This window comes from Amborella trichopoda, chromosome 13 (assembly GCF_054954075.1).
Source record: "Amborella trichopoda isolate Santa Cruz 75 chromosome 13, AtrichopodaSantaCruz75HAP2 v2.0, whole genome shotgun sequence".
In the NCBI taxonomy this organism is placed as follows: domain Eukaryota; kingdom Viridiplantae; phylum Streptophyta; class Magnoliopsida; order Amborellales; family Amborellaceae; genus Amborella; species Amborella trichopoda.
In genome coordinates, this window is record NC_142348.1 from 41,233,768 (window position 1) to 41,355,663 (window position 121,896).

At 34.7% G+C, this 121,896-nt stretch overlaps 5 protein-coding genes and 1 non-coding gene across 17 annotated transcripts in view; 4 read left to right on the top strand and 2 right to left on the bottom strand.

The window, feature by feature from the left end:
• PPA6 (pyrophosphorylase 6) overlaps positions 1-8,850 on the bottom strand; it is a 14,735-nt gene extending 5,885 nt beyond the window's left edge. For 2 of the 5 annotated variants that reach the window (XR_016046945.1, XM_088855008.1), the window contains exons 1-9: positions 8,522-8,850; positions 7,428-7,505; positions 7,177-7,290; positions 6,681-6,859; positions 6,378-6,443; positions 6,095-6,255; positions 3,145-3,245; positions 2,863-3,044; positions 19-117 (exon numbers count right to left, since the gene is read on the bottom strand). Coding sequence is in view for 3 of the 5 variants with exons in the window: in XM_088855008.1 (XP_088711134.1) it covers positions 19-117; positions 2,863-3,044; positions 3,145-3,245; positions 6,095-6,168 (456 nt within the window). In the remaining 2 variants the exon portion in view is untranslated. The remainder of the gene's footprint in view (positions 1-18; positions 118-2,862; positions 3,045-3,144; positions 3,246-6,094; positions 6,256-6,377; positions 6,444-6,680; positions 6,860-7,176; positions 7,291-7,427; positions 7,506-8,521) is intronic. The other 3 variants (XR_966929.3, XM_011628066.3, XM_088855007.1) reach the window with 2 other exon arrangements.
• A 23,080-nt stretch (positions 8,851-31,930) lies between these two features.
• LOC18442435 (glutathione S-transferase U17) lies at positions 31,931-32,949 on the top strand. The gene is made up of 2 exons (XM_006852652.4): positions 31,931-32,276; positions 32,414-32,949. The coding sequence occupies exons 1-2, from the start codon at positions 31,953-31,955 to the stop codon at positions 32,792-32,794; spliced, it is 705 nt and encodes a 234-aa protein (XP_006852714.1). The 5' UTR covers positions 31,931-31,952; the 3' UTR covers positions 32,795-32,949.
• Positions 32,950-43,495: 10,546 nt separating this feature from the next.
• On the top strand, positions 43,496-43,568 carry TRNAR-CCU (transfer RNA arginine (anticodon CCU)). The gene has a single exon. It is a non-coding gene; the product is annotated as a tRNA-Arg (tRNA).
• Positions 43,569-65,341: 21,773 nt separating this feature from the next.
• LOC18442438 (P-loop containing nucleoside triphosphate hydrolases superfamily protein) lies at positions 65,342-87,875 on the top strand. 2 transcript variants are annotated; one of them, XM_006852654.4, is made up of 17 exons: positions 65,342-65,552; positions 65,713-65,816; positions 66,374-66,451; positions 66,846-66,962; positions 69,513-69,601; positions 71,596-71,740; positions 71,846-71,941; positions 80,787-80,878; positions 81,551-81,652; positions 81,886-82,032; positions 82,405-82,555; positions 84,058-84,120; positions 84,237-84,473; positions 84,843-84,947; positions 85,084-85,197; positions 85,633-86,220; positions 87,391-87,875. In XM_006852654.4, the coding sequence occupies exons 2-17, from the start codon at positions 65,766-65,768 to the stop codon at positions 87,625-87,627; spliced, it is 2,412 nt and encodes an 803-aa protein (XP_006852716.2). In that variant the 5' UTR covers positions 65,342-65,552; positions 65,713-65,765; the 3' UTR covers positions 87,628-87,875. The 2 variants fall into 2 exon arrangements, with proteins under 2 accessions (XP_006852716.2, XP_088711135.1); XM_088855009.1 differs by having other exon boundaries at positions 66,402-66,451.
• Positions 87,876-105,726: 17,851 nt separating this feature from the next.
• On the bottom strand, positions 105,727-108,988 carry LOC18442439 (7-deoxyloganetin glucosyltransferase). Its single transcript, XM_006852655.4, has 2 exons — positions 108,449-108,988; positions 105,727-107,777 (listed from the first exon to the last, which is right to left on the bottom strand). Exons 1-2 carry the CDS (start codon positions 108,954-108,956, stop codon positions 106,825-106,827), a joined length of 1,461 nt encoding a protein of 486 aa, XP_006852717.1. The 5' UTR covers positions 108,957-108,988; the 3' UTR covers positions 105,727-106,824.
• A 5,133-nt stretch (positions 108,989-114,121) lies between these two features.
• On the top strand, positions 114,122-121,611 carry LOC110007961 (uncharacterized). Of its 7 annotated transcripts, none has more exons than XR_016046949.1 (4): positions 114,122-115,011; positions 118,226-118,268; positions 118,358-118,433; positions 118,523-120,033. XR_016046949.1 is itself a non-coding variant. In XM_020672525.2 (4 exons), the coding sequence occupies exons 1-4, from the start codon at positions 117,888-117,890 to the stop codon at positions 118,531-118,533; spliced, it is 375 nt and encodes a 124-aa protein (XP_020528184.1). In that variant the 5' UTR covers positions 115,018-117,887; the 3' UTR covers positions 118,534-120,033. The 7 variants fall into 7 exon arrangements, 1 of the variants encoding a protein (XP_020528184.1); XM_020672525.2 differs by lacking the exon at positions 114,122-115,011 and adding an exon at positions 115,018-118,047 and having other exon boundaries at positions 118,141-118,268; XR_016046946.1 differs by having other exon boundaries at positions 118,141-118,268; positions 118,358-120,033.
• The last annotated feature ends 285 nt before the right edge of the window (positions 121,612-121,896 follow it).

Here is a 121,896-nt window from a genome sequence, read left to right on the forward strand (position 1 = left end):
TTCACAAATTAAGCATACCTTGTTTGCTGCCTTATTGCCCAAACCAAAATTGTTAGCAGGCTTTCCATCTGGTATCTTGTAATCTCTAAACCAGTCCCTAATTGCAGTCAGAGTGCCCTGAAACAATAAAGGAAATGACAGATTAAACGATAAGATCAATAAGAAGCTCTGGGGTTTCCCCTTGCAAAAAAAACCTTAAAAAATACTCTTTGACAACTTAACTGTTTAAAGGCATATGTGAATCCACCAAAATTGGAAAGAGATACAAAAATAATGGAATGCCCTACACATTGCATGATAAAATTTCAACTTAAGAAAAATATACAATTGATGAGGATCAAAGTGTCACATGGTGAGAGCACTTGAAGTGGCCAGTGGCTTTACAAAGCAACAGTGACAATCTCCTAGAGAGAGGATAAGAACAAAGCATCTCAAACTTATGAATTGATCGCTGACAGGAATTTCTTTGTGTCAATCTTGAAGACAATGGTGCCCAACAAACCACTGAACCAGAACTCCAAGGGAACTGAAAACTTGTAGGATATTGCACCCAAACTTCTTTGGCATGCATAAACACCAAATGTTGCAACACTTTACTTGTAAGTCGTAAACAATATAAGGAATTGTCATGAGCAACAACAATTGGGATAATTAAGCCTCAATAGTTATTGAAAATTTGATTCTCATATATGGTAAATGGTTTTAATGTACAGGTCAGGCTGTCTGGGAATAAAAGTGGTATTTGCAGCACTTCACAATGTATTCTTACCAATCTCAAAAGAATTGGACTTGCTTTGGGAACATGGCACGGCCTGAGGCTAGTTGACTCGCCGAGTCCCGAGACAGCTCGGCAAGTCCTGCCAGGTCCACCACAAAAAAAAAAAAAAAAAGAACAGAAAAACTTACAGTAAAACCAGAAAAACTAGACCGCATAGGACAATTTGAGAACAGAAATAGCATGATGCTTTTTCTTGTTCACTTCCTTTATATTTTACCGATTTCAAAGAAAGATTGATCATTTGAAGAATGCAACAAAATTATGAGATCAAAGAAAATATAACTAGATCTCAACAGATCCAGTGATGTTTGTCCAAAAGTTTCAATTCAAGGACTTCACAAAAAACAGAATTTCTCCTAACCAAAGATTCAAAGCCCATCCCCCAAGCCATAAATGATCCTCACTAGAATGTCACAAATCAAAACCCCTAAAGTATCTCTCTCCCCCTCTCTCTTATTTTGAATTTTCTTTATTCCGCTCTCTCTTACTCTTCTTCTCTCCCCCTTCTTCGATCTCCTCTCTATCCTCCTTTCTTTTCAGTCTTTCTTTCACCCACTTTCTTCCCTCTCTTTCCCTCAGGGAGTCTTCACTTCTTCTCTCGTGTCCACCTCTCTTGTTCCCCTCTCTTCTTCTTCATTTATCTTCATCTTCTCCTTCTTTTTGTTTTTCTTTTTTCAGTGCTCGTCCTCAACTTCTTCCTTCTTCTCTCCTTCTTCGGTTTTTTGGGATGAACACCTAGTATGTAGGTTGCCTCCCTGAGTGTTTTTAGCACCCGGCATGTGGGTGGCTAGACATCTCTTTTTTGATCTCTTGGGTTCCATGCTTTTGGCTTGTGGATGGCCGGAGCCCCCCCTCTTCTTTCTCTGTCTTTTTTCTTTTCTTCTCTTATTCTTTTCTGTAAATGGGCTTCCCTGCTTGGGCTTCCTCAAACTCACGCCTCATGAAATTTTTGCACTTTCCATATATAAAATATTTATATATGCACATGTATAAAGTGAATTCCTCCCGAAAAAAGGAAAAAGAAAAAGAATATTTATAGTCTTGGAGCTTGGATTAGTTTGATTTGGAGATGGCAAAAGTTTCACGCAAACCGTAAATCAAAAATCAAAATTTCAATTTTCCCAGACTTTGAACCTGTTCTTGTAACCTAAGCCCAGAGTCTGAATGAGGACCCTAGTGGCTCCAAACTTGAAGACGCACTCCACGGTTTTCCACCCCCCTTTATATCACAAGAAATGTAAGACTCAGCGAGTCTATGGCAACTTGGCTAAGAGTTGGCGAACTTGATGTAGGTGGTTATGAGCAGCGAGTCTTCAAAATACTAATATTGCGCTCCTAGCTCATACTTGGGCTTATTGGCACTCTACAGAAACCTCTTTAAGAGGCCTGTGATGTCCCAACATGCTCCGCCAGTTGTGCAACCCAATTTTCCCAAAAAAGGCCTCGAGAGGCCCACAAATAGCCCTCAAAGAGCAGGCCATGTAGCAAGAGGTATTTTCATGTTATGTTCAGTTTGGGACTAGTGTCTTTTCCAGCTTTTTTATTTTCTATGTATGGATGAGAGTAAGCTTTGAACTAGATGGCCCAAGGTACATTTTAGTTAGGGTTAAGACCATAAATAACTAAGGGGGGTAGCTTTTGATTTCCATCCTCGGGGTTGTTCCTGGTTTACCCAGAGACGGCTAAGGAGCTTGGCTTGTAAGCTCCCTCATCATTTTCTATCCTTTCGTAGATACACTATGTTTCTCTTTTCTTGTTCTTCTTTCTCCATTAGACCTGCCATTGTCCAACACTGAACTGCCCAGGTCTATAGAGTGACCCAAGGAGTTTAGTAGAAAAAAGGGCCCACAGCTAGTTGTAGCCCTCCAGACCTGACAGGGTGCCAGTTCCAAGTGAATCAAGCGAGTACAAGTTGGACTGCCAAGTTTATGAACATTAAAATACCCATATAAATCTCCTAGATTGATTACAAGAGGAGCAGTAGAGTAATACGTGAAGGTTAACACAAAAATTACTACATTCGGTATTCATTATCACCAATAAATTACAAATGAATCCGGGATATAAAAGAAAGAAAGACATACCGGGAAATGCTTCTCAACATCTTCAACATCATTTACAAGTGAAGCTTTAGGATCATCCAGAGAAATAGCAACAATTTTCCAGTCAAGCTCCCCTTCATCAATCATTGCCAAAGCTCCTAAAGGTTTAACTTTGAGTATCTCACCGATCTTGCCAGTTGTTTCTCCGATCTCAACCACATCAACTGCACTAAGTATTGCAAATAAGCAATGCATACTGAAAACCAATCAGGATCCTTATCAAAAGAATGGCATCATGGTAAAATAATTGTTACGCAAACGAACCAGGATCATTGTCACCAAATGCCCCCTCAACTTCCGGATTAGCAAAAGATGGGTCTTCCCATGTCTGTGGAAGCAATCCATAATTCCAATTTATGTTGTACCTGAAAAGCAATTATGAAGGGAAAATTACTTTACCAAAAACGATAGTATTCTCAAAACGAACAAGGACATACCATGTCGACTTAAACGTAGGCATGTGCACACACAAATGCAATAAAATAGCAAGTATTGATCCAAATCACCAAAAGAACAGGCATGAATCACAATAATCAAGAGTAACTCTTCCAACAAAGGTGTTCCATTTTAAGAATATAATTCTTATAGATTTAAAAGAGCATGACTTAGGCATAGGACAGGAAGTGCATGCTTCATGAAAGAAATGGCTATGTGGAATTCAAGTCTATAAAATCAAGAAAATTTGTTCTCTTCTTTATTATAAAATTCCACTTACAAATGCCACAATACACAGCTGTAAATAAAATTAAAACCCTAAATACAACCTAGGACCTTTCCTTTTGCTACAGAAATAAATAGACACAATCCAAGAATAAAACCCAAGCTTCTACTATCAATTTGCGTACAGATAATGTTCCTGGAAAATCACAAAGAATATGGAAATATGACTGAAAAACAAACATAAACAACTGGGAAGACTTACTTGACCCCACATCCGATTACAGACCAATGGTGCACTTCAATCCTATTAGTCTTATTAAATTTTCAGAGCCGAGAAGCTTCCTTAGGCAATACCTCTTAACTAAGGTTTCAGAGAGCATAGAAACACAATTAGGGCATGCCTCAAAAAAGGCACCCCCGTTTTTTCTAGGGTCATCTCTCTACAAAACCCTAATTAGGGATAGGCATGCCACCCTCTCTAATTTGTTTGTGGTTGCATGCCACTAATGGTGAGAGAGAGCAGAGAGATAGGCACTATAGAGATGAGAGAGACGAAAATTAGGGTGTGGAGGAGAGAGAGAGAGGGGCGTGTACACCTCCTTATATAAACCTGAAGAACCCCTAGGTATGCCTATCAAATGATTCCCTTAACCAAAAGTAAATTAGGAAATCTATGACATGAGAGAATAAATCCGAGCCATCCAACCCACAAATCAGCCATCATGATTTTAGGAGGCATACTAGGAATTTTATCCTTTTAATATGTAACCCATATCCACTTCTAATTTCATTAGGAGTAGACCAATTAAAAAGCTTATAGAACTTCCTTATTAATCTCTAATTGTAGGAAATCAAATTAATATTCTTGGTCAAAACTAACTCCCACAAAAATAGGCACACATAATCTTTTCTTTTCGTTTTAAAAAGACTTTCTAACCATGCTTATTAAAACAAGAACTAAAAAAAAAAAAAAAGGGGGGCATACCATCCCTATGGGTGACATGTGGCCCCTATAGGCCCCACCCCCCACCCATGGGGTGGCACACATGTGGGGATGGATCCAATGGCCCCCACATGTGCCTTGCCTTGCTGATATAATTTTGAAAATACCCTTTTTCAAGGAAATTGCAGAAGAAATAATTTAAAAAATTCTGAAAATTTTTCCAAAATTCCCATAAACATGTCTAATGCTGAAAATAAAACATCTAGAAGTGGATTGTACCAATGGGTCAAAACCAAGTGACTATGAGGGCACTCCACCCAACCCAATGGCCATGCTCCACAACTATTTTCTTAAACCAACCCAACAAAACCCATAACTCACAGTCTCAACAAGGGCTTCTGATTGGCCCGTGAAAGCTAGCCAATAAATAGTGGAACCACAGTCTCAAAACATCGATTACAGTTGCCCCTTTAAGAGCAAGTCAAGCACATATCACTATAGTACAAGGAGGACTCTCTCTATGCACATGTACACGTAGTTCAAGGTTGCTTTTCAGTAATGCGGCTATCAAATGTACTTGCCGTGCAGAAGTTTGTTGAGGATTTAACAATCATTCTCACAAGCCTACATCCACATACAAGGGATCTTACAACTCTCCAGTCCTATCCCTCGGCATCTCTCTGACCTCAACAAGGGATGACCCTCTGTAAACCCTTTTCGATAGTACCACATAGCCAGGGGTAAGGGTTTTAGGCATAATAAGGGCCATGGATAGTCAAATAATACGCACTCCCACTGAAGTGTATAATACATTATAAATGTCTTTTACATGCTCTCACGGCTTTTAAAGGCCACAAACCCCAACACTTCTGATGTGATTCAAACAAATATAATGTTGTTTGAAATTTAAAGGAAAGAAAAACCAGAACTAGATAGATAATATTTAATCATAGATTTTTGAGCCAATGGCCTGGCTTGCCTATGTAATAAGTAATTGCTATTCCGTTATGTGGTGCTTTGTTTGTTAACTAATGAATTGATAGGGGTCCCCAACCCCATTGCCATCCAAAACGTATCAAAATGAAAAAGTAAAATGGAATACTCATGGATAAGAAGCGGGCCACATTTTTACCATCAATCGACTAACCTGAATACACCAAACAGCAATAAGTTCGAAACATCATGCAAGGCAGTAACGCAGGCATGCAGCGTAGAAGAATGCAAACCCTTAACCAAACATCACAGCTAAACCACTCTTTAGTCCAGTACAATTGTGGGTGGAAATTAAAGAAAGAAACTTCAATGAATAAGAAGGTAGTTAATGATTAAAACCTCCCCCCCCCCCCACCCCCCCTATTCAAGTCAAAGGACTAAAACTTAATTAAACAACACAAAGAACATGACTTGTGGCCCATTTGAGGATTCAAAACATTTTTTAGATAATCAATGAACAATTAGATGCAATAATTATGCTTATTACTGTTTATAAAAGACATAACATGCACAATGCACAGTAGCTCAAATCTGAGGTTTCTCAAGAGTCACACGCCAAATATAAATCTTGAATTATGGAATAAAAAGCACACTCAGCTAAGTCAAAATTTTCCTTACGGATAATATCGAAGTTTTCCCTTCTTTGTATCCTGCTTTATTGGAGTAAATGGTTCATCTGTAGCAACTTCCATTTTTGCACTCGTTTCTTTAGGTATTTCCACAACAAAATTGAAAACCCCATCACCCAAGTGCAATGGAATGTCATGCCAAGGTGAAACCTACACATTTACAATCCAGAAATAAAACATTGTCACTTGCAGGTAGTCAGGAACTCAGAGAACATAACTTCAAACTGAAATCACAGCAATCAGAAAGCCAATAGAAAATCTCAGATCAGTACTTCCAGCTAAATACAGTTTGCCAAAATAGATTCCTAGCATGAATTTATGGTTGGCAGCAGATGAACCTGAGTATGCACATCACCAAAGAGAAGGTTTAATATTCAAGCTAAGACTTAGTAGGGCAGTAGGGCCCAAGAAAATAATAATCTAAATTGAACCATAATATACAGAACAACATACAACCCTTAATTATCCATAATCTGGCTTACAAAAGTAACAAAGAGGTCAAGAGGTGCCAGGAATCAACATAAATGATAAGTGCTATAATTCTTGATAACAGCAAAACAAATGATCAGCATTACATGACTGATGGCATAGAATCATGGCAGGAAGCAATTAGCTGATATGTGTATGCCTAAAGCACCGAGCAGCCACATGTTGCTTCCATTATCACTTTCGACCAAGTCATGAACAACCCGATACATGTATGAATGAGTGTGTGTACGTGCATGTGGATCGTTTTTCAAAATTCAACTGGAACCTGCAATAAAGGGGTTGAGATTAAGACCACCATATACACATAAATAAAACTAATCAAGCAATGTAAATTAATTTTAAAATTTGATTTATCAGCATTAAAATAAGTGATCCTGAGCTTATCCTCTGAGAGTGGGTTGAAAATTGAAATACTCCCATCTCCACTGTTCCTCCAGAGCCAGAGATGAATCTTAGAAACCCAAAGATTAAGAAATCCCCAAAGAGAAAAGTAGCATTACAATGAAACCCCCCATATAAGTGGCTTTCAGAAACAGGTAGATGTCAATCCCCTGCATAAAGCTCCCAGTAACAGGTGCGTACCTTGGTACGTCCTGCCGGCTTCCTCACATGGACCTATGTAGCATTTCACTGGACTTCCTTGACATTGGGCAGAAAAATCCAGCCTTTTAGAATCACACCTTAATTAATTTTGACCTAACATAAGATACAAAAGAGACTCATAAAGCCAACCATCAGCTATTGTCCTCAATAACTAGAGGATTACCTAGTGAAACTCCCACCAAGCTGTAACATGGAAGGGAGGATGGACTATTACCCATTGCAAAACATACCTGCTCTTACTTTCCTAATCATTGATGCCTCCATCTCCCACTTCAAACGACCTATAGTTTCCTCTCCTACCATATACTCTGATCCCAGCAGTAAAAGGAAATAGAAAGTTCAGAACAAAGGACCGACTCAATTAACCCCAACTATAAAACTAACAACAAAGGCATCCACAATCACATCCCAAACAACATAATAAGTACATATAAATATATAAAGGAATAATGTACACATCCCAAGAAACGGTTGACATGAGACACATCTCAAGGAATCATAATGATGAACAAAGTCATTCCAATAAGCCACCCTGTGAGAAAATTTAACTACCTGGAACCCCAAAACCTAGACAACGACTAGCCCAACAGGTGAGAAAACTATCCTTGATTATCTAATTGCCAACATAGTGAAAAACTGGACAACAGGTGGGACCACAAATAACTGAATTCTACTCAGTGAGATATCTGTCTCCCCAACCTAGACCGAGTGAAATCATAAAGGTCATTTCCACACCAAAAACAAATTGTCTCCACATGCTTCGCAGCAAACTTGTACAGAAACTCAATTCGAAAGGAAATTCAAGTGTTCTTACGATTCAAAATCAACAAAATCTAAGGAAATAGGCATATAAACTAATCCCAACCCATAGAAATACAAACAGAGTACAATTATACGGCCTAAATCAAAAGCATTGTCTACTGATTTCATGAACAACTTACCAATTCCTCTTTGAACTCAATATTTAGTATGAATAAACCCAAAAACAACAGAAAAAGGTGATCTCAATATTTAGCATGAATAAACCCAAAAATGACAGAAAAAGGTGATCTCAATATTTAGCATGAATAAACCCAAAAATAACAGAAAACAAAAAGGTGATCTCACTATTTAGCATGAATGAACCCAAAACTAACAAAAAACAAAAAGGAGGATCAAACCATCGTACACAAACAAAACAGAAAGGCTAATTTCCAAAAGAGCCCAAAAAAGAATCCAAGGTACATTTCAGAAAAAAACCTTCTAATATCTACAACAGAGACATAGAAAGAATGCTAGTGAGAGTGAAGCAGTTACTGATAGAGAGAGAGGGAGCGAGAGAGACCTTTTTGCCAGACTTTTCGAGAAGGAAGACTCTGTAATCAAAAGTCTCAGGCTGACCCTCCTCTTTGATCTCGACTTCTGGCCTATAAATAGCTCTGAAAGTTTTGTAACCATTCTTGGTGTCGAATCGAGAGGGCAAAAGCTTGAGCTTTGGTATTGACAGTGGCTTTCTTCGAACAGAGAGAAGGCACCAATTCCTGTTGATTCCATTGAAGAAAAGGGGAGAATGGAGGGCCCCATAAGCTGTAGCTGCAACTCTAATGGCCGCCATTGCCTAAAGCCCGAGCTCTCTTTCCTTCTCCAGTCAATGGACTTATAATGGATATCTCCGGATTTCTCTATTTTGCGGATATCATTTATAATTTTTCATCGGAATATTTAAAAAACAAAAAAATGCGGAGCTGCTATTTTGAGCTTTTTTTTTTGGCTTCCCTCGGTGGCTACGAGTCCGGTGACGGGGACCCGCCCTTAGTTAGGTCCAAGTTATTTGGACCCACATCAGGTTTATTAATTAAAAATAAAAAAATTATTTTATACAAGGATTATAGTTTTATATGGTATTGTATATAATGAGATCATTTACTTTTGATACAAGGCGGTCACGATTCTTTATAACCATTTGATGTGAAATTTGATAGCATGGATGTCTTCGAGAAAATTTCTTTTGAAGTTTAACTTAATCGACGAAATAATTGCACCCATTCAATTTTATATCCAATGGTTAATGTGGCCACCTTGTATAAAAAATAAATGTTCTCATTCTATACTTTCCATTTTGGGTGTGGTTTCTATAAGGTTGCAACCTTAAACAATCCAATTAAGACACACCTCCAAATTTTATCATGGCATTTAATTTTGCTGTAAAAAAATCTTAATAGTATCTTAAAATCTATTTTCATACCTAATTAGAAAATTTTAAATTCCAAAAATGGTTAAAATCAAGTAGATCTATAAATATATGAAAATCTTGAAAATAGACGGTCTAGATAATGTGTTGCAAGATGCACTATTTTCAAGACTCAAAAACTTTCTTTTTCCATATTCATTGATCTCGATGTTGAGATGATTAATTAGAGGGCTTTGTCAACATTTATGATAGAATTTTAAGGTACATTTGTGATTCTACATTTTAAGGTTGCAACCTTATATAAACTTTTTCCCTTCCTTTTTTATATAAGGATTGTCTATCGGAAAATTGTTTCATGCGGGCTGGACCGCATTTTTACCTATGCGGTCCAAAAAGCGTAAAACATCCATCTTAAAGTTAAATGGATGCACGTAGGTGTTCCATCTAAAAACAATGGAAACAAACGGTCCAAATGTTTTCTTACTATAACTGTATTACTAGTTTTTTAAATTTATTTATTTATTCATATTCATGTCTTTAAAAATTAAGTCCTAAAATCAATCTCAAAAATAGATTTATTAAGAGGCCAGCATTTCTACATATGCGGGCTTAGCCGCATAGAAACCGGGTCCTTGTGTACCAAGAGAATATTTATCTTAAGAAAGTTTATATAAAAATGCAACCTTAAAACATAGAGTTAAGATGCACCTCAAAATTCCATTATAAAAGGTTGTTTTGATATTGGAAAACCCTCTAATTGATCATCTTGATATTGAGATGTATGAATATGAAAAGAAAGAGGATTTCTTAGTGTATATTGCAACACATTATTTGGACCGTTCATCTTCAAAATTTCCATGTGTTTATAAATCTAATTAATTTTAACCATTTTGAAAGTTTAAAATTTTATAATTAGAAATGACAATAAATTCTCAAGTCATCCTAAGAATTTTTAATAACAAAATTATATTTATGATAAAATTTAAGGTTGCAACCTTATTGAAACCTCACCTTTTTTATCTTTGGTCACAATCATTATTGTCCCTTATATTTCAAAATGAGGGGTTGGAAGAGTGCCTTTTGATAGATACAAAGTTCCAAAAAAATATACTTGTTCGTGTAACTCACTCAAAGCCATCAAATTTAAAATTGAATGCATGAAAATGATTATGACATCCATATACAAAAGATAAAGGGTGTGGTTTTTATAAGGTTTAAACAATTCAACTAAGATGCACCTCCAAAATTTATCATAGCATGTAATTTTGATGGAAAAAATTCTTAGGATTATCTGAAAATATGTTTTTATCTCTAATTATAAAATTTTAAACTTCAAAAATGATTAAAATCAAGTAGATCTATAAACATATGAAAATCTTGAAAATGGACGGTCTAGATAAATAGTGCATCTTGTAACACATTATGGTCTCTTTGTATTAAAATGGACGGTCTAGATAATGGTCTCTTTGTATTAATATCTTTTGGGAAAAGGTCCTATAAGGTTGCAAACTTAAATGTAGAAGTACAGATGCACCTCAAAAATCCATCGGAAAAGGTTGTTTTAATGTTGAAAAACCCTTTAATTGATCATCTCGACATCGAAATACAAAAAAAAAGATTTTGAATCCCAAAAATAGTGCATCTTCCAACACATTATCTAGACCGTTCATTTCAAGATTTTCACATGTTTATAGATCTATATGATTTTAACTATTTTTTGAGTTTAAAATTTTATAATTAGATATAGAAATACATTTTTAGATAATCCTAAGAATTTTTTACACCAAAATTACATGTTATAATAAAATTGGTGGTGCGCCTTAATTGGATTGTATAAGGTTGCAACCGTAATGAAACCGCACCCATATCTTTTATATATTGTATAATATGTATAGGATACTACAAAACACCTATAGGCGAAAATAAATAGTTATTTCGTCGACCCTCTTCACCTTCCAAAGTTCATCGCACGGTCACGACTGTCCAGTAATGTTTCATTTTTTATTTTTTTTCTAAAAATCAGAATGAATTGAAATTTGAAGCGTATGTTCATAAAAAATAGGTGAATCTACGAAAAATATAAAAAATATATATATATTTTATGTAAAAACAATTGACCAAATTATTTCGGAGGCATTTTGGTCAAAAACAATTCTTGAACTATTTTTTTATATATTTTTATTAGGTGCGACTCACGAAGATGTACATACGCTCCAAATTTCAAATCATTCGGATTTGTAGAAAAAAAATGAAAAATAAAATACTATCAGACAATCGTGACCGTGCAATGGACTTTGGATGGTGATGAGAGTAGGCGAAATCACTGTTCATTTTTACCTATAGACTTTGGAAAGACTTATATATATATATATATATATATATTGATATTGTATATGCTATTATATATTTTATATCAAGTTGGGTCGGGCGTAACCTGGACCCCCGAACCTCCCACTAGGTCCAAAATATGGAGCCAAACCTAGTCCAGGTTGAACCGCTGGGTCAGAGGGTCGACCCAACCCCGACCCCATTGCTACCCCTACACCCTTATATTTTGGCTAGGAATACCATATAAAGAAGAAAACCCCAAAAAAAAGGCCAGGAATAACCAATAAAGAAGAAAAACCCAAAAAAACAAAATTTATTTGGAGATCAACATAAATATGTCTTGGGAAATCAAAACAAAAGCGCACCTTAGAAGAAGATGCAATTTTAGTGCCAAAAATCCTTGCTATATTCATTGCAAATTGTGAAATTTAGAGTCCTAAAATTGGAGAAGATCAATAGATTGATTTATTGTTATATTTATTGATAGATTGTTTTGGAACTTTAGGTCTCAAACCGACATTTCGATATAGTAACTGGTTTCGAACTTGAAGTTCGGAAAAAAGTTTAGTCAAAAACAATTAAGTGTCCATGGTTCCATACTAGAAGCTCCAAACCATCTTTTTATATTTATGGATAGATGTTGGTTTAAAACTTTATGCATTGGATGGTTTTTTAACCAGTCCAACCTTTTTTAGGACCCTGTTTATCATCATCCACATTCCAAGGCCGCAAAGAAATATAGGAGGAGAAGGTCGATTTTAAAGGAGTTTATTTTTACATCTCTTAGGTGTCATTTGGATACTTGGAAATATATTTTTAGAGATATTATTCTAGAGAAATGGCACACTTTTTGTGTTTGGATCGAAAATTTGGGACAAAAAAGTATTTCCACCTGAAATTATTTTCCTCTTTCCAAGTTAAAAATAAGGAAATTTCGTTTACAATCGTAAATTGATTTTGTATGAAGATTTCCCCATTATAGAGACGCCCACTTTATAAAATACAATTAATTCGACCAAAATATCTCCACAAATTAGGGAGAGATACTACCTCAAAATTTAAGTTTTAGAGAAGGTATCTTAAAATTTTAGAGATAGAAACTATATATAATTTTTGAGAGAAACTGCCTAAAAATTTGTATAGAGATAAACTATCTTAAATTTTAAGTTTTAGAGTGAGAAAGTATTTTAAAATTTTAAATAGAAAAACTATATTAAAATGTTGGAGAGAAAGTACCTAAAAAACTTTAGACAGAGAAATTATCTTAACTTTTACGTTTTAAAAACTATCTAAAAAAATTTAGAGAGATAAACTTTCTCAAATTATCTTAACTTTTATGTTTTAAAAACTATCTAAAAATATTTAAAGAGATAAACTTTCTCAAATTTTAAGTTTTAGAGAGAAAATACTTCAAAAAATATAGAGAGAAAAAATCTCAAAATTTTTGGACAAAGAAATTATCTGAAATTTAAAATTTTAGTGAGAAAAACCATCTCAAAAATTTTAGAGATAAACTATCTCAAATTTTAAGTTTTATAGACAAAAAGTAGTTGAAAGTTTTTAGAGGGAAAAACTATATCAAAATTTCTAGAGAGAACCTATCTCAAATTTTAAGTTTTAGAGAGAGAAAGTACATGAAAATTTTTAGAAAGAGAAAATATATCAAATTTTTAAAGAGAGAAACTATCTTAGATTTTAAGCTTTAGAGAGAGAAAGTACTTCAAATTTTAGAGAGAGAAACTATATCATATTTTAGAGAAAGATAAATTATCTTAAATTATAAGTTTTAGATAGAGAAAGTACTTGAAAATTTTAAGAGAGGTGCTATAACAAATTTTAAGTTTTAGAGAAAAAATATCTTAAATTTTAGAGAGAGAAAATATATCATATTTTAGAGAAAAAATATCAAATTTTAAGTTTTACAGAGAGAAAATGCCTAAAAAAAATTAGAGAAAGAATCTATCTCAACATTTTTAGATAGAAAAATCTCAAAATAAAAACAAAAAACTATTTTAAATTTTAAATTTTAGAGAGAGAAAATATTATAAATTTTTAGATAGAGAAATTATCTCAAAAACTTTAGAGAAAAATATTATAAAAATTTTAAGTTTTTGAGAGAGAGTAATTGAAATTTTTTAGAGAGAGAAATTACTTGAAATTTTTAGAAAAATAAAATGTCTCATATTTTTATCTAAAAAATTTTAGAGAGATAAACTATCTCAAAATTTATGAAAAAAGACAATATCTCGAATTTAATGAAAAAAATGATATTTTAATAAACATTACAATCAAAAGCATTTAAAAAATTAAAAATATTATGCATTCATATACCATCCGAAGAATAGAAATCTGTTTTATTGGAAATATATTTATGAAGAAATATATTTAAAAAAAATATATTTTTTCATATAGTAAAGGAAAACAAAATATACCCCTTAGTTGAAAAAGATCTTGTCTTTTACTTTTCTAGGGGGGAAGACCCGATACCCATTACCTTATTTGAGATATGTCAAGGGGCACTATCTATGCTTCTCCTATTGCGTAAAATTTTTATATTTCCCCATCCAATGGTTCATTCTGAATGGATGGTTGAGATGCCCTAATCATAATATCACATCTCTACACTACTTTATTTTTAATTTTTTCTAAATAATATTTTGACACCAAAATTTGAACATCAACTCCGCTCTTAAACTCGCACTTGTAAGAAATATAAAATAAAATATTCCCAATAAAATAAAATAACCTAAATACCCGTACAAGTTTCAAGGGGTATTTTGGTTATTATATTTTGTTAAATTTTTTTTTTTTTTTTTTAGGTGCACCCCATTGAGAAGATGACACATACCAAATTTCCTATTCATAAAATTTGTAGAAAAAAAATTAAAAATAAAATACTTTGAAGCACCGGATCTAGATCAAACGGTCAATGACTCACTTGATCTAAATTGAACGGCTGGATGGGGAGAAAATATCTTATATGTTGTAGGGGAAGTATTGAAATCTTTCCCTCAAAAAAAAGAGGAAGAGAGCCTCAAGATAAATATAATATTATTGAATATCTTTCCGTGTGGTCATGCCGAGGGATTTCACATAAATATGCAGTAGCACAACTTTTACGACTCTCACATTTTATATGACATTGTCCTCACACATGTATATTCACACCACACCACTAGATGTATAACCAATGGACAGAGAATTGCCCAGTTCTAGAGTGTTCTGGGGAAGAATCTAGAACCGGTACTCGGTGCATGACACAAGAATCGGCGGCGATTCTGTACAGTAACTCGATGCTTGACACAAGAATGATTCTGTACAATAATGCATAATACAAGAATCGCCGGCGATTCTGTACCGTAACTCGATGCATGACACAAGAATGATTCTGTACAGTAATGCATAACACAAGAATCGCCTGCGATTCTGTACAGTAACTCAATGCATGACACGTACAGTAACTCGGTGCATGACACAAGAATGAGTGCATGACACAAGAATGATTCGAATGAGCGCATGACACAAGAATGATTCTATACAGTAATGCATAACACAAGAATTGTCGGCGATTCTGTACAGTAACTAGGTGCGTGACACAAGAATCGCCGGAGATTCTGTACAGTGCATGAACAAGATTTGCCGGCACTCATGACATAAGAACGATTCTATACAGTAACTCGGTGCATGACACAAGAAACTCAGTGCATGACACAAGAACTAACTCGGTGCATGACACAAGAAACTCAGTGCATGACACAAGAAACTCAGTGCATGACACAAGAACGATTCTGTACAGTAACACTAACTCGGTGCATGACACAAGAAACTCAGTGCATGATACAAGAATGAGTGCATGACACAAGAATGAGTGCATGACACAAGAATGATTTGAATGAGTGCATGACACAAGATGATTCGAATGAGTGCATGACACAAGAATGATTTTATACAATAATGCATACCAGAAGAATCGTCAGCGATTCTGTACAGTAACTCGGTGCATAACACAAGAATCGCAGATTCTGTACAGTGCATGACACAAGAATCGCTGGAGATTCTGTACAGTGCATGACACAAGAATTGCCAGCACTCATGACACAAGAATGATTCTGTACAGTAACTCGGTGCATGACATAAGAAACTCAGTGCATGACACAAGAACTAACTCGGTGCATGACACAAGAAACTCAGTGCATGACACAAGAACGATTCTGTACAGTAACACTAACACCAACTCGGTGCATGACACAAGAACGCTTCTGTACAGTAACTCGGTGCATGTACAATAACTTGGTGCAAGACATTAATTTTTTGGGTTAAAATGGGTTATAGGTGTCCAACAACCTCCAAGCCACATGTCCTTAACCACAAGGCCGACACTACTTCATGTGTTTCACACGCACTAAGAGTTGGTAACAAAGTAGTATCTATTGCCATCAATTTTCTTCCGTCTTTCCGATGTGGGATTATTGTGATAAAAGGTAATAATTGAAATAGTAATATAATATAATCTTTAAGTCGAGCAAGTAATAATACAATTCAAACTATGGTGCGGTGATTAGCTCGCCTTTTTTTATCACCTAGACAGGTTCAACTCTCGACAGGTTTCACGTCCTTCCTTCAAAAACATTAAAGTTTTTTGTTTTAATTTTTTTCTTAAAAAAAAAAAAAATAATGATCCTATGAGACCCTCCCACACCCATGCGTGTAGGACCTTAAAGGATCACCATTAAATTTGGTACAGATCTCTAGAAAAGTTATCACATGAGTGTGAGACTTGATTTGTTTAGAGACATATGCCAAATTTAATGGTGATCTTTTGAGGTCCAACACACACGGGTGTGGGAAGGTCTCACAAGGTCATTTCCCAAAAAAAAATATGGTTCTTATAAAAAAAAAAAAAGTAATACAACAAAAAAAAATATTCTTGTCAAAAATAAAAGTATAAAAGTTTCTTGTCAAAAACAAAAAAAAGGTAATACAACAAAAAAAAAATTTCTTGACAAAAAAATAAAAGTTTCTTGTAAAAAAAATATAAGGTTCTTGTCAAAAATAATAATAATAATAATACAACAAGTATTTCTTGCCAAAAAAAAAAGTTCTTGTTAAAAAAAAAAAAAGGCATTATGACAAGCATTTCTTGTAACAAAATAAATAAAAGGTTATTGTTTAAAAAATAAAAGGTTTTTGTCAAAAAAAAATCAAAGGTAATAAAACAAGTATTTCTTGTAAAAAAAATAAATGGTTGGATTTGTTATTATTTGTATATTAAAAAAATTATAAAATGTAAACCAACAATTTCAGTTTCAGTATACAATATTATAGTTAGTTAGGTTGTAATAATTTTGGATATAGTTAGATAGGTTGTAATAATTTTTTTTTCTTTTTTTTTTTAAGGATTAGGGTTTTTTGCCAATTCGAAATTTTGGTGGTCATTTTTCATCGATTTAAATCATTCTTTATTGTAGTCCATGTATGATTATATGTTTCATCCATGATAATTCTATGATTTTTCTTTTGTATGATGTAAATTTAATGGTTAAAATAAGTTCATACAGGGAAAGAACATCTCCATATTCACATATTGATGAAAAAAATGAAAATTAATAATGTCCCTGATTTCTTATTGGATTCCTAAAAAACAACATTTATAATTAATTTTAATATTTTTTTGGATTTTTTTTAAAGCTTAATTCAACCGATTCGGCCGATTCCATATCCAGATCACCGATTCACCAATCCGAATGGGTTTTGGGGTGTTTTTAAACCACTATATATAACTATAAAGTCACGTTTGGTTCACGTGAAATTGTTTTCTTGTAGTAAATTAATTTCTTAGAAAATAGATTTTTTAGAATTAGATTTCATATGCTCTTTTTTCTCATATTTGGCAATAATGTTAGATTTCATATGAAATTGTTTTCTTTCGTTTAGTAAACTATTTGGAAATCTACCATCCTGGAATCTAGAATGCAAGACATTTTTAACTTTTAATTGTTATTAGCTTATTATAGATATTATTGAGAAAGCACTAATAATTATCTAATGAATATGATATCTTAAAAATTACCCATTATAAGATGACTACTAAGAAAACCAATCTCGCTAAAATCCAATCACTCTCTCTCTCTAAAATTTATTCTCTCTCTAGAAATCTAATCTATCTTTCTCTCTCTAAAAACTTATCCTTTTCATAAACCCAATCTCTATTTTTCTTTCTAAAAACTCTTTCTCTCTCTAAAAATTCATTTTCTCCATAGAAACTCAATCTTTCTTTCTCTTTCTAAAAATTTATTTTCTCATTCTCTCTCTAAAAACCAATCTCATTTTTTCTCTCTAAAAACTCATTCTCTCTCTAGAAATCCAATCTCTCTTTCTCTCTCTAAAACACATTCTCTCTAGAAACCCAATATTTCTTTCTATCTTTGAAAACTCATTCTCTCTCTAGAAATCCAATATCTCTTTCTCTCTTTGAAAACCTATTCTCTCTTTCTCTCTAAAAACAGAGTCTATTTCTAAAATCCTAATCTCTCTTTCTCTTTCTAAAAAAACCATTCTCTTTTTTCTCTAAAAACCCAATATCTCTCATTAAAATTCAAATCTCTCTCTCTAAAAACCCATTGTCTCTTATTCTAGAAACTCAATCGCTCTTGCTCTCTAAAAACTTATTCTTTTTCTCTAGAAATTCAATCTCTTTCTCTCTATAAAAACTCATTCTCTCTAAAAACTCATTCTCTTGCTATCTAAAAACACATTCTCTCTATGTAGAAACTCGATCTCTCTCTCTAAAAACCCATTCTCTCTGTAAAAACCCAATCTATCTTTTCTCTTTAAAAACTCATTCTCTATTTATAAATTCATTCTGTCTAGAAACCCAATATATCTTCCTCTCTCTAAAAACCATCTTCTATCTAAAAACCCATCTCTTTCTCCCTTTGAAAACCCATTCACTCACTCTCTCTAGAAACTCAATCTCGCTTTCTAGAAATCTATTCTCTTTCTCTCTCTAAAAAGCCAATCTCTCTTTCTCCCTAAAAACCCATTCTCTCTCTCTTTAGAAATTCAATCTCACTTTCTCTATCTAAAAACACATATTCTCTCTCTTTCTATCTAAAAACTTAATCTCTCTTTCTCTCTCTAAAAACCTACTCTCACTAGAAACCTAATCTCTCTCTCTCTTTCTAAAAAATCCATTCTCTCTCAAAACTCAATCTCCCTCTCTTTCTAAAAAACTCATTTTCTCTTGAAACCCCATCTCTCTTTCTAAAAACTCATTCTCTATCTAAAAATCTAATTTTTTTCTCTTTCTAAAAACATATTCTCTCTCTGAAAACCTAATATCTCTCTCTAAAAATCCATTCTTTCTTTAAAAATCCATTCTCTCTTGCTCTTTCTAAAAACCTATTTTCTTTCTCTGGAAACCTAATCTCTCTTTCTCTCTAAAAACCCAATCTCTCTCCCTTTGAAATACATTCTCTTTCTAGAAACCCAATATATCTTGCTCTCTAAAACCTATTCTCTTTCTAGAAATCCAATCTCTCTTTCTCTCTCTAAAACTCTATTTTCTTTCTCTAAAAATATAATCTATATTTCTCTCTCTACTCAATCCCTCTTGCTTTCTCTAGAAACCTAATCTATCTTTCTCTCTCTAAAAATCCAGTTTCTATTTCTCTTTAGAAACCTAAGCTCTCTTTCTCTCTCTAGAAATCAATCTCTTTTTTCTGTCTAAAAATACATTTTCTTTCAAAAAGCCCCATTCTCTCTCTCAATCTCTCTTTCTCTCTCTAAAAATCCAATCTCTCTCTCTAGAGACCCAATATTTTTAAAATTTTCTAAAATATTTTTTTTGGCTTCAATTTTCTTAATGGGCCACGGGAGCTTTAATATTACATATTCAGACGGGGCGGGCTTTTCGTATACCTTTTTTGGCTGGGCCTTACGGGGCTGAGCCAAAGTATTTTTGGGCTTTGTCGGGACTTGGGCCAGCCCAGTCCAACGACAGCCCCCCACCGCCGAATATTTTCTTAGAAATTGTATTCATACCTACATATGTATGATTCCAATTTCTTAGATTTTGGGCATTTTTTATGAAATTAATTTCCAAGGTAAAAATATTATTTTTGTTACGAACCAAACGTGAGAAATCAGTTATTTTCTAAGAAAACAATTTCTAAGAAATAATTTTCATGCAGACCAAACGTGCCCTAATTAAACCAAAAAAATAAAAAAAGCAAATCAACCAAGATATTTTCCCATTATTTTATACTAGTAATATACATGTGCTGCACAACTAAACTGTAAGAATTGAGGCATATTCATTTTTGAAAGGACATTTGGAACCAAAATTTAGATGAAATAAATAAGTCGTAATTAGACCAATTAAAACAACAACAACAACAACAATAATGACAATAATAATAATAATAATAATAATAATAACAACAACAACAATAATAATAATAATTATTATTATTATTATTATTATAACAATATTAATTGTTATGCAAGATTGTTTCATGCGGGCTGGACCGCATTACAACAACAACAACAATAATAATGATGATAGTAATAATAATAACAACAACAACAACAATAACAACAACAATAATAATAATAATAATAATAATAATAATAATAATAATAATAATAATAATAATAATAATAATAACAATATTAATTGTTATGCAAGATTGTTTCATGCGGGCTGGACCGCATTTCAACAATATACGGTCCAGAGGTGTAGAGCTTCCATCTTAAAGATGATGCAAATAAGTGGTCCATCTAAAAACAATTATAACTAACGGTCCAAATGTTTTCTTAATATAATTATTATTTCTATTTTTATATATATATTCATGATCACCATGTTGAAGATTATATATTCTTTAAAAAATAGGACTAAATTATATTTAAAAAATATATTTATTATCAAGCCAGCATTTCTACAATATGCGGGTTGGCCACATAAAAACCATGTCCAATTGCTATTATATTATTATTATTATTATATTATATTATATTATCATCATCATCATCTTCTTCTTCATTAATAACAAAAACACCAACAACAAAGGCTTTTCGCTTCTCTATTGTATTAGATAGTGAATAAAATTAACACAATGTCCCCTGGTACCTTGGAACTGCTTGACCTAGGAATAAAAAAGATTGTCCACAAGCATCTTGGAATTGCTTGACCCATAAATAAAAAAGCTTTGTACACTGATATACCATCTCACAATATTGTTTGAAATTGTATTGAGTTGTTTTATGCAGCCATTCAACTTAAGATCATCCCAAAGACCTAGTGCAAGAAGCTAAACTAATACCAGTCATGCTGCTTTTTCTTCTAAAATCACTACCATAGGCTGGTGCCCTATTTCCCCCATCACTTGAACCCGCACCCCACTTGTTCGAGGGTTGTATCTTTAATTAATTGGTAGTCTATTCACTAACAGTCAAATGTTTTTTAATATAATTATTAGGGAAAATTACATATATATTTGTTATAGTTTTTATTATTATGGCTCTATCGAATGGTTTCTGTTGTTACCATCGTGTCAGTTTTTTTAATGTCAAACGGGAATTTCTTTAAAAAAATGACTTTACCATTTTTCAACAATCGAGTTCAAAGAATTTTGGTTCTTCAAGAACCAAAATATTTCTCTTTTGTGAGTATGCTTATCCTCTCTCTACCTCTCTCTCTATATTAATGGTTTTTTTTTTTAAACTCTCTCTCAATTTCACCGAGTGTCTTTTTTTTTTTTAAATAATAAGCCATGAGATTTCTCTTAAATTTAAGGCTCAAACTAGATTTCAAAGAGGTAGAGAGAGAATATGCCTCAAGATTTATGCCAATCTTCTAATTTCATAGTCCCTAAGATTTCTCCTAATTTTAGGGGTCCAATTAGTTATTCCCCTTTGATTGACTTGAGAGAGGTAAAGAAAATACGCCACACGAGAAGAGAAAACATTTTTCAGTTTGGAACAAATGAAAATTTAAATTTTTGGTTTTTCAACAACTGAAAGTAGTATTTTTTCAGTTGTTGACTTTGAATTTGGTTGTTCAACAGCCGAAAACGGGAATTTGGTTGTTCAACAGCCGAAAACGGAAACTATAATGGATATGCATATAATTTTCCTTGAGAAAATTATATAAATATTATCTTTATTTTATGTTATTATGAAAATACCAAATACTTTACGTTATTACACGTATGTCCATTTTTTGAACTTCATAAAATTATTTTTTAAAAAAAAACTAAACTACCCATTTTCGATTTTTCATAGACCGAAATTTTAATGTTTTCAAATTTAAAGCCTCGCCACAATATGGAGGTCCACCTTTGATTCTACTCTTTTGATTCTTACTGAATTCCTTACAGTTGATTTCCTTTTATATTTCTTTGGTTGAATTTTGTTTTTTTTTTATTCTCTATATCTGACATGAGATTGAGTAATTTTATGTCGATTATTTCAGCAACAAAGAATCTGTGCCAAGGGCTCCGTTTGCATACAAGCCGCACTCTGCAATTGACGCATGGAGGAAACTCCACTCAAATCCCTTGCTCATGATTCAGCAGACAAGCCCCACTCTGCAAACTTGTTACTCTCTTATCTTCCATTGCCCTTCCTGATACCAGATACATCTTTTTTAGCACAAAGAACAGTGACTAGAAAAAAAAAAAAGAAGCATAGCTACCCCATGATTCAGAATCAGATATGAGCGAAAGTGAGCAAATAAAGAAATCAGATTTGGGCGAAAGCGAGCAAACAAAGAGCAAGAACCGCTTTTCCAACTCCACCAAGAAAGATAAGGCATAGGAGAGAGAATCAAGAGTGAAAGCGAGAGATAGCTCTTCAAGGTCTGCTGATAAAGAGAAACCAAAGAAATACGTACCACAAATTAGGTTTTTCAAAAACTTAAATTTCTTCGATTTATATTTTAAAAAGGGTGCAGTTGGCATACGGATGCATTTCTCGCTGTAGAGGTAAGGTGCACCTTCAAATTTTATCATGGTATATAATTTTGATGTAAAATGTTTTGAAGATTATCTCAAAATCTATTTTTATACCTAATTATAAAATTTTAAATTTGAAAAAATGGTTAAAATTAATCTATAAACATATGAAAATCTTGAAAATGGATGGTGTAGATAATATGTTGTAAAATACACTATTTTTGAGACTTAAAATCTTTATATTTTTCATGGTCACACATCTCGAAGTCGAGATGATCAATCAAAGGGTTTTTCAACATTAAAACTACTTTTTCCAAAAAATGCGTCCTGAAGTTCAAAAAAACATGTTATGAAGTTCAAAAAAACAAATATATATAGATATATGTAATAACGAAAATTAAAAGGTATTTTTATAATTACGGCAAATATAATAGATATATACGTAAGTTTTCCTTATTATTATTATTATTATTATTATTAACAGCAACAGCAACAACAAAGGATTTTCAGGTTTTTCATTTCTCTATTGTATTAGACTGTGAATAAAATTAACAAGACGTCCACGGGTACCTTAGAAGTGCTTGAGCTAGGAATAAAAAAGATTATCCGCAAGCACCTTGGAACTACTTGACCCAAAAATAAAAAAGTTTTGTACACATATACCAAGTCACAATATTGTTTGAAATTGTATTGAGTTGTTTTCGCAAAATTGCCCGATCTAACTGCTAACCGCCTGGTTAAATTGGAGCCGGCAAGTGGCCGGTTCCGGTTTGGGGCGGTTAGGGTGATCAACCAATATTTTTAAAACAAATTCAAAAAAATGTATATAAATTCTCAAAATTAAGGAATTTGATTTGTAATGCATTTTTAAATATTCCTTAGCATTTTTAAATATTCCTTACATTATGGTAAAGATTAAAAATTGTTTTGGTCATTAATACTCACTTTTAATCATTATTTATATACTTTTTATATTCAGTAGATTTTTTTTTGGTTTTTTTTTTTTTTTCAACACTTTTTTTACCACTCGGGACTTGCCCAGTTAAAGCGGTTGAATCGGCCGGTGTACCAATTAGGCCGGTTAAACCACTTCCAAACCTATGTCCAGTTAACCGTTCCTATTCGATTTTACGAACACTGTTTTATGCACATATTCTTGCACTTAGCTTAAGATCATCCCAAACACCTCGTTGGTTGTTCCAGTAGTGCAAGATGCATAACCAATAGTCATCATGATGCTTTTCTTTCTAAAATCACTACCATAGGCTGCTGCCCTATTTCCCCATTAGTTGAATCTGCACCCCACCTATTCGAGGGTTGGGTAGTCCATTTACATACCTGGATTGCTCCTCCTTCATGATCACATCACTACAAGCAGTCAAAAAGGTAAACGAATATGTATGTTGATCCACTGACCTATCTCCTTTGTGATTTTTTTTATAAAAGGTTGTAAATAATTTTTAGAGAGAGATTTTTTATTTTTCTTCTCTTACAACACCATTTTAGATTTTTTCACTATTTCTCGCCTTGTTCTCAATTGTTCCCACCATATAGAAACACTTTTTTTCAATTAAATGGCAATAATTTTAACCTTTTTATTCTCTTACTCATTCTTCTTCTCTCACGTCATTAGGCTGCGATTTTCCTTCAAAAACAGGAATGTCTACTTTTAAATTTATGGATTTTGAGTGTCATCTATACCTTCAATGATATTCCTATTTACTTGATTCATCCTGCGGAGCACAATCATGAAAGGGGTTGTACTCAACATTGTATTAGACGGCCAAAACTCCATCTTGCCCATGATTGATGTTTACAAGCCGCTTTGTAAGTTCTTAAAATAGTCATATCTGATCTTGTGTCTCCTGATCCCTCTAATCACGAGGTGGATCTATATGAACACCCCTACTTCGAGTTCTTCTTGCTGCCATAGGTTTATTGAAATCACAAACTCTAAGTAAATAACCAATAAAACATAGTTGAAACTAACAAATTCTAGGCTGATTTGACAAGCCTTGGCTTAAAATCAACAAATACTAGACTTGTTGTAGATTCCTAGCCTTATTGATGAAGAAAACCAAGGCTCTGATACTAATTGCTGTAGAAAAAAAAGAGAAAATAGGCAGAAACATTTCATTAAACTACCAAAACATGTCATATTTGAGTGTACCAGACATTTTTTTGCATAAAAAAGAGACTCCAAAATCCTAGATAGGTTTGTTGTTACTATCTAAAATCTATTTTAACCAATTGTTTAAAAAGCGGATTGGTGACCCGGATCGGGAATCCCAAAAACCCATTTGGATCGGCGAATCGGCAATCCGGATCGTGAATCGACTGAATCGATCGGATTAAACCTTAAAAAAAATCCGAAAAAATTATAAAAATTAATTATAAATGTTGTTTTTTGGGAATTCAATAAGAAATGAGGGTACTCCATTAAGAATTTTCATTTCTTTGCATGAAGATGCTAATATTGATATGTTCATTCCCTGCATGAACTACTATTTATCATTTAATTTACATCACACAAAAGGATAAACATAGAATTATCATGGATTAAGTATATCATCATACATAGACTACAATAAAACATACAATTCGTAACGTACGATTTTAAAATAAAATGACAGACGACGTCGTTCTTCATCTTGGTCACGCTGGTGCCATTGCTTGAATTCGCGTGACAATTCATTGACTCGATCTAAAAACGAATCATCCAAATTAGTGGGCACCTTATTATACCCAAATCCCTGAGTGTTACTGTTTTGTTGTGGTCCTAATGCAAAATCCTCGAAGCTTGTCCATCCTTCATGCTCACCTACACTATCGTGCTCATCCCTACCCTCTTGTTGTTGGACTCGATATGCGAATAATTTGGTTGGGATTGAGTGGACTCAGAATCATCATCTCTCTCATTTTCTCTTTGACCCCCTTCCCACTCTCCCTCATTAGGTGCAATATCACTGACATTTACGACGAATTATGGATATGTTGGCGGGCTGCTTCCTCTTTCATACTGCTCATAACCTTCTTCAAGATCTTCCTCACCGATAGCCTCAAGGAACGCTCTCTTGTGCAACATTGGCTCTTCTTCTTCTACTACCTATTGTTCTGCTGTGTCTGTGACAAATATTGTGTCCAAGTCTATCGACCCATAGTCTTCAAGCTTCCTTCTTATTTGTCGCTCTCAGAGGTTTAAGTTGTAATAAACGTAGACTAGTTTATGAAGCTTTTCCGAAGCGAGTCGATTCCTCCTAGTAGTGTGCAACTATTGGAACGTACTCCAGTTTCGTTCACAACCAGTAGCAGAACATGTCTGGGAGAGCACCTTGATTGCTATCCTCTTTAGGTGAGGTGCATCACTACCATATTTCTCTCACCATTCAGCTGGATTAAAATGCAAAAAGCATTGTAAAGGCAAGAACAATTCATAAGATTAAATATATGAATGAATAAAATATTAGTTAGGGGATAACCTGGATCCATCTTAGTTCAAGAATTCCTGGTAAGTCTAGTTTCGAAAGATCCTATGGCATCCCTATACATAGCAAGTTAAACAAAATATTTCGTTTTAGTGCATTATTCCTCACAAATATAACAACTCAATCAAGTTCTTACCCAAATATTAAATAATACATCTTGTATTGCTATTACCTGATTTCGATGGCTTATCTCCAACCTAGCAATAACGTATCTGACCCCTTCCATAATCTTGTGGGGATGTTCAAGTGTCAAATAGAAAAAATTTTGGTTGAAGTAGTAACCTAGAAAATATATAGATATAGAAATGTCATTTAAAATTTGATAAAAAAATAATTTAGAATGAAACATTCTAATGATAAACATATATTTACCTGCATAATGAATTGGACATCCAAATTTGGTGTTCCACCTTCTTTCTATAATATTGATCACTTTACTAACAAAACTACACTTTTCCCCAGTAGCTGATTTGGCCATCTCGATACCTTCATAAAAGATGCCCATTGTAGCTTTCTTGTCAGCATCCATCATTTTTAACATCATGACCAAAGGGGCAGTGGCCTTTATGACACTAGAACATCGAGACGAGAACCTCGTATTTGAGACTATGCCGTCTATTTTTAGCCCGATACTGGACTTCAAGAGGCGGTCATTTAACCACTTTTGCTTATAATGTTCTTTGCTCGCAGAAACACATGCACGCGTATTGTCCGTAATAAACTGGACTACATGCTTATCTCCCACCTACATGCTTATCTCCCACCTCCTCCACTATCTGATCATATAGTCTTATGTAGAAGTTTACATCCTTCTTCGTCCCTGATATGTCTTTGTTAGACAAAAAAGCTATACCTTTTGGAGAATAGGCCAAGAGTTTAAAAACTCTTTTTTGCTAACTTTATTCAATCAACCATCACTCATGAGAGTAATGCCTGTTCTTGGCCAACTCTGTTTATATTCTTCAATCCACTTTCTAACTTCCTCTACCTCTTCATCCAATATTGGCCCATTGAGCTCATATGTCGTAGGGGGTTTTACCCCGGGCTCGGCTTTCTGGATTGCATTGAACATAGGTAAAAAATATGGGCTATTGGCTGCATCAAAGGGGATCCCCTTACCGTAGAACCATTTGCCAACATATCTGCCCAACATGTTTCTTGTACCTTTCACCATGCCTTTGAGGGTCATCTGTTCTGACTTAGGCTTTGATAGAAATTGGTCTATACGACCATGACCTGCAATACTAGCACTCCTAGATAAGTTAGAAACAATTTTTTCAACGTCTGATTCCTCTTGATACATATTGCCACCAACCCCTTCATACATATTTGAGCTGGGGCCCACCATACATGCTCTAGTTGGGCTCGCCATGCATGTATGAGCTAGGCCCACCATGCATGCCCATGTCATAACCACCAGGCATTCTAAACCCGCTTTCCCTTTTGTATGTTTCTTGTAAACTCATTCTTGTGGCAATCTTCAAGTATTATTATGTTGCTCTTCTAGATCATTCTCACTTGATGGCGTATATAAATTAGCTATCTCCTCATCCATCCTCTGCTTTGAAATTTTTTTATCTTTGGTAACCTTGAAAAATGCCGCCATCTGCTTTCTTACATTTTTAGGGACACTATTGCAAGCAGAAACATCTCCCTTAATCCCTGCCAAGTGTTGCTTGAACCTATGTACCCCACTACTTATTACTCTTTGGCAGTAATTACAAATAATTTTGTCTTTTTTGTTGGGATCAAGTCTGACCCCATGTTGCCATGCAAGGTCTTCTGCAGATCTTGTCGGTTCAACTGTTTTAATATGTAAAAGTTTAAAAATTAACCTAACAGTTCAACATGAAAAATAATCACCATGTGTAGTTATAATATGTCGGGGTAGTTCATGAAGTTATATTTGTTGTTAATGCAAAATACTTCTATTGACAAAAATATTTTAGTTCCTATTGGGAAAAATAATTTATTTATGCAACATTATAGATAAAAATAGCCTATATCAGCCACTACATATAGAACAAAAAATTTACATTGATATAGTATCAATAAAAAATATATTTACAATGATATAGTAATTTACAATGCCAATACATATGGACTTGTCATAAATCTTCATTTCGACAAACATGAATTAGTTCCTACTGAGAAAAAAAAAATATTTATACAACATTATAGATAAAAAAAAGTTTGTATAAGTCACATTTAGAATCAAGAAAAAAATTACAATAATATAGTCATCCATAATGCCACTACACGTATATTTGACACAAAAAACATTTACAATGATATTGTCAATCACAATGCCACAAGTAAAATTTACAACGATATAGTGGCACAATCCCAACTCAATTGAAATGATCACAAATAGTTGTACATCTCAATTACAAATATGTAAGATAATATAATAAAAAATGCAAGCTCCAAACATGGCTACAACTCAATTATCAAAAACATACATTTTTTTCATTAAAAATGTAATAATAAAATTGAAAAATGCAAGATAATATAATTATCATACATGCCACGCTTTTTTTACAATGATATTCACTTTAATTCCTCATGATAATACAGTTTAACAACATGTATTTTTTGCACTAAAAATTTTAAAAATTAAAAATACATTTTTGATACAAAACTGCATTAAAAATATAATACAGTTTAACATCATGTATTTGTTAATGTATTTTTTTGCATTAACAACAAATTAAAAAATACAGTTTCATATTAAAAATATAATAACATGTATTTTTTTGCATAAATAATCTATCAACATGCAAATTTTTGAACTAAAAATTAAAAATATTGTTTAATTCCTCATGAGAATAAAAAACTGGTCACAATTTTTCGAAAAATCACGATTTTTCAAAAAAAATTGATCATGAATTAAAAAAAAAAAAAACGCAGTTCTTCACAGACCCACCTAAGATCAATTATTCCAACTCAAAAATCGGCCTCAAATCGAATAAATTACATCAAATTGAATACATGTTTTGATAAACAACACTATAAGGAATCCAAGCCATATAATATTGACACATTATTATCAAAATATTAAATAAAATCGATTGAATTGAGGAAAAAAAAAAAAAAACGTAGTTCTTCACAGACATCAGTCATTCAATCTCAAAAATCGAACCCAAATTGAATAAATCAAATCAAATTGACTGCATGTGATGATAAACAACACTATAACGAATCAAAACCCTATAAATTTAACACATTATTTGTAAAATATTAAGTGAAATTGATAGAATGGCCGAAAAAAAAAAAACTCAGACTTTTTTTACAGATTTCAGTTTTTTTTTCTCAAAAATCAAACTCAAATTGAATATATGTTATGATAAACAACACTATAACGAATCAAAAGCCTATAAATTTAACATATTATTTGTAAAATATTGAGTGAAATTGATAGAATGGCCAAAAAAAAAAAAAAAAACGCAGTTCTTACCTATTTTTCGTGCACCCGTAGCTTCAAATTCAAATTTGATATGTATTCGTCCAAAATACTCACAAATTATGAACAAAAACTTATGAACAACAGTCTTACGATCATTAACCCTCAGATTTTAAAAAAAATGATGCCCTCTTTTGCTTGAAATCAAAGAAATTGCGGAACCCTAAAACTTTTTTAGGGTTTTTCACAGATCCAAGTTTTTTTTATCAAAATCAGTGATTTTTACTACCTTTTATTGACTGAAATGGCTGAAAAATTTAAAATAAAGCCTGCAAGATTCGATTATAAAGCTGAAAAAGATGATAAGTGATAAAAAAAATGACAAAAACCATGAAAATCATGAAGAACACTGTCAAGCCCGTGTTTTTTGACGAGTCTCAACAGTGACTCGGCGATTCACTATTGGTAATCGCCCGGTTCTCTCTGGACACGGGCGATTCCCGGTATTGTAGTGGAACTGGCGCGGGATCTGCCGATTCTCGATTCGAACCAGGCGAGTCCAGTTCGACTCGCCGTTTTTTCAAACCCTTATTTTAACTGTTTATGCCCCAAAATTGACCCAAACACCCCCAAGCCTTTTTCTTACATTACAATTAAAAAAGACCAAAACTACCCCCACTTAATTTAAAATATGATAAAAATCCTTAAGATCAATTTATTTATATTAAAATATAAAAAGTTAAAACACTTAAAATCCCGAGATGAAGATTGATTAACAAGCCCCATAAAAGATAAACCCCAAACACACGGTTTATTCAAATTTAAAACGTCCTTGCTTACATTCTCCGACGTAGACCTGAGAAAACAAAAAAAAAGAAACCCATGAGATTTGGTGTCCACATGGGCTGCACCTTGCACTAGAAGTCTCAATGACAGGAAAGTAAGTAAGGAAAACAATCCATAGTGGGATCAACATTTCAATAAGGTGGGTGATAAAGCATTCAGCCGACACAAAAAAAGGTAGCCAAGACCAAACTTCTACACTAGGATTGTGTCATCTTGCATGAGCATTTTTCTGATTTAGCTTCTTCTGTTATATTTTAATCTAATTGTATTTTTTAAAACCTCAAATTTTAGGGACATTGCACATGCTTGCAAAAGTTCACATCATAATGGAATTTCCAAATTTTTAGACAATCAGATTTATGTGTTAAAAAAAATAAAATTTAAGGAAATGAAAAATTGTTTCATGAAAGTTGTACCACATTTCTACAATACGAGGTTAAGAGGTTTAAAGCACCCATCTTAGAGATGGTTGCAAATACGTTGTTCATTTGAAAACAAGCGTAACTAACGGTCCAAATGTTTTTGTAATATAATTATTATTTTTAGTTTTCAATTTTTTTTTTATATTCATGATTTCCATGTTAAAAGATTATATATTTTCTAAAAATTAAGATCAAATTATATTTAAAAATATATTTATTGCCGAGCCCGTATTTCTACAATATGTAGGTTGGCCCCATAAAAACCGTATCCTAAGAAAATAGCCATCAGATGATTATTAGGTAGATCCCAATTTTTATTTTTATTTTTAAAAAAGAATACCCCAAGTACGTTATTGCACCAGGTGAGCAAAGGTGTTGTATGATCTCACTTGAACATAGCACATAAACATGCTAAATATAGATGGGTTGATAGTAGGCAGAAAATAAAAATAGATTCTCAAATCATCCTAAAAAAAAATTTATAAGTAAAATTATATTTATTATAAAATTTGGAGGTGCGCTTTAATTTGATTGTTTAAGGTTGCAACTTTTTACAAACTACACCCAAACTTAAATTGGGAGTATTTTTAAGATCCAAAGTTTGGGGTTGGATCTTCTTCAATATATCTAAGAGAAAATAATAGAAAAAAAAAAAAATAGAAGCACTATATTTGTGCCTAAAAAATAATGTCTTAAAATTTAAGAGAGGCAGTCAAATTGATCTAAGTGTTTAATAACTCAAAATCTACTTTTGGTCATTCTTAAGTAGATCTTAAAATCTTAGATCAAAAAGTTTATAGTTATTAGCTCTCAATAAATGTACAAAAGTAAATATACAGTATGCTCCCATTGGAGTCGGGCACAGCCACCAAGCATCAAATTGCCCCAAGAAGGATAAGATACACCTATGGATGGTGGGTTGGGTGGCCCAGCCCGGCCCTTTATTTCTATCTTTTCTTGTTTATTTTCCTTTAATTTTACGTGGCTTGGCCCTGATAGGGCCAAGGCCGGGCCTCGACCGGCAATCAAGGGGATAGAGTAGGGCTAGGGCCAAGGCTAGCCCGACCAGGCCCATCCCTAGATACACCACTATATATCTCCCTTACTCCCTTGCTGTTCTCAAATACTGCAATTACAATTTCTATGGCCTCAGCTGGCAAGGAAGTGAAGTTGATTGGGAGCTGGCCAAGCCCCTTTAGCCTAAGAATTGAGCTTGCCCTGAAGCTCAAAGGCATAAGCTATGACTACATAGATGAAGACTTAACCAACAAGAGCCCTCTTCTACTCAAATCCAACCCGATCAATAAAAGAATCCCTGTTCTCTTACACAACGGAAACCCGATTCCTGAATCTTTCATTGTCCTCGAGTATATTTCTGAAACTTGGCCTGAATCTCCAAATTTACTGCCCCAAAATCCTTACGACAAAGCTCGCGTTAGATTTTGGGTAGATTATTTTGAGAAAAAGGTAATCTCAAACTATTCAAAACAGTTTGTTACTTTGTTTATAGATATCATTTCAATGAAACATGAGTACCTGTGGGTCTAGGTTTGGATTTCTTTCTTTTTTGAGTTTTCTTTTGGTTTTCCATTGGTTTGGCATAGGTAACAGAGAATTGTAGAGCCATCCTTGCAACAGAGGACAAAGAGATGGAGAGGACAGTTGCAATGATTAGAGAGAATTTGAAGGTATTTGAAGATGGCCTTTTAAGGGATTATGGAGGAGAAAATCCATTTTTCAATGGTGAAAACAACCCTGGTCTTTTGGGCCTAGTTGTTGGTTCTTTCTCAACCTGGTACAAAGTCATGGGAGAGATTGCTGGAGCAAAGCTTATAGAGGAAGAGAAGACACCTGCTTTTAGCTCATGGCTCTCTGCTGTCTGCAATGTTGAGGTAGTGAGAGAGAAACAGTTGGAATATGGCAAGGTTCTAGCAGTTGCAAAAAGGATGAGAGACATAAACCTTGCAGCGAAACATGGGGCATAAGGGCATGAGCTGCTAATTTGCTTGGTGTGTAAAATAATGGTTAGCATCTATCTGCACAATAAAAATAAGCAAACTTCAGCTCCATGCTCATTTGCAGGTATGTGTGAAAGGAAAGTATGTATTATCTACACAATAAAAATAAGCAACTTCAGCTCCATGCTCGTTTGCTGGAATGTGTGAAAGGAAAGTATATATTATCTACGAGGTTAATATGAGTGTATAGTATAATAGTATGTATGGGTAAATCTCTGTATAGTATAGGTATGTGATTTATTTATTATTATTGTCTATATAAGACAAGTTTGTATATTTATACAATCAATAAACACTGAATCTTTTCTGAGAACCAAAGATTCCTCACCGTATGCATGTGTAGAACAGTGGGTGGGTAAGACACTATTTCAAAGTCCATATTGGAGATTGATTTTGGACTTGTAATTTTATAGGTATATTATCTAGACCATAGTTACCGGGAGCGGGAGTACGAGCGGGAGCGGTTCCGGTTCCGGCACTCGGGGAGCGAGTTCCGGTGAGGGTAGAAGTTACGGATCGATATCCTGTTTGAACAGGGAGCGAGATCTCGATATATTGGGATCGAGATCCCTATTTAACATGAATGCGTTCCATGTATTTATGGAACGAGATCCCGTTTGATTAGGGCGCGAGATCCCATTTGAATAGAGAGCGAGATCTTGATACATGGGGATCGAGATCCTTATTTGACAGAACCGTGTTACATGTAACATAGGATCGCGCTTCCATATATATTAGGATCGCTTTCCCAACGACAACAAGAACGAGATCCCGTTTAATGTTGAGTCTCACCCAATTCACATAATTTGATGAGTTGACCCCACTCAAAGCGTGGTAGCGACTGTTGGGCAAGAGTACCTCATACGAAATATAATTTCATGTTATAGCCACTTTTATATATAAAGACATTTATATACCACTCAATTCTTTTGGATTTTGAAGCAAGTCATGCATACTTTAAGCTACATGATTTGTGATCTAATGGCCGATAGTGAATATGATCACCTTATATAAAAAACAAATGGTCTTATGAGATTTTTTACCTTATTTCAATTCTTTTGAATCTTGATTACAGGGTTCAATTCTTCTGAATCTTGTGCTTTTGTGTTTAGTTTCTTTTTTTTTGCAAATCATTTTTAATGAGTAATGATCCTATGAGACCCTCTCCTACCTAAGTGTATGCGACCCCACCTCATGACCGTAGGATCCATATCCACATCTTGAGAAAATGGGTTGGTAGTAATCACCTGGTCAACCCATAGAGAGAAGCTTTCTCTTTTGAGACACAGCTTATGTTAATAGTATAAGGTTGACACCTTATACAAACCTCACCCCTTCTTTAATGAACTAGAAAACTTTATGAGATTATCCTTCCAAACGGTTCTTACCTTCTATCTTTTATCTTGGCATCCACGAATATTGCAGTTTTGGATACATCCAAACTAGTACTTAATCTTTCTAAGTCTTGTCTTCTTCACTCTCTATATCTGAGTCTTTCTAGGCTGTCTATTTCATTCACTATATTTGATTATTTCCATCTCCAAAGAAAACCTCTAATTTTTTTTTGCAGTGCACTAGCTTCTGTAACGTAAATTTTTTTGATAGAAAAATCTATTGCTAGACTATTAATCTTTAGGGAAATATTTGATGAATTTAGTAATACCCTCAATTGTACGAAGAATTTTGTATCTTGCAACACATTATCTAGACCATTCATTTTCAAGATTTACATAAGCTTAGGGATCTACTTGATTTTACACATTTTTGGAGTTTAAAATTTTATAACTAAAAATGAAAATACATTTTAGATAATCTTAAAAAAAAATTACACCAAAATTCCATATTATGATAAAATTTAGAGGTGCACCTTAATTGGATTGTTTAAGGTTGTAATTTGTAACTTTACAGAAACCACACCCTATACAAAATTAAGCCTTCTTTTTTTTTTGGAATTACTGTAGGTACGATTAAATGCCCATTGCAAGTATGAATCACCGACTACAATGAACAAATAAATAAACATGGAGTTAACGTCCGTGTTCCTAGGGTCGCAATCCGGGATTTCATAAATTGAGAACCTTATACTGTCGGGATTGGTATCCACTTTCCTCCTGAGCGAGCTCCATAGATTATAGGATCGGGGTCACAGCCTTGTTAGGCTAGGATCTAGTTCCCAGAACGTCAGGATCGCGATCTTAAAATTTTGGGAGCGGGGATCTAATTTGTTCAAGAACCACATCTATTATGGTACGGAACGCGTTTCGTGAGACAATGAGAGCGAGATCCATGAAGTATCGGGAGCGAGACCCCTGAAGTATCGGAAGCGAGCTCCGTTGTGAATAAGATTGAGAATCCTAAAAATTGGAGCGAGATCTCAAAAAGATGGGAATGGGTTCCGAGCGAGATTCTGGATCCCGATAACTATGATCTAAACTACTATGGTTATGAATCTTTAAAATAATACAATTTTGAGCTTTAACAGTTTTTAATTTCTTTTGAACTTTAGATTCTAGTTCTTCAAAAATCTTTGAATGTATTCGGTTATGGAAAAATTTTATATAAGGATGCAACCTTATAATGCAGAACTACAGATGCACCTCAAAAATCTATCAGAAAAGGTAGTTTTAATGTTGAAAAACCCTTTGATTGATCATCTCAACATCGAAATGTATGACCACGAAAAATAAATAGATTTTAAGTCTCAGAAATAATGCATTTTACAACATATTATCTACACCGTCCATTTTCAAGATTTTCATATGTTTATAGATCTACTTGATTTTAGCCATTTTTAAAATTTAAAATTTTATAATTAGATATGAAAATAGATTTTGAGATAATCCTAAGAATCTTCTACATCAAAATTATATACCATGATAAAATTTGAAGGTGCACCTTACCTCTACAGCTACGGATGCATTCGTACGCCAACTGCACCCTTCGGTTATTGGAGCTCCAACTTTCATGAATCTGAGTCGGAAATAGATTTCCGGTGATTTAGTTTCGAATTTTAAATCTGTTGAAAGCTAGACTAGCAAATTCACCAAAGACATCCATAAAATTGTAGTTTTTAATGTGTTAGTTCTCCTTTCTGAGAGAGAGAGAGGGAGGGAGAAAGAGTTTTTTTTGCATTGAATTTAGAGTTTGGATGCAAGGGACACATTACAGACTCGGGTTTTAGGCATGCATCAAAATTTCGTTTCACTTCGTCCTACCTACAAATGCCTCTCTCTCTCTCTCTCCCTCTCTCACTCACAGTTTCCACCAAGGATTTAAATAATGGATCGCTCAACCAGATCACCCCTCTAGATATCTGATTCTATTAGGAGGATTGGCTCTCTCTCAGTTTCTACCAAGGTTTTAAAAAAGGGTGTAGTTGGCATACGAATGCATCCGTAGCTGTAGAGGTAAGGTGCGCCTTCAAATTTTATCATGATATATAATTTTGATATAAAATATTCTTAGGATTATCTCAAAATCTATTTTTATATCTAATTATAAAATTTTAAATTTAAAAAATGGTTAAAATCAAGTAGATCTATAAACATATGAGAATCTTGAAAATGGACGGTGCAGATAATATATTGTAAAATGCACTATTTCTTAGATTTAAAATCTTTTTATTTTTTATAGTCATATATCTCGATATCGAGATGATCAATCAAAGGTTTTTTCAACATTAAAACTACCTTTTCCGATGGATTTTTGAGGTGCATCTGTAGCTCTACATTATACGGTTGCAACCTTATATAATCTTTTTCCTTTAAAAAATGGATCAGTGACACGTATCACCCCTCTAGATTTTATGATTATATTTGGAGGATTGGCGATCCAATCTACTGACATAGAAATTTCAAATAAATTAAAAATTTAAGTGGGGTCAATTCTGTCAGAGAACGAACCAAAACCAGAACGAACCTGCCAGTTCAGTGACTAAAACATTAAAATAATAATAATAGTAATTATTACAAAAGGTAGAGCCGATTTGTATCGGTTCTTTAACATTCAGACCGGCCAGTTCATGGGGGAACCAACCGATTCCTGATATTTTATAGGATCCAGATCAGCCTGACTGATTCCCGAACTAAATTGGCAATTCCGATTCGGATTACTGTGTTTTAAAACGATTTCTGGGGAACAAGTCTATCCTAACGGCTACATTGCTCCGCCCTCCCCAAGTTTTTGGGCCTAGGGCACTTGTTTCGACCCAAACTTGGGATAAATGTCCTCTTGTCAAATGAATAGGCAAAATAGAAAATATTTCCTTTGGACACGATAATCACATCTCATCCATTTCATGGCTAGTTAGAAACAGCCATTTAATGGTGATTCGACAGTCTATACAATTTGAGGTCAAAAGAATTCTTTTGGGTTCTTTTTTTTTTTTTTTTGGATAATTCAGTGAAAAAGACAAGCCCTACCTTTTTCCGAATAATTTGAGAGTTAGTTTTTTTTTAAGGTGTTTGTGGGTTGGTGCGAGTGCGAATGCAAAGCAAATGCACCTAAAGCCCCAATATGGAGTAAAGTGGATACTAATAAAGTCCCTATGGAGCAAAGTGGATACTAATAAAGCAAATACTATATCGTCACCCCACTAAATTTTTTATACTAATAAAGCAAATACTCGATACCCCGAGCAATTAAAGAGGGGCTATACCTTTCATCCAACACACTATTTTAGTATGGGTGAGGTTTGTATAAGGTTGCCTCCTTACACTGTAGATGTCAGATGCGCCTATAAAATTTACTTAGAGAAGTCGTTTAGGCATCGAAATCTTATGATGACTTCAAAATCTCCTTTTATCTTCAGTTAAAAAATTTAAAATTTTAAAAAAAGTACAGATCGATCCAATCAATAAACACTTAAAGTCTTGAAAATAGACGGTCCAGATGACTTTTTACTAGACGTATTACTTTTTGAACTTTGAATTCTTTTTTTTCTTCATGTCCATTCATCTTAAGGTCGAGATGATCAGTTGGAGGGTTCTCTTATGTGGGAACACCCTCCACTATAGGACTTTTGAGATGCACCTTTCCTCAACAGTATAAGGTTCCAACAGTATGCAAACTTTTTTCTTTTAGTATTTGTGGCAAAAATAAATATCTTATTACATATATACTTTAGTTTCTTTTGTTATTCTATTTTTTAAAAAGATGAGATGTGTTGGGTGAGTGTGGCCATTAAAGGCTTTATGAGTACGTGTAATAAAGCATTTTAATATAATAATACATGAACTCAGTGGGAGTGTGGTCCCTCATGGACTAAACTAAGCAAATAATGTTTGCTGATACCGGACTGAGCTTGACTAGCTAGGCGAAACGGTTGGGAAAAACTTATGTTACCTGGGCATAAAAAACTATCCGATAAGGGTTCTAATAGGTTATCCCTTGATGAGGTCGGAGTATGCCTGGATGAGTGAGCCGATGGACTGTGTGACCCTTGTGTGTGATGGTGGCTTTTAGAGACGGGGGACCAAAGCCTCATCTATATACTATCACATGGTATGCATAATGATAACTGTTTCGAGGAAGCTAACCACCTTCCAAGGTAAAGTTTATGTATGTGCGAGAGATACCCTTATGCATCATACGAGCTGTGGTCACATCAAGTCTAGGTGATCTTGGAATATCTCAAGGGGAGAACATGTTATCCACAAACTGAGATTACGACCCCTTAGGTCATCGTTCAGACTTTGGTGACCCACTAATGAGCCCCTACATGGACTGTGGGTCATAGAAAATATTGGGTCGGTTTGATTAAGCAAGTGTGATCTATAGTCCACAGTTGAAGGTAGAGTGCCCCAGTGTTTATTGATTTAATTCTTAGATCATATGAATCATTTTCCTATCTTATGAATTTAATTATAATTGTTTTATGATATACATTATTTTAGAATTTTTATTTGAATTTTTATAAATCTCTAGATGTTTTATTTATCAATTTCGGTTTTATAAAATCAGAGATATTGATTTTATATTGATTTAAATATTCAAATAAATTCTCAAAAAAAATTATTGGATTTTAAAATAGTTAAAATTACGTAGGGGCTCATTGTACACATTGGTCAAAGTGTTATGTGTTTTAGCAAGGAATTGGCTTGAGGAAGCTTTGAATGGAATTTTTAGAAAGCATGTGCATTATTATGGTATGCACTATATTATATTTGAAATTTTATTTTCTATTGATGGAAAAATAGTTTAGGAAAAAAAAAAAAGGATTCTAACACCTTCCATAATATTGATAACCCATCTATAGAATGGAGGGCTCAAATCTCTCACCCTACATGTCACCAAAGATCAATGGTTCATGTTCAATCTCACAAAAGAGGTAAGCCATGAAAAACCCTAAAAAACCCTAATTTTATTCTTACTCTATAAATAAAAGACCTCTCCTCATGAAATCTCTACACCAAAATTTCTCTACTCTCTCTAAATATTTCTCTCTTGATAGCAATAAGGGGCACGCCAAAAACCCTAGAGCTCTCTCTCTCTCTCTCTCTCTCTCTCTCGCTCTCTAGCCTATTCTAAGGGGCACGCCCCACCTCTTGGTTTCTCTCTCTCGCTCTCTCTCTCTCTCTCTAGGATGACCTAACAGCCATGCCCCACCTAGAAGGAGTTCTATCTCTCTCTCTCTCTCTCTCATCTTGCTTTGAGCCTAAGGGTTGGGTAGTGTTAAAAGGATGACATCTTAAACTAAGTCTTGAGAGTTTGAATCTAAGTTTAAGGATTTGTGATCTGGAGGAGTTTATAGTTCCATTGAAGGGCATGGCCTAAACTTGCTTTTCCGTTTAAAAATTTAAGGTTGATCGTTGATCCCGCGCTATCGGATGGTAACTCGAAGTGGCATGTAATAAACCCGGTTGAGGTAATTTCTGACATATCTTTTGTTTCTTGCATATTTAATTATATTGTCTTTATATTCTCATGCATATTGAGTAGTGGTTATTTTCTTTGTTTAAAGAAAACTGATTTAGTGGCATCAAAGTTTTAAAATCTTGGATTTCTTGGTTTTATTTTCTTTGAAGAAAAAGAGTTATTGTAATAAGACTACTTCTAAGTGATCTTTTGCCGAAAGAAAATGGGTGAAAATAAATAAAATATATTCCCCCGCAAGATCATATTAGTCTTTCTCTCAAGATGAACTCGGCCGAGTTAATCGGACTTGGCCGAATAACTTGCCTCGGTCAATGTCCAAGTACCTTTACCAAATCGATTTTTTGAACCTTACATTGAAATGTGGAGTAAAGGGGTGGCGACCAAAGCTAGATGCAATTTTTTTTCTCACGGATCTTCTTCTTTACCATCTCTTCTTTCACACTCTTATTCTTTTTAAATTAGGACTATACAAGGTTATTACCTTTGGTATAAGAAGGTCAATATCACCTATAATTGTCAAATGTGAATCTGAATGCAAGATATGTGCCATAAAGTACGAGTAAATTTTGTACATGTCAATAGCATAGCCCAAACTGCCAATTTTACATGTAAGAAGCTAAAGATAATCATGACCGTCTTGTACCAAAAACAAATAGTCTTACCATATACTTTCTCTTTTAAATTTATATATTTAAGTTTTTGCATCTTTTAAATTTCCTAGTTGCCCCCCATTAAAAAACAAACAATTATATGCTTTCTTTTTTGGGAAAATATCCTATTATCTTCTATTTTTAACTTTTATATCTCATCAGACCCAAGAATTGAAAATATTACTTGCAAGCAAAAGGACTCCATCTTTTCTACTTTCTAACCCCCTAAATCCTTTTGACAATGTATTATTGACCTCAACAACTTATGAAATGACTATATCTCTCTCTCTAAAACTCCATCTCTCTTACATCATCGTCTCTCTCTCTCAAAACTCCATCTCTCTCTAAAATCCAAACTCCATTGTCTCTCTCTCAAAACTCCATCTTTTTCCCTAAAACTCAAATTCCATCTCTCTCTCTCTAAAACCCAAACTCCAATATCTCTCTATCAAAACTCCATCTCTCTCCCTAAAACTCAAACTCCATCTCTCTCTCTCTAAAACCCAAACTCCATTGTCTCTCGCTCAAAACTCCATCTCTCTCCCTAAAACTCAAACTCCATCTCCCTCTCTCTAATCTCCATCTCTCTCTAAAACCCAAATTCCATCTTTCTCTCACACATAAGAATGGTGCTTGCGTTCGAGCTCAAGCTAAACTCCTTGGCTAGTAAACTCATCCAGAAGCGCAGAGAAAGAGAGATGGAGTTTTAGAGAGAGATAGATTGAGTTTGAATAAGGTGTCATTTTATTATTTGTTTGAATAAAAAATTTATGGTCAAAGGGATTCAAGGGGTTATAAGATAGAAAAGATGAAGACCTTTTGTTTACAAGTAATATTTTCAATTCTTAAGTCCTATAAGATATGAAAGTTAAAAATAGGAGATAAAGACATATTTTGCTTTCTTTCTTTGGATAGGTTAGGGTTGGATTCCAATCTCAAGAGTGACTATATTCCTCATATTAAACATTTGAGTATGTGGGAATTTGTTTAACTTTTTTTTTTTTTTTTTTAAGGTAGATTAGTGGCGAATAGAGGCCTATATCCATTTTTATAAATAGTTAGTGATTTTTGAATGTGTTAGTGGGAATGAAAATCTAGACCAACAACTGACGCTGAGGTGGTGCTACTACCACGACCTCAACCCCATTCCCAATTTGTCGAACTTTTTTATTCCTTAGGATATGACTAGGTGGTAGAAAAAATAAAGTTAGCTTATTTTATAAGTAAGTTTTTCCATCCTAAAAATTCAAAGTCAAAATATGAGAAATAAAAATTAGAGTTTTTCCTCCACTAAAAAGCAAAAGTGGGTGGTGGAGAAAAGATTTAAAAAAAACTAATTTTTAGTTTTCAAAAAAAGAAAATTTTAGATTGATGATTAACCTGATAGTTTAGATTAGCAGCTCTTAAAATTTTAAATATAAAATCCATGTTTAAGATAAATTTTAAAGGGCCCCTTATGTAAATAGGTGAATCCGCTAACTCATCAAATACTTTTCTTTCTTTTTGCCACGTGCTTTTCAAAACATACGTGTGGAGCACATGGATTTCGCTAGTTTTAGTATCAAACGGTGGTCACGTTACCACTTACCACCGCTGTCTAGCGTACCATGTAGATGATATATGTCCCCATGGCGTGTCATACAAAATGCAGTACTAGTCCTGGTCTATGGTATCATGGCAGGTTGTCTGGTTTAGATTCATCTTAATCTTGACCTTGTAAATCTTCATCATGTTGCACATATGGCGCTGTGAATATAGAATATAAGAAACATGGGAAATACCAAGACCTTATTGAGTACTTGGAAATCCCTTAGACCACCTCCATAGATCGTGAAGGTGGTCGACCAACTTTGGGTTACCAAGGTTTTAAAAAAACGGTTAGGTGACCCAGATTATTTATTTGGATTTTTTATATGGTTTGGCAGATAGGCGATCTAATTTACCAAATTTATCATTAAAAAAGTAAAAAATTTTTAAAAAGTACGGCTAGTTTTGGCTAGTTCTCTAATAGAACCGGCCATATCACGGGGGAACCAACCAGGCAACGATATTTAGCAATAAATGATTTGGCCATGATGATGCTCAATCTGGATTGACCAATTTCGATCCAAAACGGTTGTTTTTAAAAACTTGTGAGATACAAAAACTACATGGACTTTAAATTTTTGTAAAATGAGTTAGACCAAGGTTTTTAAAAATGGTTCAATGACATGGATCGCTTATCTGGATTTTACATCCAGATTTAACAAATCGGCAATCCAGTTGGTAAAAACCGGTCATTAAAAAATAGAAAAAATAAAAAATGAGGGTTCTCGATGTTTAGTGGGAACCGATTCGGCCCCAATACTTCTCAATCTGGATCAAACGGTTCTGATCTAATCAATGTTTTTCTAAATCTTGTATTGGATAAATTGGCACAAGGTAAGATGCAAAGTAATAGCCTTTTAGATAAGGGATTGTCTACAAAGAGATCATTTATCTTTGGAAAAAATTTATATAAGGTTGCAACATTAAATTGTAGAATTACATATGCACCACAAAAATTCATCGGAAAAAGTCATTTTAATGTTGTAAAACCCTCTAATTAATCATGTCGACAATGAGATATATGAATATTATTAGAAAAAAAAATAGATTTTGAGTCTTAGAAATAGTGTATCTTGCAACATATTATCTAGACCGTCCATTTTCAAGATTTTCATATGTTTATAGATCTACTTGACCTTAACCATTTTTGGAATTCAAAATTTTATAATTAGATACAAAAAACAGATTTTCATATAAACCTAAGAATTTTGTACACCAAAATTATATGTTATGATGAATTTTGGAGGTGCTCTTTTATTGGATTGTTTAACGTTGCAACCTGATAGAAACCGCACCTTTTATATTTTGCACATGGAGGTTACAATCATTCTCACTTATTCGATGTCAAATTAGATAGTTTGGGGTGAGTCACGAAGTCCGAGCTAATCTCTTTATAGGCAATTGATCAATTGGTACCCTTATATTTTATCTCAAATAATTATTCTCTCCTCAATCCCCGAAAGTACACACCTTCAATTTAGCCCTTAGGTTATGCCTTTGAAGTACGTTTGTGATATGAAAAGAACTAAAATATGAAAAAAATTAGACAACAGATGCGCCTGTAGCTCAGTGGATAGAGCGTCTGTTTCCTAAGCAGAAAGTCGTAGGTTCGACCCCTACCTGGCGCGCAAGTTTATCTTTTTGTTAAATTTGTTAGACTAACATGGACACGGTTTTTATGCGGGCTGGAATAAAACATGGACACCCATGGTAGCAAGTTTGGCAATAAATATATTTTTTAAATATAATTTGATCCTGATTTTTAGATGATATATCATTTTTATAACATTTGATCATGAATATGAAAAAAATAAATATAATTTGATCCTGATTTTTAGATGATATGTCATCTATATAATATTTGATCATGAATATGAAAAAAATAAATTAAAAACTAAAAATAATAATTATATTGAGAAAATATTTGAACCATTAGTTAAACTTGATGGACCACCTATTTGCATCTATAAACATGGACACGGTATCCATGCGGCCAACTCACATATTGTAAAATTACGGATATGGCAATAAATATATTTTTTAAATATAATTTGATCCTAATTTTAAAATATAATTTGATCTTAATATTTAACAGGGAGATCATGAATATGAAAACTAGAAATAATAATTATATTAAAAAAACGTTCAAACCGTTAGTTACACTTGTTTTTAGATGGACTACCTATTTGCATCCATCTTTAAAATGGATGCTTTATACCTCTGGACCGCATGTTGTAGAAATGCGGTCCAGCCTACGTGAAACAATTTTTCATAAAAACATTGGATAGATTTTATGAGCTGATTTAGCGTAATTATGGTCTCCATTTAAAATAAAAAAAAGTTGTAGAGAGACACGTAAGAAGAGTTCTTTAACAATGGTGAGTGCTGGAGAATACAAAGGGAGAGAGATGTCTTTGGCACGAGTGGGAGCATTTTTACAGCGTGAGAGAAAAGCGCTAACTAGCAGGTTAGCGTTTTTTGCATCTTCTAAAATTCAAGTTCAACCATTTTTTTTTTTTTTTTTTCTTTTGGAGATACTTATTTATACCTTATAGAATTTAATTTGGATCTATCAAACACCTTTTTGGCCCTATTGAATACTAAAAAAAAAAAAAAATGACGAGGATAAAACACTAACTTGCAAATTAGTATTTTTATGCATCTTTTAAAAATTCGTTCAACCTGTTATTTTTGGGATATTGACATTGGGTCTTATTCAAATGCTATAGAATTTGATTGGACCTATCAAACACCATTTTAGCTATATTGAATTTAAAGAAATTAAGATTTTATGACTTTCAAGAATATATGTATATTTGGGTTTATCAAACCCTAATGTAATAATTTTACTATGTAAAATATGACTTTTTCTGCTCATAGCATTGTCCACATTGGAATACCGATTACATTTTTATTTTTATTTTTTCTTTCATGCAGTAAAGTGTCAAGGATTGGTCACAATGGTTGGATTTGGAAAGAGTGCTATAGTACCGTTTACAAGGGGTGTCAGTTGGGTTTGCTATTGTTCCGTTTACATAGATAAGTAGTTTGTGGGGATTTGTATCGTTACATGAATAGGTCCTTTGGTGGGAAAGTGGCTGAGGTCTTCGTAGTAGCACACCCCATAGCTTAGTTGTACATTATGTTTTCCAATCCTATTACCAGTTTCAAAAACCACTAACTATTTGAAAAAATGGGTAGAGGGCTGTCACCCTCACTAAATTACTCAAAAAACAAAACAAAAATGAAGATGTCCTTTGGCAATTAATATTGGACCTTTTAGAAGCGGTGCCCTTTATCTCACACACTGACGAAATATCTAATTTCTCTCTCTCTCTCACTACTATGTAAGATTTCTGTCTCTCACATATGTGTAAGATCTCCCTCTCTCACTATTGTGTAAGATTTATTTGTCTGTCATAGGTGTAAGATCTTTCTCTCTCTTGACACAGTTTCCCTCTAAATTGATCAGTACCATGTAAGTTCTCGCTTTCTCAACCAGCGTGAGATGTCCTAAATGAATTGCAAAATGTAGAAACAAAATTAATATTCATTTAACTTAATTGATATGTAATGTGTTAGCGTCAGTTAGTTGTTGAGTCAGTTTTGGAGTCTATATTTAGTGGCATGTATGCAACATGTTTAGAAGTTGGTTGTGGAGTCAGTTATGGAGTCTGTATTTAGTGGTAAAGTCCATGGTAATGAATCAGGCATTAACTTTTCTGCAAACAAAAGTTTATGGAGGTCTTGGCTTCCCTCGAAGTAAGCCAAAATTCAAAAATTGCCCGCAGGAAGAGGAATAGCGCACCAAATTTGGTATCAAAGCCAGATCATTCTGGTATGGCTGAAGGCACTAGAATTTCCAAGCTTGATGAGACGGTTTCTCAATTGAAAGATACTTCTATTCAGCATGGACAACTAATGTCCAATTTACAAGAAACAACTGCTCGCCAAAATCAACACCTAAACGATCTCTACCATAAGATCATAGCCATGGACATGAAGTATGATCAAATCCCATAAACATTTGGTCGTGACAAAGGGGAACACTCAGATAATCATTCCAGCAACAAAAGGGAAGAGTCACACCACACTACCAGCAACAACTATATTCAAACTCAAACCATTCGCTTGGATTTTCCCCGTTTTGATGGGTCCAATCCGGCAGGTTGGATCTACATGGCTGAACAATTATTTTCTTACCATCAAACTCGTATTGAACAACGGCTCATGAATGCTTCCTTTCACTTGGAGGAGAATGCATTATAATAGTTTAGATGGATGGATAAGGCAGGAGTTGTAAAGGAGTGGCAGGAATTTACCTGAGCTTTAGAGGTTCGATTTGGGCCCACCGAATTTGAAGACCCCACAACGTCCTTGGCAAAGCTTCGGTAGAATTCCACAGTTCCATATTTCTAAACTCAATTTGAAGATTTGGCAAACGGTACAGAAGGCCTCAACCAAGCATTCACGACCAATTGTTTAGTTGGTGGGCTTAATGAAGAGATCCGGCTAAATGTGAAAATGTTCAAGCCCAACTCGTTATCAACAGCAATCGGGCTTGCCCGATTGCAAGAAGAAAAAATCAGGGCTAAAAAACGTGTGACGAGATTTGATGGCGGAAAAACTCAAAGGTGGGACCAGCACGACCCCTTCCAAAGTCTCCAATCCGCCCATCAAGCACCTCTCTCCTACTGAAATGAAAGAAATGCGAGATACGGGACTGTGATCATTGCGACGAAATTTTTTCACCTAGACATAAGGGCAAGGCACAAAAGTTGTATTTGATGGAGGGGTGGCTGGAGGATGATGAGGAAGACACTCAGGTGGAAGAAGGAACCACGATAGAAGAGTGGTTGTTGCGAGTACACCATCTCTACCGGAGATATCTCTTCATGCCATTGCAGAAGCTTCTGCTCCACAAACGATGTATATCACTAGTACTCTGAATTGCCACCAATTGGTAATCTTAATAGACTCGGGAAACACCCATAGCTTCTTAGATGCTGCAGTTGTGAAGAAGATTGGTGTTACCGCTCATGGTGGAGGAGCTCTCGAAGTTATGGTGGGTAATGGTCACAAATTAAAAAGTGAGAGACGGTGCCCGGCTGTTAAAGTTTTTATACAAGGCCTTGAGGTAATTATTGAATTTTACATCATTCAATTGGGTGGCTATGATGCCATGTTAGGAGCAAATTGGCTCAGAATGTTGAGCCTAATTTTATGAGATTTTTCTAATTTATGGATGAAATTATCATTTAATGGGAAGTTCTATTGTATTAAAGGGGAATCATCTAAAGAAATATCAATTATGGGAGAGACGGATGCAAAGAAGACTCTTAAAACAAAGGGGCGTGGTATGATTTTACACTTGTGCAATATGATTGGCTCAGCCCCTGAAAAGAATATTGATCCAATATTCCATGAGTTGTTGGGAGACTTCCATGATGTTTTCGATGAGCCCAAGGAATTACCACCGCACAGGTCAAATGACCACAAATTACATTAATTACTAGGGCATCACCAGTCAACGTACGTCCTTACCATTACCCACACTATCAGAAGAGTGAGATTGAACGGATCTTACAAGACATGTTGCAAGTTGGAGTCATTAGGCTCAGTCAAAGTCCTTTTTCTTCCCCAGTTCTCTTGGTTGGCAAAAAGGACGACAGTTGGTGGATGTGCATTGATTACCGTGCACTCAACCGAGTGATTGTAAAAGACAAGTTTCTGATTCTAGTGGTGGATGAATTATTGGACGGGTTACATGGGGCGACTGTATTTTCAAAACTAGACTTACGATCGGTTTACCACCAGATCCGTGTACATGATGAAGACATTTCCAAGACAACATTTCCGACACATGATGGTCACTATGAATTTTTGGTGGCTACCGTTTGGATTATCCAACACACCTTCTACATTTCAAAGCTTAATGAATGAAGTATTTAAATCTTATTTGCGCAAATTTATTCTGGTGTTTTTTTATGATATTTTGGTATATAGCAAATCTTTGGAAGAACACATAGTGCACTTACGTAACACATTAGAGACAATGAGATCCCATAAATTATTTGCTAGAAAAACAAAATGTCAAATTTGGTACCAAGGAAGTTGAATACCTTGGCCATTTAATTTCAAGGGATGGGGTATCCGCGGATCCTTCAAAGATTTCCTGTATGATGAGTTTGGTCATTTCCCAAAAATATTAAGTCTCTCAAAGGATTTTTGGGTTTGGCCAGCTACTATAGGAAGTTTATTAAAGATTATGGCAAAATTACAGCCCCACTAACTGCCATGTTAAAAAAGGATTCATTTCATTAGACTACAGAGTCAGAAGAAGCTTTTCAAAATCTCAAAAAGATGATGTCACAACCAGCCGTTTTAGCATTATCCAATTTCACTAGACCTTTTTCACTAGAATGTGATGCGTCGGGTAATGGTATTGGGGCTGTCATCATGCAAGAGGGTCGTCCAATTGCTTACCTCAGTCGAGCCCTAAAGGGATGGAATTTGTTGTTATCCACTTATGAAAAAGAACTTTTGGCATTGGTTTTAGCTATGCAAAAATGGAGGCCATATCTCTTGGGCCGTCGATTCAAGATTTTGACAGATTAGCAAAGTTTGAAATACATTTTACAACAGAAGATTGCTACACCAGTACAACAACGTTGGGTTACTAAGTTGATGGGATACGATTTTGTAGTGGAGTATCGGAGTAGGCAAGAAAATAAAGCCGTTGATGCACTATTAAGGAGGGATAATGACGATTCGTTGATGGCTGTTTCTTCGGTGGTCCCCACATGGGTTGAGGCAGTTCAATCAAAATATTCAACGAACCAAGAGTTGTAGGATAAGGCAGATAAATTTGTAAGGGGGTGAGCTGGACCTTACCAAATATACTTACCATGATGGGTTATTTTTTTACAAGGGCAGACTCTATCTTAGCCCCAATCCCCCATTGAATCCTAAAATACTTCAGTAAATTCATGATTCTCCTACGGCGGGGCATTCAGGGTTCCACAAAACATTGAAACGAGTTAAGGCTGATTTTTATTGGCAATGGATCAGATCATCGGTAAGAAGTTATATCCGGGAATGTGATGTTTGCCAACAAAACAAGGCTAAGAACATCTCTTCATCAGGTTTGCTATAGCCATTACCCATTCCCTCCAAGGTACAAATGGACATTTCCATGGATTTTGTCAATGGGCTTCCCCCATCTCACGGCCATGACGTGATTATGGTAGTCGTTGATCGACTATCAAAGTATGCACATTTTATTTCTTTATCCCATCCTTACACTGCTGCTACAATTGCTCACCTTTTCCTTGATCAGATTTTCAGACTACATCGTATGCCAATCTCGATTGTTAATGATCGATACCCTACTTTTACCAGTTTGTTTTGGCAGAAGTTATTTCGTTTGCAAAACACCAAATTGAAATTGTCCACAGTTTACCACCCCCAAACGGACGGCCAGACGGGTGGTAAAATCGGTGTTTGGATAACTATTTGCGGTGTTTTGCGGGTGCTCGTCCAAAGGAGTGGGCTAAGTGGCTTTTGATGGCAGGATGGTGGTATAACACATCAACCCATACTTCCACCCAGATGACACCGTATGAAGCACTTTAAGGCATAACACGTCCCCATCGTCTCCCTTATGTTCCCAACACCACTCATGTTCAAGCTACAGAAGGGTTATTAAAGACTCTTGATCAGATCTCAACCATCCTTAAGGAGAACTTGTTGCTGGCTCAAGAAGGAATGAAGCGTCATGCAGACTAACACTGTACAGATCGTGAGTTCAGCATAGAAGACATGGTCTATCTACATCTACAGCCCTATTGACAGACAGCAGTTGCAATGAGAAGAGTTCTCAAGTTGCTGCCAAGATATTGTGGTCCACACAAGATTTTCCAACTTGTGGGGAAGGTTGCCTACAAACTACAGCTACCCGACGAAGCATGAATTCATCCGATCTTCCACGTCTCTTGCCTTAAGCCAAAGGTTAGGAATTGAATCTTTCCACATGTAGATCTTCCCGGGGTCAATCACGATGGAGTTTTCCAACCGCTTCCAGAGAAAATACTTGATTGAAAGATGGTTCGACGAGGTAGTCGAGCAATTAGAGGACCAGGTTTTTCGAAGGGAGGGAGAATGATATGTAATGTGTTAGCTGTCAATTCGTTATTAAGTTAGTAATGGAGTCTATATTTAGTGGCATGTATGCACACGTTTTGAAGTTGGTTGTGGAGTCAGTTGTTGAGTCTGTATTTAGTGGTAAAGTTCAAGGTAATGAATCAGACATTAAATTGTCTACAAACAAAAGTTTCAGGAGGTCTTGGCTTAAGTAAACCAAAATTCAAAACTTGCTTGCAAGCAGAGGAATCACGCACCATTAACGTTATTTAAAATTTATCCACTACTTATCATTATTATATGTATACCCAGTTTTTTTTGAGGTCTTGAATTTGCCCATATTTCATATTTTTAAAGATGTGAAACCAATAAAAAAATTTGGACCTTCATAATACGAAATTGTTGATTTTCGAATCTTGAAGGGTAGTTAGGGATTTTGTTTTTTAATTTTTCCTCACAAAATTTTGTGTTTTTATATATCGGACTTAACAAAAATACATGATCTATCAATGCTTTGCTTACCATCTCTTTTTCTTATGTGTATAGGAAGTCCAGTGAGATGGCTAATAGGCTTGCTAAAATGGACCATTTGTTACCAGAGTTACTGGTTTTGATTCTCAAATTGTGTAATTGTGCTGATGTACTTCTCTTTGATTAATAAAGCTTCTTGAATATTGTCAAAAAAAAAAAAAAAGTACATCACAAAGCTTGAGAACACTTCTTGGTTAATGGGTCACTCAGCTTTCTGATTTCATATCTAACATCTAAAAATGATTGGGACATTTTTATACAAAAGATTAATAAACTTATTCACAACATGAGTAACAAGGCATTTGGAAATCACCCACCCACAGAGATATTATCTCCAAATTTATAGGTTTTCTTTTTATCTTGAGACATGCTAATTTTTTCTAAAAAAGCCAAATGAAAAACGGTGTGGTTTGTATAAGGTTGCAACCTTAAACAATCTAATTGAGGAGCACCTCAAAATTTTATCGTAAATAGAATTGTAATATAAAAAATTTCTTAGGATGGCTTGAGAAACTATTTTCATAGCTAATTATAAAATTTTAAACTCCAAAACAATTATAAGGACACGGTTTCCATTATAATCCAATAGACAACTACATTGTTTATTTATATTCACACGGTTTCTATGTGGCCAGCCCACATATTGTAGAAATACAGGCTTGGCAATGAATACATTTAAAAATAAACTTTGATCTTAATTTTTAGAGAATATATAACCTTTAACATGGAGGTCATGAATATGAACAAAATAAAAATTGAAAACTAGAATGAATGATTATATTAAGAAAACATTTGAACCGTTAGTTACAATTGTTATTAGATGAACAACCTATTTGCATCCATCTTTAAGATGGATGCTTTGTACCTCTAGACCACATATTGTAGAAATGCAGTCCAATCCGCATGAAACAATTTTCCTTCATATAATGGTCCCTTCCGCTTGGACATTCTTTACCAGAAAAACAAATAGGAATAGGAAAACATTAATAGTAATGAAATGTGACATTTGCCTATAAAAAGAGGGAACCCTCAAAGGGTCAGGTTAAAAATAATATGGGACCCGAACTTGGTCCCGAAAAATAGAGTGCCACCCAGACCCTGACCTGACCAAACCCGACCCAAAAATTAAAATATTTATGTATTTAAGTATATTTAAATATATTTTATATATTGGGACCCAAAAAATATTACTGGACCCGAACCCAACCCACTAAGTCCAATTGTTTAACCCGTACCCGGACCCAGTGAAGGTCTACCCTTCAGGTCCCTGGTTGACTCTGGGTCATTGCCATCTCTAAACCCTCCATTCCCAACACAAGATTTTTTTTTGGTGAATCAGTGGGGAGAGGGGCCCTACCCTGGTAGGAATTGAGTCTAGGACGTAGCGTTGCAAATCATCAAGCACTAACCAATTAACCCCGGGCTCTTAGTGGTATGTCAGTGGGGATTTAGGCCCCTATTATTTGGTGAGAGTAGAGTTAGATACCTCCCCTTAGGGCTTAGCAATACTACTGCCAAGGCCCCAAGCCATTCTTTTAAAGTGGTAATCAATAGGAATTTGGGTCCCTACCTTTTGGTGAGAATGGAGTCAGAAGCCTCATCATGGGGCTCAGCAATATTACTGCCAAGGTCCCATGCCATTCTCAAAGTGGTAAGTCTGTGGGGATTTGGGCACTTACCCTTTACAGAGACCTCATCATGGAGCTCGATAATATTACTGATAAGATCCCATGCCACTCTCAGAGGTAAGTCGGTGGGGATTTGGGCAGCTACCATTTGCATATGCTCGCAAAACATTTTAGGTAAGTGAAGGATAATGATTCATTCCAACAAGAAGAATCTATCAACGATCAAGTTGCCACGTCTGAGGTTCAACCAAACAAATATTTTGGAAAGATACAATCGATCATGAATTTTTATTATACTGCAAGTGTCAATTGATCATGAATTTATATTATACTGAAAGTGTCATGCCACATATACCTAAGAATTCTATTAAAGAGATTGGCTCAACCATTTTTTCCTCAATTGTAAAACCCCATACCCTACTGTCTTTAGAATTTGTATCATTACAAGTTTCAAATCTCACAGTCATAGGAATCGGGCTTGGGCTTGAGTGATTAGCAGTTGAGGTTGAGCAACATTGCATCTCAAGTTTGATTCCTACAACTGAACTACCCAAAAGTTTTTTTTCACAGAATCACATATTATAGAAACATTGAAGAAATGCTCAAATGAGAATTGAAGGCTCAAACATGGGAGCATAAATAAGGAGATTTTATTTATTCTAATTTTGTTAGTCTTAATATTTATTCAAGGTAATAGGTCAAGTTTATTTTTACTATTTGATTTATTCTACCATTACAAAAAAAAAAAAGTTTGTGGAATTTGTAACAATAAGTGGAGTGAATTACTAGGGCTTTATCCAGGGCTTTTATTTTAAGAAGAAATTTGAACATTTTTGTAGATTATAAAAGACCAAAGGATAAAATCTAGAAATATCCGAAAAAAATAAAAAGAAAACACCTATCCTCAAATTTAAAATATTGTTATTTTTACACTTTTACACCTTCACATTTTTTATTACATACTGATTTTCGCTTACATATGAACATCTATTTACGGAAACCTTTTCTTTTTAGAAATGATGTAGAAATGAGAAAAAAAAGTATCTACTTTTCATTGCACAAGAAAAAATATCTCTGGCCGTTATAATAGGCCGGCCATGGGCAAGCTATCCCTGGCCCTAGTAGGCTGGCCCAAACCAAGTTATGGGCCCTATTCATCTAGGGCTGGCCTGCTAGCAAAAAAACATCAAGGAAAAATTACTCATTGATCAGCTGTTTAATATTTGGAAAATGGTTTGATAGGGTTGAAGATCTATCAAAATTGCAATTAAATTGTTAAAAAACCTTTAAATCTATCATCTTAGCTTGAACATTATAGTTACGAAAACATTTAGGATTTCAAGTTCTAAAAATAGTTTATATTTCAACAAATCATCTAGACCATCTATTTAACCCTAAAAACAAGTGCCCAAAGATCTGTAATATCTGTACCATATTTATAGTTTCAAATTGTATTGTCGGTGTTGGAAATTAATTTTAGAGCCATCATGAAGATTTCCATTGCCGAAAATGCTTTCCAAATGAGGATGAAGTGAGGCTTTATTTTGATTTCATAAAACCTGTTGGATTTTGGTTGGTGAATTGGGGGCAGAAAATGGTACAGTTTCAAAATAGAATCTCGAACTCTTCTTGTTTTCGGACACGCAGGGTTGCTATCTTAAGACTGTATTTGGCCCCCTTCGATATAAAATTTGATGTGCATGAGAAGGGCAATTCGTCATCGGGATACATGAAAACAGGTCTTTTACAATGTTCCTAAACTCTATGCACCTGAGCTTGGAACCCACACATGAGACACAAAATGCTTGATAGTTTAGAGAGAAAAAGAGATAAAATCGAGTAGAGAGAGTTTAGCCTAATATTTTGCTTGCTAGAATTGCAGAGAATAGTCTATTAAGAGAGATGCAAGAGCTGTGAAAAGTGTGTTAAAAAAGCTCTAACTCGTATGGGTAGGAGATCCCTTCTTATATAGCACCAAGATGCTGCCCATTTAGTATTGTGGTGGTTACATGCACCACCCAACAACAACAAGTTACATGCACCCCAACAGCTACAAGTTATATGCACTTGAAGGGTTATACGCACCCCAACAACTACAAGTTATATGCACTTGAAGGGTTATATACACCCCAACAGTTACAAGTTATATACACTTGATGGTTGTTGTTACAAGCTTCGATCTTATCAACGACTAGGTGACTGTTGGATATCCCACACATATCAACGACTAGATGACCATCGGATCCCTTTTACGAGCCGGGCTCACAAAGGGATAACGAGCCATGAGCCCGACCTGTACAAAGTGCACCATCAAGCACCCTTGTGCCCACTTCCACTTCGCATGCTTCACATACACACTTTCTCTCTCTTTTGTACTTAAAGTATATTGGATGGGAATGCGTGATCGTAAATACAACTTAACAAACTCTCTCATCTTCAATGTGAAACTCAAACTCACTTTTTTTTCTAGCAATTTAGAAAAAAACAATAAAACCAAGGTGTTATTTTGAAATTCACTCATGCATTTTTCAAACCAAAAATACTACCGAAGCATGTCCTTAATAATTTGCACTTTTGTAACCCTTCCATGATCATGTTCATTTTGATAAATATTTGTAAATTCATATATTAAATAATGATTGAAAAAGGTTTTGACGTTGATGATGATTTTAAAGTTAAAAAAATATTACAAATTATATTTTATGTATATTTTAATGAATCTCCTTAAAATCAATAAGAAAAGAACCAAAACCCGGACGTTGTCTTTTTAAGGCCAGGCAGGCTTACCCATTACTAGCCCTATTGTTGTTGTGAGCAAACAAAAGTTTTGAATATACATGGCTCACCAAAGCGTGTGGGCCACGAAACGTGGGTCCCGCAATGAAAGGCCCATGAAAATGTTGGGGCCTTTTTGAGGCTGGGCAGGACCCCAACCAATCATTTAAATTTCTCTTTATAAATCCACAAATGAAAATTGGATTAAAAATTTTGAAAGAAAAATAAAAATATCCGTGAGAGGTGGGGCCGGACGGCCCTTCACCCACTCAGCTCCATGTCTTCCCTGCCAAACATATTTATGTCTACAACACGGACTTGTCGCCACGTGGCATACATTTAATGGCAACCTCGATTGGCGCCCATATTTTTTTATCATAATAATAATGCAGGAAATATGTTAGGATTTTACTTATTTATTAAATTAATGGAGAATTTATCATGGCTTGTGATTATGCATGCATATTGTTGGCGCCATGGCTTTGCTGACAATACCCCTGCGCCCTACAAATATGATCATTGGGCCAAAACTCCTTGTAAAATTATCAAGAGGGGTAAAATGATTCCATTTCTTACAAAATCATTGGACCAAAAGTCCTTGCAAATTTATCGAGAGGGGTAAAATGATTCCATTTGGTGTTATCCTTTTCATGTCCATTGGGTTGTAACCTAAAATATAATAATAATAAAAATGCATAAATTACCCCCAGTCAAGACTATAAATTCTCAAGAATTAGAGTCATTTTCGAAATTTAAATGTGTGAGTACCCTCTTGTTTACGCGAGATTATTGAAGGGAGCCTTATATTATATTATGAAAGAGTTCTAATCCGGTGATTAACGATCAAGGTCGCTGATTCAGATTTAGAATCAATTGGTAACGAACCAGTTTCGAAATGGTATAGATCCCGGCCTAATTCCCCCTTAAAACCCCTCTTGCTATTTTATGTTTTTTAATTTTTCATTTAGGTTTATCTAACTTTTTATACAGTCCCTTTAAATCCCCATTTCATAGACCTCTATTTTAATTTTAATTTTAATTTTATTTTAGTTTCTTGGGATTGCCAATTTTGATGATTGAAAAATGATCTGAATCACCAATCCAACCGATCCGTATTGGAATTGAGGTAAACGATCCACCCCATTGATCCATTTTTTTTAACAATTGCTATAAACATAATGTGCACCTCAAAAATCTAGTAAAAAATAGTGTTTCGAAATTGGAAAACCTTTCAATTGATCATCTCGAACTCTAGATTCATGGATATAAAAGGAAAAAAAAAAAAAAACTTTGTTTTGGTGAGTCAGCCGACTCACTTATTACCATGCGATCCCATGCCTACCAAACTTCCATCTCTAAGATGGATGTCAATAAATACTAATATCGACTAAAAGTTACAATGGACGTCAAAGAAAGGAATTCAAACAATAAAATTTATACTTTTGAAAAAGAAAAATTGCAAATTTAAATAAGTATCGTGGTTGAGATTATTGAACTCTAAATTTTTGGATCGAAAATATAACTTTGAGATACATTTTTTAGGGAGATGGCGTAAGAATAGTGTGAGTAGGCCGACTCACCAAACACTTTTCCAATCAATAATTTTAAATTCTAAAAAAAAATGCATTCTATAACAAGTTATCTGGACTGTCTATTTTCAAGATTTTATAAATATTTTCAATATCTGGAGCGTAATGCTTCTTGAATTTTAAATTATGTAATGAGAGTTGAATATGAATTTTCAAAACATTGAAATGTTTCTGACACTACAACTACATCTTCCGGCACAGCACAATTTAGAAAGAACGCCTTACTTGAATAGTTTATGGTAGAGTATAAGGTGGGTTTGGCCCCCTTAAACGGTTTTGCTGGGGGTTTTGACCAAACTCACATTTATTTTTTTATTTTTTTATTATGACTAAATGTTATGGAGTATCCGGAAGTGATGCATTGCAATGGCAATATCAATTGAACATAAAAATGAATTTGGAAATTTATTAAAATATACCTAACTTATCAACTATTTTACTTTTTTGTCTTTTTTCAACTATTCAAAATTTCAAACTCATGATCATGTATGTTTCGATATGCATATAGAAATTAAATCAAAACAAATAAGTAAAATATTAAATAGAGTATTTTTCAAATATAAAACCTCACGTGGTAAACAACGTGATTAATTTTTAACCCACTTTGAAGAGCTTTCAAAAGGAAAAATCGATTTCTTTGTGTATATATCACTAGTTAAAAAATTGCCGACCCAACTAAGAATCGTTCAAATTAGATTGGGGTAAATGATTTTAGTGTAAAAAAACTTAGATTTGGCCAATTCTATGGGATTTTTTATTATTTTTTATTTATTTTTGTTATCTATATATTGATCCGACTCGAAAATCACCTAAGTTGAACCAAACGAATCAAACTCTTAAATCACTATTATGCATAACATACGTATAGGTCTGACAATATGTTGTTAACTACAAAAATGAAAAAGTTGCAACATAAGCCCCTCAATTTTTTGTAAAATCTCTCTCTACCGTATTCTTGTTCATGCACACACTCTCAGTCACACATAGTTTCCACTTTTTTTTCCTTTTTTTTTTTTTTTTTGACAAGAGTATGAAATATTATTAGATGAATTGGTATAATATAAAAGACAGATAAATGTCTGCACAATCAACAGCACCAACCTTCTTGGCCGCCACCCTTCTTGGGCAGATCGTCAACAATGTATCTCTAATATATCTATTGAGAGATCTAATATATGCAACCATATGAATCTATGGCCCCATGGAGGGTTAGAAGATCTATTGCACCAATTAATCACATTGGCCGAATCCCTTTTTATAATCAATAAATTCCCCAATCTCTTATCTCACGAAATAATTAGCCCTTGAAAAAGTGCAACCATTTCAACATAATTGGCAGTAGCTATTCCACAAGGACCAGCATAACAAAACATAACAAACTTCACACACACACTCTCTCTTGCTTATCTCACAACTAGAAGCAAGTAAACTCTTTTGTTCTCTCATTTTCCATGAACTCCCACGACAGGACGATTTCACATCCATTCTACCCCTAGACCCCGAGGCTTATGTAACTGAATTAATATAAATATTTATATTTAACATATTAATGCATATTTACAAATTAATGATGTCATCAAACAAATATTGACAAATGTTGATAGTATGTTTAGACTGTCGACATATGTCTAAGTGTCGCTACATGTCGCGACACCAAAGAAAATTCAAAATGTCTATGTAACACTAGCTTTCTCTCTCTCTTATCTCACAAATTGAAGCAAGTAAACTCTTTCGTTCTCTTACTCTCCACGATGTTCTCCATCCCTGCATGCTTCCTATTCTCTTTTTCTTCGTGGTTTTGAAACATTTACTGAGCAAACTCATGAGGATACATGAGGGATTGTTTGAAAAGTGCGAGGTGAAATTGGGCGTCTTTTTAACATGCCAAGTTTCAAAAGAGAAAATAGAAGTTCCACAAAATGGCTAAACTACCCCCAATAAAAACCGGGAATAACTCAGTATCTAAAATTCGTTAGAAAATAAATGCCCCAACTTTTTTAATAGGAAAATTTTTATATAAGGTTGCAATCTTAAAATGTAGAATTATATATGCACCTCAAAAATCTATTGGAAAATGTTGTTTTAATGTTAAAAAACCCTTTAATCGATCATCTCGACATCAAGATGTATGAATATAAAAAAAGAAAAAGAAAAAGATTTTGAGTGTCAAAAATAATGCATCTTGCAACATATTATCTAGACTGTTCATTTTCAATATTTTCGTATGTTTATAAATATACTTGATTTTAACCATTTTTAGAGTTTAAAATTTTATAATTAGAGATAAAAATAGATTTTAAGATAATCTTAAGAATTTTTTATACCAAAATTACATGTTATGATAAAAATTGGTTGTGCCCATTAATTGGATTGTTTAAGGTTGCAACCGTATAGAAACCACACCTTTTTTAATAAGTAAAAATATCCCCAAATCACAGCCCAAAAAGCTTCCCATTGTTTCAAAAATAACAGCTATTGTCTCCGATGCAAATATTCAGATAATTATTTTTGAGAAATTTATCAATGTATATTTAATTTAGGAAAAATTACAAAAACCCTCATTGATTTAAGTTTCTTTACATCTCCCTCCAACCAACTTTTTCCCCAAGACAAAATTTTATAGTAAATATCCCCCAAATAAAAAAAAATCATAGTTTTTGGATTAAATGCCCTTCTCTTAGTCGTTAAATGTTGTCAGTCCGACACTTGAAGTGTTGTTCGACAAATTGTTGTTGTGGTTCAACAATTATGATGCCTCGGTCTAGCACTTGTAAATGTTGTCCGACAGAGTGTTGTTGCGGTCCAACAGTCTTGTCGGTCCAACACTATGATGCCTCGATCCGAGATAAGTTACATGTGGTCCGAAAAATTGTTGTTGCGGTCCGACAGTTAATATGGTATGGGTTCCGGTCCAGTAGTAATATGTGCCTGATCGTCTTTGTTGATTCGGTGTCTAAAGAAACGTGGCGCCCTCATGTAGAGGCAAGGGTATTTTCATCCTCCAAACTATGACTTTTTGACTTAGGGGTCTTTATTATAAAATTTTTGTTTTGAGGTAAAAAAATTGCGATAAAAAAGTTGGTTGGGGGAAGTTGTAAAAAAAGTTGACTCAATTGGGGTTTTTGTATTTTTTCTTTTAATTTATAAACTAATTAATTTTGAGTGCAATGCAATGGTTTAAAAACCGGATCGGTGACCCGGATCGGGCTTTTCAAAAACCGATCCGGATCGGCGAATCGGCGATCCGGATCGGTGAATCGGCGATCCGGATCGGAATCGGGTGAATCGGTCAGAATAAAGCTTCAAAAAAATCCGAAAAAATTATTAAAATTCATTATAAATATTGTTTTTTAGGAATTCAATAAAAAATGAGGGTACTCCATTAAGAATTTTCATGTTTTTGAATGAATATGCGAATATTGATATGTTCTTCCCCTGCATGAACCGCCATTCAACATTTAATTTACATCACACAAAAGGATAAACATAGAATTATCATGGAATAAGTATATCAGCATACATGGACTACAATAAAGCATAAAATTAGTAATATACGATCTAAATTAAGATGTAAAAAGTTTAAATTAACCTGACAGTTCAAAAAGAAAAATAATCACCATATGTAATGATAATATGTTGCGGTAGTTCATGTAGTCATATTCGTTGTTATTTGTTATTGCAAAAGGACAATAATATTTTCGTACATATCAATTACAAACATTTAGAATAATACAAAATGCAAGCTCCAAACATGGCTACAACTCAATTATCAAGAACATACATTTTTTGCATTAAAAAATTAATAATAAAAACAATTCTTCAAAGAGCCGGCTAACATCAGTCATTCCAACTAAAAAATCCATGAACAACAGATAAAAAAAATACAGTTTTGTATTGAAAATATAATAACATGCATTTTTTTGCATAAATAATCCATCAACATACAATTTTTTCAACAAAAACTTTAACAATAAAAATTTAAAATATGGTTTAATACCTCATGATACTTAAAACCTTGTCACGATTTTCACATCTTTTCGGAAAATCATCATTTTTCAAAAAATTCGATCATGGAAAAAAAAAAAAAAAATTTACAGCAAACTCAAACAATAAAAATTAAAAATTGGGTTTAAATGTTTAATACATCATGATAATCAAAACTTTATCACGATTTTCACATCTTTTCGAAAAATCATCATTTTTCAAAAAATTCGATCATGGATAAAAAGAAATAAAAAAAAAAAGTACAGCAAATTTTCAAAAAATTCGATCATAGATTAAAAAAAAAAATTAACAAATTTTCAAAAAGTTCGATCATGGATTAAAAAAAAAAAATCATAAACTTTCTAAAAATTCGATCATGGATTACAAAAAATTCGATCATGGATTACAAAAAATTCGCTCATGGATTACATAAAATTCGATCATGGATTACATAAAATTCGATCATGGATTACAAAAAAAAAAAAAACATAAAAAAACAAAAAATTCGATCGTGGATTACAAGAACAGAAAAAAACAATTCGATCATATTACAAAAAATTCCATCATGGGTTACAAAAAAAAAAAAAACACAAAAAATTCGATCATGGATTACAAGTAAAAAAAACAAACATTTCGATCATGGATTACAAAAAAGTCGATCATGGATTACAGAAAATTCTATCATGGATTACAAAAAATTCGATCATGGATTACATAAAATTTGATCATGGATTACAAAAAAGTCGATCATGGATTACAGAAAATTCTATCATGGATTACAAAAAATTCGTTCATGGATTACATAAAATTCGATCATGCATTACAAAAAAAAAAAACAAAAAATTCGATCGTGGATTACAAAAAAAGAAAAAAACAATTACATCATGGATAACAAAAAATTCAATCATTGATTACAAAAAACTCTATCATGGGTTACATAAAAAACAAAAAACAAAAAATTCGATCATGGATTACAAAAAAAAACAAACATTTCGATCATGGATTACAAAACATTCGATCATGGATTACAAAAAATTCTATCATGGGTTACAAAAATAAAAAATAAAAAATAAAATTCGATCATGGATTACAAGAAAAAAAAACAAACATTTTGATCATGGATTACAAAAAATTCGATCATAGATTACAAAAAATTCTATCATGGGCTACACAAAAAAAAAAAAAAAAAAAAAAAAAAAAAATTGTTCTTCACAGAGTCGTTTTACATAAGCGATTTTAACTCAAAAATTCACCTCCAAGTGAATAAATTACATCCAATTGACTATATTTTCTGATAAACAACAATATAAGGAATCAAAAACCTAAATTTTTAACACATTATTTCAAATATATCATGAAAACAAAATCAAAAGGCGGAAAAAAAAAAAAAAAACAGCGGAATTTGGTTCCGCAGGCATCTCACTGTTCATATCAAATTTCTTGCTGTAATTGATCAGATTACGTAAAATTGAAAATTTTAAATCATACTAGACACAATAAAGATTAAAAACCCTAATTATTGAACTCATTTTGTTCAAAATATGCCGTGAAATAAATCAAATGGCGGAAAAAAAAAAAAACCCAAAGTTCTTACCTGTTTTTGTGAACGGAAGTCTTCAATCTCCAAAAAACTCTGTTTTTCTCAACGATTATCACAAATTAGTAACAAAATCTTTTGATTCACAGCTGTAAGATCAATATGCCTATAAATTTTGAAAGATTCATGCCCTATTTGGCATGAAATTTCAGAAATGGCGGAAACCCTAAACCCCGAATTTTTCTTGATCAAAAAACAACCAAATTTTCCACCATTTAATCCTTGAAAAATCTGAATAAAGCTGTTTACAGCCTGAAAAACAGATCACATGCCGAAAAAAACAAAAAAAATGATCAAAAAATGACAAATTTGAAAAAATCCGTGAAGAACACTGTGCAACCCGTGTTCTTCACGGACTCGCCGATTCCGCACAGTGAATCGGCGAGTCACTGTGCGGAATCGTCCGGTTCTCTCTAGAACCGGACGATTCCCGGTTTTTGAACCGATCCGGTACCTTTTTCGTGAATTCCGAGTCGAACCGGGCGAGTCCGGTTTGACTCGACGATTTTTTAAACGCTGGTGCAATGTATTGGACTCTCTAGGGAAGACACTGTGTATCTCCTCCCTTGCTCAAAACTCTTGCCACAATTTTTGTAGTATAAAATTTCGAGAAATACGTAATAATTGTTAGATGATTATTTAAAAAATAAAAAAATATTTTTTAAGTTTTTTGACATTAGATCTAGCCCTTCAAAAATTGAATAGTCTCTATGCAATCTTAAGGCATCATGTTTTTTAGTATATAAAGAGTTTATTTTGGAAATTTATTTTTAGATTATTCTATGAATGGCAAAGATTATATCCTCAAAATGTAAGATCCAAAACTTATCCACAACATGTGATTTGCTCAACGGAGGACATGGATAGCATACACCCTAAGGAGGAGGAAATCTTTTAGCTTAATTTTTTTCTCATTTTCAGCTATTCCAACTTACGATCGCATTATTTTATTTTGATTTTTGAAGTTAAATAAAACTATGGGAAAAATGATATTTCATCTATTTTGATAAATTTCTCTTATTTATCCAGATAATTAAGTTATAAGAATCAAACATGGGATATTATGTTGCAAGTAGTGATTGAAAACCTCAATCCGACATGCGTTGGTTGCTCAGGAATCTAGTTTGGATCAACAAATTCGCAGTTACAAATAAGTGGATTGGCCGGTTTAGGTTTTTCTGGCCCTAAAAGTTTCAATTTTTTTAATAAATTTTTTTAAAATCTAGTTTTTTATGTTTCCAAAAATACCATAATAATATAATTATATGCATGATAATAATAATAATAATAATAATAATAATAATAATAATAATAATAATAATAGTTTTAATAATAATAATAACAATAACTATTATTGTGATATTTGAAGATAATTAATTAATAAAAACTATTATTGCGATATTTGAAGATAATTAGTTAATAACACTATTATTGGGATATTTGAAGTTTAAATTATCTATGATAATTTATTGATAAATTAATGTGATATAAGATAGTAAATTAATAATATGATTAATATAAGTGTAACAAATATTATTAATATCATATTAATATTAACAAAGTACTAATAATATTATTATAAAAATGATACTAGAATATATTAATAACAAACATCATAATTACATAATAATATGCATAATGGTAATTTATTATTATATATTATTCATAATAATAATAATAGTAGTAATAATTATTATTATAATAACAATAATAATAATAATAATAATAATAATAATAATAATAATAATAAAGAGAATTATACAATGAGGCCATTTACTTTTGGTACAAGGTGGTCACAATTAATCTTGACCATTGGATATGAAATTTGATGGTTGTATTTATTTTATTGACCAAGTACAAATTTTAAAATAATTTTTTTCAAAGTTTGTAATACATCTAAACTATCAAATTTCACATTGGATGGTTATAAATAATTGTCACATCCTTATGTGAAAGGTAAATAGTCTCGTTATATATAATCCTTAATAATATTATTATTATTGTTTTTATTATTATTATTACAATAGTTCGACTGCTTTGTGTGTAGAGCTATTTCTTGAGCTGTCTCTTGAGATTGAAATTTCATCTTCAGTTGTGGTATCCATAATTCCATATGATTGATCAACGTGAAAATGGATTTTCCAAAAATCTTTTCTAGGCATCCAAATGGGGCCTTAGACCTCCCCCGAGTTTCAGGTGAGTCAGTCAAGGAACCAAACGATCTGAATCACCTGACTTGCACCCATTTTTTTATTGAGTAATGATCCTATAGGACCTTCTCCCATTTATATGTGTAGGACCTCAAGGGATTACCATTAGAGTTGATACAAATTTCTAGAAAAGTTATCATATGGGTATGAGACTTGATTTTCCAATAGATCGACTTATGTGTATAGCACTCTAAAGGATTACCATTAAAGTTGGTGCGGATCTCTAAAAAAGTTATCACATGCATGTTAGACTTTTTTTTAAAAATCTATGCCAAATTCAATGGTGATCCTTTGGAGTCCTACATACATAGGTGGGAGAAGGTCCTATAGGATCACTTTTCTTTTTTATTTTCAATTAATTTTTTTTTCCTTAATCAAGAGCTACTAAAATTTTATTTCAATTAATTTATTTTTCTTAATTAAGAGCCACTAATGTTGCCCTTAGAAAGAAGTTGATCTAGTCATTCACTGAATTGTAAGGGCATCAGCTTCTCAGCCAAGATCCAACATTTTTGGAATCTTTCACAATATCAGGAAAATAAAAAAAATCGTTATTAAGGAAAGTCATGATCCACAAACAAAATAAACGGCCAGCAATTTTTCATAAATAGAAAGAAATCCACATCAATTTACTCAATTTGATTTAATTAATATGAAGTTTAAATGAGCACCAAATAGTCACGGAAAATAAGGGATATATTAATACATTCTCAGACGCCCTGGTTCAGATGCTGCCGCTTTTCTCTCTCTCTCGAACTGCTCCTGTTTCTCTCTCTAAAAAGAATCATAAGCGCTTATTATTACCCTTTTTCAGGTTTCTCTCTCTACAGCTCCTGCGTCCACTCTGTCTATTCAACGGGTTCTGTAGTAACTAGTCTCTCTCTGTGACTGTATCTCTCTTTCTCTCTCTAAGGGGCTCCTCGCAACTGTGCAAGGATCTCTGCTTTTGACTTTTGCGGTCCTTCTCTCCATCTCTAAATAGAACACCGGAAACTGCGGGGAGAAATGATGGCTTAGAACCAACAATTCATTATGAGAGAGAGAATAAATAAATGGGGGATTGGAGAATAGTGAATTTTAGCCTGTTTTGCTCTTCAGGCTCATGGTGAAGAGTGTTTCTCATACTACATTGGCTGAAAGTACTGATTTTTTTCAGGTTTGCTTGCTTTTGGTTTTTTTTTATTTTTGGGTAAACTTCGGTTTTGGATTTGGGTTATTGTAAATGAAGCTGGTAGTTTTGCTTGACTGAAAACATTGATTTTTACAGGTTTTTTCTGGGTTATTCTTGATAAAGTTTTGGTTTTGGGTTTTTGCAGATGAAGATTGGAGATTTGCATGCTAATTGAGCTGGTGATGTTGATTAATTCTCATGATGCGAAGTATTAGACCCCCAGTAACCAAGCAGGCAACCACACTTTTGGTAAGCTTTGCTGACATTTTGAAACAATTCAAGTACGTTTTTTTTTTTTATTTGTTTTTAAACTTTGTGATAAGATCATAAAAATAACTCCTGTTTTCTGAAATTTAATTATAACCTTCTAAAATCCATAACACCAGAGTAGTAACACAATTTTCCTTTTTTTCTTTTATTCTAAGTGTTGTGCTTGTCTTTTTGCTTGTTCAATTTCCTTGTCTGTTTTACATTTCGAATGCTATCCAAGTAGCTATGAATCCTTGATTTCCAGTTCTGGGTATTATATGTCAGCTTTTCTCAAGCTCTTTCTTTCCTTTTTTTTCTTTCTCAAAAGGCTTTTCCTTTTAAGGTACTACTGAGTATGTTAGAATTATTTATTATTTTTAATCTTTCTCGTGTATACCTTTTTTGGGGTGAATTTGTTAGGCTTAGATTTCTATCCTGTAATTTATAAGTGGTGCTCAATGTGAACAACTTTGTTCGCGGTCAAATATTGGAATGTATAAAACATTTGGAATTTGAATTATAATTTTATTTATTCATTTTTCTTCTTCTAATCACAGGTTGCCCTGAAATGTCGACCTTTGACAGGGGCAGCGCGGCGGAAGAGCCGTGATATCATTAGAGTGATCGATGACAAGGTGGGTGTCATGGTTTTCTTTTTTGCATGGGCTTGAGCATTGCTTGGTATCATGCTTTTTTTTTTTTTTTTTTAAAGATCTTGGGATTCATATTTATTTTTAGGGAATCATATTTACCTTTGATACAAGGTGGTTACAATAATCTTGACCATTGGATGTGAAGTTGGGTGGTTGCAATTATTCCATTGACCAAGCTCAAACTTCAAAAAAAAAATTCTCAAACTTTGTGACACATCCAAGCTATCCAATTTCACATCAAATGGTTGTAAGGAATTGTGACCACCTTGTACCAAAGGTAAATGGTCTCATTATATATAATCCCTTGTTTTTATTATGATAGAAGGAAATCAGATTTTCCATTTTTTTTTTTCCTTTTATCCCTTGTCTGGTGTAGAGTGTTCTTGTTTTGGACCCTGACCTGTCAAAGGACTACCTTGATCGCATCCAAAATCGAACAAAAGAGAGGAGGTATTGCTTTGATCATGCATTCGGGCCTCAATGCACAAACAAGGTATATTACATGCGGTGTTTGGAGTTCCCTTTTGTTATTTTTCATGTTATTTTTGTCTCCTTGTAATCCCTCATTTTCAGATATTTAATCTCCTTTGTCTGCTTCCATTTAATGTAGAAAATAAGAAGAAAACAAGATACAATTGGGGATAATAGCAATTCATTCTAGCGTCAGTTTATTGATAATTTCATTGGCTATCGTGGATAAAGCATATGTGACCATATTAGGCATTCAAATCTTAACCTATTAAGTGAACATCTGGGCCCGAATCAATCATATCCCTAACTAGAGTTTTTTTTTTTTTTTTGAAATGTTTACAATATATATTAATTATTAAGTTATTATTAATTACGGCTATGACATGAGATAATTGTCCAAATAACATATGCAGTGGTGGTCTTCTTTTGTGATCAGCTTGGGAGCCATTATTTACTTTTGACTGATTTATGACGGGACCCAATCTCTAATACTTTTGGAGGCTCATCTATTGCCTCTTGTTAGCAGTATAGAAAGATTCAAGTTGTTTAGCCCCATAGGAGAGTCTAAGCATTTGGAGATGAATGAATGGTGTGATGTGGGAGTTTAGATTGTTGTTTCCATTGTGCTCCTAGAAATCCTAGAAGTTGCAAAAAACAAGTGCAAAATGTCTGAAGGGTTGATATTTTGGAGAGCATCCATAGGTCACCAGGTTCATTTTGTCGCTATAACAATCACAAAATATGCATGAGATTAAGCTAACCTATTGATATATTAAGTTGTTGCTCTAGATGGAAAAATTATATCTCAGAAAGACAGAGAGCTTTCAATCAATAGGTGACCTTCTCATTATTCTTTCTGTCTTTGGGATTCAAGTGGTTCTTTAATCTAGAAAGTATTTCTTTGTAGTGATCACTGATCAATAAAGTATGGTGAGACCAGTAAAAATATCGCGAGAGACTTGGTTAAAATTGGCAATGATAGTGACAATGCTGTTGCTGATAATTGCTGTCACATTGAAGATTATTGGGTTCTATGAATTCTTACAACACGGTGGATCCATAATAGTTATGATGTTCAACAACTTGAACTTCAAGCAGCTGAAATATATACAGGGAAGTGCACACATCAGCATCTTCTAATAATTTTATTCTTTCAAGGGCCTTCATGAGGTACAGGGTATTGGAAGTGCTGCTCATCTGAATCTACGCATAGATAATGTACTGGAGCTTCATCTATGAAAAAAATCCGCGAGGGTCCAAAGATGTACAATATGTTCTTAAACCATCTAAATGGCAGATACATTGATGTACCTGTGGTTGTTGATTCTGAGGTACTTCCCTTGGTCTATAACTAAGCCAAGCATTTACTCTTCCATTTAACTGCCAAAAAAAAAAACATATATTGACACTTAGAACCAACGTCTAATGATTTATACTGCCTATGACATATATAATCGTCAAAATTCCAATTGATTAATTAAAACAAGTCATCATCATTATCATCATAATAGCCTTTTCCCAATTAATTGGGGTCGGCTACATGAATCCTGGTCCATCATCTTGCTCTATTAAGGGTCATACCCTAAGTGAGGCCAACTTTATATCCCCTCAATCTCCAAAATTGAAATACCTAAAGAAAATGAAAGAAATAAGGGGACATTGCAACATTTCCTCCCCCTTAAAATCGACATTGTCCTCAAATTCGTATAGATAATCAAGCTTGTCCTCAAGATCGTGTACATAGATTATTATCGTATTTTATAGATAACACTAACAAGTTGCACCCTTGATGCCATATTAGTCCCCTGCCTCAACTGTCTCTCCTGAATTTTCTCCTTCATCCGACCAATTCCCCTTCATCAAGAATAACTGTTCGGATTTGCAGCATTGTCTTGCATTGTACTTCTCACTATTGTTGTAATAATTCCCTGTCGCATCATTCTTTCATCACCACTGAAGTAAGATGCCTAATGGTTGGGGTTGTGGACTAGGGTGTTGTGGCCAAACTAGAACTTGAAAGTACGCTGAGATGGAGAGCCCGTCAAGGAGTCAGAGGTTAACTTATTATTTCCTTAGGGTGCAAGTAAGAGTATATAATCGATAGGAGTATCTTTATGGTGTCCTTTTGACAAAAAATTCCTTTGAACGGGAGAAAATTGTTTGCTTTCTGCAGCAAGGTTTGATTTGATCGGCCTTGTTGTTCAACAGTAGTATAGGAAAGTATTGGAAGATTAAAATGAGTTCCTAAGATTGCATTGGTCATCTCTTATAGTTTAGATTTTAGAAGGATTGTGTGAAGCTCTTACTTAAGTAAACAACATGACCCAACTGCTATCAGTAACAGATGAGACTACTATGCAGTGCATAAGTTATTTACTTCTGAATATTGTTCTTTGATTGTCCTCAATTGCATTATAATAATTGGTTTTCGTATTGTTATGAAATAAGAAAGATTTCCGGTTGCCTTCCCCTATCATGGTTTCATTGTTAGATTGTGTTTGCTAATTTTTTTTGTTCTTTTGAAAATTTGTCCATGATCAAATTGTTATTTATTTGGATGCACTTCCCTCAGGATGTCTATCAGAAGAGCATTTCTTCTACAATTGCAGGAGTTGTTCAAGGTCTCAATGCCACTGTGTTTGCATATGGGTCAACTGGAAGGTATGATTATAATAGTGTGGAGTAGGCTAACTTTTAACCTCATAGTACTCCATGGTTTGGTTTTTATTTTGTTTTTTTTCTGGGATGGTGTATGATCTGAGAAACATGGGGTCATTCAATTTTAAGTGATATGCTGCCTCTTCTCCAGATTCTGTTGTACCATTGTAAGCTGGAATATCCACTTCTATTGGAATATTGACATCCTTCCTAAATATATTGAATCATAATGCTCTATAATAACCTATGATGCCCTGTTGCATAACTGTAAACCACTGGTGCAAATGTAAAATGATAGGCTGGATTCAAAGCATTTCAGTTTGGTCTGCCCTTGATTTATCCTAGAGCATAGGATGGTACTGGTTAGCTAATTGGCATATGCCTCTACTAAAACATTGAGTTGGGAATGTGCGTTTATCAAAATCTGGAATTCTTATTAATGTCATTGCTTCAGATGATCATTGCTACATTCATATATGCAACATTTGTTTTGTTAAGTTCTTCATGTTGTACTGAAGGCAAGAACTGCAGGTGAATGTCTACCAACAAGCAAATAAGTTTTGGTAGTCACTGTGATGTCTTCACAATAGACAACTTAGTATTGCTCTCTTAGTGAAGCAACATGGGTTTATATTAGAATTAATATATGTTTGTGTGCGTGGCCGTGTGGATATGTGCATGTCTATTTGTGTCTTATTTGGGTGAATATGGGGTAGCTAGTTCCGTCAGAAAGAAAAGAAAAAAATTTAAACACAAGCGATGTAGATTCCTGCCTGTAGCCCAAAAACCCTTAATGAATCATAGAATGCATTTGGTTCTTATCAAGGTTTTACAAGTTAGATGTTCCTGGTTCTCTCAGTTTTCAAATATGTAGGCTTGTCAACTGATCCCATGTCTGATACAAACTTTTATAGTTGCAAAAAATAAAAAGAACTTGAGGTTTTTATCAAGAGAACCAACTGGTTTCAGGCTTGCATGTTAGGGTGTGAATTTGATACATGATTCCATGCTTTAAGAATTTAAATGCTGAGGCTGAACTTCTCGTCTAAAGGCTTGCACATCACTCTGTTATCATTCATGTGCACGTATTTTATGTACGTACTCATTTTGGTATGCATGTTTGCATGCACACCTACACATTTTGTGCCTGTATTCTATGAAGCCACACACTCATACAATGTAATTTTGACTAAGAGTGCACCATATATATCCGTGCTTCCCTGAAACTTATAACTTTGTTCAATAGTTGGTTAGCCGTTTCAAGTTGGTAGCTTGAATGCTATGGATACATTTATTTGAGTTGGCTTTCTAATCCTCTTAATTATAACGAAACCCTGGGACCTATGGTTTTACATTTTCACCAGAAAAGAAGCATCAGAATAATGAATGAGTTAATTTTTTTTTTTTTTTTTTGTAATTTGATACAAGGCTTGGAATTGGTTACTACATTACCTGAATTTTTACTATTGTGTAATAATCATTGTGCAAATCATTTTGATTATTACATGATTAGAGTTACCCCATTTTCTCCTTTGGGTTTCAAAGCAGATACTGTACTTGTCATTATTCCTAAAGATACTAGTTTGCTGTCATGTCTTGCTTCTCAGGTTTCTTGGTATGTAATCTTAGGGCACGTTTGTTTCTTGTGAAAGTGCTTCCTGTGGCCCTTGGGGAAGTTTGTTTTCTCAGAGAGCTTTCCTCTTAGCCTGAGAATGCTCTTTCACACCTAAATAGGTATGAAACCTTTTTTTCACAAAAATACATAGCTTTCCAAAAGGCTGAAAAGCGCTTTCCCAGCTTCTACAGTAACTACTGCTTTCCCAAAAACAAATCTGGGAAACCGATAGTCAAGATTCTTCTCTTGGAGCAAACGTGCCCTTGAAGTGCTTAGGTTCCTGCATCTATTACTCTCTCAACAAATAAATGCTTATAGATTTCTCAGTTTTCAAACTTAGAAGCATTTTATCAGTAACTTATTCCTTTGCATTTATTTCTAGTGGGAAAACGTACACAATGGTTGGAACTAAGGAGGATCCTGGATTGATGGTTTTGGGCTTGCACACAATCTTTGATTTAATTACAAAGGATAGAAGCTCAGATGAATTTGAAGTGACTTGCTCTTATCTTGAAGTCTATAATGAGGCAGGTTCTGAATCCATTGTGCCCCTCCAAATCTGGTTACCAATTAATGTGACGCTGTTATATTATGCCTAAGAATAGTTTCCAAAGACTATTTTCGTATTGCAGGTCATATATGACTTGCTGGATAAATCATCTGGGCATCTGGAGCTTAGAGAGGATCCTGATCAAGGTATAACAGTTGCAGGGCTCAAATGTATCAAGGTGATTTTTTCTTTTTCACTTTTATTTTGAGTTTTTCTAAATAAATTTATTTTTAATCTGGACTCCTATTTATGTTAATAAGTTTTCTTTATCACTGTTTCTATCTTTTCTTTGTGTTGGGATATCCTTGTTAACTTCATCGAAGGAGTATTTCCTTGAGTTGCAGGAAACAACTCGATTACTATTGCAGAATTGAAAATCTTTCAAATATTTCATTAATAAGAACAATAGAAAAAAAATATTAATAATCAAGTCATGTGCATCTGTGCATGCGAAATAATATTACATACCTTCAAGGCCTATGGATGCGAACCCAATTTTTTTATTTTGGTCAATCTCTCTTGCTTAAGATTCTGTCAATTGCTTTTCTGAATCCTGGATTAGAAATTTACCAACAAATATGTTCATCTCTCCATAAGTAACCAACGGCCTGTCTAGTTCACTTTTTGGGACTATTGTGATTACAACCTAAAGATATTGGATGTAATTTCTTGGATTTCCAATAGTCCAAACCAGTGATAGAAAACCCTGATCCACCGGGTAAATCTGTCATCCATGAAACTGGTATGGATTGACAAATTGGAGATCCAGTGCAGTGGATTAGCTGGTTTGGGCCAATCCAGTCTGAAAAAAATTTCAAAAACTTATTAAAAATCACTGTAAATGTTTTATGGGTTTAAAACAATGGGGTAATTGCATTATGAATTTTCATTCTTTTACAAAAATACGTGAATCTAGAAAGGTTTCTTCTTGTTTGAGTGTCTGTTGACTACTACATTCATTCTTGACTACTACATTCATTTTGTAGTCAAAATGGAGCATGCAAGTATCAAGAATATGAATACACGGTCCAAAAATGGAACATTCAATTATCAAGATACAACCTAGTTAAATCAAAGGATAAGCTGTTTAATTATCGTTTGAATGTTGATTTCGTTTGTTCAATAGTCAAGGCAAATCATTGATCTGGTTGATGCACGAGTCCGGGGGTTCAGACTCATTAGTATCTGCTGGCTGTATGAAAGTAGGGGCTATGTAGGATACTAGGGGTGTAAAATAAAAATTCTCTTTTTCTTTTATTAACAGCCAGGTAATGATACTTCCAATGCCATATTACATAATGGAAGAAGGAAATAAATCCTACTACAAACTGTGGATCTTATCTCTTACTAACCTAAAGGAAAAATTTAAATTTTATTCATGAACTTAACTAAATTACAAGTAGAATTATAAGTCAAATAGGAATCCTAATACACATAGAAATCCTAATACGAATAGAAATCAAGCACAATAAACTGAGAATTAAGGCTGGAAACAAACCAGGAAACTAGGAAGACTTATCTGAACTTTGCCTAGGGTCACCCTCGTAGAACTCAACACAATCCACACCTTAGACTGATGGTGAACCGATCCTTGGTTGTGCTTGAGTCCTCAAAATCTGGGAAGCAACTGTGACAATACACTCTATCATAATAGTTGAGGCTAAGAGCATGAACTCTAACACAATTGGGGTTTCTTTTCAACCCTTAAACTTTGGGCATCCCAAAATGTTCAAACTTTGGGCATGTCCAAATCTAAGCTCTCCATCCTTTAGATCAACCATCATGATCAAGGAGGAATTCTAGAACCATTATTTCTCATATCCTTGACCCATATTCGCTTCTATTCAAACTAGGTTGCGCCTTCTAGAATCCAACACAATTAGTACTCTTTCTCACATAGAAAACACTTCAAATTTAATTAAAAATCTGAAGTCAAAGTAGAAGGTCCAATTTGGTCAAAATCCATAAACAAACAAGAATATCTTTTTAAAGATTACCATAACTTGGTCCATTACAAATTAAGAAATCTAGTCTAGGATGTGTGGGACGTGTGGACCCCATGTCCCACATGTATGTGGGGGCTAGGCCCTTGGCCCCCTACCCAGGTGCCACAATGCCCCCTTGTAATTTTGGAAATTTCAAAATATGCCCTTTGAGGGTTTTAAAGCATTAAAATAAATTTAAAAAATACTTAAAATATTTAAAATTCACAAGGGCATAATTAAAGTCGAAAAATAGTATTTTTGGGTTTCCAAAAATTTCAAATCACCTTTTTTATTAAAAAAAGAAAAACTAGTAGTAATTGGTACCAATGGGTTATGCCAAAATCCATGATCCACAATCTTCTTCTCAAACCAACCCACGAGACACATGACCCATAATCAATCACATGGGTTCATGATTGGCCTGTCAAAGCTGGCCAATAAATGGCAGGACCACGAGTAGGTGCTTCAGGTTCCCCTTAACAGCGAGTCATATCCATAAGGATGCACATGCACATATCACTATAATGCAAGGGGATACTATCTTGAACAAATATACACTGTGCCCCTGTATAGGTTGCTTCCTAGTATGCGGCTGTCACGTGTACATGCTTTGCGGTGGTTTGTTGAGGATTTGGCCCTTCCCTCATAGGCCCGCAACCGTAAACAAGAATCCTAGTAGCTTCTTAGCTCTTGTTATTATCCCTGCGCAACTCTCTAGCCTCAATAAGGGATGACCTACTGAAGCGCTCAATGATTGTGCCTATGACCAAGGATAAGGGTTTTGGACATGACTTGGGCCATAGATCGTCCAACCCAAGGTCAATCAACTGACACTCCCACTGGAGCGTGAGCATCCTCTGTAAATTATTTATTTTTATGTGCTCTAAAGGCCTTTAAAGGCCACAAACCCCAACACTGTACTTGCCCCATTGGTTCATGAACGAATCGGGCATGATGAACTGCTCTCGAAGTTTCCAACGCTGGTCCACCCCTTGTGCTCACCCCTAGCCTCTAGCTGTTGAGGCTTGGGTTGCGTATCTCTGGGCTGTGATTGGGTGGCCCCAATATCATCTTCTCTCCCATCTCCCTCCGTATCCTTCCCATCCCCCTCAACAGGACCTCCTCCATTTCTTACGAATTGCTGTACTAACGGGTCACCTCCTCCTTCCTGTTCCTTTGCACCTTCTTCATCATCTTCCTCATTTATTGCCTCAAGGAAGCTCTCTTATGTAGCACTAGCTTCTTCTCCGCCACCAATGACTCCTTTGCTCTATTCACGACAAATATTGCATCAAATTGTAATGACATATACTATGAGGTTAGCAAATTCCTTTTAGGAGTGTGTAGCAATTGAAATGTACTCCAATTTTGCTTCCACCTAGTGGTAGAGCTTGTATAAGAAAACACCTTAATTGCTATCTAAGCGAGGTGCGTCAACTTGGATCCATCTCAATGTAAGAAGCCATAGTAAGTTAAGTTGTAAACGAGCCTTCGGCCTCCCTATAATATAAAGTTGAGAACAAGGGTATATTTTAATGCTTTCATTGAACCTTACAAATGCATTAAGTCTAGCAATTTCTTATATTGAAGCTTAACTCTTACCATGTGGAGGCCTTTTTCCTTGACCCTAAACTTCTCAATCAGTTGCCTAAGTAGGAAAATAACTTCAATTGTTGACTTTCCTGGCATAAAATCAAAGTGATTTTCAGATATAGTCATTTGATGCCTTAGTCGTTGCTCAATCTCTCTCTCCAAGAGCTTCATAGTATTGCTCATAAAATTGATCTCTCGATAGTTCACACAATTTTGTATGTCTCCTTTGTTCTTGTAAATAGGTACCATAATGTTTTTCCTCCATTCGTTTGACATTTTCTTTGTCCTCAACACCTTGTTGAACAACTTCGTTAGCCAATCAATGCCAATCTCCCCCATGCACCTCCAAACCTCTATCAAGATACCATTTGGTCCTAAAGCCTTTCCTATCTTCATCATTTTCAAAGCTTCTTTCACTAAACGATTTATGTGGTCAATAAATTTAAAAGAAAAAAAAAATACAAAAAATATAACAATTTATAGAATAAAGATGGATATGATTTATGTGATAGTAGGTAATTTAAATTCTTCATTATCTCAAATATTTTGGCTGTGTGAGATTTTGAGTCCCCTAATAGCCTGATAAAAAGTAATAGAGTTGTCGTCCTAACGCCTAATTTTTAGTAGGTTATATGTTTAAATACGATTAACGTGTAAAACAAGGCAATCTATTCCATCATCATATAACATATCCAAAATTCCAAACTTCACATAAATATCCAAAATTCCCAATTTTACAGTTGAACTCCAAAGAGGCAATAACCAAAGTTTATGAAGGCATTATTAGAAGATAATCAACTCTTAATCAAACAATTCATATGATGATTCTTTATATACATGTGCATCCCGCATTTGAAGTTGAGGATGTAGAGGCATCATCATCACTACCATCGGCCTCCTTCACTTATACTTTGTCTTCCTCAGTCTCCTTTGGGTCCGCCTCCTCCTTGTTGACCTCTAGAACTGATGTACAACTTGACCCACCTTTATTCCTTTGCGTTCTAGTGCTAGGCCCAACTGGCATATCTTAATTCTTCTTTAAGAACTTTGGATTCAAGAAAATAATCCAAAGATGTTTTTTTTTTTTGCTTTTGGTTTTTAATCACCTAACAACCACCAAAAGTGGTTCTGATGGGTTTTTGGGAGCGTGGGAGTTGCCCATGCCCATGGGCGAACTTTTTTGCCATCAGCATGGGTCGTATATGCAGGTGTATAGATCATTATGTTATGCACCCGCATATGCAGGTAATGTGTCACATATACAAGCACATCCTTTCATATGTGGCCGTATAATGCAATATGGGTTATGACGTTGCATTTTAAAACTATGATGACTTCTCATCAATCTTTCAATGCAATATCTCATTGCGTCCATGACCCTTTTGGGAATAATAGGCACCGAAAGAAATATTTGGGGTGGAAAGAGAAACTTACACAACACGAAGAAGGAGAGACCATTACCTTCACAACGATGAAATATTTAAATGTTTAAGCTTCAAAACATATAAATAAGTTATTGCTCGCAAAATGAATTGGTTTGCCCAGCTAATCGGTCCACCTCTCAACAATCTCCTCCACTTTGGTCGCAAAACTACACCGCTCTCGGATAGCTGCCTTCGCTCTCTCCATCCTTTTAGAGAGGATCCCCATGGTGGATTTCTTGTCAACATCCATCTTCCTTAACAATGTCACTAAAGGAGCTGTGGCCGCCATAACGCTGGAACGCTTAGACCAGAACCTATGATTAGTGACTATGCCATGCAATTCATCCCCTTATGGGACCCTGAGAGGCGGTCTTTTTCACTCTCTTTGAAAGGAAACATCTTCAGCATGGCTTGCAATTGTATAATGGAGTCCACGCCAAGTAGTTTATGACATAGTAAGTGATGGCAGACCTGATTACCTTCTTATTCCTAGTAGGTCATCACAATAGTTGAAGGATTGTGGCATGGTTATAGATGAATTTTGACACCGACCTCTCCCAACCTAGAGTCTCTTTCACAATCTTGATCTTCCCTATCTCCTGTAAATGAGATCAAAGCAGTGGGTAGCACATGGGGTCCAATATTAGATGGTCCTGCAGAAACACATGCCCTGACATTATCGATGCTAATCTGGACTACATGTTTCTCTCCCACCTCCTCAAAGTTTCTAGTCCATTGCTTTTTGCCATGAGCTTCTATTCCTTTTTTATCCTGAGGATGAAGGCCCTCATAGCATACAAGCTCGGTGGCCCAATCCTAGGTGAGATACTGCATTGGAAGATTGAAGAGAACTCATAGGAGCCAAGTACAGGCACTAAGGGAGGTAAGAGTTAACCTTTGATGTAGGAATTTTCTAGACTTGATGTATTTGTGAGTTTAATTAAAGCACTAAAACATGTTCTTTCTTTGCTTTATATTTATATCGTTGCAGAAAGCTCGTTTGCAACTAGACTTGCTAGCGCTTCTCGCACTGAGATGGATTTAGGTTATCGGTTAACTAATTATGTGTCATTTCATATCCTTCACATTATGAATTTTTTTTGACCCATCCATACAAGGCCCTTTGCATTTTATTTCAGCTAAACAATGGGAGTTATATGGTTTTGACACACCTCACATAAGGAAGATAACAATTAAGATGCCTCCTTAGACATGTCTAGCTACTTAGTGTGATCGAAACCGGAGTACGTTCCAGTGGTTACACACTCCTAAGAGGAAAGCGAAACTGGAGTGCATTCCAGTGGTTACACACTCCTAAGAGGAACTTGCTTCAAAAGCTCGTATATGTTCCTTACAAATTGAATATCCAAGAGCGACAAGTAAGTAGGAAAATGAAGGATAAGCGGAGCAACCAATGCTATGTAAGAGAGCATTGTTTGAGGCAATAAGTGAGAAAGATGACGAAGAAAGTTTGGACATGCAAGGAGGTGGTGACCCATTAGTATTTGAGCAATTCATAGGAGATATAGGTAGTCATTTACCTGTTGAGGGAGAGGAAGGAGGAGATGAGTTGTGGTGGGGAGATGGGAGAGAGATGATTTTGAGGCCACCCAGTCCTAGCCAAGCGATATGCAGCCCGAGCTTCAGCAATCAGAGGTTGCGGGTGAGCACGAAGGTGTTGGATATGATGATATCCAAAATCACCCACATAAGGAAAATCCCATAGCATGTGGGATTGGGATTGACATTGATGTTTCTTAAAGAAATCCAAAAAGATTAGGACTCTTGTCTATATCTCTTAGTTTTGAGATATATGTAATATTGATAGAAGGTTTCCTATTTAGTATGGATTCCTAACCTTGTATATATGGGATGAAAGATGAAAGATGAAAGAATATGTGTGCCTTATTTGGGTCACCATATGGGAATGTGACTTCCTCTAGAGAGAGAGGGGTAGGGCCCTCCTGTGCATGAGAGGCAAGGCCTCCCCTTAGAGAGAAGAGAGCTTTCTATGGGGAGAAACATTGCAATGATGCCTCATGTAGATTGAGAGACTAATTTCTTGTAGAGAAGTGGTTCCCATGGAGATTTTGGGTGGTTTCCCTTTTTAGCTAGAGAAAGTCTCAGTTGTTCTTAAGAATGTTTTCTTGGACAGTGGTCTAATTATGGAATAGAGATGAGACAGATTGGCAGTGGTGCCAGTCGGGAGAGTAGGTCTAAAAGGGGTTTGTTTGATTAGGTTTTGTCAAGGGTTAGAGAGGTAACTTTATGTCCCAAAATTTATGATGCAACTTTCATTAGTATAGTGGATTTCAGTTTGCCGTGCCCGTGGATGTAGTCACATATGTGATGAGCAGCATAAGTTTTGGTGTTCTTTTTTTGTTATTTCTTTCTTGCTTTATTTTTCTTATTTGTTAGTTGTTTTGTTTTTCTCGTACTTTATTTGTCAAAAATCAACCCGAGTCGGGTTTAAAGCTTCCACGTACAACAAGTGGAATCAGAGCCTGGTTTGGGGTTGTTGGTATGGCGGTCAAGGTTTCTAATGCAAGGTTTGAGGTGGAGAAATTTGATGGCAAACGCTATTTTTCAGCAAGAATGATGAAGACATTTATTTGGCAAAAGATAAGAATTTATAAAGCAATCCAATGGATGTTGGCATGGTTAGCAAGTGATTTTGATATCAAGGTGGAGATTGTTGGATATGATTATCCAAAATCACTCGCATAAGGAAAATAATTATGTGGGATTGGGATTAATATTAATAAGTTTCCTAAATGAAAGAAAAATCCAAAAAAATTAGGACTTTTGGGTATATCTCTTGGTTTTGGGATATATATAATATCTATGAGAAGTTTCCTATTTAGCTTGGATTTCTAACCTTATTTACATGGGATGAAAAATGAAAGAATATGTGTGCCCTATTTGGGTCACTATATGGGAAAAGTGGCTTCCTCTAGAGAGACGGGGGTAGGGGCCTCTCCTTAGAGAGAAGAGAGCTTCCTACGGAGAGAAATATTATGACGGTTCCTCCTATAGATTGAGAAACATTGCGATGGCTTCTCGTAGAGAACTGGTTCCCATGGAGATTTTGGGTGGTTTCCCCTTTTAATTAGAGAAAGTCTCGGTTGCTCTCAAGATTCTCTTTCTAGATTGTGGTCTAGTTATGGAATAGTGATGGCAGAATGGCAGTCGTGCTGGTCGGGAAAGCAGGTCTAAAAGTGATTTGCTCAACTAGGTTTTGTCGAGGGTTTGAGAGGTAACTCTATATCTCAAAATCGATGATGTAACTTTCAATTATATAGTGGATTTCAGTTGCTATACCTGTGAATGTAGTCAGATATGTGATGAACCATGTAAATTCTGTTGTTGCTTTTTCTATCATTTCTTTCCTGCTTTATTTTCTTACTTGTTGCATGTTCTATTTTTCTCATACTTTAGTTGTCAAAAATCAACTCGTCGGGTTCAGAGCTTACACGCATAACAGGTCGTTGTATTAACCTTGGGGATTTCGGGCTAAAAGGGCGGTTTACCATCCATGATTCGTTCATGAACTGTTGAGGAAGGTGTAGTCATTGAGATACTAACGAGTTTGAACCCCGAAACTTGTACATCAATCAGCTCAATGATTTTTCCCGACAATTCAACGAGTGGAATTCAACATTCAAATGACAATGAAGCAACTTGTCATTCGTTTTGTATTTAAGTTGTTTCTTGATAATTATGTGCTCCATTTGGGACTATATATTCATATTCTTGATAATTATATACTCTATTTTGACTGTGAAATGAATATAATGGTCAACAGATACAAACATGAAACAACTCTCAAGTTTCATTTACTTTTAGAAATAATGAAAAGTCATAACTCAATACCCTCGTTTTTTTTTGAAACCCATAAAACAACATCTATATACCATTTTTTTCAATCATTTGTATAATGAACTTGGAGTGCATTAGAGCACTCGGTTTCGAAATATATGACCCTATTGCAGATATAGATACTGATATTTGTGTTATCCAGGTAAACTCAGCTGATAAAATTCTTGAACTCTTAAATTTGGGAAATAGCCGGCGCAAAACAGAGAGCACAGAGGCAAATGCCACATCTTCACGGTAGGTTGCCCATGGACATGACATGGGAATGGATTTTGTTATCATTTTTATGTGGATCCCAAATATATGGACTTGTATCGTAATTAGGCAGCTGAACACTTATGTTCTGAAGGTGCTTCTGATTGCCACCTTCAGGTTGGGGTTTCAAACCTGACTTGCCGATCACACCCTCCCCCAGATATTCTTCTACCATGTTTCTGACTTGACAATGTATGTTTTAATTTCACGCTTAATGGTTAGTTCCCATTTCAACTGATCCAAATGTCTTGGGACATGGGTCATACATACATTGGTCTTTCGAACATGTCTTGAGAAGTTGCTAATTTCTCATGAAATTTTTGTCCTTGGCCCAAACCATGATAGGCTTAGCAACTGATGCTCACAGTTGATCTTTGTTGATTTGTTTATGGTAGTCTTGCATTGAAGTTAAAGTCATGGAACCAATCAAATAAAGAAGTTTCAGGTCATGCTACCTTGATTTTGGCTTGATTAAATAGGCCAAAATTTAGCGAATTTTGTCCAAAACATTTGTAAATGGTGTTTTCGCCAGAACTTGTACTGAAATTTGAAATTTCTGGACGCAATGTTTTGACCTTAGCAAGCACTCCCATGGAGATTGTGGATGTTTGTTTGTTTATAGTTCTGATGATTTTCCTTCTATGTCGACAACAGTTCACATGCCGTGCTAGAGATCATCGTCAAACGAAGTCAGAGAAATAAGTACTGTAGTCAAGTTGTAAGGGGAAAACTTGCCCTAGTTGATCTTGCTGGCAGGTAGGCCCTTCTTTGAAAGAGAACAATTGGCAATTTTATGTCCCGATCATCTTCTCAACACCTCCCTGTCCAGTGCTTCTCTACTAGTAATTAACTTTCAACTGCATTTCAGTGAAACAGCTTAATTTCCTTGAGAATATCTACTGGTTTCTAATATATTTTCTCTCTCTCATCTTCTCTGTGCCCAAGTGCTCTTCTATTAATAAGATTTTATCATTCATTAAAAAACACAGTGAAAGGGCTTCTGAGACAAATAGCGGAGGACAGAAGCTTAGAGATGGGGCTAATATCAACCGTTCGCTTCTTGCATTGGCCAACTGTATCAATGCTCTTGGGAAACATCAAAAGAAAGGCCTTGCATATGTGCCTTACAGAAACAGGTGAACAACTTGTTATTTTTGTTACGTATGTCTTGATGCAGATGGATGCTTATTTAAAGAAAAAAAATAGCCACCCTTAAAAGTGAAATTACCCTAAAATGCAAAGACCAGTGCAAAAGCTATAGTTTATTGGGTCATAAACATCTCTGATGAAATGATGAACGGTAAAGTAGAGATAGAGTGGGACCCACCATCAGGGTTGTGTACAACAAGATGGGTCCCATTCTTCATCATTGTTCATCAATTTTCATTGGATGGTGATGACCCCAATGGCCTGGTCCTTCCATAACCATTGGCTTATATGATAATTTTCCAAAAAAGAAAAAGCCTTGAAGTAAATGAAGAATAGCTGATACTTTAAGTTTATTGCAGCAAGCTAACACGTATACTAAAGGATGGTCTGAGTGGTAATTCTCGCACAGTCATGGTTGCCACTGTATCTCCTGCAGATGACCAATATCACCACACCATTAATACGCTCAAGTATGCAGATCGAGCGAAGGAGATAAAGACCCACATTCAGGTATCAGTCCGCCACATGGAATGAGTGATGATTCTCTGAACAGCTCTTGTTTTTTATAACTAATACTTAGAAGATTTCGGTATGTTTTTTCTTTTATTTATGTTTGGAAAAACCTCTGAATAGCTGGAAATGATAGTGAGTCCACGATTTTGTTGTGAATGCCTATGAGAACCTTCAACTTTAAAAACTTGACAAAGATATACATTTCAGCTGTTCCTTGAAGTATTATGAATATTAGTAAAAGAACTTTAAGTAACATAGATGCGGACATGTATGTCCATTTCTGGAACAGGTATGTGAATTGGAAACTTGAATTCTGAAAAAGCACGTTTGGACCCAAAATGTCTGTGCCATTATGTGAAAGCCAGTTGCATTTTATGTATTTTTCCGAAATTCATTATTGGTATATGTCCTCTGGAACTTTGAACATATAGATTGGGTTCATGCTTTTCAGAAAGTAGCCCTTCTTTCATAGTTTTACTTGTAGATATGCTTATTTTTCAGAATTCAGTAAAGAAAAGCAGGCACTTATTTTTAGCATTACTTTAGAGAGGAGCCTTTTGGAAATGTTTGTGGGCAATTAAGGTTCATGGTCCAACTTGTATTGTTTCTACATTTTGAAATGTGTGTATGTGTCCGTGGTGTTTTCATATGTGGTTAATCCCTAAACTTACATTTCTATGTTTCCTAAGATTAAACATAATGGCATGGAATTGTGGCCTTTGTAGTAATAGTCAAAAACCAAGATTTCGATGGTGATTTGATTGAGGCACCTTTGGAGAACTAGTATTTTCAACGGTGTAGTAGTTTTGCAAAAGACGGATTTATTATTGAAGTGTAATTTTGTGAATATCAAATAAGTCGTTTCCCTCGTGGATTAAAAACAAGTTTATTCTATAGAGACACTGCATCCATGGCCACGGCTGGGAGCCTAGGTTTTTAAGCTTATTTGGTCCCAAGCATGATTGGGTTTTTTTTTTGATATATACATTGTTGATTAACTGTGCAGCAATACATGTCAAATTGTGTATAGATTTTGCCAGTAGGCCTCTGCAAAGTCATTGTAGATTTCAGTCCAAGTTCAAACCAAAATTTGATCTATAGGGAAGTAAACAATGCATAGTACATAGAGAAAGTAAATGGCTATGATTTTAAGAATGCAAACTATTATGTGATAGATTTTGGAAGGATTTCAAATATATTGGTTTTTTCATGGGGAGAAATAAAAATGGCTTTGTGTTGTCCAATTCTGGGGGCAACACACCCGTTCTAAAATTCTAAGTGAAACTCTTTCCTTGTTGAAGGACTCACCCAGCCTTAATATTCACTTTGACTTAAAACTCTTGAAAGTCTTCCTTTTCTCCCCTCTTCTTTCAAGTCTGTGATGCTTCTATTCTCCTGTTATTCATATTTTCTTCAATTTGTGTTTTCGAAGTTGTAGATTTTCACATATTTTCTTGTTTAATGCCCCATTAAAATGTCTGACATCACATGACTTTCAGAAAAACATCGGGACGATTGATACTCATGTTGCAGATTACCAACGGATGATTGACACTCTTCAGGTTTGTGTCGTGCTAATAAAAAGTTTTTCTTTCTTTACAATTTGGTGAACTGTTCTGTTATGTTGATAATTAATAATCTTTTTCTTCACTGAGTATCCTTACAATCCTTTGTGCAGGTTGAGGTTTCCCAGCTAAAAAAAGAATTAGCCGAAAAGGAAACACAGCTGAGTACTAAACCTGTTGAAAAGGCAGCAGATGATGAGCTCTCATGGTTGAATGTTTTAAGCCATGAAACTAGTGAAAATGTTCAGGAACGCATAAACTTGCAGAAGGCACTATTCGAACTTGAGGAAATGAATCTAAGAAACCGCTTCGAGCTGCAACATCTAGATGATGCTATTGCCAAACGACAGGTCTATAACCCAGTTTTATGTCTGGATATATATTTGTATGTGGATGTAAATTCGTGTCTGGATAAATTCAGTTGGGATTATGGAACGCAGCGAAACCCATTAAGCTATTTGGTAAAGGAAAGCAATCTGTAATTCAATGCTGTAGTCCCTTGGAGCCATTGACATTCAATGCAATGATGGGCAGTGATGGAGAGAGGTGGGACCTACTGGTACAGGAGATGATTCCATTTGTGGGTCCCACTCGTTTCATTACCATCCACAATTTCATTGGGCGGTGTAGTTTTGCATAATCCATTGGCTTATGGTATGGTTTCCCTTGATTATATATTTGGTGATACCGCCCTCTTACCAAGTTTTTTTGATCCTTAGGCCACCGAAAAGGATGGAACTGTTGTTCAAGCATTGAGGTCAAGGAGACAAGTTATTCTTGACAACATTCGTGACAATGATGAGGCTGGTGCTGATTATCAGAAGGTTCTTGTTTGAAATCCAGTCTTTTTGGTTTTCCGTTCTTATGGGCAATCTTTTGCATCTTGTTTTTTCCCACTTTATTTTTTTTATTTTTATTTTTTTCATGAATACTTAATTTAGCTTCCTTCTGTTACTATAGGAAGTTGAAGTGAATGAGAAACACCGACGTCATCTCCAAGATATGATCGAAGAAGCCATTCGTAATAATGGGAACAAAACATACTTGCATATTCTGAGCCAATACAGGCTATTGGTAAGAACTAAAAGTTCCCACCCATACCCTTAAGGGAAGCCTTTTCCTTTTGAGATGTATTTCTCTATCAGTTCTTGAAATTTGTCCAAAAGATCTTGAGAGAGGTTCATCTATGAGATTTTGTGTGTGTGTATGTGCACGCACGTGAGTGTCTCTGTGTGTGTGCATGTGTGTGTCAATGAGCCTTGCTAGATCCTGATTCCTTCTCCCAACGGGACTATTTATTGGAAAGATCTACTGCTGATATGCATTCAAAAAACAAACCTACGGCAACAACTTCCACTGATCTTGTGGACATCTCTGCCTGCCTGCTTATTACCTGTCTTTTACATTTCTTGAAAGCATAAGTTTTGATTGTTACTTCTTCAAATCAATCGCAACATCTTTATGTACCTAATGATTGCTGATCTCTCTTTAATTTTTTTTTTCGCTCAGGGAATGGCTAATACTGAACTCCAGTTCGAGATGGCAATTCGTGATCAAAGAATATATAACCAAAGGGAAGCACAAAGGAACTTATGGAACTTGCTCATGGGTTCTGGCCTTGATCGTAAGCAGATAATGGACCTCGCGACCAAGCAGGGAATCACAATAGAAGATTGGTCCACCCCACCTGGTGGGCTCCACAAAAATTCTCCATCAAGGATGAGAAGCCTGTTTTCCCCATCAATGCATATTCCAACCAGTCCTATTCGTTGTGGAGGTGCTCCTTATTATGGTTCAGGGGCTCCTGTGCAACACCACCAAGAGTATTGTTCAGCTGCTTGCTTCAAGGGGCAATGGGATTCCCTCTCTCATACATTGTGTAGGCAGGAAGAGCACCGAAGCTCTATTTATCTCTTGGCTCATGATCACTCTCCATCAGCTTATCTGGGATTGAGGAGTGAGCATTGGACTACCAGAAATCTCCCAACATGTTTCTGTACTCCAGAGGCAGGGAGCAAGTCATACCCTTGGAATGCAGAAAGTCGACGGTCATCAACTGGATCTTCTTGTCTTGAAGGTTATGGGCAAATGCAAGAGGTAGGTTGCTTTTGTCGGCTTCTTGTTATTGGTTGTGTTGCATTCTTTTTGTGGCACTATCACTGTAAAGAGTAGGTAGCTTTACATTTTTTTTGGTGATTGACATAAATTTCCTTGGCAAATTGGTTTAAAAGAACTGGGCTATTAACCCTTTACAGCTTATTATTATTCTTTATTAGTAAAATGATCATGTAGGAGGTCCCTTGTATTTGGTCATGTAAGATTTCCCTTCCCGACCCATGGATTAGGCGCTTAGTGGATGACAGAATGGTGGTTACTAGTATTGGGAGAGTATTGGGGTTAAGTCCCCATGAATTCTCATATCAAACTATTGGGTGGGAACTCCCATACGAGTTGCTAATACAAGAGACCTCCTACATGATCATTTCCCTGATTATAGTACCACTAGTTCGTCCTTATTAACCTTTCCTGAATGATTGCTCTAGCAGTAGTTCAATGTATAAGCACTTGAAGTTTGTCTTGGACTTGCTGAATAGATGAAACCAATTCTTGAAATTTGTAATCTGTTGATGCAAAGAATTGGCCTAAATGCTATTTGAGTTGGACAGACCCTTTCCAGTTTAACCTTTTCTGAATGATTGCCCTAGTAGTTCAATGTATAAGCACTTGAAGTTTGTCTTGGACTTGCTGAATAGATAAAACCAATTCTTGAAATTTGTAATCTGTTGACGCAAAGAATTGGTCTAAGGGCCATTTGTGCCATTTGAGTCACTAAATTGGACAGACCTTCTCCAGTGTAGCCAATCCCAAATGCTCCACCTATAGCATTTTTTCTTCTTAATATGACAAATTATCTGTAGGATGTTCATCTATTCTGCTCAAGGTATAAATGAAAAATCATATACATGCATTAATGAATACATTTGTATAGATACATTCACATACGTGTGCACATAATTGTGTATGTACTCTGAATTCAGTAGACAAAGCATGCATACATAATACACATTTCATATGCACACAGGCATGCATGTCTTAGTGGATACATATCTCAAGTTCCTTGAAATCGTACTAATGAATGAATATGCTCACTATGCATAAGTTTTGAATTGATGCATGACTCTCTCTCTCTCTCTCTCTCTCTCTCTCTCTCTCTTTTGTTCTTTAATCATATTCAATGGTTGACACTAGGATAAACATTTGACACAGGAAACATGGCATGCAACTCGGCTGCTGCAAGAGTACGGTGGTCACAGCTCATGTGAAGAAATGAAAGGCAACAGTCTTCACAGCACAGAGGCCAAATCCTCTATTCTCAGTTCTCACCAGGCTTTTTGTAACTCTAGATACTCAGGGCGCCCTGATAGACCATCGCACCCAGCCACAAGCCCAGGTCCATTTAACTCCACCCCTAACTTCAGATGTCCCCCCTATGGTTTTCTATAGTCTCTCTGTCTCTCTCTCATATTCTGGGTAGGTGTAGGCAGGGAATTTGAATCTGAAACCACCTTGGGGTTTTGAGCAAACAGCATCATATCCCGAAGGTTAAAGTGTGAGATCCTTTTAGATTTTTTGTACCATATGTCAAGGAAGTTGTGAACTGTGCTCGTATCTATGCATTCACAATACAGTGTAAAAATCTCTTAGAAAAAAGAAAAGGGAAGAGGGAAAAAGGTTATGCATAGGCATCCAAATTTTGCGTTTCTTCATCAGTGATGTGGATATGGTGGTTTCTTATAGAAGCATAAGATTTTTCACGTTAGTCAGCATTTTAATACTCGGACGAGACCATTTGGACTCAGCCGAGTAACTTGGCCTCACCCTATGGGTGAGGCGAGTTTTTAGTTCAATTTTCTTAACCGCTCAAATTTACGTCGAATGTGTTATAAAGTCTTTCTGGTTAGTATTACACCCCCCCCCCCCCCCCCCCTGGTCAGGCTGTCAGGGTTTGAACCCTACTGTTGTACACTACTTTTAAAAAAGTTTTCATTTTTTATGTTCTAAAAAGTATCATTTTTTACGTTCCAAAAAATTGAAACCATATTTTAAGTTCCAAAAAATTGAAGCTCCAACAAGACTTGAACTCAAGACCTCGTAACGAGGTCCATAAACACAACTGCACGAGGTCCATAAACACAACGCTGCCCGAGGTCCATAAACACAAGGCGTACTAACCAGCACGCCATTTTACGGTGTATTCTTGTAATATATAATCATTATTTATCTTCATTTTTTTTTTTTTTTTTAAAGTTAGACTTTGGGGAGTTACTCAAATTCGCTCGAGTAAATTGCCTCGGCAAGGGCCCGAGTACCTTGGCCGAGTTGATTCTTTTAATACTGACGCTAGTTCTCATAGTTGCAGTTGAGGAGGTTCTTTTTGTTGTATTTTTCCAACATCTCTTAGCTTTAGAATAGATTAAATAACCATTGTCTTCATATAACCATATTTGCTAGTTTACATAAACAGAAAACTGTAATATGTGTAGTGACATAGAAAACTCTAATTCAAAGAGACGCCAGACTGAAGATATGAAAAAGTTATGACCTTTATTAGATTCAAATCCAAACAAATTCTAAGCTGCCCGGTTTAGGCATACGAATTTTTAGTGATAAGATCATTTCTTTATGTATTCATACAAGAATGATAAGCATCCACGTTTGATCCAACATTTTTCACAAGTTAACGTGTTTTTTGTAGTCCTTTTTTAACCCATGTTAGTGAAACACCCATGAAACGAAGGGAATTTTTTTTTTAAGAAGTATTTTTTAAAAAAAATCTAAAAGAAGGCAAATCTCAGGTTTTTCCCCTTACTTGGTTCATACTATTCATCGAGGAGTCTAGATTTTGTAATCTGGGTGTGGTTTGAATGAATTGTAACTTTAAGCAATTAATGTAAGGTGTGCCACCAAATTTTATTATAAGATTAATTTTGGTGTAAAATTTTTTTAGGATAGCTTAAGAATTTTCATCTTTAATTATAAAATTTTTAACTAAAATTAGTTCAAATAAGGTAAATCTATAAACATATGAAAATTTTGAAAAAAGACGGTCCAACAAGTGTGTTGCAAGATGCACTATTTTTGAGACTCAATTTTTTTTTTACTTTTTCATATTCATACATCTCAATGTCGAGATGATCAATTAGAGGTTTAAGACTTGGAATAGCACACGGGGCTGGCAATAGTTAGGGCCTAGGCCAGCCTAGCTCTACCCCAGCCATGCCTTGACCTGGCCCTTGAGCTTCATTTGTGGCCCAAACCCTAGTTTTTAGAGCAAGGTTGAGCAGCCCATTACCCTAACAATACGCAAGTACGAATGGCAATGGGCTGACTAGCCTGACCCATTGGATTGGACTTGAAAACTAGGGCCCGTGCTAGAGGAGCGCACTAGGGCCTATACAACTGTTAGAATTTGTGGGAGCATAGAATGGAGAGAGAAGAAGAGAGAACACATCATTTACGTGATTCAAGCCGAAGCCTTAAGTCTACAGAACCAAAGCCTAAGTGGCTAAATCTTCATTATTTGGATGAATCTTTACATCAAGAAGTACCAAGAAGTACATCTTCATTATTTGGATGAATCTTTACATCAAGAAGTACCAAGAAGTACCTCTATATATAGAGGGCAATAATACAATTAGAAGAGATAATTACGGTATGATAACTTGATGACCAAGTAACTTGGTATCTATCTTCTAGATACCTAACCTTATCAAGAGATATATCAATATGAATCCAAGATATCCATATCCCAACACTCCCCCTCAAACTCAAGATGCTTCGATACAAAGCAGCTCGAATTTGAACAATACTAAGTTGTCAAAAAATAAAAATACAAATCACATGTTACCATGGTCTTCCAAGAAACAACCTTTCTTGGGCTCTCTACTTTCTTCTAGAGACTTTCTCTCTCTAGGGTCTTCCAAAAAACAATTTTTTTTGGGCTCTTTACTTTCTTCTCTTAAGGTCTTCCCTCTTCAGAAGCTTCTCTGAAGATCTCTCTCTTTAGAGGCTTCTCTGAAGATCTTCTCTCTTCAGAGGCTTCTCTGAAGATCTTCTTTTTTCAGAGGCTTCTCTGAAGATCTTCTCTCTTCAGAGGCTTCTCTGAAGATCTTCTCTCTTCAGAGGCTTCTCTGAAGATCTCTCTTTTCAGATACTTATTTTCTTTCTAGAGGCTTTCTCTCTTTAAAAGAAAATGATATTTCTTTCTCTCTCGTCGAAACATCCTAGATCGAGTAACGAAAAAATCGACGATCATCACACACGATGGAGCAACGAAAAACTTTGTCATCAAACAAGATCAAGGAACGGAAAACTTGATCATCAACTAGGATCGAGAAATTCGATCATCTTCATCTCCTCATTTGGAGACGGAACTCTTGAAGAATTCGATCATCTTCATCTCCTCATCTGGAGATTGGAACTCTGGAATCAATATAACCATAACTTCCCTTTGCATAGTAGTTGGACTGAGCCAGAATCTGGATTTTCTTTAGCAGTTACATTGGAGATGTTGAGTTCATCTCTACTCATCTCATCTCCATATCTCCTATACCCTCCTTCTCAAGTTGGGTGTAGATGCGAATAAACACCCAACTTGCAAAATATAAATTTTTTTTTTCTCTTTTGAGTACAATTATATAAAAAAAAATGCCAATGAAATTGAGCTTCTAGACAATAGCCTACATCGTAAAAAAAATATGACCTCTCTTTTTCTTTTCTTTCTTCTTCTTCTTCTTCTTTTTTTTTTTTTTTTTTTTTTTTTTTTTTTTTCAACAACCCCAAAACAAAGATACTTTTTTTTTTTGCATAATCATCACAATTCAATATTTGATAAGTTTTTCCAACTTTTGCAATTGAACCTCTTCTTCCTCATCTTTTCCTCCTTTTTCTCTCATCAAGGAATTACTCCCCTCTCTCCATCACCTTGTTTCTCCAAAGATCGGACTTTCTCACTCAACACTTCTTCCAAATAACACATGCTTGTAATAAATCTTCTGGCGCAATCAACTCAGTTCCTCTGGCACGATTAAAAAAAAGACAATAAACATCATAAACGCCATCGGATTTCCCAATACCACTTCTGTTGAAACCTCTGGCTTTCACAAAACCAGAGACCCTAATTGTGGCTTTCGAAGGCAAATTCTCAAGGCCGAGACAATATCAAGTCCGATGAAAGTTTTTATGGGCTAGAATGTAGAGATGAAAACTCTCGGTGGTGGACTAGAGGGCTCCGGTAGAGGAGCAAATCAGATTTTTCTTCTTTGCTATGAAATTTCCCGACTTCAGATTTGAGGTTGGCGAGCTTAGATTTGAGCCGAGGAGCATACATGTTAAAATTTCGTTCTGATACCATGTTAGAATTTGTGGGAGCATAAAATCGCGAGAGAAGAAGAGAGAACACAACATTTATGTGGTTCAGGCCGAAGCCTTACGTCTACAGATCCAAAGCCTAACTGACTACATCTTTATTATTTGGATGAATCTTTACATCAAGAAGTACCTCTATCTATAGAAGACAATAACACAATTATAAGAGAATTACGGTATGATAACTTGATGACCAAGTAACTTGGTCTCTATCTTCTAGATACCTAACTTTATCAAGAGATATATACATATACATCCATAATGATGTACATCAATATGAACCTAAGATATCTATATCCCAACAACAACCATGTACGAGCCGCGCTTGGGCTGGCCATCGGGATCATGGCCAGATTAGAGCCAGGAATAGCCCACCACAGACCCGACCAACCCTATACACAAGCGACCAACTTGCAAGCTCCATAAGGTCACTTCATTGATCATCTCAGCTTGAACATATTAGATGATTAAGATTTTAAGATCTAAGAATTGTGTAGGTTATAACAAATTATCTAGACAGTCTATTTCACCCTAAAAATAAGTGTTTATCGTTCCACAAGATTTGTAACATTTTTTTACTTTCAAATTTTATTTTCGGCGTTACAAATTGATTTAGATCTATCATGGAGATTTCCGTTGCTGAAAGTGCTTTCTAGACAAGGATTTGAGGTGAGGCTTTATTTTGTTTTTATAAAGCCTAGGCCTTATAGAAACTTCATCCTAGATAAAATGAAGAAAAATATATAATAACACCATTACTTTTGATATAAGGACGTCACAATTAATCTTGACAGTCAGATGTGAAATTCGGTAGTAACATTTGTTCCAGTAACTAAGGTTAAAGTTCAAATGAAAATTTTTCGAATTTTGTAATATACCCAAGCCATCAAATTTCATATTGGATGTTTAATAGCTGTGACTTTCTTATACCATAAATAAATAAAATCGTTGTTTAGAACCCCGTAAGTAAAAAAAAAAGAAAAAGAAGGAGAGGAAGAACTATTTTAATGACACTAATTATTACTACTAGGAATAGATGCCACTTAGTAACGAATAGGCGGATGTTCAAACAAAGGCCTAAGGTGTTGTGACAGCTAGAATGCGTAAAATTGTTTGCAATGTTACAAGACTCGTCTGGCCAAGGTACTGGGGTGAGATCGCGTGACGCCCCTGTATGGGACAGGGCCAAAAAGTTTTGGAAAAATATATTAAAAAATATAAAAAATTAAAATAAATGTAGTAGAAGTAAAACAAAACTTGAAAAGTTCAAATATACTTACAGAAAAGTATATAAAAATAGATATAATAAAATTGATTTATAGTTGGGGACATTTAAAATAAAAATAAAAGAATAAGAATTATAGCAAAAAAAGCCCTCACCAATCTTTGTCAAACAATCTAAATTATAGACAAAAAATTACATAATATTTTCCTATTTTTACTTTGTTTTAGAATTTTGAAATTTTTTCGAGGCCATGTGACTCGCCGTGACACTACATTTTGGAGACCTCTCTTTCTCTCTTGCTTGAGCCAACATTCTCTCTCATCTGAACTCCAAATATATGAGAACTCTCTCTCTCTTTCTCATACACCGACATGCACTCGAGCTGGTTTTGGGGATGCTCTCACTTAGGGATGCGGTTAGCATGCGGCCGGCTCATATATTGTAGAAATGCAGGTTTGACAATAAATATATTTTCTAAATAGAATTTGATTCTAATTTTTAAAGAGATTATGGATATAATTTTTTTTGAAAACTAAAAATAATAATTATATTAAAAAAATATTTGAATTGTTAGTTACAATTGTCTTTAAATAGACCACCTATTTACATCTATCTTTAAAATATATGCTTTATACCTTTAGACCGGATATCGTAGAAATGCTATCTAGCCTGCATGAAACAATTGTTCCTCACTTAGCGATCGGGGCCAAATTTGGATAATCCCCTATGGTCGCCATTCAAACATAAATCTTATTTTAGTCATAGGCCTCATAACAAACATTGCCCAGACATCGTACAAACGGGGAAGCACATGCCCCATTGGCAAATGGCTACGATGACGAGATAATATCCCATCTTTTGCCATTATTCTTTCACTCTCTTCTGTACACAACCTCTAGGATTTTATAGGGTGTTACTGGTAAAAAAAATTCATATATATATATATATATATATATATACCAATTTTGGCGCAAGATCTACCCTAATAAAATATCTAGCATTTATCTTAAAAACGTAAAGAGAGCAGAGTTATAAATTATTAATTGTTGTAAAATCGAAACATAATACAAGAAAACACATATGAGAATTAAAGCAAAAATCCAAGATATATCAAGAATAATCCAAGACGTATGAGTGAGATTGTGAAGTTTAGAAGTAAATACAAATTTCAACTGCATCATATATTAGGAAAGAAACAATCTAACTTACTGTTTGCATATACATAAACTGGCAAAGTATTTCCACTCGGAAGGATAGTAAGAAGGTAGAGAGGAAATATTACAATCACACATTTACGAAAGTATAAAGAGTTTACCGACTTTGATGTACAGACGGTTGAAGAGAATAAACCTACTATCTACAGAAAATAGAAAAGCAAAGGAGAAGAAAGAAGAGGAGAGAAGAAAGATGAGAAAGTAATATGAGTCATTATGCTTGCTATTGATGCTTCCTGAGTAGTCCCTGCAAAGCCTGTTGTTTCCAGAGGTGAGAAGGAGTATTTATAGGCAGAAGGAGAGGCTCAGTGCCTTCGTTCTAAAGGAAAAGATGTGGCTAAGGAGGGTGCCGTATCGAAGACGGTAGCTGAGGTGAGACACTTGGCTGGGAGAGATGCCGTGGTGTAGAGGGTAACTCGAAGTGGGACACGTGGCTGGCGTTTGGTGAAGGTTGCGCGTCGGTGAAGGGACACGTGGACGGTTGTGCGTCGGTGAGGGTGACAGGGCATCTTACTGTGGTGGCGGTGGCGTACGTGCGAAGGGAAAAGAGGTCATGTGGAAGACACGTGGGCAGGAAAAGAGGTCTGATGTGACCCCAAATTAGTCACATTAGGATATTACTGTGTAAGGGTCTTGTCTCGGCTGCTTTATACTGTGCAGTGGCATCTTCTTTTAGAGCGAAAGGGACAAAGGGAATCATTTGCTGAGTGAAGTCATATTGAGTGAAAAGGGAATCTTTCTTTTATAGGGATGCCGATATGGTCGTTGTCGACTTGGGCCTATCGGGTCTGGTTATGCGTTTGGATCTTGACTAAAATCTTCGAGAATAGGGTTTTCTGATTGCACTGTTTCTTCTGATGTAGTTGGTCCTGGATTTGAAGAGGCAAAGATCTGCAAGAGATTTTCTTCGAGCTCTTCGAGAGTGTCATTAGGATGGGATAGTCTCATTTTTTTAAGATATGCAGAAAATGTGGGAAGGCTAACAGTATTATTTTCCTGGGTTTGAATTATGTCAACTTGAGGAGGCATACGTTTGAGTGTCAAAGAAGAGGGTTTAGTACTGTAAATATCCCACCATTTGATTTTGATGGTTTTACCAAGGCGAGGGACATATTCAAAATTATTGGTATTATTTTCAGAAAGAGTGTAATCCCATTTTAGAATCCATGGGATTTGATAGATAGCCATAAAGTATAAGTGATAATCATCTTGGGGAGTGCATGTATTATGAATGGCAAATTTTTCTTAAAAGGCTTGAAATTCATCTGATAATATTTGAGTATGTGATCCCCATATCAGGAACCAATGTCGGAACTAGCTAGGGAACCGTTCCAAGATAGGGAATTTAAATTGGACATACCAAGAATGAGTATTATTTGGATTTTGATATGCAAAGACCTTATGCCAGGCCTCAATATACTCAGCATACTAATAATATTTGTATTGAAATTCAGAATTGGCTAACTTTTTGCCTTGCATAAGGTTATTACCCTAATCTTCATAAGTTAATAGTTTTTTAATTTGTAACTTAGATTATGCATATAGTTTAATATTACTTTGATAGAAATGTACGATGGATACTGAACCAGTTTCCATGAGTACAGCCTCGTACCATTCACGAGTCTTGGCTCCATTGGTAGGGTTCAAGTGATTAGTGAGATATAAGGGGGATAATTTATTTGGGTCAATATTGATATGCTTGTCGCATATGGGTATATCAGCCAGAAATGCGGTTTCAACATATACTGACTTAGAAGCAGAGGGAATTTGTCTATTTGGGTATGCTGCTGGAGTGAATGCCGGACTAGGAGTTGGACTTTGAGGAGGAGTTTGGATAAAATGTTCAGGCACATTTGTTGATCTCATAGGTGACATGGGTGTAAGTGGTAAAGAAGCGCTGGGCATAAGAGGCCCAGGTATGGGATGAGGTACTAAGTGCATTTGTTGTTTGCCATGATTATGACTTTGAGATGTATTCATATTTGTATGAGTATTTTGAAAGAATAACTGTAAACCGTAGGGAATAATGTCTTCTTCAGGTAGTGGTGGTAATGTATGGCCCCTCCTGCAAAAATTCACGGATAAGAAAGTCAGGCAAGGAATTAGAAGAGTCGTGAAGATGTTCAATCGAAAAAATTAGTTGAACTAGTAGTACTCTAAGAATTAAAAATAAAAAAGAAATTATCATAAATGATATAGAAGTCCAAATTCAAAATTGGAACATACCAAAGGTTCCAATAGCTGATGTTTATAAAAAAGGTACTTTTGATCTTAAAATGGAATATGCTATCAAAACAGAAGAACAGACTCTATCTGTTACAAGTAACCAAGAGGATTTCCAATTATTATCTAATAAAATATTACAAGTCCATTAAACAAAAAATTATAAATATCTCCATATAGATTTAATACAAATTGCAGTTAAACCTTTAACACGTTTAGGACTTAATAATTCTATCCTGGTATGTCTACGTGACACTAGACATAATAGATTTTCTGACTCATTACTTGGAATGGTTGAATCTAGCCTATGTAGTGGACCAATTTATTTTAATTGCTTTTCTAATTATTCTGTATCACTTACAGATCCAAATATCTTAAATGTTTTAAGTCTAAACTTGAAAACTCAAGGATTTGATATGATGTTAGGTTCCGAAAATATAGCCATTGTCTATCGTATTTATTACAAAGTAATGAATACGTTATGTCCTAATGTGCTTCAAGTAGACACACGAGGACAGACTATATTTGTCCAAACCAATATGGAAAAATCCAATACTATTATACCAAAAACAATATCCTGGTCAGACATTATCTTACCAGAATCATGGTCTATTCATAATGAAAACCAACCATCCCAAACATCTATGCAAAATATTTCAGATAAAATTATAGAACATACAGATGGAAATATCGAAATCCAATTTACTAATAATAGAACTACTATTCCTACTACCATAGTAGATTCTATCGCTGTTCCTCAATTTTCTCCCAAAATTGAACCTTCAAGACAATCTGTTACTACATATACACATAGTCCACATCTAAGGACTCCTTCTTCCACAAGTAATACTCCTCAGAGACTACAAATTGATGGATTAAGAAGAACACCAGATAATATTATTATTCCACAATATAAACAAGCTCAACAAGAACCTGAAGAATCTGACTTCCTTCAAGTCTTACAACTTCAAGAACAATTCGATAATCAATATATCGAAAATGACTATTTATCTGTTGAAAATATAGATATAAGAGAATCGTATCTTAATACATTTGAACCAAAATTAATATCTTTATTTATAAAAAATATAACAAATACCGAAAACAAGGAAACAAAAGTACTTGTTTCTTCACATGGTTAAAAGATATTTTACACCAATACTCTATTCCTATATCAGAATTTCATCTTCAAACACTTGAATCTCAATATACTGTATTTAATACAACAGAGGGAAAACCGATTACTTCAATCCATCCTCCTGAGAAAAGCCTCAAAATCAAGGGAGCACCATCAAAAACTCCCACAGAAACAGATAATGAGGACGAATAATCAACCTCTCAAAACCAAATGATCCTTTATGAAGCTGTAGCTACTCCTTATAAATTAAACAATGCAAATATGTCTCGTATTGAATTACTTCCCCATATAATTGAACAAAACAATTATACAAACCTTTATCTTCAAACTCTTGGAAAACAAACGGTTAGAATCGAGAATTTGTTAACTCCCACACGACAAAATGAACCAAAGAAAATTCTCTTTAAACCTCCTCTTGAAATAAATAAAGACAAATTCTTTATAGGAGATGATAATAAAACTCTCATGGATTAGTTAATATCAAAATTAGAACTCAAAGAACCCAAGAGAACAATTATTGAAACAAGCCCTGGAGCTAATTCCGAAGACAGAGGAAAAGCTAAAATTCCCGTCCATGATAATATGGTTCTTCAAAAAGATGACCCTGAACCTCCAATTAAAAATACTCTGTCAAATATGCAAAAGGCATTCACAGAACATAATATTTCTTCAGACAATATTTATCAAATAAATTATAGCAAAAATTGGCACCCAATAAATGCTAAACCATATTATAAGAGGCCAACTCCTGTTGATATACAATTAGAAGAAGATCTAGTTAGCCATACATCAACTTATACTGGTAGGACCATCAGTAATTGGAGTATTGATGGAATTTCAAATCACCAAATATTAGATACTGTGCGACATATGACAATGTATGCATCAGCATGTAAAATGACTGGTAGCCATGACTAGGAAATAACAAAAGCCATCGTATCTGGATTTACTGGTTGGCTTAGAGGATGATGGGACTTCCACCTCAATGATCAAACAAAACAACAAATTCTAACAAATACTCGAAATTGGACAGCTAAGAATGAACATAACCAAGATGTCCTATACACTGAAAGTGATGCTGTTAATATTTTAATATATACCATCGCCCTACATTTTATAGGTAATGCTGCTATCTTAGCAGCAAGATCTGTTGATCTTTTATCAAATCTTAGATGTCCTACATTATCCCATTATAAATGGTATAAAGACGTTTTCCTTTCTCGTTTACTTATACGAGAAGATAACCATTTAGATCATTGGAAAGAAAAATTCGTAGCCGGCTTACCCTATTTATTTGCTGAAAAAGTGAAAGAACGATTGAAAGGTAAGCTTGGTGGTGTAATCATCTATTCACAATACACCTTAGGAGAATTATCGGCAGAAATATGTACGGAAGGATTAGCCTTATGCACAGATATGAAATTAAAGAAACAAATCGATCAACAAAATATAAGTGGTAAAAAGGAATTAGGAGATTTCTGTGAACAGTTTGGTTATCACATTGATAAAAATAAACCCCATAATTTACATAAATTCCATAAATGTAAACATAAATTTAAATCTAAACAAAAGCAAGATAAACCTCCAAATGTTTCTAAAAATTAAAAGAAATTTACAAAAAGATTTGCTTCTAATAAATCATCCCAAAGAAAAGATAAAAAATTGCCTGTCTGTTATAAATGTGGAAAAGTTGGCCATTACAAAAGCCAATGTAAAGTCAAAAAGAAGATTGCTGCTGTAATCTTAGATGAACAAATAAGTAATAAAATATATGAGATTATCCAAATCTACGATTCTCCATCTAGTTCAGATTTAGAGACTACTTCATCCAGTAGTAATACATCTTTTCTTAGTAATATCCATGATGAAGACCTTTATTGGTCAAATACATCTAGTAGTTCCGAAAACGATGAAGACATATGTAAATGTCCTATTCCTACTTCTAGTATTCATACTTTGACAAAAGAAGACAATCTCATATTAGATTTAATAGAGAAAATTTCTGACCCTGATGAAAAACGAGAAGTAATTACTCAGTTTATTAATCTTGCTAAAACAAAATCAAAACCTATTCCATTAATCAAACCTCCAGATGAATATTATTTTTTTGATATAATGAAACGTATAAGTCAGCATGAAGCCTATCAAAAAGAACCAACCATTGCTGATCTCAAGCAAGAAGTAAATATTGTAAAAACAGAAGTTGCTCAACTAAAACATCGAAAATATTGTCCAATTTAAATATTATTTGGATTTGGCATATCAAAATCCAAATAATACTCGTTCCAAGATAGGGAATTTAAATTGGACATACCAAGAATGAGTATTATTTGGATTTTGATATGCAAGGACCTTATGCCAAGCCTCAATATACTCAGCATACTTATAATATTTGTATTGAAATTTAGGATTGGCTAACTTTTTGCCTTACATAGGGTTATTACCCCAATCTTCATAAGATAATAGTTTTTTAATTCGTAACTTAGAATATGCATATAGTTTAGTATTACCTTGATAGAAATGTATGATTGATACTTAACCAGTTTCTATGAGTACAGCCTCGTACCATTCACGAGTCTTGGCTCCATTGGTAGGGTTCAAGTGATTAGTGAGATATAAGGGGGCTAATTTATTTGGGTCAATAATGATATGCTTGTCGCATATGGGTATATTAGCCAGAAATGCGGTTTCAACATATACTGACTTAGAAACAGAGGGAGTTTGTCTATTTGGGTATGCGGCTGGAGTGAATGCCGGAGTAGGAGTTGGACTTTGAGGAGGAGTTTGGATAAAATGTTTAGGCACATTTGTTGATCTCATAAGTGACATGGGTGTAAGTGGTAAAGAAGCGTTGGGCATAAGAGGCCCAGGTATGGGATATATATATATATATATATATATATATATATATATATATATATATATATATATATATATATATATATATATATAAAGAAATAAAGTAAACTCTTCCCAATGCCTATAGGCGAAAATAAACAGTGTTTTCGCCGATGGGCTCATAAAAAAAAATGAGCCCAATGGCCCAAATTGAATCTGGGCCGATCTAACGATCACAGATGCCTCGACAGTGCTTGAATTTTAATTTTTTTCTACAAATCTAAATCACTTAAAATTTTAGATGTGTGTTGATAAAAAATAGGTGAATATTTGAAAAATATTAAAAAAAAATATTTTATATGAAACAAAATGACCAAAACACCCCTAAAAATTTTTGAGGGTATTTTGGTCATTTTTAATTTTATGGATTATTATTTTTATAATTTTATTAGGTGTGGCTTGATGAAAATAATATTCACCTAAAATTTCAAGTAATTTAATTTATAGAAAAAAAGCTAAAATTCAAATACTCTCGGTCGTTTGATTGGCACAGATTCAATTTGGACCATTGGGCTTATACTATTCTGTGAGCTCGTGGGCTCATCATAATATCTTCCATATATATATATATATATATATATATATATATATATATATATATATATATATATATATGAAAACACTACGCAACGATTATAGGCGCAAATGAACAATGATTTCGCCTACCCCCATCACCGTCCAAAGTTCATCTTGCGGTCACGATTGTCCAGTAGTGTTTTATTTTTTATTTTTTCTATAAATCGAAATGACCAGAAATTTGTAGCATGTATTCATAAAAAATAGGAGAATCTTTGAAAAATATAAAAAAAATATTTTGCATAAAAAATATTGACCAAATACCCCTGAAATATTTCAAGGGTATTTTGGCTAATTTTATTTTTACGGATAATTTTTTTAATATTTTAATTAAATACGCCTCAGTAAGATGTACATACCCTTCAAATTTTAGGTCATTCCTATTTATAGAAAAAAATAAAAAATAAATTACTACCAGACAATCGTGACCGCGCTATGAAACTTGGATGGCGATGAGGGTAGGTGAAATCACTGTTTATATATAAAGAAAACTCTTCCTAATGCTTATAGGCGAAAATAAATAGTGATTTCGCCTACCCTGATCACCATCCAAGTTTCATCGCGCGGTCACGATTGTCTGGTAGTGTTTTATTTTTCATTTTTTTTCTACAATTCTAAATTACTTTAAATTTGGAGTGTGTGTACATCTTAGTGAGGCACATCTAACAAAAATATGAAAAAAATAATTTGTAAAATATAAATTAACCAAAATACCCTAAAAAATTTACAAGGGTACTTTGATCAATTTATATTTTACAAATTATTTTTTTCATATTTGTATTTGGTGCGTCTCACTAAGATGTACACACGCTCCAAATATCAGATCATTCTGATTAGTAAAACAAAATGAAAATTGAACTACTATCAGACAACTGTGACTGTGCGATGAAGTTTGAATGATGATGAGGATAGACGAAATTACTGTTCATTTTCACCTATAGGTGAAAATGAATAGTTTTTTTGTCCACACAACGAGCCTATTGTGTCCGTTGAAGTTTAATATGAAAAACTCATCACCAAAGACCTATTATATCTGTGGCGGGTAGTACCGCAACAGACATAATAAGTCTATGACAGTGCCAAATCCCCACCATCTAAAAAAATAAATAGTAGTGAGTCTATAGACGAAAATATTGTTCATTTTATCATATATATATATATATATATATATATATATATATATATATATATATATATGAGAATGGATGCCCTCAACTCATGGGCTGACTGCAGCACAGTGTTAGCCAATGGCTCGTCACAACCTTATTTCGTATTTGAATTTTCATTTTTTTTTTCTACAAATCCAAATCTTCTAAAAATTTATTCGTACATTCTATTCATCAAGGCGCACCTAATAAAAATATAAAAAATAATTTAAAAATATAAATTGATCAAAATATCCTCAAAATATTTCGGAGGTATTTTATTTAATTTATATTTTTTAAATATTTTTATTAGATTTTATTATTTTTTAAAAACTGAAGCTCAAAATTTCAAATAATTTAGATTTGTATAAAAAAAAATTCAAATATAAAATAAAATCATAAACATTAAATTGAGTACAAATTTAATCTAAACCGTTGATTGGCACAACAATGTAATTGCTTGCTCGGGGGCTGATAGGATATTTTCTCCATATATATAAAGCTAAGATGAGAGAGAAAATATCCCGTCTTTTACCGATAATATCTCTTTCGCTCTCTCTCAACTTGGTGGTTGCACATTCAAGCACATGATTGTGCCAACACGGAACCCAATCTTTGAGTCTTCTTTTGTCTCAATGCTCAAAATATTCTAATAAAAGGTCATTCAAATTTACTTCTTTTGTTTTTCTCCATAGGTGTATCGCTTGAAGATTTCACAATTGGCCAAAAGATCTGCCTTTCCATTTTCCAGCTTAATAACAAATATATGCCTCGCACGTTTCGGAGTTGCTCATTGTCGCACACGTCTCCATCCAAATTTTGATAGAGGGTCGCTCAAGTTATTAGGCAAGCATTGTCGTATATAGACTTTTCCTTTGTATATTTTGACTGTGAAAAATCTGATGACCGCCCAAAGGCGAAGAACGATAATGACTTCCCTCCCCTATTTTTTGGAGGCCAGACCTATTTAAGAAGTATTTTGAGGAAGTTTTCTGAACAATTACTTCTTTGAACTGAGTCAAGGCTGTCTAAATCATACGAGTTGTTGGATCTGGTCTATCAAAACATCGTTTTATTGTTTTGAATATGAGTAAAGTTTTTTTTTTTAAATTTTAAATTTGGAGGCCAGACCTATTTAAGAAGTATTTTGAGAAAGTTTTGTGAACAATTACTTTTTTGAACTGAGTCAAGGCTGTCTAAATCATATGAGTTGTTGGATCTGGTCTATCAAAACATCGTTTTATTGTTTTGAATATGAGTAAAGTTTTTTTTTTTAAATTTAAGAAGTCGTTTGTATAAGGCGGCTAACTTTACTGGTAGGAATAAGGTTGTGATGTTATGTATTATTTATTTTAATTGAAAAGTGTGGATTTAGTACGTTTTTTTAAGACAATATAAAAGATTTATACTTTTTTAAATATATTGCAAAATATGTATTGTCCAAACAAAATGGATAACATGGATTACTGCAACTTTACTTTTATAAGTAACGTTACAATCTTATATACACGTTTCCTTTAAATTATTTATTGAAATACGAGTTTGGAGTTAACAAAGTTTTTGTAGCCTAACAAAACCCTTTCATCTAACACTAGTTTTCCTTTCATGTCATGGACAATTTGTGATCATTTTACTTTTTCTCTCTTCAAAAAAAGAAAAAAAAGAAAAAATATAGAATATAAATTTATATCAGTTCCATTAAAAAAATATGATTTTTTGAATATCTTTTGAAAAACTTGAAGTTCTTAAAGGACTTTAAAAAATTGATTTTTTTAAAAAATCGTGTTTTAAACCAAGACTTGCAAACTGTGGTTATTACTTGATCCCGTCTGTTAGTTGTCTGCAAGCGGTTCTCTGATCAACTTATTTAATTGATATTGGAGTTGCACCATCGGAAACTCAATCCCCACTCAGTTATTCTCCATTATTTTTCTGTCTTTAGTGAAGATCTGCCGGTGAAGTCTGTCAATATGTTGTTACTCAAGCCTAGCATATCTTGCCTTCCGTTCCCGAGGCTTTGTGATCAGTCTTGGATTCTACCATCCTGTGCTCTGATTCACTGAACATCTTTTAATCTTGTAAATATCACTCTTGAAGATCAGATCTGATATTTCATGTCCTCTTTTTCTCAGTCAATGGTTCGCACCCAACATTGTCTCTCTAGTCGCAACCTTATGAAAGTCCCTAATTGTTTCCAGGGAGAGTTTGAGAGTAAGGGAGGCTCTATGAACAATCCTTTGATGTCTCTGTTTTTCTCATATTCGGTGGTCACACGTGAGGCTTGAAGGTCAGAGATATGAAATTTGAAGAGTCATCCTTAACCAGTTACTTTGTGAAGAATCTCGAACATGTGATAAAAGCTGACGCAGTGATTCTTGCCAAGTATGACATTCTTAAAAGAAAAAGAAAATAAAGAAAGACAAACTTGCAAAAGAATGACTAAAACTCCGCAATGAGAACCTAGTTAAATTTCTGGGCCACAGTGCAATACCTTCATTTCCAAATTGTTTCATGCATTAGAGGATGGTACCATCTTAATTTCAGTTGAGAGTGTGGATACTATCAGACAAGTGGAATTATCCCTTGCAGTTATTAGTGCAGATCCCGTTGAACTGAGGAAACTTATCCCCATAGCTTGATCGACTTTCCAGTTCTACTGCCCAATCACTCTTATCAAAACCTGGTTCCTGGCCCTGTGTCAATGTCTCACCTAAAACTGTTCGTGTGAAGAGGGTATATAATTAGACTGGTATCTCTAATGTTTATGTTGTGTTAAGTTTAGGTCTTTCGAGGCTTTGGTTCAATTCAAAGTGTAGGGTTCTCAAGAACCCCTTAATTTGCGGAATCGGGAATCTCAAATATCGGGATTCCATCCAAGATCATGTACTCAATCGGCTAAATGTAAAGTAGATGAATATAACTATAAATCGAGTGCGAGAAATAAAGCAAACACAAACAAGCACACCACAACAACACAAGATTTACGTGGTTCACTCCGTAGGGCTACATCCACGGCCTTGGCAAGTAGAAATCCACTATCACAATGAAGATTATAATTTTAAGTAACAAAAGATAATACCTATCCCTAAACATCGGTAAAAAACCATCATCGATCTTCCCTTCTAAACCCGCTCTCCAGACTGAGTAACACCGTTGATCAACATCCTCTTTCCCACTACAATACCGCTACCTGAAAGATAACTTTGAGAGCAAGATTTTCTCTCTACCCTCGATCAACATCCTCTTTCCCACCGCAATACCGCTACCGAAAAAATAACCTCGAAAGCAATATAGAAATTTTCTTTCTTTAGAAGTGAAAGTTAACTAACTCAAAACGCATGGGAATACCGCATTTCTTGGAGGCGGTATCTCTCTCTATCTTGGAGATCCATCTCCATATTGGAAATCCATTCCCATAACCCTTAAAAAAAGTGACCCTCAAAGGATGAATATTATGTCTTCCTTCACTTTCTTATAACGATATCACTTTATTATTTATCAAAAAAGTCATTTTTTTATTAATCATAATACCTTAATCTTTAGAAGAAAATATGGGTATGGTAATTTAGCTATCATCAAAACCAACACATAGAGCTACTTTTAGTGTTTTGCATGCTCTAATTATCCAACCTCCATGTGCTCTCTCGCCGAGACTGAGAACTAGGCCGATCTAGGCATGATCAACAAAGGTTCTAAAGCTGAGACCAGCTTTTCGGCCTTCGGATCCCAAGAAACAAATAAACTTTCCACCACGTATTTCTTTACACAACCTCAAGATCTCATCCAAGTGTTATAAACCCATGCTTGAAATGCTATGACATCTGTAAAGGGAGATGAAAATTAAAAAAATAACACTGGTTCGCAAGCGACCCATCTTGCAGAGATAACTTCATCTATGACGATTACCATTGGAGTTTTCGGTCCCTGGACACAGTAAGGGCCTGAAATGACAAAAGACAGAGCATCCTTACGATTATGTTTCTTCAAACTAACAATTATAATGTTTGTTTTTAAGTAATGGCCATTTTTTACATTCATTGACATTAGTTTATTAACTAAGATTGATACCCGATACAAGGCTCCTTGATCAATTACAAACGAAATAGGGGCCCACTGTATACAACGGCATGTCTAATTTCGCCATCTAGTAACTTTTTCCTATAAATGTTGAAAGTGTCGTATTTTAAAATGACTTTAAACCATACTAAACTACACTTCAATAAAGGGAACTAATGGGGGAGTTCTTGTAGTGCTAATAGCGTTTTAAAACTCTGTGATTTCCGATCCAGATCGGTTATTCGTATGCCAAATCGGAACAGGTTCCAAGTTCGTGTGGGTCCCAATCTGGTTCCCTCCTAAAATCCCCATTTTTTTTCTTGTTTCTTAAGCATATTTAATGTCCTAATTGGTTCCCCCTTAAATCCCCACCCCATAAACATCTATTTTAATTGTTGAACTTTATTGTATTTATTTTAAAATTTTTATTGATCACTGATCCAGACGATTTGCGAAGGATTCGAATCACCAATCAAGCCAATCTGGATGGGGATTGGGGGTGGGCTAACTGTCCCACATATCCATTTTTTCAAACATTGGTACTTGCTACTTTGATGTTTAACTTCAAAAACCATACATAAAAGCACAAAAGCTCTTTGGTTGGTTAGGCCAGCTGGTGATACAATTGCTTAAGCTTAATCCCTCACAACAATGCATAATCAGGTACAAACACACTGTTATTATCTCATCTAATTATTATCATCCGAGCTTTATCCTAACAGCTAGATAATTACCATAGCTAAGCTAGCTTATTCAATAAACTCATAATTGATACCAAATTTTCAACACAATATGCCATTAACAGGCATCCCCCAGCTGTTTGCACGGTTTTAACATCACCTCTTTTATCACTCTGTCCAGATTCAGTGAAGAATACCCACCCGCCTCAACTGACTTCTCAGAAAGCTCTCTCCATCTCCTAACCTTGGCCCTCATGGCCTTCCCCTTCTCCCCATGCATCATTTCCCTAACAAGTGCCTCGACTTCTTCTCTTTTCACATCATTCTCAATCTCCATGCCCATGCCCCACTCATTGCAGGCAAACCAGCAATTAGTTTGTTGTTCAGCGAAAAATGGCCAACAAATCACTGGTATCCCACCGCATACGCTCTCCATTATCGAGTTCCAACCACAATGTGTCAGGAACACGCCGACGGCGGGATGCAACAACACCTTCTCTTGATTGCACCAACTTGCGAGAAATCCCCTCTCCTTAGTGACCTCAACGAACTCTTTAGGTAACAAAGCGGCCTCCCCCTGAACTAAGTCAGGTCGGATGATCCAAACAAAGGGTGCCTCGCTATTAGCCAACCCCCATGCGAATTCCACCAGTTGGCTTGGGGTCATAGTGGTGATACTGCCGTAGTTTACGTACACGACCGAGGCAGTTTCTTGATTTCCAAGCCAATCTAGGCATCTTGTGTCTTCTTTCCAAAGGCTAGAGCCGATGGAGAGGAGTTTGGGGTCGACTAGTGTGTGACAAAGGGTGGGTAAGGGACCAATGGTGTACATGGGTGGGGCGATGGGGCGAACGAGGTTGAGGGCAGTCTGCTCGAACGCATCAAATGTATTTAAGATGAGAGCCGAGCCCTTGAGGGATGCCAGGGCTTCATCTTTGAGGAAGTTGAACATGATGTCCTCGGGATTGGTCGTTCTAATGAAGCTTGGTATGTCTTTGAGCTGGGCTCCGGGCATTCCTGGGATCCAGTCTAGAGGTGTGTTTAGGTATCCATTGCTTAGATAGCTTTCCTCTGTGAAATTAAGTGCAAAAAATCTGTCTTAGTTTCTTAACATTCGAAAGAAAATGATCTGTATTTCAATTTAGTAAGCCTGAAAGGAAGCATATCATAGCCATAAGACTGGCCGAGTTTTTGTAAAACTGGTTGCATCTCCAAGACCTATAGTTCCATGACGGCCAGTTGTAGACATGCTTATCAAACTGTTTAATACAAACTCCAGAAATAACATTTTGACATGCTTTTTCCTTATTTAATTTTTATGAATCGCAAGAGACCATACTTTTCATATGAAGATAAAACTTTCCATCTGCATTTTTTTTGGTGTATATGCCCCTTGGGTGTCTAGGCTTACAACCAAATAAATCCCTTTTATAACACCAATATAAATGCCAGAGATCCCAACCGACTCCAAATTTATGAATTCTCCCTGTTTTTTCCTTTCTCATAGTGAATTAGTTGTATATTACTTCATTTTCAAACAAACAGGAACTAGCTACTTCATTTAAAACACATTCCTCTAGCCTTTATTTTCCTTTCTCATATTGAATTAGTTGTCTATTACTTTATTTTAAAAGAAAACAGTAACTAGCTACTTGATTTGAAACACATTCATCTAGCCTGTTAGGAAAGGCCGATACTTCAACAAAAAGAACAATCAGCAATAAGATAAAAAAAACAATTACCTTTGAGAGGAACATAACCTCTCTCAATGAGCTCAGTGTACTGAAGGTAACCCCATAGCCCGGAGGCGCTCGCAGTCCAAAATATAACTTTGGGGACGCATAGCTCGTCCGCGACGGGCTGTGCAAAGTTCGTGACTCCGTCGATGACGAAGCACGTCACTTTAGGCACTTCCCCCGAGCCATTGAGCCGCAGCACCAACTCCCGAAAGGGAGCTAAGAAGCAAGTCCGAATATGATCGGAAAGCTCGGGGACATCCTGGGTAGCATCCAGGTCTGTCTCAGGCATGCCATCCGGGATGGACTCGAAACGGAAGTCCGGTACGCCATTCGACAAGTCGGGACCTCTCGATTTGAGGAGCCTCTTGTGGTTGAACTCTGTGTTCACATAAGTTATGTGGAAACCTTTCGAGTGGAGAAGCTTAGCCAGTTGCATCATGGGGCTTACATGCCCTTGTGCAGGGTAAGGAATGCACACTGCATGAGGCTTCACTTCAAGTTGGGCGCCCATACCTTTGATCCACTGCTTATTGGATGGCTCACACCATGTACCTAGTGAGAGGGGGATTTATAACTCCAAGGAAACCGGGTTAGGTGGAACACATGATTCATTTCTTGGATTCCTGCACATGGGGACATATTCAAGAAAATTGAGGCCCAAAAATGAGTGCCATTTGCGTCGTCAAGTTCGCTAATCAATACATGAATGATGTCGGGATATGACCTAAGCTTTATGATAGGAAGTAAAGTTTTCCACATGAAAGCCTCCCCAAAAATACATTTAAAGGGTTAGAAGCCATTATAATCGTTTGAAAATATATTTTTACCTCCATATTACGAAATTTGAAGCTCCGGTCTAAGTATACCGATTTATAAACACTTAAAATAAATTATACTTATTCACCACGAAAAAAAATTGAACAATGCAAAATGGTGTAGATCTATAAGATTTATGAACAATTCTAGGGCCAAAAACCCTTGTGATGGTTTGAAAATCTATTTCTGTCACCGATTATTAAATTTGAAGCTCCAAAATGGTATAGATCTATAAGATTTGTGAACATATGAAGAAGAACGATCCAGATGATGCATTGCAAGATGCATAATTTTTAAAGCTTGATTCACAAATGTGGTGGTTGAGATCGTCGATTCAGGTTTTCCGAGAACAGTCTTTCTAAGCGAGATTTAAGCTTCAACATTAAAAAGCTGAAGTCTGGAAGGACTTTATGCTAATAAATACGGTTGATATTTATCTGGGATTTTATACAATGAGACCATTTACCTTTGATACAAGGTGGTCACAATTACTTACAACTATCCGATGTGAAATTTGATAGCTTGAATGTATCACAAAGTTCGAGAAAATTTCTTTTGAAGTTTGAACTTTGTCAATGGAATAATTGCAGCCACCCATTTTCACATCTAATGGTCGAGATTAATGTGACCACCTTGTACCAAAAGTAAACGGTCTTATTCTATGCTTTCTTTATCTATAAATATATATGTAAACTACATAAATGGATTTTTTAATGCTTATAGTACATATTTTCAAGTCTTTTATATTTGAAAAAAGCTTATATAGAGCTGAGATTCTAAACAATTAAATTCGAGCCCACCTCAAAAATTTCATTAGAAGAGGTTGTTTTGATGTCCAAATATCCTCAAATTGATCATCTCGACATCAAGATGCATGGCCATGAGAAAAAAAATGAATTTTAAGTTTTGAAAATAATGCATATTACAACGCATTTTTGGACAGTCAATTTTAAAGATTTACAAGTTTTCATAGACTTGCTCGATCTACACTATTTTTGAAGCTTTAAATTTTATAATTAAAAATAAAAATATTTTTTAAGCTATGACAAAGATTTTCAGTATTGAAACCATATGGCTCATTTTTCATTAAACCTGTTTCTCTCTAACACTTCTTTTGAAGGATCTCGTATTCTGTGGCTCATTTTTAATTAAAACAGACTCTCTCTCTCTCGCTAATAATTCACTTACAAACATTGGGGCCACTTCTGCTGACTTCTAGATATATGTTCCATTGTGGACATGTTTAAAGAATATTACTATATTCTACTCCTCACACGTTGGTAAATGTTAAAAGCGTGTGGTCTGTACAAGACGGAGGCTCTAAACAATCAAAGTAAGGCACACTTTTAAATAGTGCCGAAAGATGTTATTTTTTTATGATGGCCTCAAATTTTATTTTCATATCTAATTATAAAATTTAAAGCTTAAAAAATATTATAGATTGAGCGGATCTATAAACACTTGAAACTTTTGAAAATTGACGGTCTACATAATACATTACAAGATACACTACTTTCAATACTTCAAATCCGTTTGTTCTCCTGTCCATATATCTTGAGATCAAGATGATCGATTTGAGGATTTTTGGACATCAAAACAACCTCTTCTAATAAATTTTTGAGATGTTTCTTAATTTGATTGTTTAAAACCCCACCCTTCTATGAATTTTTCCATGTTAAAAAGCTTTATTATATATATATATTCTACTTCCTTCTCCCCCAGTCCCGTAAAAGCTGCACTAGACCTTGTCCTATGTGTACGAATATATTCCCTCCGATTTCTTCGGCTTTGACAAGGCATACCCTTAGTTGGAAAAAGTTTATATAGATCCTGGTCTTTTTAAACTGTTACATTAAAATTTATATAAAATATTTTATTAAAAGATATTGTTTTGATGTTCAAATATTTTTAAATTGATAATCTTGATATCAAAATCCATAGACATGAAAAAAAATAAATTTCAAGTTTTAAAAATAATGCATCTTGTAATGCATTTTTGGATTGTTATTATTCAAAATTTTCAAACTTTCATATATCTGTTCAATCTACACTATTTTTTAAGTTTTAAATTTTATAATTAAAAATAAAAATATATTTTAAAACTATCACAATAATTTTCAATATTCAAACTATATTTTTACGTAGTATTTGAAGGTAGTCTATAGTGTGATTGTTTAAAGCCGCGACCCTATACAAACTTTTATGGGGTACACATGGCATTTAAGATCTGGGGGTGATTTCTTTCAATTTTTGGGTTCAAATTAAGATGTACCCTGACTTCGTAAACAACGCCTATTAATAAAGGTCACGTGATTCTTTTAAAGAAGACAACGTGTACGCATGCTACTTATTTAAGGTTTTAAAAAAATGGTGATTTGGATTAAGAATGAGAAGCCGATTTGGTTCCTACATAACATAAGTAGTGACAATTTTTATGACTGAATTGGCCGCTATGTCACATCACCAATTTTACGTTTATTTTTTTAATTTTGAAGGTTTTGCTCTCACTCTTCTTCTTTTTTTAATTTCTTATCAGCAGGTTTACCAGGTCACCGATCTGCTCAATGAGATCAACCGGTCAGTTTTTTAAAACCTGATTCTACTAGAAATATTTCTACATTGTCCACGTTTATCTTATGCGGGCTGGTTTTCAGAAAGTCCATCCTAAATATGGACAGGCTCTATGGGAGTAGATTGTATATTTGCTTCCTTGATATATTTCCCTCAAATTGAATAAAAAATTTTGAGTGCACTATTCCCTAATTGAATCAATCATTTTGAAGTATGAAATTAGGACTCGGGTTTCAGTGATAGGAGGATTTTTGTGGTTTAGAAAGATGCTTCTTCGATATAGGGGTTTTATTCCTTGGTCTCGACTCGAGATCCCTTCTCAAGATTGAATGAATGACTGCCACCATGCTCCAGGCCTAGAGCAATTTGGTTTGGACTATAGTTCGTAAGTTGGAGAATATCAGACTCACCACAAAATTAGAATTAAATCGGTTTTGATCCAAAACATTTGACGTAAAAATTTGGGGCAAAAATACGGATCAGCAAAAAAAAGTATAGGTAAATTTTTAGACTCGGCTGAGTGCCTCTGCTTCTCCCTGTTGCCAAGGCTGACTAGGCCCGAGTCAACGGTACAAGTGATTTTATACCCCTTGAGTAAAGGGGACTCGAGGAATTTTCAAGACTCTACTCAAATCGGTCAAACTCGCCTAAATATGCGTTTTGACGTGTAAAACTCGGTTATCAAATGTGTGGATCACAGATAAAACTCGGTTATCAAATATATAGAAAGTTTCTTGAACTTAAAATTCGAAATTTGATGGATTATTGGGCGACTTTATGTATTTTAAGAAAATGTAATTATGATACTATTTGGGTTTATCAAATAAAAACCCAAATCGAAACTTTTTGTATTGTAAGAAAATGTAATCTCTATGATACCTTTTGGGTTTCATAAAAATCCAATTCGAACAAGATTTTATCACAAAATTTATTGGTTTGTAAGGTGTTTTGAGCGGTAAATAGAAAATCTGCCAAACTTCTTTTATTCTCTATGATTTCTCCACCAAACCGATTGACTATTGGCTTGTTTTCAATCTATTGAATTCATCTAAAAAAGCCAAGTACTGATTTGTAAATCTATCAAGTTTCATTGCCGTATTTTTTCGTTTTAAGGGTTCTTTGAGCGAAAAAATAATTTCCCCCAAACCTCTTTGTTCTCGCTAATTTCTACACCAAATGGTATAATTATTAGTTTGTTTTGAAGCTATTGAAATCACATTCAAAAGCCCTCTAGAGATCCGTGGTTGTTTTGCTCCATTATCTACTCATTTCGTGCATTGAAGATGTAGTATTGATAAACTGTCAAAAAATCACCAAATATATTATTTCTCTCTAATTAATCAACCATTTTTTATGATTTTAGTTTGTTTTGAAACTTTTGAAATCATCTTCAAAATCCCTCTACAGATCCATGGTTTTTTTACTCCAATCTCGATTGATTTCGTGCATCAAAGAGGTTATATCGATGAATTGTACAAGTCTATTATTTCTCTCTAATTTTTTCAACAATTTGTTCTGATTTTTGGCTTGTTTTGAAACTTTTGAAATCAGCTTTAAAAACCCTCTATAGATCCGTGGTTTTCTTGCTCCATTGTTGGCTAATTTTATACGTCAAAGAGGTAATATCAATAAAAATGTCAAAAAATCGTAAAATCTATTATTTCTATCTAATTTCTCACTATTTTTTTTATTTTTATTATTAGTTTTTTTTTTTTAAATATTGAAATAAACTTGAAAACCCCTATACTGGTTTGCATTTTTTGGCTCCAATATCAATTGATTTAGTGCATCATAGATGTGATATCAATGTACTGTAAAAATTCAGCTACATCTGTTGTATCTCCCTAATTACTCAACAAATTTTTTGATTTTTTTATTCGTTTCAAATCTATTGAAATTAATTTCAAAAGGCCTCTATAAATTCGTAGTTTATTTACTCCAATATCGTCTAATTTTATGTATCAAAGAGGTAATATCAATGAACTGTAAAAAATTCGTAAAATCCATTATTTCTCTCTAAATTCACAAGATTGAACTTAAGACCTCTTATAGACCCGCAAAACATAAGAATTTCTTTAAGAGAGTTAGGGAAAAAATAGCTCCAAAATAAATCGCCATTAAGAAAAGTAGAATTAAAAAAAAATAACCCCTCATAAAGATGGAACTCCCAACCTCATTGCATATAATAAAAAAACCTAGAGTGCTAACCAGCATGCCTCATGCAAGAAAGATGACCATCGTGCCCGCCTTATTATATATGATGTTAACTTCCTTTGGTTTGAGATTCCATCACATGACCGGTTGTAGATAGACATGTTTTCAACAGGGATTAAAAAAATGGCGACTTGGCCCGGAATCTATCGGGTCGACACGGGAAGCACCCAATCCACGTCGTTTTAGGCAAAAAACTGGGAACCGCCCGATTCGTAACAGTAAATCGCCCATTCTGAGAGAGAACCGCCCGAGTCATGACCAAAACAGGGATGAACAGTGTTGAGACAAAAAAAAAGTCACGAGATTGCTATATATTGCAGCTCTTTCTTCAATTATTGATCAATTATAGCCGTTCTATTGCATTATTGTTCGAAATTATTCGTTTTCTTTATTATAAAACGACTAATTCAGACGATTGAATTACAATTTGTTTTTCATTTTTTACGAAAAATCCTAAATCCACCATTCTTGAGATTTCTTCAAAATATTGTATGTTTTTTATTCAAATCAGAGGGTTTTTGAACGAAATCATTTTCTATAGATGATTGTAATAAATTTTTTTGTGATTCAGCAAATATTGGATGCCAATTTTTGAAGAAATCAGAGGTTTCGTGAGAACAGTTGGTGGAAAAATAAATTCCGCAAATCTTGAGATCTGAATCGATATGGGCAAAAACTTTTCTTGACAATAGAGGGGTTTTACTTGTAATCTTGATCTTCACAAGCTATTGCAGGCTTTTTGGTTGATTTTTTGCGAAGTCAGAGGGATTTTGTGGAGAATAGTTCACGGAAAAAAAAATTCCACCAATCTTAAGATCTTGATCAATATAGGCCGAATTTTCTCTTGAAAACATAGGGGTTTTGCTAGTGATCCTGATCTTCATAACGTATTGCAGGATTTTTGTGAGATTAAGCAACACTAGTTGCACAAATTTGCAAGAAATCGAAGGTTGCTCGAAATTGAGGTATGCATAAGTATTTTTTAATTTTATTGTCATTTTATTAATGAACTAAAATATAATTAAATTTTGATTGATACATAATTAAGTATGTCATGAATGTACAATTATCATGCAATAAAAACTTGTATTTTTTATTTTTTTATTGATACTATATGATTGTAATTTTTTTTTTTTTATTCTAGGTTTCACTTTTATTTCATCAATTCACTATTGTACTATGTTTTGCTTTATTTCCATGTTATAGGTTTGAATCATGTGTTGTACTTTCATTTTTATTGTTAACTGATTACAAATGCATGGGTCCTTGCATTGTAAAATACTTAACTGGATTTTTCCATTTTTTATGATATATCTAAAGTTCATTGACTAAAATTCTTTTTCATTACTTCAAATTTAACTATTGTATTCTACACCAATGATATTAGATTTTGATGTATAGATATTGAAAAATGAATGGGTCTTTGCGTTTTAATGAAATATATGTTTTTTCTTTCATGATTTATGGTCTATCTGAAGTCCTTTGCCTAAAATCTTTTTCATTACTTCAAATTCAATTATTGGACCATGCACCAATCATATTAGGTGTTTGATATATAGATAGTAATGTCACTCACGTCTATAGGTTAAATGTGGTGTTTATTGTGGTCTACTGAGTGTGGGCATGGTCAGACCTCATGGTTCCTATCTTTAGGGAAATTGGCGTGGCTAGATTGATGCAGGTGTTGTAGACTAAAACATGTACTATGATGTGCTAGTTGTGGGCTTATGGTGTCTTCATTAGATGGGGATCAATATCAGCTGCACTTTTTGCTTTATGAATGTTGCCTCTTAGATTGATTGCAGTGGTACCAAAAAAGATTCACAAGATAATTTGTTGGAAAACATGTTGTGTATAATGGGAATCAAACCAACATTATAGGGAAATATGGGTAGATCAATAGTGAATAATAAAAAGATGCATTTAATAAAAAAATAGAATCATTAGAAAACATCAAATAATCAGCAAGGATATCTAATTCTAAAAAACAATCGGCAAGGATTTCTAGTAACTTAGGGCTTGTTTGAAAGGTGGAAGGCCCCTTTGCCACAAAAATGTAGGAAAACCACACTCCCTTATTTTTGGCTTCCACCGTTTAAACACGCCTTTAAAGAATTTAGAACTAAGTCTACCAAACCTAGTGTATGTATGTTCTTATTTCTCTTATGTTGAGTTTAGAACTACACATGGTGATTATTTTTTATGTTGAATTATCAGGTTCATTTTTAATCATTTATATCTTAAAATAATTGAACCATAGCAAATTCTAGGGAAGACCCTGCATGGTAACATGGGATCATATTTGATCCCAACTAAAAAGATAAAATTATTTGTAATTACTGCCAAAAAGTGATTAGTATTGGGGTATTTAGGTTCAAACAATACTTGGCATGAGTTAAGGGAGATGTTTCTGCGTACAATAGTGTCCCTAGCAATGTAAGAAAATAGATTACGACCATTCTCAAGGCTACCGAGGGTAAAAAAGTCACAAAGTAGAGGATGAATGAGGAGATAGCTTGCTTATACGCCATTGAGCGGAAAGAATCCCAAAGAGCAATATAATCATGACTTGGATATGACCACAAAAATAGGCTTGCACGAAACGTACCAGAGGGAAAGCGAGTTCATAATGCCTGGGGGTTATGGCATGGGCATGCATGACGGGCCCAACCCAAGCATGGATGGTAGGGCTAGCTCGAGCATGCATAGCGGGGCCAGCTCGAGCATGTATGGCAGGCCCAGCTCGAATATGTATGGAGGAGTTGGTGGTAATATGTGTCCAGAGGCACCAAACGTTGAAGAAATTATTCCTGGCTTATCTAGAAGCACCAGTATTGCAGGTTATGATCGTATAGACCCATTTCTCTCAAAGCCCAAGTCACAACAAATGACCCTCACATGCATACCGAAAGGTACAAGGAACATGTTGGGCAGTTATGTTGGTAAATAGTTATATGATAAAGGGATTCCCTTTGATGCAGCCAATATTTCATATTTCCCGCCTATGGTCAACGCAATCCATAGAGCCGGGCTAGGGGTAAAGCCCCCGATTGCACATGAGCTCAGTGGGCCAATCTTGGATGAAGAGGTGGAGGAAGTTAGAAGGCGGATTGAAGAATATAAACAGGGTTGGCCAAGAACAGAAATTACTCGCATGAGTGATGATTGGTTGAATAAAGTTAACAAAAAAGATTATCTTAACTTCTTGGCATATTCTCCAAAGGTACAACCTTTTTGTCTAGCAAAGATGTCACAGGGAAAAAGAAGGTTGCAAACTTCTTAGTACGACTATATGACTCGATAGTGGAGGATGTGGGAGATAAGCATGTGGACTAGTTTATTACGGACAATGGGGGTGCTTGTGTTTTTGCGGGCAGCAAGTTGATGGATAAGATGAAGCATTGCGGGCAGCAAGTTGATGGATAAGATGAAGCATCTAGTATGGACCCCGTGTGCTGCACACATCATCGATCTTATATTAGAAGAGATCGATGAGATCAAAATTGTGAAGGAGACTCTAGAAGCAGCAATGTTCGTGTTAAGATTTATATATAACCACTCTAAAATCTTATTTTTGTTCAGAGAACAATCTCAAAAAAAATTTAGATAATCAGGCATGCCATAACCCGCTTTGCGATAGATTATTTGGTTGTTGACTCCATTCGGGAATCCCAAGCTGCATTGAAGAGATTGTTTACCAGCCAGCGAAGAGTGGTCAAATGACCGCCTCTCAAAGTCTAGTAATGGGCTAAAAGTGGAGGGCATAGTCACAGATAGGAGGTTATGGTTTTGGTGTCCCACTGTCGTAAAAGCCAATGCCCATTTGGTCACGGTGTTAAGAATGGTGGATGCTGACAAGAAAGCTACCATGTGCATTCTTTATGAAGGTATCGAGATGACCAAATCAGCTATTTGGCAGAAATGTAGTTTTGCAATTAAATTGATCGAGATTATAGAAAGAAGGTGGAATACCAAATTTGGCCATCCGATTCATTATACAGGTATATATATATTTATATCCTTAGAATGTTTAATTCTAAAATATTTTTTTAATAAAAATTTAAATGACCTTTCTCTATCTATGTATTTTCTAGGTTACTACTTCAACCCAAATTTATTCTATTTGACACTTGAACATCTCCATAAGATTATGGAAGTGATCAAATACATTATTGTCAGGCTGGAGAGAAGCCATCGAAACCAGGTAGCGGTAATACATAAGGTAATATTTAATATTTGGGTAAGAACTTCATTGAGTTGTTATATTTATGAGGAATAACTAATGTACTAAAAAGAAATATTTTGTTTTAGCTTTCTATGTATAGGGATGCTGTAGAATCCTTCAGAACTAGACTTGCCAAGAACTTTCGAGCTAAAATGGATCCAGGTTAACCCCTAACTAATATTTTGTTCTTTTATATCTTTATTCTTATGAATTGTTCTTGCCCTTACAATGCTTTTTACATTTTAATCAAGCTAAATGGTAGGAGATATATAGTAGTGATGCACCTCACCTAAAGTGGATATCAATCAAGGTGTTCTCTCAAATATGTTCTGCTATTGGGTGTGAGCGAAACTAGAGTATGTTCAAATGGTTGCACACTACTAAGAGGAATCGACTCGCTTCGGAGAGGCTTCATAAACTAGCCTACGTTTATTACAACTTAAACCTCCGAGAGTAACAAATAAGAAGGAAGCTTGAAGACTACGGGCCGATCGACTTGGATACAATATTTGTCACTGACACAGCAAAACCATGGGTAGTAGAGGAAGACGAGCCAGTGTTGCACAAGAGAGCATTATTTGAGGCTATCAGTGAGGAATATCTTGAAGAAGGTAATGAACATCATGAAAGAGGAAGCAACCCAGGAACATATCTGTAATTTGTCGGAGATGTCGGTGGTATTGCACCTAATGAGATAGAGTGAGAAGGGGGTATAAGGGAAAATGAGAGAGATGATGATTTTGAGGCCACCCTATCCCAACCAAATTATTCACATACCGAGTCCCAACAATAAGAGGGTGGGGACGAGCACGACAATGTAAGTGAGCAAAAAGGATGGACAAACTTCGGAGATTTTGGATTAAGAGCACAACAAAACACTAACACTTAGGGATTTGGGTATAATCAAGTACACACTATTTGGATGATTTGTTTCTAGATTGAGTTAATGAATTGTCACGCGAATTCAATTAATGGTTCCAGCGTGACCAAGATAAAGAATGACTCTTTCATTTTATTATTAGGTCATATTTTATGAATTGTATGCTTTATTGTAATCCATGTATAAAGATTTACTTCATCCATGATAATTCTATGCTTGTTCTTTTATGTGACGTAAATTTAATGGTTAACAATAGTTTATGTAGGGAAAGAACAACTCAATATTCGCATATTGATGTAAAAAAATGAAAGTTCTTAATGGAGTACCCTCATTTCTTATTGGATTCCTAAAAAACAACATTTAAAATGAATTTTTTTAAAAAAAATTGGATTTTTGTTTCCAATTTTTTTCAAGGTTGAATCCGATCGATTCCCAATCTGGATTGCCGATTCACTGATCCGGATGGGTTTTTGGGGTGCCTGATTCGAGGCACCGATCCATTCTTTAAACCACTGGTTTTAACCATAATGCCGCTTACCACATCTTACTAAAAACTGGCGCCCATTATCTATATACTGAAAAATCGAACCAGAACAGTTAACTGGACATAGGACCAGAAGCGATTAAACCAGCTCAACTGGTACACTTGCCGGTTCAACTTGTCTAACTGAGCAAATCGTGGGCGGTAAAACAAATGTTAAAAAAATAAATAAAATAGAAAAGAGTCCAATAAAATGTGAAAATTATATCTAAATCACAATTAAACAAAGCACATCTGAATGGAGTTGAAAATTAATGAAAAAAAAATGGATTTTAAAGAATTGATTTGTACCCATGGGTATTTAAATTTTTTCAAAAGAGATGAAAAAATGTAAAAATAAATATTAATAGCCAAAACAATTTCCAATCTTTGCCAGAATGATAATTACATTAAAAAATATATTAAAAATAAAATCACTTCTTTTTTTGGGATGATATATATATATATATATATATATATATATATATATATATATATATATATATATATATACACACAGTTGGTTCAGGAAAATCGACCGAAGCTGGAACTGGATAGTGACCGGTTTCGATCTAACCGAGAGGTTAGAATTTAAACTACCCGATTTTTCTTACACTGATATACACAAGTTTTTTGCTTGATTTTCTTTAAACAAAATGAGATTGACTCGAGCAAGTTACTCGGATTCGCCCAAGTAAATTGCCTTGGCAGGGGCCCAAGTACCTTGATCGATTCAATTTTCTGAACCTTGTGTAAAAGTATCACAAATATATCAATTTGGATTAAAAAAATCAGTATGAAAAAATCAGATATGTTTAAAATTTTTAAAATAAACAATTTGAAAAAGAAATCAACAAGTAATAATATAATTAAGTTAATCAATCACGTGATTTTCCTCTGGTTTCTGCCCTCTCTCTGGGTTTTGCTCTTGCTCTCTCTCTCTCTCTCTCTAGTTTTTGCCATGAAAGTTTGTTCAAGGCTCTTGAGGGGATGGTCTCTGCGACTACAGGGAAGAAATGTTTATCTCACTCACGAAGCTCTTGTGTTGGAAATTTGTGGAAGCGTTGATAGAATAATTTGATAGAAAAATAGCAAAGAAAGATAATAAGGGTGAAGTGGAAGCAATATTCACGTACAAAAAAATTTCACTATTGTATTTAAAATAAAAGATATGACAGGTTACACTGATATAGTGTGATCAGGAAGATCACACTCACATTTTTCATTCACACTTTCTTGTGCTTTACACGCTTTACATTCCTTTTATAGATTGTAGTACCGCCATATCATATTGCTTAAAATAGCAATATGGTCCACCGCCTTATAGAGAGCTTTCCTGTGATGGTTTTACACACCGCCTTCCATTTTTTCCTTTTGCACCGTGTTTTTGCGGAAGATTCTAGAGAGAGAGAGAGAGAGAGAGAGAGAAAAATTACATTTTTGAACATCCCGCTTAATTTGCCACTCTCGTTAAATCTCTGAACTAGATGAATTTATCAGTTGAAATTGTCTTCGTGAAGATGTTTGCAAGCTGGTCATTTGTGTTGATGAATATTGGGCTCGATTTCTCCTTTTTCGGTGACCTCATTGATAAAATGATGCTGTATTTCTATGTGTTTCGATTGGCTGTGAAATACTTGATTTTTTGTCATTGCAATGACTAACATGTTGTCATAAACAATAGTTGTCGGGGTATTCTGCTTTTGCTGCAAGTCTGATAAAATGCTTCTGAGCCAAATAGCTTCACATGCTGCACTTGTTGCTGAGATGTATTCGGCTTCTGCTGACGATAGAGCAACAATTTCTTGATGACCACGATATCTCCTTTGTACCTAGGCAAAATATATAGCCGGAAATGCTTTTTCGATCATCAACAGGACTTGTCCAATCATTATCAGAAAATCCAACAATATTAATATTATTTTAAGAAATATGTTTGATATCGTGTTTCTTTGTCCTCTGGATATATCTTAAAATCTTTTTTGCTGCTGCAAAATGCAATTTACTTAGTCCATTCATGAACCTGGAACATATACTGACTACATGCACAATATAAATTAAAGATCCAACCAAGCTTTGATGAATCGATGCATCAACTTTTTCTGCACCATCATATTTTGATAATTTTTCATTCACTGCCATTGGAGTACTCATTGGCTTGCAATTTGACATTATGAATTTCTTCAAGAGATTTTCAACATATTTTTCTTAAGATATCAAAATTT

Bases quoted from the DNA above. Each gene is read 5' to 3' on its own strand.
- LOC18442435 (XM_006852652.4), top strand. From the start codon at position 31,953: ATGGCCTCAGCTGGCAAGGAAGTGAAGTTGATTGGGAGCTGGCCAAGC. The intron at 32,277-32,413 runs GTAATCTCAAAC...GGTTTGGCATAG, and splicing joins TAGATTATTTTGAGAAAAAG to GTAACAGAGAATTGTAGAGC.
- LOC18442438 (XM_006852654.4), top strand. From the start codon at position 65,766: ATGATGCGAAGTATTAGACCCCCAGTAACCAAGCAGGCAACCACACTT. The intron at 82,556-84,057 runs GTATCAGTCCGC...CATGACTTTCAG, and splicing joins AGATAAAGACCCACATTCAG to AAAAACATCGGGACGATTGA. The intron at 84,948-85,083 runs GTTCTTGTTTGA...CTGTTACTATAG, and splicing joins CTGGTGCTGATTATCAGAAG to GAAGTTGAAGTGAATGAGAA.
- LOC18442439 (XM_006852655.4), bottom strand. From the start codon at position 108,956: ATGGGCGCCCAACTTGAAGTGAAGCCTCATGCAGTGTGCATTCCTTAC. The intron at 107,778-108,448 runs GTAATTGTTTTT...TTAATTTCACAG, and splicing joins AGGTTATGTTCCTCTCAAAG to AGGAAAGCTATCTAAGCAAT.
- LOC110007961 (XM_020672525.2), top strand. From the start codon at position 117,888: ATGGTGGATGCTGACAAGAAAGCTACCATGTGCATTCTTTATGAAGGT. The intron at 118,048-118,140 runs GTATATATATAT...TGTATTTTCTAG, and splicing joins CCATCCGATTCATTATACAG to GTTACTACTTCAACCCAAAT. The intron at 118,269-118,357 runs GTAATATTTAAT...ATTTTGTTTTAG, and splicing joins AGGTAGCGGTAATACATAAG to CTTTCTATGTATAGGGATGC.